This window comes from Arvicola amphibius, chromosome X (genome assembly GCF_903992535.2).
Source record: "Arvicola amphibius chromosome X, mArvAmp1.2, whole genome shotgun sequence".
In the NCBI taxonomy this organism is placed as follows: domain Eukaryota; kingdom Metazoa; phylum Chordata; class Mammalia; order Rodentia; family Cricetidae; genus Arvicola; species Arvicola amphibius.
The window spans coordinates 120890994-121035172 of NC_052065.1; the positions used below are offsets into that span (position 1 = coordinate 120890994).

Genomic DNA, 144179 nt, shown 5'->3' on the forward strand with positions numbered 1-144179 from the left:
TCTCCATGAGATGTCTTTCAGTGATGTTTGAAAGGACTTTGTGCATATCATCTTATTTTATCTTCAAATAATCTTAAAAAAACCTTGAAGATAGGGAGTATTGGTCATAGGCTCTAATGTAATTGATGGCTTCTTGTGGTGACAGATGTATAACATTTTGGCTCTAAATTCCCATTTTTCTGAAGCAAACACTGAGGCTGGGGTAGGTTCAGTTATCTGTTCAAGGTTGAAGACCCGATGAGCGCCAGAGCCAGGGCTCTCAAGCTGTCTGACTTTCAATAGCGGTAACTGGTTCCGTGGATGTCTTGAGGTCTTTAAGTCAATGTGGGCTTTAGGAAGGAAATGGGAGGGTGCCCTGCATAGGGCCATGTCTGCCATTCATTCCCAAGGCCAAGCAGACACCCTAGAGCTTTGGGGGCTGTCCAGTTATGCAGCCCTCAAGCCTTTGTCAGGGCCTTCCAGTGAGAAGCAGTCTCAAGAGGCACAACAAATCAGTCATTTGGCTCAGAAAAAGGCATTGGGGAAGCAAATTGCTGTTGCATCATGAATGTAATAAGGCAGTTAAGTGGGTGGAAATAATTCTCTTTTGATTATATGCATGAGGACTGTGTAGCGAATTTGAAGTCCAGGCTGCCTTTTCTCGGCCTTTTTCCTCCCACTAGCCACACTTTTATGTGTCCAAACTGTCCAGCTGGTGTGTGCTTGGGGGCACTTAATCTAACTTTTCATATTAGCCCAGGTAAAATAGAACCAGGGAGAAACTCGTCTGCCAAAAGAATCACACATCACTGTCAAATAGAGATGATTTTTGTATATCTATTATTTCCTTATTTGCATCAAGATTGACTCATAATTATATTGTACAATTTGACTATACTGTCAAAGATGATAGGGAAAAAAAATCACCTGAAATTTCATTTGTTTTCTCTTTTCTTTTTCTCCAAATTTGCACAGATTCACTTTCCCTGAAAGGAAAAAGGCTGGATTTTTATGGAGAAGGCGAGACATATGTCAGTCTGGCCAACACCATGCCTGAACTCAGCCGTCTCACAGCGTGCATTGATCTGATATCCATGACTGACAGCTCCCATCACTGGACGGCTTTCTCTTATATTACTAATAATACTCTCCTGGGAAGAGAAGATATAGACCTTGGACTTGCGGGAGACCAGCAGCAGCTGATCCTGTACAACTTTGGCAAGACCTTTTCCATGAGCTATTGCCTGACTCCGCTTCACTGGCACACCATGTGCTTGACATGGGATGGGGTGAGGGGCAGATTAGAGCTCTTCCGGAACAGAGAAAGGATACTTGCAATAATGGACCAGCCACACAGTCTGCCTTCTGGTGGGACTTTGGTCATAGGGCACTTTCCCAGGAATGGAGAGAGCCCAATTAAAACTATGGTACCTCGCTTTACCGGTAGCTTGTATTACTTTCAGCTCTGGGACCGCATCCTGGAAAATGAGGAGTTTATGACATGCTTATATGGAAACGTAGTTAGCTGGGAAGATGACGTTTGGCTCATGCACAAGATAAGTCCAACTGTTGACAGGAGACTGCGCTGTCGTGAGTAACTTACACCTTTTTTTTCCCTCAGCAAGGGTAGAATTGGTGCATCCCTGCTCTGTTCACAAAAAAGGCTGAAATTATCCATTCCTAGATCTAGGCTCGGTCTTTCCCCAAGGCACCTAAGGCTCCTACAGTTTTGTAACCTGCTTTTTGATGTAGAGAAAACACTGTTTTCTTTTCCCTTTTATTTTTAATATAACTTCAAACTCATAGAGGACATATGTGAACAACAAAATCTATAGATTATTTACCTGTGCTTGTCAATGGTTAACCTTTTTTTGTCCACCTGCTTTATCATTCTTCTCATTTTCACCTCTTTCTTGCTGTGCATTTGCCCATCTGTCTGTCAGTCAGTTTCTGTCTGTCTCTGTCTCTGTCCATCTCTGTCTCTGTGTCTCTGTCTCTCTCTCACACACACACCCCATATCACATTCCTCATTTGTTTTGGGATCAAGAGAGTAAGAAGAAAGCATGATTCTTACTTACTCCCATTTGTCTCAGCATATGTACCCTAAGGATTAGAAATTGTATTATTGTATCACAGTGAAGAAAATAAATTTTCACATGAATACAACATTAACATCTAATTCCTAGCTGATCTTAAAATTTAGTCAACTATTCTAATAATTTCCTTTGTAATTTTTGTTTGGCCTAAGTTCTGTTTTACAACCATGCATTGCATCTAGTTACCAAGTCTCTTTACATCTTCAGTCCTTCCTTTTGTTTTGTAACCTAGACATTCCTAGTATATAGCCCACTTGTTTCGTGGACCATACCTTAGTTTGGATTTGCCTATATTTTGGTAGCTAAATTCTGGCTGCGTATTTTTGGTAAGAATACTGCAAAAGTGATGCTGTGTTCTCTCAGTAGAAACATGGGGCCAAATTGTCCCCATATTCATAATGATAAATTTGATCACTTGGTTTTGATGTCTGTCAGAGTTTGTCACTGGAAATGTGGTATCCTTTGCAATTAATTTCTTGGGAGATGTTTGGAGACAATGTAAACATCCTCCTATCAAACTGTTTTTTGTTTGTTGTTTCAAGACAGAGTTTCTCTGTGCAACAGTCCTGGATGTCCTGGAACTTGCTCTGTAGACCAGGCTGGCCACAACCTGGCAGAGATCTGCCTGCCTCTGCCTTCCAAGTGCTGCGTTAAAGGTGTGTGCCACCACTGTCCAGCTTCTCCTAGTCTATTATTCTATTTTAAGGAAGACATCTTCCTTCTTCCAAATTAATTAATTAATTCATGTTTATTTGTGTAGACATGAGCTTATGGATTCTAATTTACTCATTAGGTTTCCAATTGTTACTATCGCTTATTTTGATATGACAGTTGTTGCATATTTGGCCAGTGAGAACCCTTCAACCTAGCTCCCCTGTCCCTTTGACACATTCCATCATTTTTTCCATATTTTCTGGCTGTCTGGTAAAAGAGGAATACTGCAGGCTCATTTCATACCTTTTTCTGTTCAGCCTAAGAGTCAGCCATTTTGCCAATTAGACCTGATTCCTTTTGGTAAATAAATATATATATATATGCATATCTACTATTAATTATATTATATATTGTAATTCATAAATATGATAACACACACATATATATTATTTTTCTTGGTATAATGATGTTAACCAAAACCTTCTTGGAATTATATATGTATATTTATCCTTCTCTCTGGTTTTGAGATGGCAATATAGGGTTACTTTTTTCTCGATACAATGGCATTTTCCTTTCAATTTCTATCATGCTCAAGAACAGCATCCCTGAAGCACATGTGTTCAGTGACAATAGGATTTTTCAGAAACTTATGCATTCTGTTCTTTTGACTTTGGCAACAAGTTAGGCAAAGAATAGGGCCTAGATCTAGACTCAGGAATGTTCACATAGCATTTGGGGGATATGCTTTCTGGGTGCAGAATGGGTTGAAGGCAGCAACACATTGCACTGGGTTTCTGTTGCTTTGGGACCAGTATGGAAGAATAGAAAAACTATTCTTTATGATTTTAGGTGAAGACACTGGTTTTGTTGTTGTTTTCCCTCCTTTTTGAGGTCTTCCAAATAAAGGAGACTGGTTCTAGTTGGCTCTAATTACAAAACTGAGTTAGAGATTAAGAAATCAAGCCTGAATGGCTTATTCAACATATAATGAAACTTTACTTTTGCCCTAAGGAACCAGAAGACTAGCCCTTATAAATCCACAAGCTTTAGAGCAGCCTTTGAAAACACAAGGAAGAGTTCTCCCCTCCCCCCCAACCAAATGGCTGATAAATAACCAAGTCTAACTAAAATTAAGGTGCTGCACAACCCTCATTTATTTTTTCTCTCTTGTAGACTTTTTTAAAAAAAAATTTAAAAGAAAACAAACTATCTTTTTTTCATTTTACATACTAATCCCAGTTCCCACTCCCTCTCCTCCTCCCATTCCCTCCACCTTCCCCCATCCCACCTCCCATCCACTATCCAGCAACTGATGGAGACAGGGACAGAGACCTGCAGCAGAGCACCGGGCTGAGCTCCCAAAGTCCAGTCAAAGAGTCAGAGGAGTGAGAATACAAGCAAAGAGGTCAAGACCATGATGGGGACACCCACTGAGACAGTTTACCTGAGCTAATGGGAACTTACCAACTGTGGCCAGACAGGAAAGGAACCAGTATAGGACCAAACTAGACCCTCTGGATGTGGGTGACAGTTGTATGGCTGAGCAGATTGAGGGGCCACTGACAGTGGCACCAGGATTTGTCCCTATTGCTTATACTGGCTTTTTTGGATCCTGTTCACTTTGGATGGATACCTTGATCAGCCTAGATATAGTAGGGAGGGTCTTAGACCTTCCCCAAAGCAACGTGTCTTGTACACTTTTTAAGATACAATCCATTGTCTTGGGCTGAGTCCTTCTTAGTATAATACGTAATAACCCAAAATACCAAACAGGAAAAAACATTACTTAAAATGACAATTAAGCAAAAGAACAGAAGATGTTCTCTCTCCTATTCAGGTTTCTCCAAGTGTTCTTTCAAAACCTTTCAATAAGAGTTCCTAAACCAAGGGACAGAGTAGCCTAGACTGAGTTGAAAAGGCCCTTGACATTGTCTAAAGCAGCCACATAGATTTTTCCCCCCGAAGACAGAGGCTCCAGTTTCCGGTATATTCTGGAAATATTAGTTCTTGCCTTTTACCAAGTTCTTGCCAAGGTCTAGGCATTTGAAAGATTAAGAAAAGAGAGGTGATGAGCACTCTCTAAGGTTACCAGTCAAGGAAGCTGTGCTGCTGGCATTTAAGCAGAGATGTTACAAAATCCATGTTCCTTTCACTCCTACACCATGCAGAACAAACAGTCTAAGCTAGGGCGTTTCTGCCTTCCTAATGCTGAAACTCCTTAATACAGTTCCTAAGGTTGGGCTGAGCCCCAACCATAAATTATTGTTGTTACTTCATAACTGTAATTTTGCTGCTGTTATGAATCGCAATGGAAATATTGGACATGGAGATATCCAATATGAAACCCCTGTGAAAGGGTCATTGAACCCCCAAAGGAGTCATGGCCCACAGTTGAGAACCACTTGACTAAGGAGACTCTGTGACTCTGCGTGCTTCTAGGGTCTTAGGTGCTTTCTTTACAGGGAATTTCTCCCGCTGATAGCCCACCTGCCAGAATTAGGCAAGCAGCTTGAGTCACCGCCATCCTCACCACTAAAGGAAGGGTAATAGCATAAAATTTGTCTCATTTCTGTCTTCGTCACAGGACAGCTAGGAACATGGTGGATAAGTATGAGTGATTACAGCCTAGCTTCAGCTTCTGTCTAATGCATTTGTATTTATGGTCTGTAGAAGGATTATGACCCTTAAAGATCAATTTTAATGAGCACATTACTAGGTTACAAATCTCAATAAATCTGTTTACACATAAATATATATATATATATATATATATACATATGCATTTTTATTTATGAGAACAGGTTTTGGGGGAACATGTAACAGAAAACCATGACCCCTATCTAGGTTTAATGACCATGTACTCACGACAGTTGGAGCTAACTCAAGAATATTTAAACAGCATGGTGATAAATAGTAACTGTAAAGGTGCTGGTTATTATGAATTTATTTCTGGGAAGATCAGTTTCTTTATTTTTGAAAATTTCACCATGCAATATACATGGTTGTGAATGAAATAATTTTAACAATACAAAAATGTGCAAAGCAAAACTTACCCTTCAGTTTTTTTTATAGAGGTATCTATTCTTAAAATATATTTTTATGTTGTATATAAGTACATATGCACATATGTATGTATATGTATGGAATGTACAATTTAATAAATAAAGCACACATACTTAATTACATATTGTCCTACAAGTTGATTTAACAGTAGTATTATCATGGACATAAAAGTGCATTTAAATCTATTTTTGGAGTTCTCCATATTTCATGGTATATATGTAACTTAATTTATTTAGCTGACCTACGATTGATGAATATTTAAATTGCTTCACTGTTTCAGCCACAAATAATGCCACAACAAATTTCCTCATGTGAGTATGCATCTTGTTCTTTGGCTTGAAATGTTGTAGAATTTTTTCCTAAGAATACTACTTTTTCAGAAAAAGTAAATGAACTTTTATAATTTTTTTTGATCTTAGCACTTACCCAGTTATTTTATCAATGTTTACTAAAATTAATATACCTCTCCAGGTAAAATTAATAAATACAGTAAAAAGATAATACATAAAGGTATAAATAAAATCTCCATTCACTACAATCCCTTACCCCAAGTGAGTCTCCTCAAAAGTAACAATTGTTAAGTACTTATGCAGAAAGGAACTTTGGTTTAAACATGAATATTTTGCTGTTTCACTATTGGGTTCATTACTCTACTGTATCTTTTTCTTTTTTTTTTTTTGGTTTTTTGAGACAGGGTTTCTCTGCAGCTTTTTTAGAGCCTGTCCTGGAACTAGCTCTTGTAGACCAGGCTGGCCTCGAACTCACACAGATCCGCCTGCCTCTGCCTCCCAAGTGCTGGGATTAAAGGCGTGCGACACCACCGCCCGGCCTGTATCTTTTTCTTAACCTGTGTGGATTGGTGATATTTTAATTTCAGAAAATGTAGAACTCCCCGATTATTTGGAGGTATAGGCTATAGAATGGCTATAGTAGAGTGAGGGTGTCCTATACTTTAGTCCATAAGGTCCAGCCATTTAAAGGAGTTTTTGTTTCCAGTTTTGCCCATGACAAAAGCCTCCATGATTTTAAAGTAGTAGGTGGTGACAAAAATCCTTGAAGCAATCATTTAGCACCAATAAAAACTTCAGTTCTTCTCTTAGTTTCCGTTCAGAAACATGACACAACGAAGGATTTGGTCTAATGTGTGAATACATGAAGACAACGAGTCTTCCAAATACACAGAAATGAAATTCCTCTTGGTGATGTATCAGAGACCCTCCTATTGAAAAGAAAGAAACACTATGAATTGAGTCCATCTTGGGAAATCTACAGTCTATTAAAACATAGCAGTCCTCCATCTGTGGAGGCATTTATTTGTTGAGCTTTATTAATTGATAGACTGTTCCAGCTGCCTTGGATTACTTTATGAAATATGCAGAGATGGATTGTATTGTCGGTGTACTTTCTAAAGGCCTTTGTTTGCCCCGCTATTAATCCTTCTATCCAATTATCGGTTCTCATCCGGATAATTCTGTGGTGATGGGCTCTACAGCTAACAGGCATCTTGGCCTTGCCCTTGTGTATCAATTCTTTCTGCTAGCCTCGTTTTTCATCAGGAAAGATGAGCATGAACCGTTGTAGTTCACTTCGACCTCCCTTATTGGTATTCTCCCGCAGGGTGACATTCTGTAGATTCAGAGATGGGGTCTGTAGCTGGTCTCTCTTGTACAAGATTCATTTACTACTTCCTTACTTGAGAACTGAAATCAGGTACCATTTTGGCAAAGCCGTTTTTTTTTTTATTATTATTCAAAGATACTCATTTTGGATTTTCATACCCCCATGGGCAATTCTGTTTGTGGCAGTTTCTGGTCACCATTAGTTCTCACAAATTTAATCAACACATTGAATTATATTTACAGAGGTTGTGATTGAAAGAAAAGCCAGATGCAGTATGTGAGCTAGAACAACACACAGATTTAATATGAGTTGATATATCCAAATCACAACCAGAATTTGGTATCTTGCTAAATGTTCTACTTAATATTCTGTTGGCAGGTACATCTGCCACCAAATGCCTCATAAATATTCAGCTACTCTATACCTCTGATCTCCAGCTCCAAATGACTACACTAACACAATTTAATCTAGAATGAAAGAGCAAATGGCAATTAAGCCCATAGGCCCCTGTGCTTTCGCATGGATTATCTCCACTTTACCATACAGACAGGTTGACTCATGTATGTCATTTCTGAAGTGATCATTTGTTTATAAACAGAAACAGAATGAGTGTGGCACAATAGACTGGATCCCATGGATTTTGAGATCCCTGCAGTACAAATGAATATTTGTATTTGATATTTAATATTGCTTTACTGTTTGGGCAGTAGGAGATTTTATAGTTGTTGTATTCATTTAAATTTTAAAAATGTGTTTCTATTCTGTGTATGCCGTTTTACCTGAATGTATTTCCACGTACCATGTGTGAGCCTAGTGCCCTCAGAGGGCAGAAGAGGGCATTGGATCCCCGGGGACTGGAGTTACAGATGGTTGTGCGCCATCATGTGTCTGCTGGGAATTGAGCCTGGGTCCTCTGGAAGAGCAGCCAGTGCTCTCAACCACTGAGAAATCTTCCCAACCCCCACCACATGCTTTTTTTTTAGCCAAAAGTTTTAATAAAATAACTGTATATTCCAGCACAGTTAGAGATTCCTTCTATACCTCACATAGTTTACCTTAATGGTAACATTATGTAAGACTTTAGTATAGGAAAAAGGATACTAATGTTGCTATAATACACCATCATTTTCAGATTTCTCTAGTTATACTGGCACACATTTTTGTGTGTATATTAAATTCCGTGTGATTTTTATCATGTGTGTTTACTGGTGTATCCACCACCAGAGTCAGTTTTGAGTACTTTTTACACCATCGACCTCCCTCATGCTGAACTCTCTCACCATACCCAGCTCACGTAGTTTTCTCCAGGCCCTGCCTCTTAATGATGATGATTATATCTTCTGGTTCTAAAATTTTGTCATCTTAAAAATATAAAAATATGTGGCTTCAGAAGCCCTCTTCTGGCCTCAGAGGATACTGGGTATATGTGTGGTACACAGACAGGCATGCAGACAAAACCCCCAGGCACAGAAATAAATCAATAAATAATAAAATTGAAAAAATATATGAATGCAATTGTGCAGCATGTGGCCTTTTGAGTGTGACTTTCTGTTGCTCAACCTAACAGGTTGTTCCCTTTCATTGCGGACGGCATGCTTGGTTCACAAATCTTCTTTTAACCTGTGGAGAGTACCTGGATTGATTCCAGTGTGGGTCTATTACAAAAATGTTGTGAATGGTTTCATGTAAGAAAAAGTTGTTTTCCTCTGTGGTCAGTGCTTAGTTTAGCTTGTGGATCATGTGACAGTTGTGGGTTTGGTTTTATAAGGAACTTCTGTACAGGTGGATGTTCATTCCTATCCACACTGGCAGAGTAATCCAGTTTCTCTGCTTTCTTGACATCTGTTTGTTAACAGTCTTGGCTGTCCTGGAACTCGCTCTGTAGACCAGGCTGGCCTCAAACTCATAGATCTGCCTGTTTCTGCCTCCTGATCGCTGTGGCTAAAGGTGTGTGCCACCACCCTGCTGTTCTTGTCTCTTGCTTTTTTTTTTTTTTTTTTTTAAAAATAGAATCAGGGCATTTGTTTGTATTACTGTTTAGGTTTTAAAATTTGTAGTTATTAAATTTTATTAGCTCTTTGAAAGTTTCGTACATTTTTTGCTCATATTCACCCCTCCTCCAGTTCTTCCCAACAGATCCACTGTCCTTTCTCATCCACCCACTTAGTTTTAAAAGTCCTTTCGCTAATAGATACACTGAAAATACTTGATAGCTACTTTGAAAATGTCTTCTGTTCCAAAGAATTAAAAAAAAATCTTTCATACGGGCTTTCACAGGGCAGAAACTCAATAAAGTCTAATTTATTTTTGCAGTTTGTGGGTTTGGGGTTAAATCCAAGGACTCTTAGCCCTAGACTCTAGCACTTTTTATTTCTTTTTTCTTGTGTTACAATGAGGAGATATAGCTAGAGTCTCTATCTTTTGCTGCATTCCCAGTCTTTGTAGGAAAGCACTCAGCGTTTGACCATTTCTTCTCATTTTAACGTTTACTTTTATGGAAAATCACACCGTGTTCTGCCTGTGTATGTGTCTGTGCACCACGTGCATGCTCAGTGTTCACAGTGGTTAGAAAAGAGTGTTAGGTCCCCTGGAAGGGAGTTACCCATGATCGTGAGCAGCCATGTGTCTGCTGGGAATGGAACCCAGGTCCTCTGGAAGGGCAGCTAGTGTTCTTCACCTCTGAGCTATTTCTCCTGCTTCTGCTGTGGATTTCTTGACAAAACTCTTTTCAAGTTGCTGCAAATACCTTCTATTCCTTACCCACAGAAAAATGTTATCGTGAATGAATGTGATAAGATTTTGTTAAATGCTTTTTATGCATCAATTGATAAGAGCATGTCATTTTCTGATGTAGGGGGGGTCTTCTGTTTGAGTTGATTTCATTGGTTAATAAAGAAACTGCCTGGCCCATTTGATTGGCCAGCCCTTAGGTGGGCGGAGTAGACAGAACAGAATGCTGGGAAGGGAAGGTAATAAATCGCCATGCCTCTGCTCTCTGGACCAGATGCGATGAAGCTCCGACCCAAGATGGACTTACGCTAGAATCTTCCCGGTAAGGCACCACTTCGTGGTGCTACACAGATTATTAGATATGGGTTAATCAAGATGTGAGTAAGAGGCTGAAACTAATGGGCCGGGCAGTGTTTAAATGAATGCAGTTTTTGTGATGTTATTTTGGGGCACAAGCTAGCCAGGCAGCCGGGAGCCGGGCGGGACGAAAAGCAGGCCAGACTGCAGCTCCTCACTACAATTTTCCATCTTTAACTTTTTGATATCATGGATGTTGATTGTTTTCCCAATGCTTAACAAGTCTTGCATATCTGGAGCTAGCATCACTTGATCATGGTATAGGACTTCTACAGACTGCTGCATTCAGGTTGCTAATATTTTGGTGAAGAGATTTGTAACTGTCACATTCTGCGGAATAAACCAAACTCACAAAGTTGAAGGTAGCTTGTTATATTCACCTGTATGGAATATAGAAAATGGAATACATGAAAACAGAAGGGATTATTAGAGAAGAGGAGCAGATTTAGAAAGGGTAGTGAGATAAACATGATTAAAGTACATTATATGCCTGCACGAAAACATTACAATGAAACCCAATGCTAGGAACAATAAACATTTGGTAATAGAATTCATCAAATATTCTTGTCAGATAATCCCAGCACTTGGTTCATCTTGGTGTTACTGTGAGCCGATTGTCTTTTCTCATTCAGATTGTCTTTGTGTCCTGGATGTCTGGTCCATGTGAGGAGAGAATGGGTCTTATTTACATTTTTTAACTTCTGCAGGGAGCCATCATGTTTAGGTTTAGCACACAAGACTTACTCTATCTTTGTGAGCTGTGCTTTTAAATGCAGATTAATCTTTAGAGTCCCTTTGGTGTTACTTTGTCTTACTTGGTTTATTTCGTGACTCTGTGGCTCCCACTGCTCCCTGGCAGGGCTGCCTATGTGAGAAACATAATGATTCTCTTCAGGTTGGGAATCTGGATTCTCTCATGGAGGGGTTGGGGTGGGCTGTGATTTCCTTGGTGATGTCTCTTGACTTTGCTTTATCTGTGTCTTTGAACCAAAAAAGATAAATTTTCAATCAGGCTTCCTGGGTCAGGCCACCTGCTGCCACTGGGTCCCCATTGCTTGCCTTGTTGTCCTTGAATGGGGAGAAAAATCTCAGGGCTCCAGAGACAAAGAGGCTGCTAAACCAGACCACTTGTTGTTACTGGCTCCACCATTCTTCCTTTTTATGGATTTGTGTTTCTGTATGAGCCCAGACACTCTTGGGGCAATGGAAAAAAATAGTTTTCCTGACCCAGATACTATTAAATAGCTATCTACTGGTCAGGCAAGGGACCTCAGGCCCGTAGGGATAGAGAGGCCTTTCATTTGGCTGCTTATTGGTAGCAGGCCTCCCAGTCAGTTGCCTTCGCTGATGGTGTCAGGCTTGTAGAATGTTGTTAGAGAACCTCCTATTGGATCCAGAAAGAGAGTAAGTCCACTTGGACTATTCTGTCGCCAGGTTGGTGACTGGGATCCCAGCTCTTGGGTCACATTTGTTGTTTGGCTGAGGGGAGGCTTTCAGCTTATGGCATTCCTTTACTCCTAGGAAGAAGAAGAAGAATGCTAGCAATAACAACAACATCAGGAACTAGGCAGCTAGTGGCCTACAGAGTAGCATGCCCAAGCTTTATTCCTACTGTTGTGATATGTATTTTTCCCATGACTCCTCATCTGTGAGAAAGACCCCCCTGCAGTGTAGGAAGTGCAAAGAGACTATGAAATGGATGAAAGAGAAAGCCCGAAACCCGTTTGACAATATTGCAGCCGTATTTCAACAAAAAAAGATATAACCTCTCGCTCCATTCTCTGCTCTTTCTCCTGCAGAGGCCAAGATCCTACTTCCCCCAAGCTCCCCGAACCTCCATGTCCTGGTACCATGATGCACGGGAGGCCCTCCTATAATGTCAGTTATGGTCCTCTTCTTTCTGGGATGAGGCCCATGGGACATATTTCTGGAATGAGGCCACAAATGGAAGGTCACAGGTCCATGATGCCTGAGCCTCCAATAATGAGACCTCTTGCTTGCTCCCTGATGGTGCTTCCTTAGCCCGGCATGACATGACCAGGCAGATACTAGTAGAGGGGCTCTTTTATCTGTTGCCTGTCAGGGCTTTCTAGCTGCATGCAAGAGATCTTCCCTCCTTTCCTAAAAGAGAAATAGTTTTAGCGGGGAGAAGTGGGGTTAAAAAGGCAATTTTCAGTTGTGCTATGAAAATAGAAAATAAAAATAGGAAGGAGAAAACCATTTACTCTAATAATAAAAAACCACAAAATTTAAGGTTTTAAATAAAAGAATTAAAATAGAGGCTCTTCCGAGAGTCAGCTGACTTGGGAGATGGAAAAGCAGATGGGATCAAATTTATTGCCAATTTAAAAATTTGTTTGAACCGCATGGCTGCATTATCTATTTAAAATATCATAAAAGTGAGTTTTTAACAACACCAAGGGAAAAAAGTCAGACTACTTGCCTGGGTGGTGAAGTGGTAAGCATTAATCCAGCTTGCTTTCTTGAGTCTTGGCCAAGATTCTTTATAATTCGTATCATAGTTTTATGTTCCCTTACCAGCAAATCTCAACCTTCCTGATGCTGAGACCCTTTAAGACAGTTCCTGATGATATGGTTCCCTGAAATTATCTTCATTGTTACTTTATAACTGCAATTTTGCTACTGTTATGAATTGTAATATAAATACCTGATAGGCACGGTATCTGATATATGACCCCTGTCAAAGGGTTGTTCTAACCCTAAAGGAGTCATGACCCAAAGGTTGAGAACCACTGTACTGTGCTATTTTCTGGTCTTGTAGTTGTACTTAGTGGTGAGGTGCTGCAGGGGAAAGTGGGTCTGTGCCATCTTGTTCTGTTGAGAAACATGCTTTCTTTTTAACACCAGTTCTCAGGCAATAGAAGCGCGCATGCGCGCGCGCGCGTGCATATGTGTGTGTGTGTGTGTGTGTGTGTGTGTGTGTGTGTGGACAAATAGCATATAACAAAATGACAGAGCTGACATGGTTAGCATTGTAGCTGCCTCAATCACTTGCAAAATTTTATTTCTGAGTAGGACAGTCATTATATTCAATGGCGATAAGTATAGCATTTAGAGACCATAAGCAAAAATCTTTACCACATGGAGAAAAGAGACTGATGAAGCAGAAGTACAGCGAATTGAACTTGTCCAAAATGATGGGGCTAGAGAAAGTCTGCATTGCTCAATTTGCTAAAACCCAAAGTGCATGTGGATGAGGAGCCCCAATGAAGAAATCATCGAAGCAGTTTATGTTCACAATCAGCTTACACTGCACACTAATGAGCGTGAACACGTTTGTTGCTTCGTTGTCATGGATTGCTAGACTTTAGCGTTTGAAAGCCAGAGACTGCCTGGGAAATAGTGCAGCTTCTATTGCTCTATTTCAATCACAGAAGCATGGGTGTGGATATTTCAGAAAAATCTCCCATTGAATCTTTTGATGCAAAGTTTTCTCCCCAGAATGACTGCTATATCAATCCCCCATTCTTACAACAGATTCCTGTTTTAAAGATTGGTTTCTCTCTGAGATATGGACAAATTTAAGGTGGATATTGTTCCAGGGAATGTCTGTAATTTGAGATCTCCATTGGGTTTCACTTCCTGGACTAGCAAGTTCACTGTAACGTTTAAGTTTAGCAGTATGATGCCTTCCATTGAGATGTGTATCTTGGACGCTATTTGGATGATTGCTGTTCAGCATTTGTAGAACTTAGCTTTTTAGTATCAAAGTTTGTTTTTCCTTGGTTATACTGAGTACAGTCTTTGCATCTCTTCCTCTTGCATTTAGAGTATTTGGGGTTCATGCATTTAGGGGTGCAAGTTCCTCCTTCCTCTTTCCCTCTTCCTATAGTCTCCTTCTTTCTCCCAATCTCTCTCCATCTCTTATTATATATGTATATATGTATGTAATTTTTTGTATCTATAAATAATTCTAGGACCCATAATTAAGAAAAATTATGTGGTATTTGTCTTTCTTATTTTACTTAATGTGATGACCTCTGGTTGTATTTATTTATCAGCAAAGGACACAATTGTTCTTTATGGCTGAATAGAACTCCATTATGTATGTATGTATATATATATATATATATATATATATATATATATATATATGATATTTATCCACTCATCACTTGACAGGCAACAAGCTGATGTTTGCTTTTTCAAATAATGCTATGATAAATGTGGATGTGCAGGAATGTCTGTGATATGCTGACTCAGAGTCTTTCAGGTATATACCTAGGCATGGCATAGCTGGGTTATACGGTAGTTACATATTTAATTTTTTGAGGAACTTCCACTGCTCCATACTGATTTTCATAATGCCTGGATTAGCGGGTATTTTCACCAACAGTCTGTGAGTGTTCCCTTTCCTCCATACCCTTGCCAACATTGGTTGATACTTGTCTTCTTAATGATGGAAATTAAGACTGGGGTGAGATAAAATCTGTGGTTTTAATTTGCTTTTTCCTAAAGAGGTTCTTTTGTGCTTATTGGTTGCTGAAGGAAAGCCTGGTGAAGACGCCTCCAGACACGAGTTGTAAGGTAGAACTCTCGGAGAAGGACTCCAATAGCTCAGAGAGGATGATTAAGAATTGACAAATTGAAAGGTTTGGCAAAGCAAAGGAAACAGTCAAGATAACTTTGAGAATGGGAGAAAATCTTTATTATACACTTGACAGAGTTAATATCTAGAAGACCATTAAAAAGACCTAAAATACCAAAAAACCAAACAATGCAATATTTCTGTGATTTTTCAATGAATGAAGATTTGAATCTTTAGTAATAATAATTTTACAGAGAAAAAAATAATAGAAGTCTTTGCATCTGAAAGATTCAATAGAACGTTTTCTGAAATATACAAACCCAAGCTTCAGGTTAACATGGATCAACACAAGATACATTGTTTCCTAGGCCATCTCTGATATTTAAAACTCAGCCTGCTTGCAATTTTGTTCAATTCATTTGCTTTTATTTTTTTCTTAAATCTTGCTTTAATTTTATTTTTTGAAACAGGGTGTCTCTATGTAGCCACGACTGTCTTGGAACTCACTTTATGGTCCAGACTGACCTTGAAGTCCGAGTTCATCTGCCTCTCTGGAGTACTGTGGTTAAAGGCAGGCCGCCACACATGGCCTTTTTCTAAAGCATTTTCTAAATCTTAGTTTCCTTTTTGATAGACTTACTGGAAAAAAATGAGACTAGTTATATTGGTGGCTCAGCTCATTCTGATTAAATTATTGCAGAGTCCTCGCCTCTGCTTGATAAAAATAAAAAATGCTTCCTGTTACGTATTACAGATTAATAGTGTTCTGAATGCCTCATCTAAGCAGGTGACGGGCTTTTTGTGTGTATGTGACATTTAAGATTACCCTCAAAATACAAAAAACCAAAACCCCCAAACCTGACTGCAGCTCAGCTACTAAAGGAATAGGGCTCGTAAACTATTAATACCAGTAGTTATCATGTCCAAGAGCAATCCCAGCTCTGTGTGACCACTCTTCTCATGTGTGTTAGAAGTGATGTCTTAGGCAGAGGATTGCAAATCCAATTAGCTGAGAGGAAATAACTGTACAACTAGACACCCAAATCCTGCCACTCTTTTCACTTATGGCCATTGTCAAATTTAAATGCAGAAATCTTAAAATGAATCATGTACTAAAGAAACAAAATGGCCTCCTGGCAAGGCCTAAGAGATGGAACTCTGGTAGGGCAAACAATGTTTTCACTGCCTTAAAGCAAGATGGACTTCTTATACAGTTTTGATTTTCCTCCTTTATTCATTCATGCGCTTTCATGAACTCATCTATATAGTTGATTGAAGGCTTCTGATTGTTAGCCTTTTACTTTCACATGGCCACAAAATCTTAAAAGCGTCCTATACAGACTTTAGATTTTCTGTATATGCAAAAAGAATTAATTGTAATCAAGGCTGTGTCATAAGCCAGTAGTTGTCTACTGCCATAATTATTTCTACATCATAGATAATATGCTTCTCAGGCAGGTAAATTCAAAATACCAATTTCTCTAAGATAAATATGCGCAATTTTATTTTGAGAGATTTGAATTGAAGAAAGATTGTGACTCACTTGTGACTTTTACTGAGTGCCATTTTCTCTCGGATGTTCTGTCCCCACCTTAAGTTACACATATCCAGGTCTAACAGGATATTTTCCTATTTCAGTGAGCATCATCCACCCTCTGTGATTTTTCCCAAAAGCAAAGTGTGTGACCTCCGAGGGTCCTCTGTCTTCTTTGTCTCTTCCTCTTCTTTGTTACTGCGCAGTGCCAGCAATTCCTCTCCGGGAGCTGTAGGCGTAGGGATCTTCATATTATTTTGACCCCATCTTTTCAATTTATTCACTAAGCCAAAACTTCCGTCCTAAACATCTATCATGGTCTAGGCACTCACTAGAAACTTGGTTAAAATGGCAAGAAGTTAAAGGCTATGCTTATGTCTCTATGTCTTACTGAGGAAGGCAGACGTGTAGTACCACATGTAAAACCGCAGCTGTGGTAAATGCTCTAAAGAACAGGTATGGGGTAGTGCAATCGTCCTTGATGAGCTAGTCATGGGCATTTGAGAAGGGAGGCTTCTCGGAAGAAGTGATACATGAGTAGATGCCTGAAGGCTGGATAGGTGCTACTGACTTGAGGAACTATGGGGGGAAACTGCAATTAGTGGCAGCAGCATGAGCAAAGCTCTTCTGGTGGAATTAAACGTTAAACACTGAGTTGGTAGGGGGAGGCTCACAAGAAAGGGTAGGACCTAGCCCAAATTTACACTAGCCAGAGAGAGAGAGAGAGAGAGAGAGAGAGAGAGAGAGAGAGAGAGAGAGAGAGAGAGAGAGAGAGAGAGAAAGAGAGAGAGAGAGAATTGTGTGAGACTCAATCTGATTTGCATTTTCAAATGTTCATATTTGTTGCATCTGAGATGGATTGGAAGGCATCCAAGCATAGTTGGCAGAGACTTTACAGGTAGCTGAGGAGCGCTGAGAGTGGGAGAAACTGTCCTCTCCAGGGAAGAGCACACCAACTGGTTACCCAACAAGTGGTCATCCCTGAAAACATACATACTGCATACTGGAATGTTTGAGGGGGCCCCTGGCAGTGGGACGAGGATCTATCCCTGGTGCATGAGCTGGCTTTTTGGACCCCGTTTCATATGGTGGGATACTTTGCTCAGCCTTGATGCAGGAAGAGGGGCTTGGTCCTGCCTCAACTAAATGTGCCAGGCTTTGTTGGCTCACCATGGGAGGCCTTACTCTTTTGGAGGACTGGATAGGAAATGGGTTGGTGAGCAAGTGGGGGGAGTGGAAGGAGGGGAGGGAGAGGGAACTGTGGTTGATATGTAAAATTAATAAAAAATTTAAAATAAAGAGAAAACATATGTACAAGTAATGTTATACAGATGGAGCAGATTATATCTAGGAATACACATACACACATAATACATACATACACACAGAGACATATATATGTATATATAAACAATTAGTGAAAAAGAGGCCATGAATTTGAAAGAGAGCAAGGGGGCTTATATAGGAAGATTGGGAAGGAATAAAGGGAAGGGAGAAACAATTATAGTATAATCTCAAAAGTAATAGAAAAACAACCCAAAAGAGGGTAGGACCTGTTGGAAGGTAAGCAATGGAGAGTGAAAGAAATTAATGGGGTCAAGGGATATTTAGTGGGTTGATCTCTAGGACAAGATGATGGGTTGGTTATAGCAAGGGAGGGAGAGAATGGAAGAGGCACCCGGAGAAGGATGGGCTGGCATAACAGAGTGGACTGACTACTCAGTGAAGGAACACTAGACGACCCAACATGGAGAGAAAGTAATGTGTTCAAGTTAGGGTATGTTCAGTCTGAGGTATTAATGAACTAGTCAAAAGATAATGCAAAGTGGCTTATTGCTTCTTAAAAGTGTGGAGCTCAGAATAGAGATCTGACCTAGAGAGAGATTCATTTGTCTCTTAATGTAAGTTGTTAGTCTAGGTGGGAAAGCACCATGGAGTTAAAGGAGAGGAGGGGTTGGGACAAAGCTTGGTCCAGGCAATCTGGCATAAGTGACTTCACAGAATTTTAGATGTGATGGGGGGGGGTATGGGCAAGAGGGATGTGGTATTTTCATTTTTATTGTAAGAGAGGAGAATAAGTTTTAAACCAGGAGGGAAAGGCTCATTAGGGAAAAGCGAGGCAAAGTCTGTGAAAGAGCAGATGACAGGATCTCAATTACAGTTGAACTTCTGTCTGATGATCTCAATTACTTTTTCCTTTGAAGAAGGAGGCGTGATTATCTGATAAACATGTGGAGGCGGTGCTTGACAATGGGGCATGTTTGAAAGGGTTATTGCAGAATAGGAGCATAAACTGAACAGAGAGAAGTAGTGGGAGGCAGCGTGGAAGGCTCATTTGAGGTTGGCGATCATGAGTTTTTAGGAGGAGAAAGGCATCCTCTTGTACTGGGTTTGTCCATGCTTGACTGCTCAAGGGAAGGTACAGAGGACATGAGCAGACGAGGAACCTTGAACTTCCAAGATGAACTTGAGCCAGTTGTGTGAACTTTCTGGAGCTCCATTTCTTCAACTTTGAAATGGTGATAATTACAATATTTTCCATAAAAAAAGTGGTTTGGTGGATTAAACAGGATAGCATATGGCACAGCACTTGGCTTGGGATAAGAGTTCCATACGCAAAGCATGTCACCTCCCCTTCAGATCCCAGTCTCATCTGAACTCTTCATCAATACATACTGCCTCTCACTTCTAGCTGAGATGACTTTTTTCTCCATCCACTCTTGCTGCCATATGTCTTTGTCTTCTCTCCACAAGCCCCATCATTGCTCAAATGTGGCCATCTTCTCAGACAATGGTTATTAGTCTCCCTAATGCTGGGACCTTTTAATAATGAACTTCATGTTGTGCTGACCTCCATCCATAGTTATTTTCGTTGCTACTTCATAACTGGAATTTTGCTACTGTTATGAATCCTAACGTAAATAGGTGGTATGCAGCATAACTGATATACAACTCCTGTGGAGAGATTGTTTGACCCCCTCAAAGGGGTTGTGACCCCCCCCCAGGTTGAGAGTCGTCACTGTTCTAAGTTAGCATCTCTTCATCTTCAAGCCAGTTTTGCTCTTTTGCTGCACTAATTTTCTATTATACTTTAAAGAAATATGGAGCCTGATTATATTCTTTTGTTGGCTTTATTATAAATCATATCACTTTACTGTTATGTTTAAAATACTACTTTATCTTTTTTTAAAAAGTAAACATTTCAGGTCAAGCGTGGTAGCACGTGCCTGAGCTTCCCAATGCTTGTAAAGCTACGATGGGAGGATCCTGAGTTAGGCTAGCCTGAGCTACATAGTGAGTTTTAGGGCTGAACTAAACAGTGAGACCTCGTCTCACCCCAAACAAACAAAAACAAAAACAAAAAAACAAACAAAAACTCAACTGAGCAAAATATCTCAATCATATGAAATTTCCAATACGAGTCTGAGTTCTCTAAGGGAAGGAAATATGGTCTAAAGCTTTCTCCTCCTCCCGGGGCTTCTAATGGCATTCACCATACTTGTGAAGTTTAACTGACTTGAAAAGGAGCATAAACTATGCTCCTGTGGTCTTCACAGCAGGATTGCACAGTCATATGGGGTGAATAGACACTATGATAGGGTGCTAGAAGGTATTATACTTTGTTTTATTTTATCACAGCCTTTGAAGTTCCTATTACATGTGTTTATAATGTCTATAATGTAGGTTTTTACAACATATACAGTCATGCATAATCTACAAATATATATTCATATGCACACACATAGATGGTCAAGATTCAAGACTTTTTGATCCAATCCTCAGTATTCTAATGACTGATAGAAATTTGACCAAGGCAGCTGGTCAGAGAACTGCGAGCCAGTAATTCCTTGAACCAGAAGGGTGAGGAATTGAGAAGAAATCTAGTCTCCATAGCAAGACCCTGCCTTGTGGGGAAAAAGGAAGAAGAGGTCTAATCAGCTCAAAAATCAAAGAAACTTTTCATTTATTACTTTCTAGGCACCAGACAGTAAGCTTGGTGGTTTGTACACATTAACTCATAAGTGTCAGGTAAGTTTTATAAGGCAGGATTATAATTCTCATATCACAGAGGAAGGTGCCGAAGCACAGAGAAGTAGACTAAGGCCATAAAGCAAGTTATAAAGCCTGAATCTAAAACTACATCTGACTGAATCCAAAGCTGAAGTTTTTGGCAAGATTTTTAACTCCACAATTGAGTTTCAGTAATGGATGTGAACTAATCAGGCTATTGATTTCTTCTTCCATGCGTTTCGATGGGTCTCTTTGCAAAGGTGAATCACCTCAATCAGTGTACAGTTTTGTACAAGTGCCCATGTCTTTTATGCAGATACTATGCAATAAATGTCTTCCCACTAGTTATTTATCCAGGGTATTATGAAAAGATAGAGATTTACAAAGTAGAAAATCATCTTAAGAAAAATTAAGTAATCAAACAACACAATTATTTCTGATACTTACCTCTCTTTAAAAATGAAAAGAAATTATAGAGCTCTTTCTTAAAGAATTGTCTCTAATTTCTAAGGCTGAATCTGAAGTAACACATGCTTTCTGATTTTTCAGTTGTTTCTGAAAATATGACAATTCAAGAAAGAAGTACAACTGTTTCCCAGCAAATAGACTTAACAACTCCTTCTCAAATTACTGGGCTAAATGCACGGAAAACTGTACATCTGTCTACAGTGTCACCAGAAAGCAGGCCTATCTCTACAGTCAGTCATGCAGCTATATCACATTCTAATACAATACCCTCACCTCTAGCTACAGTGAGTGTATCAAAAGATTTAAAGACATCTATGGCTCAGACAGCTCCATTTTCAGATAGCTTGTTTACTTCAACTGCCATCCCTCCGCCTACCCAGAGCACACCCATTCCTGCTGCTACTGACTCCATGAAAGTAACTCAATACCCACATTTAGGAAAAACAAAGACAACAAAAGTAGTGGAGGTCATGGCTACCGAAACCTTTCATCTAACTACAGCTGCTGATTTCTTTGACACATCTGGAATTACCAAGAATTTTATTGTACCTGAAACTTTAACATCTAAATTCCAGTCAGCTGTTGGGAAGACAACTTTATTCTTGGTGACTGAGTCAACATCCATGTCTACAACACCTTGGTCCAAACACAAGCACACAGATGTTGCTACACTCCCTACCTCTAAATCTGGGCAAGAATTTCTTGTATCTCCAGCTTCCAGAACTGCGCCTTGGTCCACACTAGAAGAGACTTCAGCTATTGCTACTGACATTGGAATTGTATCAACCTTCCCTACAGACTCTCTGCTCACCTCCACAGCTGCTCCCATGAATTCTGTTTTTCCCGGAAATCATGTGGCATCTACCTTGTCAACAACTAATGCAGAAATGGCATTCACCCATTCAGTGTTGCCTATGAAGACCACATCTGCCCTAAGAACAACGAAAACAGAGTCAGTACCTACAAATTTCCAAGATGTCTCTTCATCCAAAATGGAGGATGCTATATCTACCCCTATGACTAAAGAGACCTCTCCTATGGCCTTTTCTTCCACTAAATCCTCTCCAGTCATTGGAAATCAGGGTGTACTGACAGTTGATACTGAGAGTACACATCTAGCCTTAACTCCCACAACCAAACTTGTCCCTCCCTTGGCCGAAACTTCACTATTCCCTACCATGGAAGGGCTAGTACACACCCAGAATACACCCACAACTGATGAGCCCATGCTCACTTTGATTTCTACTGAGTCATCTTTTACATATAATGCGTCTGAATCAGGTCTCACATCTGTAACTGAGAAAACTGACTATCAGTTCTTCACCACCTGGACTCCAGAGCCAGATCAGACACTGTTGACCTCTAGGAATACAACCACTACACCTGCATTCATGCCTAATGAAAATCTTACATCATCATTCCAAGATAATATTGCTAAAATAGACAATTCATCCATGACAATTAATGTCACTCTACTTGAAACATCCACAGACAGCAAGGGTACCACCAATTCTGATGCTACCACTGTCAGGTATACAATAGCTCCAACCAAACCAACATCCCAGTGGCTTAGTAATTTCTCCAGTGTTGCTGGAATCACATCTATAACTAGTCAGCCTGAGTCTAAACTCACCACCTTCTTATGGAAAAGCAACTCCAAGCCCACAGTAGCTGCAAATGAACTTCCCTCAATACCAAGGGAGACAGTTGCTCCACCAGTGGCTATATCTACCCTCACTGCCATTAAGTCAAATTTTTCTACTGAGAAGAGCACTTCTGAGACAGCACAGATATATACAAATGGTATGAGCACATTTGGTGATACTATGGTCCCCCAACCAATATCTGCGACAACACAGAGATTCCATACCACTGTGACAAAAGAAACCACTTCCCATCATCCTAAGGTAAAATCAACTATAGCAGCAGTAGCTGAGGTTTCTCCATTTGCAGCAATGCTGGAAGCAACAGATGAATCAGCGCAAATGGTGACAGCTTCCGTCACTGCTTCCCCCTTTCCAGATATAGACAAATTGACTACTGCATCGAGTAACCAAACTGCAACTACTGGGATGGGAGTAAGCTGTTTTTCAACAAAACTGATGCAAAGCACACCTAAGAGTTCATACAATAGAACTCCAGAACCCTTTAACTCAACCCATACCTATACAGTGCACAGGACTGCAGAGACATCTGAGGGGAACTCAGCTTCATCACCCATTTCTCCGAGCACCCAGACACTCCCTGAACTTCTGGGTTCTTCCACAAGGATAATGGGAGCCACTTTCTCTACTACTTCTTCACAGAAGACAGCTCTTTCTTTCTCTCCTTATATCTCGCCTCCACAGACTGCAGCGACTCATTCCTCAGAAGTCCCTCAACCCACTACCCACAAGTTCTCACTGCCAGTTAATGTCTCTGCTGTCACCTCTCCTGCCACCACTATGGTGTTGTTCTCTGAGACCAAGGTTACCCTGCCTCAGCCTTCTACTTTGGCCAGGGATGTCACAACATCTATGCTCTCAGTTGGCTCTCCTCCACCAACAGGGGCAATGACCACAGCAGTGGTGCCACCAGCGAGCCCAGCAGCGTCCACAGCCAGTGATATCTTACCTACCCACAGTGACTCACTTCTTACCATGTCAGGAGTCACAACCGTCCCTTCCTCAACAGCACCCATGGCAGTTTCCTCACTGAGACCTCCCACTCCTGTGATAACTAAGGCTGTAACCACCCTCCCCTCGATCTCAGCTGACCCAGGAAGTCCATCGGTACACACTCTTGTCTGCTCAAGACCTCCCGCTAAGAACATTACTCTTGTTTCCTCTACTTACGCTAACTCTACCACATCTACATTGGTAGCAACACCATCTGGATCTCAAGTTGAGGATTCCACGCATGTTTTTAGCTCTCCCTATACTTTTAGTAGCAGCGGAGATGTTGGTATGGCTTCTAGACCCGCAGAGACATCTACTGGTAGTGAGACCGTGTCCCTCCACACCTTTGTCAATAAGCTTACTACCTCAGCAGAAACCAAATCTACCGCATATTTTGTAAACGCACCCGTCTCCACCCAGTTGGCGGCTGCAACCTCTATGTTATCTTCTGAGAAAGAACAGACCAAAACCTCCATGGGGCAAATCCCCAGAACTACAAGGGTGGCAGAAATTTCCCCATCCAAGACTTCCTTTATTTCGGACTCCCAGGGCACCTTCCCTTGGGAAATGACAGACACAGAACTTTCAGAGACCACAGAGATCTCCAGCCATCAAACACATTTGCCATCCGAGATTCTACCTGGGAATCCAGCTTCTCTGAATTTCGCCACATCTTCTTCTGGGAGCACACAGACCACAGAAACCTTGACCTCAAGTACCATAATAGGTCTTCATGTTTCAGAAGGGTCAACTAGTCTTGAGGAAACAGCACTCCCTTCACAAGTTCAGATAATAACCAAGTCTTTGTCTCCTGATAAAGAAAGGACAAGTGCCCTTTTGGAATATCCTCCCTCTGCTGTGACTCATTCAGACACAAGTCACCAGGCTATTTCATCCGTAGACGCCACAACTTCCAGGACAGCTAGAACATCCCATCCTGTGCTCATTAACACAACTCTTTCACACCTTCTTTTATCAAAGACACAACCTGAGTCAACATGGATTGCTTCTTCCACTTCTGAAAGCACACAGACTTTCCCTAAGTCCTTCTCTACTCTCACACCTGGACCACTTGACACCAATTTTACAATGATCACTCGCGATGGGAGCACCACCGTCTTTTCTGTTCCAAATAAACCTATAAACTTTCCTGGGGAGATCTCTATGGGAACGTCCACTCCTATTCACCAGATGTCTTCATTGCCACTCAGCATTACTACCTTCACCCCTAAAAAGGTTTCTGACACCCCTATGATACTAATGACTAAGTCTTTCCGAACAACAAACTCAGGCCATTTGAAAAGTGTCTCTATAGGTACTTCAGGACTGAAGTCTGAGAAGTCATCAATGCCAGTTAATAACTCTGTTTTCTCAACTACAGTGGTTTCTTCTGACACCCCCACAAGACTTTGGGCATTCTCTTCTTCATTGTCTTCATCTCCCCCTAAGCCTACAAAAAACACTCAAGCATCGACTTTGGGTACCACACCAGTATCGTATGCTGGACCTACTTCACAAAGCACAGTGGTTTCCCCTACTTTCACTAATTCAGAAGAGGTAGAGGTGCCATTTAAGAATACAACTGCACCCGCTTCCTCTCCAACAGAGCTGGATTTTTCATCTATGAAAACTAGTCCAACCGTTATGGTGTCTGGGACAGTGACTTCAGTTATAGATGCCACTTCGTCCTCTCCGCTCAGTTCTAGGAATACTGAAGCCATTTCCTTCACCCCAAAGACCATGTTTTCTTTGTTACTTTCAACAACCCAGCAACCATCACAAGAAAATGAGGCTACTACTCTGGACATGTTGCCTGGGATTACCAACAATTCCCCATCTTCTGAGAGTGGTGGAGAGACAGAGCTCATTAATACCTATTCAGCAACTACCATCCCTGCAAGTGGGCTTTCATCTAAACCTTCAGATAGTTTTTATACTTCCTTGAATATTCAGGTTTCCCCATCTTTGACTAACTTTAAAGGCACCCCTACACCTACAGAAGGTGCAGAGTCCACACAGATCCACCTTTCCAGCGACACAGGAAAGATGACTTCCTCGTCAGAAACTATTTTGCTAACCAGTGACCTAACAAGTAGCAATGGATGTGTGGTTACTCCTGCTTTATACCCTTCACGGACCCAACCTCCTGGAACTCCACCTTCTTTGGTATCGTTTCTTTACTCACCTCATAGCACTGAGGCCAAGTTTCCCCTTACATCTCAAATGGCTGAGTTCCCAGCACAGGGAACAAGAATCACACCTGGGATTACCCAGTCTCTACCTACAGCCTCCAGAAACATGGCCGGAGGTGAAGAAGACACCCCGCTTCCAGTTTTCACAATTAGTGTAATGACAGCAGACAGAGTGGAAACAGAAAGACCTCACTTTACTCTTGGGACTTCATCAACATTGCAGATTGGTCTGGTCTCTAGAGACAGTGAGACAATGCCATCGATTTTCACATCAGAAAGCCTTCCTACTTTTGGGCTATCTGAGAATACTTCCTTATCAATATCTTCCACAGTTCTCCCTACCACGTTGGCTGCCATTTCCAGGGCTACCTCTCCAACTAGGAGTTTATCTAGTCTCCCTCCAGGCTCTCTGGCATCTGTATCTAATCCTTCGCATCTTCTAACTTCCCCTGCAGGAGAAATGGCAGAATCGATATTTTCAGTTTCAGACACAATAGCAGCATCCCCTGACTTTCCAATAGTATCCTTTTCGGATGGAAGCACCACTCCCACCCAAAGCACTCCTCCAGCTACACTAGGTGTCATCGCTGCTGACTCTCTGACTTCTCTGCTCACAGCTACAAAAGCCAAAGGTGAAAGTCCATACACGTCTACATCCCTTGAATCATCCCCCAGGGCTACTGCGGCTCATAACTCCAGGACTACGTCTGAATTCACGTCCTTTAGCAGAAAGAGTACATCACCTGTAAGCAGTCACGACCTGTCTACTGCATCCACAGCTATAGGGCCCTCATTTCCACTGCTGTCTGCTGAGATGACCCATCCTTCTACAGCGACTGGGTCTTCATTAATCTCTTCATCTTTTAAGTCAACTTGGGTAGACTCCACGTTTTCCTTTCTGTTTTCACAAGCATCTACTTCGCCAATTGCTACAGTGTCTACAGGTATTTTATTCATATATCTTTACAAGTATTTTGTTCACATATCCTTAACAGAGTACACGAACAATGAATGGGTCGTTTGTTCTCCGAGTTTTCTGAAGGCAGAAAATGAGAGAGAAGGATTATGTGTTTCTTTTCCTCTTAACATCTTTGGCATGCAATTACCTTTTCTAGGCACAGACCTCTCTAGCTGTCTTTCTTGTCTTTACTTAAATATGTTACAAGTGGGTCTTTTCACAAAGTATGGCATTTGAAGCATTCTGTACAGTTGTCTTGTTCTTGATGTCCTGATTGTGACTCTGCCCATATGAATACAGACTAGGAACATCATCTTTACCCTGTAAAAGCATACTGGGGGTGGGAGGGATGGAGAGATGGCTCAGTTATTAAGAGTCCTGTCTGCTCTTCCACAGGACCCTGGTTCAATTCCCAGCACCCACATGGAGACTCAAAACCCTCTGCAACTGTCATTCCAGGAGATCTGATGCATTCTTCTGGCATCCTGAGGCACCAGGCATGAACATGGTGCACAGACATACATGTAGGCAAAACACAAATGCATATAACAAATAAGTAAATGAAAAATGATCATATGCCTTCAGGTCTGATGATGTTTTCCACACAACAGAAATTACACACACACACATGCACACACACACACACGCACACATACACACCACCACCACCACCATCATCACTGTAAACAACAACAAAAACCAAAACAACACATACACATAAAAACGACAATTGTATCATTGTGTCTTGCCTCTTGAATTCCTCCTGTGTAGGTCTGAACCCTCTCTAATCCCTACATTGAGCTGACTAGAAATGCTTAGGGAGTATTTGACTTCCATTTTGTTCAAATATTAACAGTTCTGTAACTTTTAAACCATTTGCTTAATTTATTTCATTTTTATTATTTTTATATTATTTTATATGTATGAGTTTTTGCTTGCATGTATGTATCTTCACCGCATGTATGCCTGGTGCCCAAAGAGACCAGAAAAAAGGTGTTGAGTCCCCTGGAAATGGAGTGATAGGTGGTTGCGAGTCACCATGTGGGTCTGGGAACTAAACACAGGTCCTGTGCAGAAGCAGCAAATGCCCTTAACTGATGATTCATTTCTCTAGCCCCCTACTTGTTTATTTATTTTATGTATGCATGTGGGGGCATGTGTATCACTGTGTACTTGCGGAGGAAATTGGACAACTTGTGGAAGCCAGTTCTCTCTTTCTACCATCTGGGTCCCGAGAATCAAACTCAGGTCATCAGATCATCAAAGCTAGGTGGCAAGTGCTTTTATTTGCTGAGCCATTTCCTTGGCTTGGGCCAATAACTTTTAAGATTCTAAAATAAAGATATAAAAAGACAAGATCAGGAGGAACATAAAGAAAGAAAACTCTGAAGTAGGAAGGAAAGCAGTGGGGAGAAAATAATTATTTTCTTAGAACAAATAATCTTAAGATACAGCATGTAGCATGGCTGTTGAATAAGCTTGAAATCAGTTGGCTGATAAAAGTATGGATTTAGGGAATTTGCATCAAGTCTGTATAGAAACTGCAGAGAAACCCATGGAAATGGTGACATCATCAAAGCAAAGATGGGATGGTGGTACCTTGCATATTTTGTTCTTAGTTATGCAGCCTCAAATGCCAATTCTTGGTGTTAAACTAAGCAAAATTTAGGAATGAAAATAAATCATTTTGTTTGTTATACAGTGGAGAGCACTTCTCAAATTTTGAGAAATCAGATTTCTTGATGTAAATAGCAAAAATCAATCTGTTTATTTTTATTACAGTTTCCTTCTACAATATCAAAATTACCTTCTCTGTGTTTGATGAAGAGCCAAGAGTCCTTCTTACCACTGCTATACATGACTTTACAAAAGATTGGGTAAAATGCTCTTTTAAATATTTATGGTACTTATTGAATGCATATGACCAAGACCAGGAAGATTGAAAGTAGCCTCCCTTTTCTACTGATAATCCATTTCACAGATAATCAGTTCAGATTGTTTTCACTGCATATGTATTTACTCTGCAGGCAACACTCTGAAGATATATGCAATCCCTTTCATAGCAGCAGTGTTGAAAGCTTTTATGAGATGTTATTTTCATTTGTTGGGATCTGTACATTTTCCTCCACAGACACAAATTCTGAGTCACTGCCAAATTTTTCTAGTTAGGGGAAATAGAGCACTGACGACCAAGTGTGTGGCAGAGTGTTTATGTAGCTCTATTTTCTGTACTTTATTTTTTGTTCGACTATAACACAGTGAAAATTTTACTTGTCCTTACATTTTTTGATAATGAAACTTATGCATACTGTGCAATTGAAGTTCATATGAAAACACTTAAAATAGATAACACCTGTCCTCTACTGCTCCTCTTAATAAGTTAAGATATATTCTGGAAGATTTTTCCATGCAGTCACAGAAAAAGAATTGGTATACTAATTATGCCACTCTTTACCTTGATCACTTGCTGGTTACCTGTGGATTTTTTTTCTCATTTCTGGGGAGCAAACCCAAATCCTTGTACAGACTAGGCAAACATATTACCAGTGATAAAACCAATAGTGGTTTACTATGTGTCTCTGAGCATATTTGTGGTAGTGGATATAGCTATGCTTAGACAGTTTAGCCGAAGCATAAGATTTTTACTATATGTCTGTAACAGAAGTTTTCATTTCACTTTCAAATCTAGATGTCTGTTGGTAGGCATTTAGGTTTCTCATATATTTTCTCTATTTTAAACAGTTCCAAAAAATGTTCCTCCAATCATTTTAGAGATCTTTGAATCTTTTTATAGGATTAATTTTTAAGTTTTTAATCATTGGATCAAAAATCATGAACATTTTACATATTAAAGGTTATCATAAAATGGTCTTCAGATAAGTAACAACACCAGTGTGTACCTTAGGCCCAACAGTGAATGATCATACTGGTTTTCCTGTTCTCCATTAGCACTTATGTTCAAGTGTATATGACCCAATTCTAACGTACTTGAAAATAGTGAGTGTTTCAGAGTGTTCAGGCTGTCTCACAGAGATACACCAACTGAATGGCTTTAAAACAGCCATTTGTAATCTCCCAGTTCTGGGCAGTAAGTAGTCAGGATTGGGTAGAGAAACTTAAGACAACAGTGCTGGGAGGGTTGCATTTGGGTGAGATTTCTCAGTGTGGCCTTTTTACTGTGCCTTCGAATGGTGTTTCTTTTGTGCAATACACCTCTGCTTTCTCTTTGTTTTCTTATAAGGATAACAGTTTTTATTGGATTTGCGCTCCCTAATGGCTTTATAAAGAAATATGATCCGATTGCTGATTAGGGTTTCCAATTTGAGGTTAGGTTGGAGGGCCCCTTAGCTCCCAACAGTGTGTTCAAATGTTAACTGAAATCTGGAGCAAGTTTGGGAACGTTGGGTTCACTGAAATGATTACTGCAGCTCACATTGTCCCAAGTGACTTCCTTGACTTAAAATGGAAGAATGGCCACACAAACAATGACCTTCTCCTTTTTTGTGATTTTTTGATTTTACAGTTGAATTATATGCTTCAAAACAGCGAATTTTCTCTTGCTAACTTGACTATTCAAATCATAAGCAGGTATGTAAATGGCATCTTTTGTGAGTTGAAGTGAAATTGAGGGACCACCTGGGCCTTTGAGTTTCCTTTGTTGTTATCTAGGAATGAAGAACACATTTGTCTCACTGTAGGTTGTAAAACCAATGGAAGAACAAAATAAAATAAAACAAAACAATTCAGAGAGGAAAACAGGGAAATCAGAGACTCATTTTGCCACATTCTATTCTCAGTATAACAATTCTAGTTTCAGGAGACTGAAAATACACTTACATGTGTTGATGGAAGTTTCTGTCCTGCCTGGTTCTGTAGCCATTCAGTCCCAAAGAAACACACAGAGGCTTATATTAATTATAAACTGCTTGGCCTATTAGCTCAGGCTTATTATTAACTAGCCCTTATAACTTAAATTAACTCATAATTCTTGTCTATGTCTAGCCATGTGGCTTGGTACCTTTTCTCAGAAAGGCATTCTCATCTTGCTTCCTCTGTGACTGGCTGATGACTGACTGCTTTTCCTCTTCCCAGAATTCTCCTATTTTGGTCACCCCACCTATATTTCCTTCCAGGCTACTGGCCAATCAGCATTTTATTAAACAAATTCGAGTGACAAATCTTTACAGTATACAAGAACATTATCCCACAGCACACATGAGAAAGGCTTCTACCCATCCATGAAGCTTCTGATCCTAGACTCAGACACCCCTCACTAGGTGCCACCTCAGAACATTGCCACATGTAGCTGTCCCTCTGTGTGACTGCCTACTTTCAATATGTTGGCTCTTTGGTTTCTCTTATGTGTTCAAACAAAATAGATTCATGAAGGTTTATTTATAACTGCAGGTTATCATAGGCGATTGCCTTAGTGTAGACTTTAATAGCAATACTTACCACAGACTGGTCAGTTTCACCCACAAATGCTGTTTTCCTCACACTTCAGTATGCCTGTGAGTCTTCACATGCTAGGGAGCACAGACAGGAAGCACATCTGTCTTTACTTAAAATGTTTGCTAGTTCACAAATGCTGTTCTTGGGGGCTCCACCCTCATTACCTAATTACCTCCCAAAGAACTCATAATCAAATACCACCTCATTAGGCTTCAACATAAAAATTTTGACTAGACACACAAATTCAACCCCCCCCCAAAACATGAAAGCAAATAGGAGGTATTTGGAGTCTTCAATATTGTTTTAAAAGTCACATGTTGATTTTATTCAATGTAAAAGTGATGTTACCATTGTAAAATCTATGTAGAAATAATGTATAGAAATCTATGACTTGGATATTGAAAATCTATAAAACCCACATTTTCCCACCTCTTAAAGAATACTTGTGGACATCTGATATCATATATTCCTGTAGCTCTTTTTAATGTATTTAGTAAAAGAGTTCCAACTCTGCATACTGCTTAAGAACTTTCTTTTCTTGTTTCATAATAAATCATGCACATCTTCTATGTCATAATATAAAAGCTAGGTTGTTCTCTTTTATTTTCTTCTTTCTTTTCTTTCTTCCTTTTTTTTTGAGCCAGGGTCTCATTGTATAGCTCTGGCTGTTCTAGAACTTGCTATATAGACTCAGGCTGGCCTCAGACTCATAGAGATTCACTTACTTTTATCAGGGGTAGTGTAATTAAATGCCTGCACCACCACTCCCAGCTTAGCTTATTAATTTTAATGATTGCATAGATATTTGAGTAATTCCCACCATTGCATATATATTTTTAATGCACTGTTGCTGAGTAAAAGTCTTGCCACCACTTTAGTGTGCAAATAATAATCAAGCTCATTTCAAGGGTCCCCTTTGGAGCCCCAACACAGTTGGAATTCTGCTGCCTCAGACCTGTTGTTAACCTTTTCTTGCAATCCATGTATTTGGTACTACATTTCATTTTCCTATAATTTTGTGATGCTTTCAATACAGAAAGACTTCTGAAGAAGAGGTGGCCATGTACAGACATATTGTAAGTAATATTTCTAAATTAACCTACTTGTGATCCATTTTGAAAATGATTAGCCATAAGAAAATAACTCTGAACTGACCATGCGGCAGCAATTAAAAGATTTTGTGGGAAGAGTGTGTAAAAAGACTTAGGGATCATAAATGGTAACATAATTTCTTGATTGTGAACATCTCACAGAAAAGTCTCACTCTTCCAAGATGCAATTGTGTGTAAGTCCACAATTCGACTAATAAATCTAAATCCCTCTTCCTGTATTTGTACAGCGTAGAAAACGAGCTCTCATCTTTTTTGACCCAAATTCCAGTACTTATTTCAGTTCCTCAGAACGGTGCCGTGGCACACTCCAAAGTGGTTAGAAACCACACAGCTTTTAAGGCACTTAAATATGACATAAATATTTTGACTATATAGAATACAGTAAATCCAATAGTTCATTCTAAGTCATCTGCCATCCTTTAAAATACTTGCTACAAACAGCTGTCAAAATTTTAAAAATGCAACACACAGCTAACACAATATAACTAAAATTTCTGTAAATACTATGTGTAAATGCTCTCAGGTGGCAATCTACCAAAGCTCCTAGTTCCTTCACATTCTGACTGTGGGACCTGGGGCAAATGAATCAACCTCTCTGTGCCTCCATTTCCTTATTTATTAGCTGGGCAGAACTAAGTAGTATCTGTTAAGTGCTAACTTGGCTTAGAATGATAAAACATTTTCTGTTTGTCATCAGCACCCTGTCAGTACCCAGCCTGGGATGCTGAGTAAATGATTACCATTCCCGAGAGTCAGCTGTTTCATCTACAAAATGGGGTGATGGTCCTTGTATGGTCTACTCTTCAGGCTTGCTTTGAAGGTTAAACACATTAGTGTGCTGCTTAAGGGATATTTGAAGAAGGTATTGGTTGTGTGAATGTAAAGAATAATTCTGATTTTCTTGTTAATGATAAGCCCTCTATTTAAATTTGATATTTGTTCAGAGACTTCAGTGACTATATCCTCTTTCTTTCCCATCAGTTGGAACAGAAAAATGGGCAAGGAATGGCCGCAATTTTTCATGTACCATACAGGCAAGTGATACGTTTATTCATGGCCGGTATATTCCGTTCTGATTCGCCTTCCTTCTAACTCTGGATGTGCAATGTGCAGCCTTTTTTTGGTCAGCATTGTCAGAAGGAGAGTAAAGTACCTGGTAGCTATTTCACAGATGCTCCAGTTAGGTTTCCACATTCATGGGGCTAAGTTCTTTTCATTGGTCATAGCGTATAGCTACCTCTTTGTATGGAAGAGGAAATGGGGTTCAATGTAGCTGTAATTTGGGGTTGGGGAAATAAAATGTTTATCATGGTCAATAAGGTCAATGACATGCTGAGAAAAGAATGAGAACCCCATGGAAAACACTCCAGATAGTACACACTCATGGGCCAGACCCTCTCGGAACAATGGCTATTGTTTGTCTTTTGAGACACACCATGAAGGACATAGAGTGAAAGAAGGCTCATGAAGAGATTGTTGATATGTCCAAGGTGCTGGATTGAGAGTCAACTGCAAGTGGGGAGGAGAGGTTCAAACAGTGGAGTCCTCTTTATAAAGAACTCAGAGAAGAGATGGGCTCCAATCAGAAGTGATAGGGTGAGTGGAGTCTAATCCGCCACTTCTAGGTCAGGGAAAGGATAGGAATTCTTTTGATTTGCCATATGGCGAAACTTGACATAAAGGCCAGTGCATTCAATTTCCAACAATTGTTAGGAAGCTCAGTGAATATGTTCATCAAAAGCTATATGCAAAAATAGAAATAAAAAAATGTAGGCAAGTTTTTGAGTCTGAAATATTCTCCCCAGTAAAATATTAGATTAACCTAAAATATTTAAAGACCTTACTATAGAGATTGAGGCCAAAGACTGCTCTATTCTTTATTATCTTTTTGTGTAGATTTTGCAGGAAATGATATCTCCCTAAACCTCAGTTCTTTCATCTGTAGAATGGGGATCATAACATCACTATCTTGGAAGGTTTTTGTGAAAATTAAATGAATCAAAACATGTGAAGCAAGAACTCCTCAAATGTTAGCTATCATTACCATCTTTATTAGTCTTTTATAGGGTTAGCCTTCAGCAGAACACTTCTGTATAGACTAATTGGACATGTGCCTATTTGCCTTATTGCAGAAATGATGGATAAATTGAAGGGCCAGAACGATAAAAGGTTTTCTCTGAAATAATAACTCCTGAGTACTCCGTCTTCCCTATTAATTATTACAAACTCCTAGAGAAATCTCCTGGCTGGGCAATTTCAACATAACACAAATGTTGTACACCAATCTTTTGAAAATAGGTTTTAAGTTGTCCTTTTTGGATGGATGCAAGAAAATGTATTAGAATACTTCCTTGTACTGTCTTTCATCATTTCTCAACGTCTATCATTTAGTGGCTATACAATATTTAATATTTATGGCCTACCAATGAGGACAGCTCTATAGAATTTTAGCAGCATCAGTCAAACTGCACTCTCGTGACCTGACTGTCGTGGTTCGTTTTTGCCTTGTTTGTAGTTGTGCCTGTTGGGTCATTATAAAAGCCAATTCCTCTTTGGAACCAGCAGAACTGATCAGCAGAATCCGAATGAAGATATACGGGAACCTCACACATGCGAACTTCATACAAGATCAATTGACTCTGCTGGTAAAGTCTGACCGTGTTGCAGTGGAAAAGCTAGGTAATTCTTTTGGCAGGGTATTTCAGTATGAATGCACTTTTCTTATTATAAAACTCGTAATGAATATACTGTAAGGGTGCTAAGTTCAAAGGGAAGAAAAGGCTTATCTGTCTATGTCTGTCTGTCTGTCTGTCTGTCTGTCTATGTATGTATGTATGCATGCATGTATATATGTACGCATGTATTTATGTATGTATGTATGTATGTATGTATGTATGTATGTATCTATCTATCTATCTATCTATCTATCTATCTATCTATCTATCTATCTATCTATCTATCTATCGACAAGGTCTCCTTATGTAGCCCGGGGTGGTTGGGAACTCACTATATAGCCCAAGTAAGTCAGTAAGTCTTTAACTCACCGAAAGCCTCCTATCATAGCCTCTGCCTCCTAAGGCTTATAGATATGAGTCACTATGCCCAGTTGGGAAGTCATCTTTCCACATAAATTTATGCCCACACGTCCTGATGACTCTCTTACATTTAAGAGCTTATAAATGAATAACAGAGACTTTCCAAGGGACTTTTGGTCAGCTGTGACTATCAGCAGTGGCCCGTCTATGACCAGTATGAGAGAACCGCCTCTCTGCTACAAAAAACCTGGAAACATGGGGTGGAGGGAGGCTCCATCATTACCCACAATACATGCCCTATAGATAATTGCTAATTTATTGACTGATTCAGCCAACCTATTCATCTTAGGAAATGATCTGAGCACTGTCCCAGATTTCCCGCATAGACGTTTTCTTCTCTAATTAGGAAAGTTTCAGTGGTAAAAGAGAAAGGCTACCCCGGGCCACTCTACCTCCTCCTTCCCATTGCTGCCAGCTTTGTCCCTTTCCCCCAGTAGATGGCTGTAAAAACTTTGAGCTAACACAGATGCATTAGAACAGACTGTCCTTAACAGTATGCTAATTAAATAGCAGAGGCTTGTGGTTGCACAAGTTTAGAGTGGGTTGAAGGCAGAGAAGAGTAGAGGTCACAGTCAGAGCCCACCGTGTAAATGGCACTAATCAGTATGTCCTGGAAGTGAGAAGGAGGTGTTTCTTTGCTTGTTCTTAAAGAAGGTTGGACAGATCTGTCTGGGTCACTCTGTCACCATCTAAGGGAAAATTTCTGGAGTCAGGAAATGGATGCAGTAGGCACTCTGTAAGGACTGGGGACTTTTACATAGACAGCCTAGACCACATCTGTATTACATGACAAAGCCTGAAAGTAAATGTGTGGCTCAGCTGCCTTCCATGGCAGAGTTAGTCTTACCTTTCAGCACTGTTAGCAGCGACATCATGGCCCTGGGTGTGTTGGTCATGGCAGGCATACTGATTTTAGTGAAACCAAACTGCCCTGAGATCATTAAGAAGGAGATGACTACCATAGGCAAGAGATGTCTGCGCCCAGTCTCCCATGTTTACATAGCAGAACAAAAACAATAGTGCATCCTTTGAAAGAAAATCAGCAGACGGGGTCTCCAGATGTGTTACGTTAGTTAGTACCACTTTTCTGCTTTGATTTTTTTTCTCCAATGCATATCTAGCACTTTAAACATCAATTTCCAAATTGCATATATACGTGTATGAAATTGTCAAAGAACTTTTGAAAATGGGAAAGAGCAACCCCTACCCCCATCAATGGGTCTAATGAGAAGGACTAAACGTGAGATTGCACTGAAAGGCTCATTTAAACAAAGGCTGACCTTAAAACTGGTTTCCATGAAGCTTAGTTTGTACATCCTGGTTGAAATGGTCCTCATGTATATGCTGATGGTCACGTGCAGGGTAATAATGATGGGTCATAATGTATGTTCATCATACTTTTAAGTGCCTTTTGCCCTTGAAAATGGTGCATACATTTTTCTTTGTAGAGCCAGGAAAATGCGAAACAGATGAAACGCCTTCGAAATACAAAGGGACATATAAGTGGCCATTAACTGACCCTACGGAGACAGCCCAAGTAAGGTGCATTAAAAATGAGAATGGGAATGCCACAAGAATCTGGTATGTATCTGTGAAGTTCCAAATCCGAGTTTACGTGCACCAAGGTCTGCTGCATTTGGGGGGTGTTTCTGTGTCCTTTTTTCAGTCCCTCTCCTTCATCCCGACTGCCAATTCTTTTCCCTTCTCTCATCTTTTAGAGTCAAACACGCACGCATAATACAAATTTCAAGAGGACAAAATAGAAAACTCCCCCACGATCCCACCACCTCAACATAGCCAGTTTCAGGCTGGCAAGTATTTGTGTTGCTTCTGCCCCACCCCCAGCCCTCAATCTGGCCCTTCTCTGTATGCCTTTAAGTTTCCTGTAGTGGTTACCATGGTTTACATACCAATAATGTAATTTACCCTTTCATTCAATAGTTTATCAAACATTTCCATGCTTTGCATTTATCTTTTTAATGATCATTTCGAAGGCAGCTTCAGCTGCTCTCTCATTGATGGGCCATCATAATTTACCCCATCACTCTTCTATTGTTCGGTTTATCATTTCCCTTTTAAAATCATCAGCCGTCTTTTCTTACTCTTTGATGTTAATGGCGTATGCCAAATAACTCAAATGGGCAAGAACAGAGGGGCAGCAGGTTTCAACCGAGGCTTAAAAGCACTGATAGAAAGCCACATCTCTGCCTGTATCATCCCCATTTATGCTTCCTTCTAATGAGTCCACAAAGCAAGCCGCTTTTGCAGCCACAGCCGGAGCTCACAGAGAGCCTCTCCTTTGCAGTCCACCCCTTGGTACAAGCCCTTTGCTAGCTCTTGCCTACTATGAGAGCTGCCTCCATGCTCCAGGCTGCTACCCCCAATACCAGTTCACTATGCCGCCAGCATGATTTTGTAGTCACGTAACTCCAAGAGCCGAGACAGAATTGCTGTGAGTCTGAGATCAGCTAGCACTCCTTAGAAAGTTCTAGAACAGCCTGGTTTACAGAGTAAGACCCTGTTTAAAACAAAAACAAATAATCCCCCAACAAAAAGCCTTCCCGAATCAAAACTCACCACTACCACAACAAACATACAAAGGAAGGAAGAAAGAACAAACGAAAGAAAGAAAATAAGTTCTTCTTGTGCAGTGTTTTGATAGACTCAGTTTTGTTTATGCAACCCTTTCTCATATTTTGTACAAGTCAGAGTGTAAGATCTCGCAGTTCCAAGCTCCTAATGAGGTTCAAGACCCTGCCCTTTTTATCTAATGCCTCCTAGAGTCTGGGGATGCTGAGTGAGTGTATTGGCTGACTTGAACTGGCCTGAACTAGATGAGGCATGGGTGAGGGTTGATAGCTCCTTAATCACTTGGAGACATGTACTATGTAGAGACAAGACTGTATTCCAACAGGATTTTTTTCCTTAAAAGAGGCAAGAGAGGAAAAAGATAAGAAAGAGTCATATCTAGAGGGGCAAAGCCTCTTCAGTGATTTTTGGTGATCTGACTCTTGCTCTGACCCATCTGATTTCCATCTGTGTTGTTTAAACACAAAAGCTGGGAATGGGCACAAGAAGGCATGCCATGGAGAAGTCCTCCCCCATTTGCTTTTATTTACTTGATTAATTAGTTAGTAGTAATTATTATTCATTTTGAGACAAGGTCTTACCCTGTATCCCAGCCTGGTCTGGATCTCAAGTGTTGGCATTATAGACATGAGCCACTGTACCCAGCTAGTACCATTTCTTTTAAGACTACTCTTATCTATCCCTTCATTGAGAAATCTGCTTCATGCCTCTTGTTCCTCGGTTCCATTTTTTTTTTTTGCAGTGCTATCAACACCCAAACTGGCAAGTGTCAATGGGAAAAACCAAGATTTAAGCAATGCAAACTGCTTCAAGAACTCCCTGATAAGATTGTGGACCTTGCTAATATTACCATAAGCGATGGTAAGACAGTTTTGTGCATGCCAGAGAAATCATGGGGCCTCCCTTAGTTTGCCTCCTTGACCTGAAATAAGAGACAGTATATTCAGAACTTACTCTATGAGAATTTACCTTACAGAAGTTCCACTTTAGATGCCATGTGCTTATTGGTGAAGGTGGCGTTAGAGCAGGAACTAGGACTATCAGACTTCTCTGTTTTGTAGATTTTCAATTTATATTTTTAGTGTTATTTTCCCTTTCTTTTCCATATTTAAAAACTTTTAAGAGGGTGTCCTTGTGGCACATTTCTTTTCTTTTGTTCTTTTTAAAAAAAAAACTATCTTTTTTTCCCATTTTACATACCAATCCCAGTTCCCACTCCCTCCCCTCCTTCCATTTCCTCCACTTCCCCCCACCCCATCCACACCCCAGAGAGGATTGCTTTGAGGAAGGACCAAGGCCCTCCCTACTATATCTAGGATTCCAAAAAGCCAGTACAAGCAGCAGGGATAAATCCTGGTGCCACTGCCAGTGGCCCCATAGTCTGCCACAGCCATACAACTGTCACATTTAGAGTGCCCGCTTTGATCCTATACTGGTTCCTTCCCTGTCTGGCTGGAGTTGGTGAGCTCTCATTAGCTCAGCTAAGCTGTTTCAGTGGGTGTACCCATCATGGTCTTGACCTCTTTGCTCATATTCTCACTCCTCCCACTCTTCAACTGGACTTTGAGAGCTCAGTCCAGTGCTCCGATGTGGGTTTCTGTCTCTGCTTCCATCAGTTGCTGGATGAAGTTTCTATGGTGACATTTAAGATAGTCATCAATCTGCCTACAGAGCAAGGCCAAATTGGGCACCCTCTCCACTTAGGGTCTTAGCTGAGGTTATCATTGTGGATCACTGGGATTTCTCTAGTGCCAGGTTCTTGCTTGCCCTATAATGGCTCCCTCAATCAAGTTATCTTCTTTCTTGCTCTCATCACTGTCCTTCCCCCATCTCGACTATCCTGTTCCCTCAAGTTCTCCTCCCTGCTCCCCATCTCCCCTCCTCCTTGTCTTCTGCCCTCCCTTCTTCCCCCAGCCCCATGCTCCCAGTTTTGTCAGGAGGTCTTGTCTACTTCCCCTTCCCAGAGGGATCTATTTATGTTTCTCTTAGGGTTTACCTTGTTACTTAGCTTCTTCAGGGTTGAGGACTGTAGGCTCGTTATCCTTTGCTTACAGCTAATGTCCACTTATGAGTTAGTACATACCATGTTCATCTTTCTGGTTCTGAGTTACCTCACTTAGGATTTTTTTTAGTTCCATTTATTTGCATGCAAATTTTAAGATATCATTTTTTTAACCACTGAGTAGTACTCCATTGTGTAAATGTACCACATTTTCTTTATCCATTCTTTGGCTGAGGGGCATCTAGGTTGTTTCTAGGTTCTGGCTATTACAAATAATGCTGCTATGAAGATAGTTAAACAAATGTCCTTGTAGTACGATTGAGCATCCTTTGGGTATATTGTAAGGAGATTGCTTGTTCATTCCAGCCACCCAGAACTGAAATAATGACACAGAAACTATATTAATTAAATCACTGCTTGTCCTATTAGCTCTAACTTCTTATTGGCTAGCTTTTACATCTTGATTTAACCCATCTCCATTAATCTGTACCTCACCAAGGGGTTGTGGCCTACCAGCAAGTTTCTGGCGTCTGTCTCTGGCAAGGCTATGTGGCTTCTCTCTACCCTGCCTCCTTTCTTCCAGCATTCAGCTTAGTTTTCCTCACCTACCTCTATACCCTGCATAGGTCCAAAGCTGTCCTTTATTAACCAATGGTGTTCACAGGATACATCATCTGTTTAATTGGTTTTTTTTTGTTTTTGTTTTCTTGGGTTTATTTAGGAAGCTTGCCTTCTGGCTGGCTAGAGAAGCCGAGGCAGGTGGGGGAGGGGCCCGGGGTTTTGCCTAGAGAGTGGTGTGACTCACTGGGTGGGTGATCACTCACTTCTTCATCCTCTCTGTGTAGTTGCAGCATAGGTTCAGAAGTTCAGTCCATTATCATCATGGCAGGGAGCATGTCAGCATTCAGGCAGGCATGGTGCTGCAAAGGCAACAGGATGTTGGCTCAGCACATTTCTAGAATCCTAGCACTTGGGAGGCTGAGGCAGGAAGATCCTGGGCTCAAGGCCAGCCTTGGCCACATAGTGAGAGAATCTGATTCAAAACCAAAATAAAACAGCAAGTACACACACACACACACACACACACACACACACACACACACACACTGATGGAGGACTCTCATTGGCTAATAAAGAAACTGCCTGGCCCATTTGGCCAGCCTTTAGGTGGGTGGAGTAGACAGAACAGGAAGAAGGAAGTGAGGTAGATGGCTCAGTCAGATGCCACGCCTGTCCTAAGTGAGATAAATTGCCATGCCTCGCCTCTCTGGGCCAGACCACCGTGCCTCTCCTCAGGGAGACAGTCGCCATGAAGCCAGCCACCAGGACAAACATGCTGAATCTTTCCTGGTAGACACCACTTTGTGGTGTTACACAGATTATTTGATACGGGTTAGTCAAGATGTGAGTAAGAGGCTGAAAATAATGGGCCAGGCAGTGTTTAAAAGAATACAGTTTCCGTGTAATTATTTCGGGTGTAAAGCTAGCCGGCAGCCAAGTGGCGGGACGCAGCCCTGCCGCTCCATACTACAACACACACACACACACACACACACGACTCCTAATTCAGGAATTTATCAAGTTCAAAGAAACAGAATGCTCCAATGGATATTACGAATGTCACAATATTTTACAATTACATTATTCAATTTTATAAACCATTTGGGCAGTGTAAATTAGTGTTAAGCATAAATTCTGGAAAATGTTATTGCTTGAGTCAATCATATAATATCAAAATGCTCTTTGTACCAGTTGTATCAATTTATAATCCAGTCCACAGGTTGTGGAAGTGCCTGGTTCAGAACACCTTCATGAATGCAGTGATAGTGTGTTAAAGTTATCAAGCTTTAGGGCCTTGGGTGATTTGATTAGCAAAATCTGATATCTCAAAGTAAGGTTAAAACATTTTCGTGGTGGTATGCACAGGTTCCCCCATTTAGCAAATACAGTCTAGTGGGTCATCTTATTCAGTGAGGTTTTCCTCAGTAACTCGGTTGTGCAACGAGCATTGTGAATTCTATATAGGGGATTTGTAACAAAGGACCATTTCATTATCCAAATTGCTGTACATGTTAGCATAGCCTCTGTTTCCTTCTTCCCACAGTTCCTGGCAGCCATAGATCCACTTTCTACCTGTGTGAATTTTGCTTATTGTAGGCATCTCAAAATGTTGGTGAAGTTTCTTCATATTGCAGCATGGGCCATTACCCCATTCTAAATAGTTGAATAATACTGTATTAAATTGACCTATATCACATTTTGTGAGTAAGTTATCAGTGGATGCGCATTTGATTGGTTGCATGTTGGGGTATTTTTTATAGACAGATTGTGAATATTTGTAGTACAAATGGCTAGTAGACATATTTTCTTCTCTTAGGACATACTGAAGAGTACAATTCTGAAGTCATCTGGTAACTCTATACTTAGCCTTTGAAGGAACTGCAAAAACTGTTTCCCACAGCTGCTGAGCCATTTTGCATCCCTGCTGACACCATTTGAAGGTTCCAATTTCCTCCTGTTGTTGTGAACACAAGCCCATCTTTTAGTTACAGCTGGTACCAGTGCCTTCTCTCCCCATCATGTATACGTTTACTCTGGATTTTAGTAATTTATGTCTTTTCTCTTGATGTCCTGCTCAGTCTAGGGAAGAGAATTTGAATTTTTCAGAAAATCTGTTTGTCTAGATGAGAAACAGGTTAAGAACAATAGCTAGTTTTTTGAGATAGAGCTATGCTAGGTATAATTTGTACCCCAAAATATGATCTTGCCTCAGCCTCCTAAGTGTGGGGATTCCAGTCATATACCACTATGCCCAGCAACAGCAACATCAAAGAAAATCTAGAGCTACTCTGTGTGCTTGCCACACATGCACAGTCCCCACTTTCAGCAGACAGGTGGCTTTGTTAAAATGGATGACTCTACCTTGACCCAGTTGACACTATATTGGGGTTCACTCTTGACACGGCACAATGCATATCTTAGTGAGGGTCTCTATAGCTGTGATAAAAACACCACAACTGAAAGCAACTTGGGAGAGGAAAGGGTTTATTTCAGCCTATAACTCTCAGGCACGCTCCATCACTGAGAGAAGTCAGGGCAGGAATTGAATACAGGAACCTGGAGGCTGGAACTGAAGCAAAGGCCGTGGGGGAAATGATGCCTACAGGCTTGCTCAGTCTTTTTTTTTTTTTTATACACGCAGTACCACTTGCCCATGGATGGCAGTACTCACAGTAAACTGGGCCATCCCACACCTATCACTAACTAAGAAAATGCCTGACAGACTTACTTGCAGGAAAGTGTGATGGAGGCATGTTCTCAATTGATCCCAAATGACACTAGCTTGTATAAAATTAACCAGGAACTAACCAGGACAGTGTATACCGGTAACTATAAGTATAAATGGGCATGACATATATCCATAGACTCACACTCCTCTAAGGCCTCCTTGTAGTAAATTTATGCATTACGCATTCCTTTCCCCCATCTGGTCTCTGGCACTCAGTGGTCTTTTTTATTATCTCCATGGTTGTCTTTCCCAGAATGTAGCGTAGTTGAAGTCATGCACTGTGTACCCATTTTAAGTTGACGTCTTGCTCTTAGCAGTGTACAATTCCACTCCCCTTTGTCTTGTTATGGTCTGCAAACTCATTTCTTTTTAGTAGTGACTAGTATTCCATTGCCTGGATGTAGGACAGTTTATCTATTCTCCTACTTGAGGACATATGGTTTGCTTCTAAAGATTTTTTTCTTTCCCTATATCCTCTGCAGCATTTGCGGCTGTCAGTGTTTTTGATTTAGGCCATTCTAATAGCTGTATGTTATTATCTCATTGCTTCTTTAATTTGGAGCTCCCTAGTGACATATGGATTATCTTTTCATATGCTTATCTGTCATCTACATATCTCTTTTGGTGAAATATATGCTATACTCTGAATGTTTCTGCTACCACTCCAACCCCAGCCAAATGTTTATGTTGACATCCTAATCCCAGAGTGATTGGGGCATTTGAAATGTCAGGAAGCCGGGCGGTGGTGGCGCACGCCTTTAATCCCAGCACTCGGGAGGCAGAGGCAGGCGGATCTCTGAGTTCGAGGCCAGCCTGGTCTACAAGAGCTAGTTCCAGGACAGGCTCTAGAAACTATAGGGAAACCCTGTCTCGAAAAACCAAAAAAAAAAAAAAAAAAAAAAAGAAATGTCATGAGTGCTGGTCCTTTAGGAATAGAATTTGTGTTCCTTCAAAAGAGGCCTGAGAAGCTTTGTTTTTCTTCTTCTACCACGTAAGATTACAGTGAGAAAGGAGCTTCTTTGAACTAGGAAGTAGGGCCTGAAAATATAGGAAATCTCTTTTCCTCATAGAATTTCAATTTCTGCATAGCTTTGTAGATATGGCTGGCTTTACTGCCAGATTGGGTCTCTGCCTCAATGAATGGCCATCAGTTTAGGCATAAGCACCTTACAAAAGGACCAAAGGATTGACCGGAAGGCAGAGGACTGTTTTGACTTGTCTTCCTCGTGGAAGATTTATATTTGAGCTCTTTGGCAAAGAATATGTGGCTGAGTTAGAAAAGTCAGCCACCTCTGATGTCCTAGATGAGAAATCATGGATCAGGGTGGGAGGCAGTGCTGCAGGTTATAGTGAGTGGGTAGAAGGACAAAGGACCTGTTGCAGGCTGACCTCCCTCCTTCTGAGTGACACGTTGGCTTTAGACACGCTAAATAAGAATTTTCTCTTGTGGGAGAAAAAGTCAACACATTGTAGTTGTATTTCAATTGTATTTTAATAAATAAAATCAACCTGAAGATCTGAAAAGCAAAGCAGCCAGCCACTAGCTCTTACCTTGACCTCAGTCTGAAATGGCGATCTTGCCTCCAGAAATCTCAGAATGAGACTGTGTCTGAGAGCTGTCTCCTCCCATTTTATGATATTCTCTAGTTCTGGGATTAAAGGTGTGCCCCACTGGAATTAAAGGCATGCACCACCTGGTTTCTGTGGCAACTAGTGTGGCTATTGGAATGAAAGGTGCATGTCCTTGTGGTTACTGGGATTAAAGGCATAGGTCATTGCTGGATGCTCTGTAAGGCTGGCCAGTGTAGCTGTTTTACTTTTCCCATCCCCAGGCAAACTTTATTTATTAAAATACAAGTGAAATGCACTATAACACATAGCCATAACAAGAACAAAAGCACTGTACTAGCTTGAGAGTTCAAGAAAATTAACTAAGAAGCTGCAACAGAGAAGGAGAATAGTTGGCTGGATGGTGGCTCCAATGCATACAAGTGAAAAGTGAACTAGAAGCCTACTAGCTTTGGAGGGATCCTCTTCTTCTTAAGAAGGAAACTTAACAGCAACTGAGTACAGAGTAAAGGAAAGAAATGAACTCATATTGAAACAATTTATTTTCTTTCTTTTTTAATTTCGATGACAAACATTAGATCTCTTAGTTGGAGAAAAACTCTATAGTTCTCCCATATAAATACTTGCTCATTTTAACTTCTTTATATCATAATGTTAGGCAAAGGACTTCATTCTTTTAAAGTTCTTTGAGTTCTGTTTGTTAGTCACATGATGCTGAAGCTATACCAGACCCGGATGAAGCTGGCTGCCATTTTCTACCATCATGGCAGGCAGGAGGGGGAGCAATTGACAGAGAATAACAGCAGGGGGAGGCCTCAGGGGTGAATAATGCCTGCCCTGTGCGAGAGGCTGAGTTCTACCTCCTGATCCAGGCAGAAGGCCGGCAAAGCACTGCCCTTTCAACCCCCAACCATGTAGAGAAAAGAAATGAGAGGCTACAGAGGCTATAATGAAAAGTCATGCTAAAGCACTCAAGTTCTGGAGCCAGAAAGGGTTAGAGTGTCATCTGTCTTCATATCTTAATCTGTGTGAAGGCACTAATGTTGAAGGAGCTGCACGGGCTGTGGCCCAGCACCCGGCTAGCTTTACCCAAAATAATTACACGGAAATTGTATTCATTTAAACACTGCCTGGCCCATTAGCTCTAGCCTCTTATTGGCTAACTCTTACATCTTGTTTTAACCCAGATTTAGTAATCTGTGTAGCACCACGAGGTGGTGTCTTAACCAGGAGAGATCTTAACCTGCGTCTGTCTCAGAGAGGAGAGCTATGGCGATTGCCTGAGGCGTCTTCCTGACTCTGCTTTCTTTCTCCCACAGTTCTGTTCTGTCTACTCCACCCACCTATGTTCTGACCTATCAGGCCAAGCAGTTTTCTTTATTAATTAACCAATGAGAGTAACACGTAGACAGATGACCCTCCTCCATCATACTAATATGAATCACTGTGTGAGGTTGTTAATATTCCATTGTTATAGCTCATCTTCAAAATGCCAAACATCATTTCATCCACTCTTTTACCACTGAAGCTGGATGCTTAATGTGGTAGAATTTTGACAGTAGCAACATTGTCAGTTTTGGGTCTAATTTTTTTTTTATATTTTTTCTTCTCTGATTCAACACATACTGACTGCAGTTTCCCCTCCCTCCACTCCTCCCAGTTCTCTTCCCAACCAACCTACCACACACACACACACACACACACACACACACACACACACACACCCCTCCCTTCTCACCCAGATCTACTACTCTGTTTCCCTTTGGAAAAGAGCAGACCTCCAAGGGATAAGAAGCAAACATGGAATAACAAAGTACAAATCCTTATATCAAGGCTGAAAGAGGCAACCCAGTTGGAGGAAAAGGGTCTCAAGAGTAAGCAAAAGAGTCCAATGTTTAAAAGGACTGAAGTATAGGTATTCTTTCTTGGTGCATTGTTATTTAGGGTGCTTTCTCATAGAACACAGTTATTGTGTTTTGAGAAGTTCAGTAGTATGCTGAGAAATATTTTACCAACCAATTCTATTCCAAAGGGGATAGAATTAATGATTTGTAACATTTGCTATTATTTTTCCATTTTGGATTTTTTTTTGAGACAGGGTTTCTCTGTGTAGCTCTGGATGTCCTGGGACTAACTTTGTAGACCAGATTGACCTCAAACTCAGAGGTCTGCCTGCCTTTGTCCCCTGAGTGCTGACATTAAAGGAGTGTACCACCACCACTTGGCACATCTGATATTTTTATAATGTAATATTATCAGGGAAAATATAAGCTCTATCATGTAGTCTGTGAACTGTGAAGTCAACGAGGGGTGTACACAGAGACAATGGGGGTAAACAGTCCCAAATGTATCAGCAAAATGTAGCCAAATAATTAGCAAATGGTGGGTTTTTAAAAATCTTGGTTTTTAATATAATTTTATTGTAAGCTTGTATAATTTAAATTTAATGGTGCCTGCATTTAATAACCAGACCACAGAATTTCCCAGAAACTCACAAACTGGGTTCTTCCAAGCTTATACAAACTGGCTCTAGAACACACTGGATTCCACCCACCTTTGAACCCAAGTCACTGGAAGAGGCCGTGTGGAGGGAGTGCCACCCCCAGCCCCAGATGATCACATGCTTAGCATCAGCTGCTTGGTGTGAGAGAAAGTTCTAGGCCAGTGTAGCCTTTAGATGGGCCTAGCCCTGGCTTTAATCCTACTGTAACTACTTGAGAAGTTCCAAAAGAGAGCTGCTCAGTTGAGCACACTCAATAACCCAGAACCACAAGAGATAATGATTGACTGTTGCATTGCCGAAAAGTGGGGGGTGGTTTGTTATGCAGCACTGGCTCAGAGCAATAGCTCAGTTAAAAAAAATACAGACTCTTATTCTTTTGATTGTTACATTTACTGGCGGGTTAACTGAAACAATATTTCAAGCTATGAGAATCCATTCTGTAACTTATAAAGGAAGATTCCTTTTTACTCTTGCTTAGGAACCTAGAGTTTTTTTTCATACAATGACTATCATCCATCTTGAATTTCCCCTTCAAAACATATAACTCCAGATGAGAAGTCTATAATTGCTTTCCTTGGTGCAGTTCGTCCCCTATTGGCCTGTTGTTTCCTGTCACTCTGGCACAGCAGGGACAGCGTGAAGTGAAGTCACACCACTGAAGTCCACAGAATCATGACTAGGCAGCTCTGGTGACTTCGTTTCCAACCAAGCCTGAACAACTCAATAACAACAGCAGAAAGATAGGGGAAAGGAGCTCACAATGTTTTTCCTCTACCACTAATTTTGTTGTTTTCTTTTCAAAGTTTTATGCTACATTTGATGTGTGTGTATGTGTGTGTGTGTGTACACAACTTGAAGGAGTTGGTTCTCTGCTTCCACCATGTGAATCCTAGGGATCCATCTCAGGTGGTCAGGATGGGCAGCAAGTGCTTTTACCCACTGAGTCATCTCCCAAGCCGCTGACTTTTCTGTTTCTGAATGAATCATAAGATAGATATTAACAGGGACAAAATATCAATTTAGAATCAATTTCCTTCCTTTCTATCTCATCAAACAAAACACTGACATTGCTTGTGAACTTATTTCTACCTAATCCATGGGTAAGTTGGGGTAATGGACTGCAGCTTGAGAAGACCTTTCTTAGAATTGACGAACTTCCGTTGATGAGCTCAGAGTTGCTTATGAAATAAAAAGAATAAAGGAAGAAAACGAAAAATAAGAAAATATCCTGGGGATAAAATTGTGTGGAGCTTGAGGTAGGGAAGAGGAGGAGGAGGAGAAGGAGGAGGGGGGAGGAGGAGGAGGAGAACAGGAAGTGAATTTTGCACTCAAATTGTTTTCTTTTCCCAAACACAGCTGCTTATTCATAATATGAGCTGTATTAAATTTGCCTTGAGTGCTCTTGTGTGCGCTCCCTCTCTTTCTCCAGAATCTTTCTCAATAGATCAATTCGTCTTCAATTTCCCCCTGCATATTTTGGTTGCTGGGTTTTAAGTTAGGAAGACATAACCAGGAAGATCAGCTTTATGTGGATTATAGTGAAGTAATAGCTAGTTTGCATTGTATTTGTTTAATAGTTTTCTTCACTTTAAAAGGGGGGTTGATGACTCAAGGAAAGATGATTTAAACAAGCATTTATGAGACAACTAAGAATTATCTGAACACTGATTGGATATTTGATTTGGTGCTGTAAATATTATTGGCAATTTTCATCTTAATTTTAATTTAATTAGGATAATGGTTAAGACAAAAGTTGTTTAATTTTAAAGATATGTATTAAAATGTTTGTGGGGGAAGCTATAGGATATGTGGATGGGGCAAAGGTAGATGAGAGAGGATATGAATTCTCTTCTTTTCTTTTTTTCTTTTCGTTTTTCAAGACAAGGTTTCTCTGTGAAGGTTTGAAGCCTGTCCTTGAACTCACTCTGTAGACCAGGCTGGCCTCGAACTCACATAGGTCCACCCTTCCTCTGTCTCCTGAGTGCTGGGATTAAAGGTGTGTACTACCACCACCCGCCATAGAGAAGATATAAATTAAGATTAGCCTTCCACTGACATGTGTTGAAGCTGGGTTTTTCATAAAGTACATGGCGATTCATTAGACTATTCTCTTGCTTTCTGAATATGCTTGAAAATTTCCATAATAAAAAGTGAAGAAAAAAGTGGGCGAGCTAATAGCTATTGTTCTTCCTCCTTAGAAAATCTAAATTAATTGCTTCTTATCATGTGGTCCATATTTTCTTTCTACCTGTGGATTGTCTGTTCTTGACAGGGAATAGTAATCACTACCCTTGATTGTGAAAACTTAGACTCAATGTTTGCTGATATTTGAATATAGGTGGGATCTTAACTTGAGCCAACACTCAAAAGTCTTAATTAGCATCAACCTTCAAGATAATTCTTCAGTGACAAAAGGATTCTCTAGTGCATTTGAAATCAGAGTTAATGAAGACAAAATTGGCTTTCATTCTTCCCGAAACTACGTTTATTGGAGAACTTAAGATTCAATAGCTTCCTTTGGTGAACTTTGCTCACTTGATGTGTGTTCCAGTCACTGCCTTTTCTCTTTAAAGGGGAGGAGGCCATGCAGCATAGCCCAACACTAAGGGCAGAAGTGAAGGTTTCCATTTCCATTTTGTCGTCCCCCCCCCCCCAGAGAATGCAGACGATGTCGCAGAGCACATTTTAAATCTGGTGAACGAGTCTACAGCTCTGGATGAAGAAGAGACAAAGATTATTGTTTCTAAAGTAACTGATATTTCCAACTGTGATGATATAAGTGCCAACCTAACCCAGATGATACTCCAAATCATCAGCATAGTGACGGAGAAGCAAAGCGACTCAGCTTCCAACCTGCCTCCAGTAAGCAATAAGTAAGTCAGAATGCTTGGCTCAGAGACATGGCTTCATGAAACGTAGACGTTATTGTATTACTTCCTCAGCAACCAGGCAGTTATGCATTGACAGGGTCCAGTGCAGTGGATAGAACCATTTGAATATGAGCAAACTCTCAGTGATAATGACTTTTCAGATAAATTCTTATCCAAGTCCCAGTCTGAAATCCTTCCGACTGCTGCACATTTCTATAAAATGCATCCAACCCATGGAACCCTGAAAAATGTAGAAATTGTTCTGGCTGATACTTTCTACCTCAGTCAATAACCAACTCTTTGTTTTCCCCTTGAGAAGTTGACTTATGAGTGTCTTATTTCATTATATTTTTTATTTATTCTTTGAAAACTTTCTAGGGGCTGGAGAGATGGCTCAGAGGTTAAGAGCACTGGCTGCTCTTCCAGAGGTCCTGAGTTCAATTCCCAGCAACCACATGGTGGCTCCCAACCATCTGTACTGAGATCTGGCGCCCTCCTCTGGCGTGCGGGATACATCGAGGCAGAATGTTGTATACATAATAAATAAATAAATCTTTTTTTTTAAAAAGAAAACTTTCTATACCTATCCAATATAGTTTCCTCCCTCCCTCCCTCCCTCTCTCTCTCTCTCTCTCTCTCTCTCTCTCTCTCTCTCTCTCTCTTTCTCTCTGATACACACACACACACACACACACACACACACACACACACACACGTGTATATCTCACTACTCTTTCCAGCTCCTCCTAGTGATCTTTCCCCGCCTTATAGGCAGTGTTAATTGGACACAGAGGCTATTCATAACAACACTAAAGAAGACATCAACTTTTATATGAAGCACTATCTATACACCCTTAAACCTTAAACCATTTCTCCCTCCCCCAGTTCTACTCTCAGTTCCCTTCCCTGTGCCCTGTGCGTCTGCTCAAGCCTCCTGTTCCAGACCTGCTTCCGCTGCTGCCCCTCTGGGCCCCATTGTCTATATAGCAGTCATCGCTGTGTTTCACTGTGCACATCAGATCACACATTGCTTTTCCAACCACTTGGTGGCATTCCTTTATAGGTCCAATAAAATCTGAACTTCTAAGGCAAATGAGACCATGAGAGGTCTGACTTCAGAGATAAGATACATGCTATTCCTATCTCTGACTTTGCTTGCAAGGGGACCGAAGCTCTAGGAGGTCATTCTGTTCACCCCTACAGAAGTTAGAGGCACTGAGATACAGACCTCCGTCTGCTGGGCTCCAAAGTCAGGGCTCTTACTAAACAACATCAAGATGACAATGAAGTGACCCAGTGAAGCTTTGCAGTGAGACATCGTGGGAGGAGGAGTTTTTATCAAGGCAGAAAGAGTGCTGTTTGCCTGTGATTCCTTTCAGGATCCTGAGGATAATTGAGCGTGCTGGTCACAAGATGGAGTTTGTGGGGAGAACGGCAAATCTCACTGTGGCCAGACTGGCTTTGGCTGTGTTACGGGTGGACCACATGTTTGAAGGTATGGCCTTCAGCATCCACGCCTCTGAAGAAGTCACAACCCCCCAGGTGAGTGCAGCTCAGGAAACTGAGAGCCAGGTAACCAAATGTATGCTGTTTCAGATCTTCACCCATGAAGGTCTTAGGAAAACCAAAGTGCACCCTTGGAAACTATTAACCTGAATGGGAATATGAGAAAACATGGAAATCCCAGGGAAGACTTGTGTATAACCAGTGGTAGGTTAACATCTTAGTTGTACTGGTGTCTGTGTGGTGTGCAATGATGTCACAGTTGGCTCTGTCACCTAAAATCATTCCAAATAATTAGTTGACTATCATGTAAGGGAGAAATTATTGGATGTTGGATGTTACACTACTGAGTATTGTTGGAACATATCAGGTAACAGGAAAGTCAAAGAATGTGCCCAAGGACACATAGCCTAACAGTTAAGCTGGTACTTGGACCTATGTTTGGCCGGATTTAAAGTCTGGGATGAAGTTAGATAACAGAAGCAAATGACAAATGTTTCCTATGATGTGGATGTTAGTTACCCTGATTCATCATGCTGTATCCCATTGATAAATGCAGCCATTATATACCAATTATAAAAATTCTCAGCCCTTTCCTCCATCCAGCAGCCCTTCAGCCTCTGGCTGGTCGCATGCTACTCCAAAGCAACCCGGGAGACCAGATTTTATTTTTACACCTTAAAACTATAAATTTATGTATGGGAAGACATGCAAATCCTAAGTCCATGGTCTCTGAGTTTAGCTAAGGCATATGCACACATAACCCCACACTCTCTCAAGAGCAGACTATTGCTATTGCTCCTGAAAGACCCCCACTTTCCTCCAGGGCCACCGCCATCAGGACATTTTCCTGGCATGATTTGTTTCTGCTCTAGATCTTTATAACTCCAAAATGCATCATGTGGTATAGACGTGATTCTCTCCTTTCATATATATTACATTGTTTTGAAATTAATCATTTTGTTTTCCATATTAATCACTCAAAATTAGTCATTTTGTTTTTACTGATGAATTCATTGTTGATAAATAATATTTCATTCAATAAACATATCGTGTACATTTTAATTTATTCTACTGTTTATGTATATTTTGGATTGTCTCCAGTTTGCAGGTATGACAAATAGAGCTCCTGTGAACGTTTGCATAAAAGTCTTTGTATGGAAATGTTTTCATGTGTCTTGGACAAATACTTAGAAATTGAGGAGCTGGCTCATAGGGTATATACTTATACAAATTCCCATGTTCTTGTCTCCTGTGGCTAATGATGGGCAGGAAGCTTTCATTTTCATCTTGATTGCTCGCATAACTTCTTTGTTGACTTAGCTGTCAAAGTCTTTTGTTTGTATTTTAATTGGCTTGTTGTTCTTCACAACTTTCCTGTCATTTTCTCAGTGGTGTCTTTTCATAGGCACACATTTAGAAGTTTTTCTAAAATCTAATTTGCAGTTATTTTACCTTACTAGTAACTATATATGATTTGTCCGGAAAAAAAATTGGCAGGGGTCCATCATGAAAACATTCTCTTATGGTTTTTTTTTTGTTTTTGTTTCTTTTTTTTTTTTTTAAAAAAACTCTTTGGTTTTTAACTTTTATGCTTAAGAGGAAGCATCTCCATGAGCTAATTTTCTTACAAGGTATGAGATCACTTTGTTACAAATGAATATTTAGTTTTGCAAACAACACTGCTTATTAGGGACTTTCCCCTTCCCATTGTTACATTTAACAAAAGAAAATCAAGTGATAATACATTTCAAAAAAAAACAGTTGGGGGAAGGATCTCATCAAACCTCACCCCTAAATGATGAGTTGCAAGCAATTAATGGCTGCTAAGAGAAGGAGAATCAGTCTTCTACAGGGACAAACTTCTAATAGGTGATCTAGTCTCAAGCCCTGAACACACAAATATACTAAATGAACTTAGCAGGTTGTATTTATAAATGTATATGCATCTACATCTTTTTCTCTGTGTGTGTGTAACAATATTTTTTCACTTTTTTATTTCATTTTTTTTAAAGGAAAACAAACTATAGATTTTCATTTTACACACCAATCCCAGTTCTCCCTCCCTCCCCTCCTCCCATTCGCTTCACCTTTCTCCCACCCCACCCCTATCCACTCCTCAGAGAGGGTAAGGCACATTGCTTTGAGGAAGGTTCAAGGTCCTCTCCACTATATTCAGCCTGAGCAAGGTATCTATCCAGAGAGAATGGGTGCTGAAAACCCAGTACAAGCAGCAGTGACAAATTCTGGTGCTACTGCCAGTGGCCCCACAGTCTTCTCCAACCATACAACTGTCGCCCACATTCAGAGGATCTAGCTTGGTCCTATGCTGGTTCCTTCCCTGTCCGGCCGGAGTTGGTGAACTCCCATTAGCTCAGGTAAACTGCTTCAGTGGTGTCCCCTTCATGGCCTTGACCTTTTTGCTCATATTCTCACTTCTCCCACTCTTCAACTGGACTTTGGGGGCTCAGCCCAGTGCTCTGCTTCGGGTCTTTGTCCCTGTTTCCGTCAGTTGCTAGATGAAGGTTCTATGGTGACATTTAAGATAGTCATCAATCTGACTACAGGGCCAGGACAGTTCCAGCACTCTCTCCACTATTGCTTAGGATCCTAGGTGGGGTCATCCTTGTGGATGCCTGGGAATTTATCTAGTGCCAGGTTTCTTACTAGCCCTGTAATGCAATGGATAATGAGCCTACAGTCCATGACCTTAGAGAAGCTAAGTAACAAGGTGAACCCTAGGAGAAACATATATAGATCCCCTTGGGAAGGGGAAAATAGACAAGATCTCCTGACAAAATTGGGAGCATGGGGGTGGGATGAGAAGGGCGGGCAAAAGAGAGAGGAGGAGGGAAGAAGGGGAGGTGGTAGGGAAGAAGGGGAGGTGGGAGGAGAACTTGAGGGAACTGGATAGTCGAGATGGAGGACAGAGACAGAGAACAAACAATAATGATTTGCGAATAAGAGGTTATGAATTTGAAAAGGAGTGGAGGGGACATAGGAAGAACTGGAGGAAGAAAAGGGAGGGGGAATGATATAAATACAGTACTCGTACATGAAATTCTCAAAAAAAAAAAAGATAAAAGAGTTGGGGAAAAAGCCTATTTCTAGGCTTTCTATGTTGTTACATTTGTTTACTTTTTATAAATCCCTGTGTTATTGCTACACTGTATTGGTACCTATACTCCTGTGTGTGTGTGTGTGTGTGTGTGTGAGAGAGAGAGAGAGAGAGAGAGAGAGAGAGAGAGAGAGAGGTGTTTGTATGTGCTCGTGTGTTTATGTTTACCTGTGTATACATCTGCACAGGCTAGAGGAGGCTGTCAGGCATCTTGATCTGTCATTGAGACAGGGTCTCTTACTGAACCTGAAGCTTGATTTTAAGGCTAGATCCTCTTGACCATTTTCTTATTCCCCCGGTACCTGCAGTGTAAAAGTTAGATAGTATGAGCCCTTCAATTTTTTTTAAGTTTGTTACTCTAAGCCTTTTCTAAATCTACATGAATTTTTACATCTGCCTGAAAAATCTATGCAAAAAATTATAGTGTGACTGGGATGGAAACTGCTGATCAATTTTGGAGAAATTTAGTCCTTAACCATATTGAGTCTTTTAACCCATGGAGGTTTGATTAGTTTTCTAGTTTCTCTCCGCAGTGTTTCATAGTTTTCATGTGAAGGGCTGATATGGTTGTTAATCAACATTTTTGCAGTGCTGGGGATCTAACCACTATAGCCTTGCACATAGTAGACACACGCTCTACCGTGGCGCTACAGCCCCTGGCCTCAAGATTTCAAATGAAATCTTGGCTTATAGGTCAGGTTGACCTTGAACTCACTGTGTGTCCCAGCTTGGCTTCAAGCTCACAGTCCTCTTGTCTCTGACTCCAAGTTGCTGGTCTTTTAATAGACTTGTGCCACCACACCTGGCTCTGTTCTGAGTTTATTCTTGAATATCTTATTTCTATCCTGTTGTTGCAAATGGAAAATTTTAAAATTACAATTATTTTATGCTAATATGTCAAATGCAATTGATTAAATATAAAATGTACAGTATGAGTTGACTGATTTGCCCTAATCTTAAACTCCAAAGTGCAAAAATATTTTATATTTTGGGATTTTGAGCATTTCTAATTTCAGGTTTTTGGATTAGGAGTTGTGCAAGCAGTAAGTAGAATCTATGTAAATATTTCATCCAAAACCTGCAAAATCTGAGACACTTCTGGTCCTATTATTTTGGACAAATGATACCTTTGTACATCATTTGTATATCATGTACATTTGTAAGATTAGTTTGCTAGTTTTAGATATTTTATAGATTTTTCATGCAACAACTATTGGCTGAAGGAGCAGAAGGAGCTCCCGCAACACTTAGTGATATTTCTCTTTTTGAGTGTGTGTGTGTGTGTGTGAACAGATTCCAGAGGAGAAAATGGGGTGTTCAACTCTGTCACTTCCTACCCTGCTACCTTAAGACAGCTCTCACTGAGCCTGAACCTAATATGGTGGCCGCAGCAATCCCCACTGCTCTTAGTACAAGGCTGCAGGTGTACACATTCTGCTTGACTTGTTACTCTGGTGCCACGCTAGCGTAACAAGCACTCACACTTCTCTAGCCATTTTCCTACCTCCCACTTTATTCCTTTTATTAGCCTTTTCAGTTTTTTTAGTTTTTAGTGTGTGTGTATTTCTGTTTGTAGGTGCAGTTGCCTGTGCATGTATGTGTGGAAGGTGGAAGCCAGAGGTCAGCATTGGGGAAACAACAACTTCTTCTTCTTCTTCTTCTTCTTCTTCTTCTTCTTCTTCTTCTTCTTCTTCTTCTTCTTCTTCTTCTTCTTCTTCTTCTTCTTCTTCTTCTTCTTCTTCTTCTTCTTCTTCTTCTTCTTCTTCTTCTTCTTCTTCTTCTTCCTCTTCCTCCTCCTCCTCCTCCTCCTCCTCCTCCTCCTCCTCCTCCTCCTCCTCCTCCTCCTCCTCCTCCTCCTCCACCTTCTTCCCCCCTCTCTCTTTCTGAGACAGAATCTCTTACTGAGCCTGATCTCATTGCTTTGGCTAATGACTGGTCAGTGCAAGTCCAGAGTCTTCTTGTCTTTGCTCCTCAGTACTGAGGTTACAGACATGTAATGTACTGTCCAGACTTTTACCTGGATCCTGGGGATACAAATCAGGTCCTCATACCTGCACACCATGCACCTTATGAGCAAAGAGATTTCCCCCAGCCTTTATTAGCCTTATTTTGATGTCTACTATTTCTAATAAGATGTTCAAGGGATATGGTTGTGGTGGGTATCTTGTCTTATCCTTGATATGAAATGGATAGTCTTCATTTTTGTACTGTTGCTGTCAGGCTAGCCATGGTCCTGCTTTTCAGACCCCTCCCTTTTTATTTCGTTTGAGGATGTTATGACTCTCTCTTTTCTTTTCCTGAACTGGGATTTTATTCTGTTGCCCAGGCTGATCTTGAGTTCCTGAGCTCAAGACATCCTCCCAAGTATCTGGGACTAGGCGCACACATCCATACTTGTCTAGAGTTACCAATTTACTGACAATTTGTTATGAGTTTTGTTAAATGATTTTTTTGTATCTCTTGAAATAATAATTTTCTTTCATTTTAAACATTTCATTTTTTAAAAAACTGTCTTTTCTCATTTTATATACCAATTCTAGTTCCCACTCCTTCCTCTCCTCCCACTGGACCCACCTTCCTCCAGCCCACCCCTATCCACTCCTCAGAGTTGGTAAGGCTTCCCATGGGGAGTCAACAAAGTCTAGCACATTGCTTTGGGGCAGGGCAAACTTGTCTTTTGATCCTGGGTAATTGGGTGCAGGTTTTGGGTCCATGAAAAAAGCGTCCATTTTATAGTTCTTAGGTATATTATAGCATAAGTATTAATAAGGTAAAGGTGGTTGATTGTATTTGGATCATCTGTGTGTTTACTAATCTTTTTCTTAGTTAATTTCTAGTTGAGAGGACTATTAAAATCTCCAATTTTGTAAAACTATTTTCCTTTTAATTCTTTTAAATTTGGTCATATTTATTTCATATATACTTATGTTGTGGGGTTTTCCTAATAAAATCCTTAATCATAACTTATTTATCATTATAAGATACTGCTATCTCTGATGTGTTTCTTTGAGACAAGGTTTCTCTATGTAGCCAGGGTTGGCTTTGGATTATCTATATGGCCCTGGCTGGACTGCAACCAGTGAGCCAGCATTCTCTACTTCCTGCTTGCTGGGATTATATGTGTGTGTCACCGTGCCCGCCAGTCTCATCTTTCTCACAGCTTTCTTAGGATGCATATGTGTGGGCAGAAGCATGTGTGTGCCCTCTGTTTTCTTTATATTTAATGTATAATACTTGTAGAGAGCATATAGTTTGGTTTGAACTTTTTTTTATCAACCCTGGAGATTTCTGCCTTTTATGTGTATAGTCCTTAAATGTTTTAAAAAATTATTGACATGATTAAATTTTAAACTTAAAGCTATAATTTTAGCCGAGTGGTGATGGCACAAGCCTTTAATCCCAGCACTCGAGGCAGAGGCAGGGGCAGGGGCAGAGGCAGAGGCAGAGGCAGAGGCAGAGGCAGAGGCAGGGGCAGAGGCAGAGAGGCAGAGGCAGAGGCAGAGGCAGAGGCAGAGGCAGGGGCAGGGGCAGGGGCAGAGGCAGAGGCAGAGGCAGAGGCAGAGGCAGAGGCAGAGAGGCAGAGGCAGAGGCAGAGAGGCAGAGGCAGAGAGGCAGAGGCAGAGGCAGAGGCAGAGGCAGAGGCAGAGGCAGAGGCAGAGGCAGAGGCAGAGGCACAGGCAGAGGCACAGGCAGAGGCAGAGGCAGAGAGGCAGAGGCAGAGGCACAGGCAGAGGCACAGGCAGAGGCAGATGGATCTCTGAGTTCGAAGCCAACCTGGTCTACAAAGTAGCAAGTGCTAGGACAGGTTCCAAAACTATGCAGAGAAACCTGTCTCGAAAAACCAAAAAAAAAAAAAAAAAAAAAAAAAAAACCAACCAAACAAAAAAACCCACCAACCCCCAAACCCTATAATTTTATGTTCTTTTCTATATGCTGGACTCTTATTCTGCTATTCTTCCTTTTTGTTATATTTTACTTTAAAATATTTCTTATACTTCATTTTAATTTTCTTTTGGTTTTTCTGGGACAGGGTACTTCATTTTAATTTTTATTAGTATTTGCTTTTCATATTATCCTAACTCAGCAAATAATGGTTTTTTACAAAATAGTTGATTTCATTATGACATTTCATGCAGTGGCTTTTGATCAAATCCACATCAATCCTCCTCTTCTGTTGTGCGACTTCCCCTCTTCTATTGATCCTTCATTCCTTCAGATGCTCTCCTTTACACTTCCATGTCTTTTTAAAGTTAATAGATCTTGCAAAATGGGAACATGCGATATTTCTATTTGAATCTGACTTATTTCACTTACAATGACAATCTCCAGTTAGACTTATTTCCCTGTGGTATATTTCATTCTTCATTAATGGATGAATTAATATTTTATTGGGCACATACAACTACAATTTTAATCCATTTATATGTCAATGGCCAACTTGGCTGATTCAGTATCTTTGTTATTATGAATAGTATATCACAATAAAAATGGGTGTACAGATGTCTGTCATACATGTGACTTTGATTCTTTTGGGCATATACTCAGGTGTGATATAGGTAGATGCTATAACTGTGCTATTTTGGTTTCTGATGGAACTTGCATAATGATTTCCATAGTAGCTGAACAATGTTGCATTTCTACCAGCAGCATTTGTCCTTTCTAGCACATTGTCTTAGTTAGGGTTTCTATTGCTGTAATTGAACACCATGACCTAAAGCAAGTTGAAGATGAATGGGTTTATTTGGCTTACATGTCCACATTGCTGTTCATCACTGAAAAGGAAGTCAGGACAGGAACTCAAACAGGGCAGGAACCTAGAGGCAGGAGCTGATGCAGAGGCCATGGAGGGGACCTGCTGACTGGTTTGCTTCCGTGAGTTGTTCAGCCTGCTTTCTTATAGGATCCAGGACCACCAGCCCAGAAATGGCACCAACCACAGTGGGCTGGGCTCTCCCCCATTGATCATTAATTGAGATACAGCCTAATCTTATGCAGACACTTTCTTCATTGAGGTCCCCTCCTCTTAGGTGACATTAGTTTGTGCCAAGTTGACATAAAACTATCCAAGCACACAATTTTCTTAATTGCCACGCACCGCGGCCCCGTCTGCGCTCTATGCACTAGACCCCAGTTCTCGAGCTTCGGGCAAGGGGCTGGAGGTTGAGAATACACACGCAGAGACAAACCTACACGCAGACCTTCCAACACTGGTACCAAAAGCCCATCTTTAATAGCACCATGGAGGCTTAAATACACTGCAGTCAATGGCCAACAGGTGAAAATCCCGTTCTCTGATCCTCTAAGCTAGGCACAGCTTCTAGTAACTTCAATTAGAAGGTTCTAGCAGGGAAGAGAAGCTGAAGGCCAGGACTCATTAGTCCCAACACTTAATGCTTGCTCTAGATATTGAAATATACAACTTAATATTTTCATAGTCACTTAGAGTTAATATTGACTGCTTCACAAAAATGTAGGAATTTAAAACCATAAATACTTACTTAAACTCCCTGTTCTCTATTCTCTAATTTTCATGTTGGTTATTTTTTTTTTAAACCAAGGAAGACTATAGACTTTACAAGAGAATTTTATGATTATCTGTCTGTCTATCTATCTATCTATCTATCTATCTATCTATCTATCTATCTATCTATCTATCTATCTATCTGAGATTTTTGAGACCTGGTCTCATTATCTAGCCCTGGATGCCTGGAACTGGCCTGAGCTGACCTCGAACTAATAGAATCTACCTGCCTCTGCCTCCCAAGTTCTGGGATTAAGGATATCTGTCATGATGCTAAAGAAGTTGAGAGAAAGGGTTTTCCCCCATTAGTCGGGGTCCTTACTGACTTTGTTATTTGCTGTCCTTTTCTGAAGAGCAGACTTCTATCCAGCACTGTATGCCTTTAGCATCACAAGTGTCATTTAGCCTATCTCGTAGTCCAGGCAGGTATTGTGATGATTTGTCTTAGTTTTAATTTTCTGAAAACATCTTCCCTTGATTTGTTGAAGGATGTTTGATCCCCCCCCCCATCATGTTTTGAAAATATCTCCCTCTCTTCTGGTCTTAACCTTCTTCTGGTGAGAAATTGGTATTCTTTAAATTTTATTTCTCTGTATGAGATATGAAATATATCATTTCCACCTATTGGCTTTTTAATATTTTCTGTGATTTTTCTGCAGTTTGACTATTATGTGCCTTAGTGCCTTTTTGGGTTGTATTTATCCTGTTGGGATTTGCTGAGTTTCATGAATTAATAATTTATTATTTCTTCAGATCTTGTTTCTTACCATGTTATCTCTCCATTTGAGACTCCAGTTTCATGTATATGAGACCTTTTAATTCTGCTTCAAAAGTCCTTGAGATTCTGTTCAGTTTTTTTTGTTGTTTTGTTTTCTGAGATGGGGTTTCTCCGTGTATCCATGTTTTCCTGGAACTCACTTTGTAGACCAGACTGGTCTTGACTTTACAGAGATCCCTCTGCCTCCCATCTGCTGAGATTAAAGGCATGCACCACCACCGCCTGACTTCTGTTCATACTTTCAATCATTTTATTGTCTGTTTTCTGATGAGACGATCTCTATCCATGTATCTCAAAGTTTAGTGGCATTTGTTATTATCATATAACTGATGCACTCATCTAGTACAACCAGAATATTCCAATGGCCATCCTAGAATTTTCTTTTCCTCTGCATATCCTTCTTATTCTTATTGTTTTGTTGTTTCTGCTTTTCTCGTATTATTCATTTTCTTTGCATTAATTGAAAATACATTTTATTTCAAATACCAGGGCACAGCTGTACTTGAGGCTTTAAAATCATTGTCTGTTGACTTCAGTTTTGGTTGTGAGCCTAACCTTTAACAAACCTCTCCAGTTCTGTCTGTTAATTTTAGTGTCTGGGTCCTTTCAAGATTGTTCTCCGTCATTTGTCTTTGTAGTTAAAAAGTGGATCATATGTATTCTTTCTCCATATATTCAGAAAATTTGGATTACATTCTGAACATTGTGAATTTTATTATGTGGAAATTAATTTCTAATATCTTTCTCTGAAAGCTGTTGATTTGGTTATAATAGGCTATAAAGTTGTCTGGAATCAAAGTAAACTCCATGTCCTGGATGGCAGTTCAAATCTTAGTTGAGTCCCTTGATATTTATTTGGACTCAGCGACCAGGAACACAGTCTGTGCAGAGTTTACTTCTCTCCATTCCAGATGTTCCCCATCCTGTCCTTCCAATGGCTGTGATTCTCTTGATCCTTTGCTTCCTATTCTTCACAATAGGAATGAGTAGATTTTTTTTCTAGCAACATTTTCAAAGCAGTAGTAGTTTCAGCCCAACATCAGCTGAACAGCTGAAAAACAAATAGTTCACCTTGTGCTTTTACTTTTTTCTGAGTGCTTCCTCTGCTCCAGAATCTGCCAGCGTTCATTTTCCCGGGCTTTCAAAGGACTGTCAGTTTATATAGCTGTTAGATGCAGCAACATCCTCATCCATTAAGAGCTATTTAGCTATACTAGAAGCAGGTGTTGACCCCCTTGTTTACATATGGAGTCTCCATTAGAAGCATCCGTGGATAAACAGACCATCAGCCTCAGTCACATCTTCAGCATATATTACCTATAGGCTGAAGTTAAATCGGGGCCTACAAGGTTATCAACTGATTAAGTATGGATCCTCTGTGTTAGAAAGTCCATATGGTTTTTACACTCAAGTTACTCTGCAAACATTATACACTACCACCCATACCTCCGTTACTCTATACTTGACTAAGTTATAGCTCACCGAGCAGCACTATGGAAAAATATGGCTTCAAATCATGTGTTTCTGTTCAGTTTCCTCCTTGCCTTATGATCTGTTTGCTTCCCTGAGAGACTGTTAACTAATATCCTACTAAAACATACTTCTCAACTTCGGCTAGGATATTAAAAAAAGAATGCAAGTAAGGTGCCCATGCACCCATTTTTTTTTTTTGGCCTGGAAGATCCAGGTTTATGATTGTAGTCCAAGTGTAATTTCTAATAAATCCCGTTTCATTCTCAAAAATGGTCTAGTGTGTACCAAATGCTATTCATTCCCAATGAAACGAGCATATCCTTCTCACCATGAGTCTCTAGCAGAATTGCTAAAGGCTAAAGCCTGCCTTCCTTGGCTGGCTTTCAGTGAAAGCGTTGCTCAATGGACTGTGCCTAATACCGCATGGTTCGTTGTTGCGTCTGCTTTCAGAACTACATGGGAGAAGGTAACCCCATGTCTCAACTCGCCTTTATTTCTGAACATTTGGAAAATCACCTAATTTGCTTTTTTTCTTTTCACCACAAGTGTGGGACTTAGGTGAAAGGGAGAGAACTTTGGAAGGAACAGTGTGTGTGTGTGTGTGTGTGTGTGTGTGTGTGTGTGTTGGTGTATGGATGTGTAGGAAGTGTGGTAGCCCATGGAGCCAGGCCCCATCCCTCAGCTTCAGCGCTCTGTGGGAATTCTGAATTGGTTGGGATGGGAGGAGGGAGAGGCTGTCACTATGGTGGGTGAGGACTCTGGCTTTCATTTCCTGATGTTTCTTGGCAGATTTTCCTCGGCAGCATCCCTGTAAGGAGGGTTTTGGCTTCCATATATTTGCCTAAATCGTTGGGAGAAAAAGTTCCTGTTAATGGCTTAGAAACCATCTTGTTTAATTTTTTTGGTCAAACCTCGCTCTTTAAGGTAAGTTCTTGCCTCTGGTAACTGTCATGAACTGACATGGTGACTCACTTTAATTATGAACTCCTGCTATTTTCATGATGTTCTGTTTATTTTAGAATATGCTCTGATTGATTCCAAAGTCTTTCAGCACAACCCCTGGCCCTCCACATGAATCAACATCGACTTTAATGATGTTTTACACTTTTGAATTTTCACAGCTCCAAAGCTTTGGATGGGACCTTACGGGTTATCTGGTGACCAAACAGAGGCCTTAAGATGTTTCAAAACTAGAAAAGAACAGCATGTTCTCCCGAAGAGATTGCCTTTCAGCTTATTAATATTCCCTCCTCCATCTTTCTTGGCTTCTAGGTCTGTATGACCTAAACCTCTCCTTAAGCTAGAGGCAGTGAATTGTGGTGAGGCATGGTCGGAAGAACCTGCTGCTAGAATTTGAAGCTGACATTGCTGTCTTCTACCTGTATGATTTCTGGCAAGCGATTCAACCTCTGTATGCCGTAGTTTCTTGTAACGTGAAATTGTCTAAGAACAGGACCTCATGGAGCTGTTAAAGGACTGAAGGAGTTAACACCTGCAAAGTACTTATGGTTTGCCTGGCACATCCTAACTATTGACTAAATTGTTTCTTTCTTTTTCTTTTCTTTTTTATTCATTTTACATACCAACCACAGTTCCCCCTCCCACGTCTCCTCCCACTCCCTGGCACATCCCCTGCCCCATCCCCCATCCACAAAACAGGCAAGGCATCCCAAGGGTAGTCAGCAAGTCTGGCACATCTAGTTGAGGCAGGACCAGGCACCTCTCCCCTGCATCAAGTCTGGTCAAGGTATCCCACCCTGAGTAAATGTTTTTTTTTTCTTTTTTTCTTTTTATTAAAAATTTCCATCTCCTACCCTTCTCCCACTTCCCTCCCCTCCCCTCCACCCATACCCTCACTCCCTCCCTCTCCAGGCCAAAGAGCAGTCAGGGTTCCCTACACTATGGGAAGTCCAAGGTCCTCCCAACTCCCCCCAGGTCCAGGAAGGTGAGTATCCAAACTGACAAGGCTCACACAGAGCCCATCCATGCCATAGAATCAAAGCCCATCGTCATTGTCCTTGGCTTCTCAGTCAGCCTTCACCATCAGCCACATTCAAAGAGTCCGGTTTGATCACATGCTCCATCAGTCCCATTCCAACTGGTCTTGGTGATCTCCCATTAGATCTGTCCCACCGTCTCAGTGGGTGAACACACCCCTCACTGATGTGGGAGAGTCTTCTGTTTGTGTTGATTTCATTCGTTAATAAAGAAACTTCTTTGGCCCATTTAATAGTCCCGCCCTTAGGTGGGTGGAGTAGACAGAACAGGAAGATGGAAATGAAGTAGATGGCTCAGTCAGATGCCATGCCTCTCCTAAGTGAGACAATTGCCCCGCCTCTCCTCTCTGGGACAGACCCCAATGAAGCCAGCCAGGTCAGACATGCTGAATCTTTCCCGGTAAGACACCACTTTGTGGTGTTACACAGATTATTCGATATGGGTTAGTCAAGATGTGAGTAAGAGGCTGAAACTAATGGGCCAGCCAGTGTTTAAATGAATATAATTTGTGTGTTGTTATTTCTGGGGCTAAGCTAGCTATACGGGAGCTGGGTGGAATGAAAAGCAGGCCTGCCCCCCAGCCCCTCACTACAGAATGGCACCCAGGTGGATAACTGAATCCACAGAAAGCCTTAGAAAGCTTGGGAAAGAATAGAGTAAATCATGTTTTCTTGGTAGCAGCAATTTCTGGGGTCTGGCTCTGCTTGCAAGAGGCAAACAAGCGCTCTCATCTAAGAGAAGCTTCCTGACTCAGCTTTAGCTGCAAAACCCTGCAGCTCCTTTAAGAGGTCCTGACATGAAACACTTACATAGTGTTGATGAAAAGCCGACTGCATGCTTTTCGGTTTTCAGCTGTTGCAGGAAAAAAGTTGCGCTGTTTTAAAATGCTGGCTTTCTGGGCTGTCCTGCCGCTGCAAACTCTGACTCTTTGAGGCAGGAGGGCCGGCTACAGAGAGAGGACTTGAGTGTTGTCTGTGGACATACCTTTGCAGCTTGCTTGCTGGCAGGGACCTCAAAACACGATAGAGTTGTGGTAATAAAAATGGCGACAGCCGTTACCTCTGCCAGAGGCTGGAAAGCTAAGGAATGGGCTGGATCCAGCCGTCAAAGCCATGGCTTTAGTCCTATCAATATTGCTTGGTAAATTAAAGAGAGATATACAGTAAAAGAAAGATTCAAAGTCGAAGAAAATGTCAAAATAGTTTATGTAGTGTGGAGCTGCAGGCCTATTAAATGGGCCAAGGCAGTTTATTAACGAATGAAATCAACACAAACAGAAGACTCTCCCACATCACCTCACGGTCCTGACTTTCTTGCTATGTTCTCCCTCCTTCTGCTCCTCATCAGGACCTTGGGAGCACAGTCCAGTGCTCCAATGTGGGTCTCTGTCTCTATCTCCAATCCATCACCAGATGAAGGTTCTATGGTGATATGGAAGATAATCATCAGTGTGGCTATAGGACAAGGCCAGTTCAGGCACCCTTTCCTCTGTTGCCCAAGGAACTAGCTGGGGACATCTCCTTGGACACCTGGGAACCCTTCTAGAGTCCAGACTCTTGCCAACCCTAAAATGGCTCCCATAATAAAGATATATACTTCCCTGCTCCCCCAACCACCCCTCCTCCATCTCAACCATCCCATTCCCTCAAGCTGTCCCCATCCTCTCCTTCTCCCTTCTCTCCCTGCATCTCCTCTTATCCCCACCTCACCCCCACCTCCGTGCTCACAACCCCTGCCCGGCAATTTTGTCCATTTCCAATATGCAGGATGATAACTATGTTTTTCTTTGGGTTCACCTTCTTATTTAGCTTCTCTAGGATCACGAATTATAGGCTCTATGTCCTTTATTTATGGCTAGAATCCACTTATGAGTGAACACATACCATATTCCTCTTTTTGGGTCTGGGTTACCTCACTCAGTAAAGTGTTTTCTGAGTAAATGTTTTCATTGTTGTTATTATGGGATTGGGTCTCTGCCTATGAGCATTCTGTCTCATTGTGCTGTGGAGATGACGGCAACCAGAGCTGGCGTGAGGTTCATGAAAGTAAGTACTACTTATTTGAGACAAGCTCTCATCATACACCTCTGGCTGGCCTGGAACTTTCTACGTAGACCAAGGTATCAGAGATCCTATGGCTTCTGCCTCCTGAGTTCTGGGATTAAAGGCATGTGCCACCACACCCAGCTTTAGTTGTTGCGATTTATGCTTACTGCCTCATTAACTTCTCAAGCGAAACTGAGGCTCACCAAATAACTTTACCCAAGGCCACACAGTGATGAAGTGGTATAGATAGGGATCAAATTCAGGCTATCTAAGGACAGAAGGTTCCGAGATCAGTGTGTGTGTGTGTGTGTGTGTGTGTGTGTGTGTGTGTGTTTTCATGTACATGTGTGTATATGCATGTTCATGCAAGTTTGTGTGTACAGGCACGTAAGCCCACACATGCATTCACACATATGTATGTATATGTGGAGGCTGCACATTCACATGTCACGTGGGCATGTGGAGGCCTGAGGATGATGTCAAGAACCATCCTTAATTGTTCTTCCACCTTATTCTTTAAGGCAATATCTCTTAGTCAAACTCAGAGCTTGCCAATGTGACTAGTCTGGGGATCTCATGTATCTGTCTTCCAAGGCTGGAATTACAGGCCATACACCATTTCTGCTGGCATTTTATGTGGGTTTCTGGGGATCCAAACAATAGTCTTTTGCTTGCACAGAAAGAACTTAGCCACTAAGCTATCTCCCCAATCTCAAAGTTCCTATATTTGAAGTTAATACATTAATTTGTTCAGGTGTGCTTGCATTTCTAAGGAATTATCCAAAGGAATGAATTCTTAGTGGTCAAACATTCACAAATTTATTGGGGGGGGGATATTGTACTGGTCTAAAAAGAATGTATTGTAGATACTTTTAGTGTACCAGTTTAAGTTACCACATCAGCATGGAATGTGTTTGCAAGGTGTTTTGTTTCCCTGGTGTACTGTGATCATTCTTCTATCCAGCTAAATTTTATTTGTTCCTGTAGGTTTAGTTTAAATCCTACCCAGGATGCCTCCCCAGAATTAATAACTCTGTTCTCTCTTCTCTGTACCCTGGAAAAAATTAGTGGACAAAATTTTGTAATAATGATTTAAAATGTGTTCCTTAGCTGTCCGAACCTTTTGATATTCTTGTCACTGCTCTGTATCATCAGAGATGCCATTATTTTTGGTCTTAATTTCCCTCCTTCCTTCACAGGGCTGTGCTTGTCTCTTAGAATAAGAGATAAACTTGCTTTGCATAGATTTCACACTTAATAAGTAATTTTGATTCGCTAGCACCTTCCATTGAAACAGACTAAAAACCTTCTCCAAAATTAGCCTGCAGACGTCATAGTGCCAGATGAAGAAGGGTTTGAGTCAGCTTGGCATCAAATGCAGAGCTGGACGGGCGTTCATAACTCAAAGTGTCCCATGTCTTCATTGTGCCCGTGAGGTCACCAAGACCCCGAAAGGCGAAGGCGCTTGCTGAAGGTGATACGATTCATTCTTTGTCACTCCATAAATTATTCATCCAGCAAATAGTCATTTCATTCCTACTGTGTGTCTTCCATGGCACTAGGTGCTGGGTGCTGTGTGCTATGGCTGCAGTGTTAAGCAAGGGAGAGGTGAGGCCTGCTCTCATGGAAAAGGCAGTGAATTAAAAGAGAACAGAAGCTATGTGGGGTGGCACATGCCTTTAATCCCCCTACACTTGAGAGGCAGAGAGAGTCAGATCTCCGTGAGTTCGAGGCCAGCCTAGTTTACAAAGTGAGTACCAGGACAGGCTCCAAAGCAACAAAGAAACCCTGTCTCAACCCCCCCCCCCCAAAAAAACCAAACACAACAACAGCAAAACCCAATAAAAGAGAACAGAAAGTAGAAGTTTCTAACTCTAAAAGTGGAACATGAGCCTGGGCCATGTGTCACTGGTGGCTGAGGAGTACATGAAGGAAGACATGCTACTCTGTCACTAACTGCCTTCCTCTTCAGTGCCCAGGCCCCACAGCCTTAGTTTTACACAGCTTCTGCTAACATCTTTTGAAATCTTGACAGGCATTGTCATCTCCTCCCTTAGAAATTGTTACGAATACCCCACTCTGGAACACCTTGAGTCTCCTCCTTTCTTTTGGCAGCTGCAGCTCTCAGGGAGGAGCAAAGGCACTGAGCCGGCACACTGTGGCACAGGGACTCTGGGACTGTAGGAGACGGAAGAACAAGAGCCACTTGAGTTGGGGAGATCTCAGCTGTGAAGGGGCCACACAATTAAATGAAGGGTGAAGAGCTGACACAGAGGAAGCATCTGTGCAAATGTTGAGAGGCCTAACAGGCAGAACTCGAGGCTAGAGGAGTGAGAAGTGATTTCCCCTCTCCCCATGCTTATCGTGTTGTAGGTGAGAAACATGAACCCAGAGAAGAGGTTTGTTAAGTGGGTCCCTATGGATAGTTCCTCCTTTGGTCTTTTGGCTGCAGAAAACTGCGTCCCTTAAGCTAAATTGGAGGATAGTTAGAGGTCATCTGATCTACCCTCCTTCCTCATGTTACCAATGGCCCAGAGAAGAGAAGGTCTTTGGAAGACCCAGAGGGCTTAGGCTAGCCCTTAGGCTTTTGAGTGTTGGTAATACCTTACCACCATCATGGTTTGATGGTGTTCCACTTTAGTAGGTTGTCTCAGGGAACTCTGAAGAGAAAGGAACACCGAGTCACCAGAGTGTGTATTGGTTATTTTTCTAATTGTTGGGAACTGAAGCAAGGAAGGGTTAATTTTGGTTCACCGTTTGAGGATACTGTACACCATAGTAGGGATATCCTTGTGGCAGTGGCTTGAAAAAGCTGGTTGCATAGTGTCTGCAGTCGAGATGCAAATGACTGCTGGTGCTTAGCTAGATTTCTCCTTCTTTATTCACTCTAGGATGCCTAGTTGAGGTAACGATGCCACCGACATTTAGAGTGGGTCTGTTGATTAGCCTAATCTAGATACCCCCTCAGAGGTATACCCAGAGGTCAACCCAATATAGACGATGCTTCTCAGACATGCCCAGAGTTGTATATCCTGCAGGAGTCTGGATCCTGTCGTGTTGCAATAGTAACCATCACACGACTGTTTAGGATGAACAAAAATGGTCGTAAACATAAAATAGGACACTTCCAAGTTGACCAAGACTACATTCATTACTTGAGTGCTTAAGTTGACTAGGGGGTAGCTACTGCACACTATTTTTCCAGTGGCATCTTTTAACCATGTCCAGTAGGCGCTTCAATGGATGTCATCTGAACACCAGGCTTTCTTAGAAAACTTTTAAAGAATTTTAGTCATTTTCATTCCATCTTCCTTTAGCCTGTTTGAGCTTTTATATATGCAACAAGGAAGCGATCACTCAGCTAACTGGCCTTCTGGGGTCTTGGCCTTTGGAACTTTGCCCTTGCTAATTAAAGGATCTCATATCTCTACAAATATAGTTTAGTTGTTGCCTTCAAATCAACGTATCTGTAGGGATATGAGACTCTCTAATGAACAAAGTCAAAGTTCCTGTTTTGCCACTTATTGGCTATGTGATCTTTGTATATACAGGTATTAAGCCTGCCCAAGCCTCAGTTCAGTTGAATAACAATGGCCATGCGATGTTGGTGAGAGCTGAAGTGTATACATGGGGAAAGCACTTAGCCAACTATCTGAATCATAGGAGCCCAAAGAGACAATAGCTGCTACATAGTAGGCTGAGCAAGGCATGCTGGGCTATAACGTCTGGACCTCGACCTCAGACCTTCTGGCCTTCTAGAGTACAGATGACTGTCCTTGAAGATGTGTTTTAAGCTGGGTGTTGATAAACCTACTTCCTTCTCCTATTGGGGGAGGGGGTAGACCATGAAATGGCTTATAACTAATTCATGATGGATTCAGATTCTTTATTAGAAAATCTTGTATGGATGGTCAAGAGTTAGAACCAAATTACACTGTGAAATGTTTAGACCTGGAGGAATATCAAGGCAGAGGATATTTTACTTCGTCGCAAGGGCAATATTGAGTATCTGGTACAAAGCCAATGTTGGTTGGATAGATTTGTTCCAAATGGATGGATGGATAAATTAATGAATTGTTTGAGTTTTTTTTTAAATCACTGTGATTTATGTGAAGAGGTGAACTTAATGACTCTGAAAGCTCACTATTAGATTGTGATTTCCCCACACTTCTGTGCCAAAAACTATGTAACACACCACCAATTCTAGACTGATAATGATTATATAAGAAATTAAACGTTTAGGACTTTTATGTTTCTTCTGCAGGCTAAAACTACTGCATTAATGACATATGTTGTGAGTGCAAGCATGTCAAATATGTCAATTCAAAACTTGGCTGATCCAGTGATTATCATTCTGAAGCATATTCAAGGAAACTGGGTAATATATCTATTTTCATCTGGGAACCAAACAGGACCCCTCTGTGGTTTTCCTGTTGAAAACAAAAGGTCAATTAACATTCAATTCAAAGACTTTATGAGGATTTTTCTAACTCCAGTTAGCAGAAGAATGTTATAATTGGGTGTTTCTAGAAACAATGCTGTATTCTCCAGGGATCATGAATAGCGGGCATTCTAGCAAGACAGTAACTAAGACTAAGGAGATCTCTGGTTGTAGCAGTAAAAGCCATTGAATTTCATTCATTTTTGAGTGAGACAAACAGCACCTTCATTGAAAATAACATTTTTATTCTTTGGTTTTCCATGAAGAACATTAAAACATGTATTAATTATCAAAGAATTAAAATGATAATCATATGGAATAACACAAGGCTTCTCTTACTAAAAATGATCAAATTCAGTCTTAGTAAAAGAATGAGTTACTGTTTTATTCTTTGATGTTAATATGTGTCCAGTGCGGAGTTTAAATAATTTCCTTTATTCCTTGTCTAAGAGACCATATGGTCTAACATATTTTCCACTAGTCTTAAAGGAAGGGAGTGTGGAACAGGGAATTTAAAAACCAGATTGAAAATAAAACATGTTAGGTGGGTAAGATCTCTCAATTTTGACTATGACTCTGAGATTATTCCTGGGAATTAATTATCCCTTACCTCCAGTCTCTCAGAGATTGTAGGAGCTCAGGAAATTTTAGGAATCTTCACCAGGCTTAATGAGGAGGCAACTTAATCATGTGTCCATAAAGGATGATCACAGCTGTGAGTCCCTAATCCCGAAGCCTCATAAAGAACACCTACCATACGCCAGTCTCTCACTGATTCTCTACAGCTTCTCCCTGGGCCTTGTACCAACCAACAGATCCCAATGCTACTAAATGGCACATGCCATACAGTGAAATGCTATTTTCTTACTTTAACTTGAGAGCTAGGTGGAGTAAGACTTAAAACCAAGTCATAAATGATCTCTCTCTTTCTCTCTCCTCTTGGTGTGTGTGTGTGTGTGTGCTCCTCTGTGTGCATGCTTGTGTGTCCACTGGCTAACAACCTTGAAAAACACTTCTGTGTATTATTGCTGTGCGGGAGCCCTTACAAAGAAAGCTATTTAGCTGTAATTCTCATTTTTGCAGAATTATGATCAAGTTTACTGTGCCTTTTGGGATTTTGACACCAACAGTAAGTATTTATAGAAGCAGACTGTGACCTGTTTGGTGGTGGAGGCCGAGGGTTTGTTGTGCAGCTGTTGTCTGATCGGGCCTCACAGAGCACTCTGCATGACCAAAATACCCTCTATGAGTTTTAGGGCATGAAATTAAAGACAATTCATATTGGTAAGACATTTATTATAGACATTACAAAAATAACTTATGAGTAAGCAAGATTGGAAAAAATATAGTTAGAAGGCCCAGTGCCAAATAACTGTGAACTATTGGGAGAGGGCTGAGGAGCCATCACCTGCCTCTTTAGGTGTACTTTCTTATTTTTTTGGTTGTGAGCCTAGCCTTTAAGAACTGAGCCTTCTCTACAGCCCTAGGTATACTTTCTTATAGAGAATATCACTAGTCACTTTCTCCCCCTCTTTTCTAATGATGGTGAGTCCTTGGGTAGGCCCTATGCCCTCTGAGGGATCCAATCTTTTAATTATCTCATTGAGGAGATGAGACTTCTTCATTAATCCTGAAAAGTCTTTCTGCTTGGATAACCGCATCTATGAAGGTGCTGGGTGTGATTACTGCTGACTGGCTTTCTCTTAGATTTGCTACCTCCACTGGAATTTCTAGTGTTAATACCAAATCTCAGAAAAATTTCCCACACAACCTATCTCTCCTAGGAATGTCATGGCTGGTGGTGAGAAACGTTCTTCTACCTAGGGAGCTCTGCTTGGGTACTTTTCCCATCTACAAATCTGAGAGAAAAGAGACATTCTTTTTGTACTTAGCTCCTTAGGGAACAGAACACTACCTTTTTCTGACAAGCAGAAACAATGTGTCCTCCCCTGGCTCCCCCCAAGTCTGTCAAAAAAATGGTCCTATAGAGTGACAAGCTCTGTCCTCTACAGCGTTGATAATTTGGTTCCTGTGTTGATTCTTGGCAGTTGTTCCCATTCCCAGGAGACCCTTTGCCCCTGGCTCTCTATGCCAGGAATCTAGAACATCTGGAATCTATAGCATTATCCCATGGTGACAGTTCTGCTCACACCTGGATACCTGTCCTGAGATAAATCTTTTGGTGTACTACCATCCCAAAAAAGCTGTAGAACCCAAGATCTACAAGGCTCTAATGGGGCGAAAGCTTCTCTAAACTGTGATCACGTGAGCCCATTTAGTTTCTGGGTGCAACTGGCTGTTTCTAACATAAATGCCTGGGTTGGCTAAGTGGCAGCCTATATTACAAAAGTCTAGGTCCTTCTGAAACTTCCAGATCTGTCTGTTTATTCTATTGGCCACTTACATATAACGTGTCTCCAGCATGGTGGCAGGAATAGTTGCTCATGATTAGAATCTGCTTTGACTGTAGAGGTGTGGTACGGAACCAGGAGCAGTGAGTGACAAGAAGAAGTTAGACTATTTACAAAGCCCCCTCCCACCCTGCATCCCTGACACACACGTCAATTTGGCCTATTAAGTGTAATTTAATTTTGCTGTTCAATCGTATCTCTATCTTGCTGTCTTAACAAACAGTGCTAATTATAACACACGTTTGGATGGTTCATATAATGAAAAATTAAGCATTTCTGAGAAAAGTAAAATTGCTTTGAAATTCCCTTCTGTCCCCTGCAGATGGGCTAGGTGGATGGAATTCATCAGGCTGTGAAGTAAAGGAAAGCAACGTAAATTACACAATCTGTCAGTGTAACCACCTCACCCACTTTGGAGTTTTAATGGTGAGTTGTCTCTTTATCACTCCTCAATGGAATCTTGACAACTTTTAGCAGGTTCTAACTATTAATGTACATGTAAACTAAATAATGAAAATTGGCATGCGAGCAGAAAAGAATGGCGCTCCTCCCATTATGTTTACTAAAATGGAGACGATCGAAACAGGTGTTTGCTTTTCTCTTAAGAAAATGAAGGCCCACTCTTCAAATAAGAAGCTCTGTATAGCATACAGAGTCAGTGGGTAGCCCAGGGTGCTCTGGAACTCATGATCTTCCCGGCATAGCCTCTCAAGTACTGGTTGCATAGGGACGCCCATCCACACCTGACTTGAGTATGGTTTATATTCCCCATGGACATTTTATTCACCCTATTAGAATCCACATTGTGAGAATTTTGGTTGGCTCACTTCCAACTGGCTCGAGCTTTATCACAGGCATCAAAAGCCTCATGCTCAGGTTCTAGTTCTGTCAGCAATTAGTTTTGCAGTTTGCTTTGAGGGGTCTTACTTGCTAGGAACTTAGCTCTTTCTTCTGAGTTGCAAATGACAGAAGGGAGAATTACTCTTAACACTATTGATACTTAGAACACATAATTCTATGGTATGGTAAACAGTGCATTGGAAGATGGTCAGCGACATCCCAGGCCTCGACCCAGTCACTGCCACTAGCACCTTCCTTAGTTGTCACAACCAAAAAACATCTCTAGGTGCTGGAAAATGTCCCAGCAGGGGGATAGACTCCCAGAACAGTTTAGTACTTCCTGGCTTTTATAAAATACGCCCTAACTTCTTATGAGGCATTAGAACAATAAGCGTTTAATGAAAGCTATGGATTTTCTTCCCAAACCAGTGATGGAGGACTCTCATTGGTTAATAAAGAAACTGCCTTGGCTTTTTGATAGGGCAGGATTTAGGTGGGTGGAGTAGACAGAACAGGAAGAAGGAAGTGAGGCAGATGGCTCAGACAATTGCCCCGCCTCTCCTTTCTGAGCCAGACGTGATGAAGCTCCAGCCCAAGATGGACTTACGCTAGAATCTTCCCAGTAAGACACCACTTCGTGGTGCTACACAGATTATTAGATATGGGTTAATCAAGATGTGAGTAAGAGGCTGAAACTAATGGGCCAGACAGTGTTTAAAAGAATACAATTTGTGTGATGTTATTTCTAGGGCTAAGCTAGCCAGGCAGCCGAGAGCCGGGCAGCGGGAAGTGGCCCGCAGCTCATCACTACAAACCAGTGCACTTATGTATTCAAATAATTTTGCATGTCATTGCATATCTTTGGCGGTCTTCAGATTATGACATGACTGGACTATTACTGTACACAAAGGACCACTTTATCTCTTAATTTTATAAAACTTGTTTAAGGTCTAAGGAAAAGGAACATCTATTTTTTTGTTTTGTTTCGTGTAATATCTTGGGGGACACTCACTTCAGATAATTATTGACTTTGCGTCCCAAATTCAAATCCATTAGCTTGGTTATATTTTCAAGTGCCGAACATGTTAACGACAATGAAACCAAGGACTAAATGTTCTTTCAGTGTTGCTGTTGGCTTTTCATGCTCTGTATACAGTAAGCTGTACTAGGCCAGGTCAAGCTGTGTATGGTCTTCTCACATACCTAATCCCATCACCTGACTGTAGAGAAGCTGGGACAGTTGCTTTATGTCCTGGGAGCCACCTGTTTATGAGCACCAGAAGCACTGTACTCAAAGCTTGCTCTGATAAATATGTAAAGTACTACATATTGCAATTTTAGGATTTGTCCAGGTCTACGGTGGATGCGGTGAACGAACGGATATTAGTGATTATAACGTACACAGGATGTGGGATCTCCTCCATTTTCCTGGGGATTGCAATGGTGACATACATAGCTTTCCAGTAAGTTTATGCACTCAGCTCTGAGTAAGTTTAATTTGGTCTAATGGATGGGTTGTCTTTGAAAACCTTGTTAAATTCATAAATAGAACACAGCAGAAAGAGGCTTACATCATCAGATTATGAAGTGGGCAAGATAAAAATAAAGCAAAATAACTTCCTGGAGTATTTTAAAAGTGAAAGGTTTGTAAGTGGGAGTGAAATCTCTCTACCCTGATACACGGACAGGGACCATAAAAGAAATAATCTAAAGTTTCATTAGAAACTAGAACTCTTTCATCAGAGGAAAAAATAATAAACACAGTGAAAGGACAACCACAAATTGGAAGATGATATTTGGATAGTAGCAGTGTGTGTTGTGTGTGTGTGTGTGCATGTGTGCATGCACGCAATGCAATTAAAAAAGCAAGACAGAAAATTGAAAATTGAACAAAAGAACTGAATGAACACATCACAGCAAAGGTTGCCCATAGACAGCCCTGATTTGCATCCAAATGGTTGGTGAGTATGTGATCATATGGTAAGTTTCTCAACATCTTTACTTGTCACAGACATGCTAATTAAAACCATAATTATTTTTAAAACTGACCTTACATTGAGGGGGAGATGAGTTGGGGGAATATGGGAGGAGTAGGAGAGGGAAATGGAGGTAGATATATTTCATGGCAATTCTTTTTTTTTTTTTTTTGGTTTTTGAGATAGGGTTTCCCTGTAGTTTCTAGAGCCTGTCCTGGAACTAGCTCTTGTAGACCAGGCTGGCCTCGAACTCAGAGATCCACCTGCCTCTGCCTCCCGAGTGCTGGGATTAATTCATGGCAATTCTTAAGAACAAAAAAATTAAACAAGCAAAATACTTAATTTTATTAATGATAAAAACCAACCAACCAACCAACCAACCAACCAACCAACCAACCAACAACAACAACAAAAAATCCAAACCTCACAGTTACATGCCCAGGCAGGCACCCACCAGGATGATGACATTTTCAAGTATCAACAGTAGAAAGTGTTCACAAGAAAATGATGCCACTAGAACTCCCATGGATTGCACAACCATTTATTACCCAGAGCTCCGCAGAGAGGGACGGGGACTTGTGAGTTGCTGGTGCACAGCCCTTGTTCTTTTGCTACCTAGATAAGATGAGGCAGTGCTTAATTTGGAAGGGAGACCCTGCCTGACCTAACATTTGTTTCTTTGTTTTAAAGCAAACTTCGAAAAGATTATCCTTCCAAAATCCTGATCAACCTGTGCACAGCGTTGCTGATGCTCAACCTAGCATTCCTGGTTAATTCCTGGCTGGCATCATTTCAGAATGTGGGACTATGCATCACAGCTGCCTTGGCACTTCATTACTTTCTGCTTGTGTCTTTGACGTGGATGGGGCTGGAGGCAGTCCACATGTACTTTGCTCTAGTCAAAGTCTTCAATACATACATTCCAAATTATATCCTGAAACTTTGTCTAGCTGGTTGGGGTGAGTATTCTGCTGTTGGGCTTGATGGCTCTTTTTAAATATGGTCTTTTTTTTAAATTAGCTCCATCTTAGTCTATTTTTTTTCTTCCTTCCTTTCCCTTTTCTTCTCTTCCCTTCCCTTCCCTTTCCTTCCCTTCCCTTCCCTTCCCTTCCCTTCCCTTTCCTTCCTTCCTTCCTTCCTTCCTTCCTTCCTTCCTTCCTTCCTTCCTTCCTTCTCCTCCTTCCTTCCTTTAGAAAATCTGAGACTGGGTAATTTAAAAGAGATATTATTTCTAAGTTCCAGAGGAAAGGAAGTATCTGGTGCAGGCCATTCTACTGTGCTAGCAACGTGGTGGAAGGCATCACATGACTGTGAGTGAGGGGAAGGGAGCAAAACTTATCTTTTTATGAGGAACCCCACTGCTGAAAAGTGTGAACTGATTTGTTGCAATAAAGCAATAATCTATTTCTGAAGGCAGGTCCGTTATCACCTAAGCAACTACTGAAGATTTCATTTCTCAGTAATGTGCCAATGGGGATCCAGTTTCCACTGAATGAACTTTGGAGGACCTGTTCAAAGCATGCCAGGCACCATTTGCTGTGTTGTTTTGGACCCATCTCTTACTAGTGTCATTCAGGAATCAAGGATTGCATCACTGGAGTTTGGATGGGCATCTCTCTTTTTGTTTATGTGGTTCTCTTTACATTCAACTGTAAAACTTTAGAGAGTTTGTGCACAAACGGTTATTGAACACCCACTTGAGTACTAAAGGCTGGATCCATAGTAACAACCTTGTGAGGTTTTAGCCTTCCCTTTACAGAAGGCTCAACAATGCTTACTGATGTAATAGCGAATGGTCAGCTCTCCACTATAGGCGGCACCTGATATTCTAAGAGCTTTTTGTATCCATGAAGTTTTCACTGCATCTATATAGAATGAATTCCCTTGTTATTCTCACTGAAGACATGAGGGGAAGGGGGGGACTTGCTAAAACACATGCCCAAGATATGAACCAGGGAGCCTCTCTCCAAAGTTTGAACTTTTAATACTGACCATCTTGCCATATTGCTTAAGGGACAGGAAAAAGACTTCAAATTGGCAGCATGGTGTCTAGACAGCCATGATTGGACCCTTACCACCTCTTTTGACTGTCAAGACCACCGTTGTCCTCAGGAGAAGCCAGGAATGGAAGTCAGCATAGATGCATCCTTCTCTCTCGCCAAGCCTTCTCCTCATCCGGTCATTCTTGCTCCATTCACGGATCTTCCCTCCATCCTTTACTCCATTCCATACGTGGTGATGGTGCCTACAGCTTGTTTCTTTTTTATTGAGGCATCTCATTTCATACAACTTCCTCAGATACAGGGACAGGCAAGAAAGGCTAGGGACTGTATTCAGAGGCAGGAGAATCTTGAAAAGTGTCAAGTATAATCACAAGCTAAGGTCAAGCCAAGGCTAAGGTCTGACTGACTAACTGGTTGAGAAAGGTACAAAGAGCCACACGTAGATACACTTGTTATTCACAAAGTAAACAGGGGAGTAGCTAAAACTGCCGACCTCCACTTCTCACCCCAGGCTTGGAAAAGAGTAACACCAAAGAGAAAGGGGACCGATGACATTGTACCAGTGGTGGGATTCTCCATGGCTGAGGGGCCAGGTCTAAGGGGGAAGCTATGTGATTTTCTACTCTACTGCTCCATTCTGAGGGAGGCAGGGTATAAAGCGCCACACCTCTGAAGACACAGGAGGTGATAAGAAAGTGTCTTGTGACAACTTCCCAGAGGAAAGAGGGAGAGTAGAGAAGTCACCCCCAGGGCTCTTGTCTTCTCCCATTGGTGAAGACCCCATAGTACGTTCTGTCAAAACTGAGATAGGCTGAGATACAAGGCCTTGCAGGCATGGCTCATGTACAAGCACACAAGGTCATGGGCAAGGGCCACTGCTAAGCTGCTGCAGGGGGTTTGGAAGCATTATACAATCAAGAGAAAGACAAAGGCTAGGATCTCTGTAGATGTAACAGTTTGTCTTCCTAAGCCAAAGAAATCTCTTATGAAGGTGTGTGCCTTTAAATTTCTGTCCAAGAAAGTAGATTTGTCCACATTTTATAAAAACTAACAGAGAAACCCTGTCTCGAAAAAAAAAAAAAAACCAAAAACAAACAAAAAACTAACAACCGACTGCAGTGCCCCATGCCTGCCCTCCCAGATACAAAGCCATCCTAGGCTACATACTGAGTTCTAGTTCAGCCAGGTCTCCAGCATGATACTGCCTTATAAATCCAAAACCCCAAACAAACAAAAACAAACAGAATGAATAATAGGGATATTTAAAAGACTTTTTATTATGTGTGGGTGCATGTGTGCTGTGGTGTACAAATGGAGGTCAGGCAACAGACAGCTTGAGGGGTTTTGTTCTTTCCTTCCACCAATTGGGTCCTCAGGACCAAGCTCAGGCTTAGAAGCAAGTGCTCTAACCTGCTGGGCCGTCTTGTCAGCCCCAGTAGGAATTTTTTTTTAAATATGAACGTGCAAACTTGAATACTTCCACACAACTTGATCCTAAATATGAGGCCCCCTTTCAGACCTGTTTTACAGTTTCTGGAGACATTTTTAAGCTACCATAGCAAGTAATGAACCTCATTATGGTATTTTCATACTATATACATTATACTTTATTATTTTTCACCCTCCTCTTCCTCTAGTACTCCCCACCTGTCCTTCCTGTTCTCCTCTTGCTGGTCCTCTTCTTCCCACCAATAGACCCCTTTCTTCTTTCACGTCCATGAAAAACAATGTGCATGAGGGTCGGCCCTGGGCCAGGTGTGGGCTAGCTGAATTGGAAGGGATTGATATCTGTTTATCATAGTTGGGGCAATGGAGGATTTTTCAAGATGCTTACCACTGTGGGGAACGGAATAGCTTTGCAGAGTATTTTGCAACCCCCCTACAGGGTGTGTGGGTGTATGTGCTCCTATTAGGAGAAATGCAAGCTTAGAAATAAAAAAAATCACTTCAGTTTTGCAACTGTACATGAAATTGAATTTGTATAGCCCGTGCCCATACGCCTATCACGTTTGACCGTTTTAACTGAGCTGATTGCTTTATTATAGTGTGGCTGAATTGAGCGGCCGCTAACTGGTCGATCTAGTCAAAATGTCAAACTAGTAACGAGTGTGGAAACAGCTTGCCTGTCAAAAAAGCAATGAATGCTGCAGCTCATGGTCTGTGCCCCTTCCTCCAAGGTGACCTAGACAAAGACATAGTGGGAACAAAGGGGGTAGAATCAAAAAGCAGAAAAAAATGGTGGCCCATCATCTGAGGAGAAACGCTTGGTGTGGACTTGTGTTCTGAAGAACTGGATGCTTCTATTGCCAAACTGGTTTTTCTTTTGGCATCTGAGCCATTTTAATAAGTAGCAAGTGTCGCATTGGAGCTACTGGCATACAGCTTAGCTTTGCAGATTGGAAACTAGAAAGGTTTACCTTGGAAGAATTCGCCAACATCTTGCAAACAATGGTAAATGAGCACAGACGTGGCTCCTTCAAAAGGTGTCTTAATGTGTCAGCCCCACAGCTGTTTGGTTAGGATCCTTGCCCCTAGATTGACCAGGTTCTCTTGCCTTGCTCACCCTCTCTAGGAATCCCAGCAATCACGGTGGCCATTATACTCAGCATAAGAAAAGACCTGTATGGAACTCTGAACCCAGCGACTCTGTTGTAAGTACCAATATCTCTTGCTTTCAGGCAGTGGGTGTTCTAAGCGTGGTGGGATGTTCCTGGCCAGGAACGTAGCCTTAGCACTGTCTTCATGGAAGAAACTCAGTGTCAACCTTTCTGCTAGAACACAGTCATACCCACTCGGAGAACGGGTAGGTGTTTGGTTTCTGTACGATCGTGGCCAAGTCACCTTGCCCTTTAGACGCCTTTTCTTCTGCGAAGTGGGGCTAATATAATTTGCTCTCGGTGGCAGGTGCAAGTTTCAATGACATTTCTTCTAGGAAGTGCTTGACCTGTTGCTTGACCCGTGGCGAATGCTCCGGACCTGCCAGCCTCTTTGGTAGGAAACACTCACAGGCCGTGGGAAAGATGTAGTGGCTAGTCTATGGAAATACTGAGATGAATTAGAAACCATGTTCTTTCTTTTAGCAACAAAGCTTTTCCCGGAGGGAGGCTGAAAAACTTCCCATTGTAAACTGGCCAGATTTATTGTTCTCTATTTGCTTTTTGCTTTTCTCTCTGTGTTTTAAAAATTTGATATATAAGCCCATCTCTTAACTACAGCCAGAAGAACCACTGTTTATTCCACTCCATCTCTTTGGAGCCTTATTTGGAGCTACACAATCCCTCGGACTGCACATCTTTTTATTTGATTTCCTATATCCATTCCCTTTGCCACGGCATCTCGACATCACGGCCACTATATAGATTTCTTGTCCCGCTGCGCTGGGATCAAGTGCAGGAAGCCCTGTACCTAACCCTCCTCTGTCTTTCATACCGAGATGGCAGTTGCAGAGGGTCAAAATGACATTGCCCTCCACAGCAGATGCTTTCTAATTAAATTCCTAGTTCTCCCTCAATTCCCTCTCTTCTCTCTCCTTTCTTGTCTCCAGCCCTGTCCTCCCTCTTTGCTGGCTGCGTGACTTAAAAGGCCCCCAGTATCTGTCTCATAGCGATTCTTCTTCAAAGATCAAAAGCAAAACCAAACAACGAGAACAAAATCAACTCTGCGCTCCCCACCCCCAAAGAGCCTTTTCTTATGTGATTTGTTAGGAAGAGGCAGATGGCTCTGAGAGTTTTGTTTTGTAAATGATTATACTTGGAAAGGTAATTCATCACAGGGTACAAAATCCAAATGTACAAAAGGCTAGAGGCTGAAAGCTAAGCTAGAAAGTTTTCTTCCTTCCAGGTAACTCCCATTAGCAACACGCGAACATGTGACCATTTCCTTGCACACAGTTTTTGGCTGGCTGGTTTGATTTTTTAAGGTTATTTTATTATCACTGTTTCTGTTTTGGATCGTGTCTTGCTATATAGCCCAGGATGTCCTGGATGTGTAGCCCAGGCTGACTGCAAACTCGGTAATGCTCCTGCATCCTCAGCCTCCTAAATTGTTGATATTACAAGCCTGAGTCACAACATTCAGATAGTTATTTTATTTTTGACATGTTATTGTATTTATTTGTGGAGTACAGCAAAAGCATTTCAATACAGACTTATATCATGGGCAAATCAAGATAATGAACATATCAGTTATCTCAAATATTTATTATTTATTTGGGTACCAATATTCAACTTCCTTTCTTCTCAGTAATCTGAAATAAACATCACAATATTGCTTATTATAGTCACCACACTGTGAAGTAGAACACGGGAACAGATCCCTTCTTTCTGCCGGAGCCTGGTGCCTTTCCTTCTCCTCTCCCTAGGCTCTGATGACTGAGAATGTCCTCTCCCATTCTATGTGATAAACTGTAACAATTCTTTTAGATCTATTTATTTTATGTGTGTGAGTGTTCTGCCTGCACGTGCATCTCCAGTGCCCAGGAAGTCAGAAGAGACATCCAGTTCCCTAGAATTTGAGTTTTAGGTGGTTGTTAGCCACCATGTGTGTGTTAGGAATCAAACCCAGGTCCTTTCCAAGTGCAACAAGTTCTTGTAACTTGAGCCATCTCTCAAGCCCAATGATCCCCTTTTCGTGTGAGTGAGCTCTCATACACTTTATATGTATGGTCTTTTGCACACTGATGTTTTCACTTACAGATGATTCTGTATCCTGAAATATAGTGCTGCCTCATTTTAAAGGTTTTCTATAGTTTTGTTTGAGGCTGTAGATGATAGAATGAGAATCCCAAGTATGAGACTGTATTAGGGAAATTAAATGATTTTCCCCTCACTCTCCTAATTCACATCCATACAAACACACACACACACACACACACACACACACACACACACACACACACACAATGTGACATGTGCCAGTATGGATAGCATGTCCCAAAGGAATTTTTCTGGATTCAGAAAGAGATTCCAGCTAATTAGGCACACAGTTGATTTAGTCAAGCTTGTCTGCTTTCAAGACTCAGAAGCAGTGCATCTCCTAGTTAGAGTTGTTGTTCAGTGAAGCATCTGCTCACAGGAACCACTATGCATCTCTTCTTTAATAGAGACCGTAGAACCCATAGGCCATCCAGTAGTCACGGCCGCCTTTTGTGGCCCAAATCCATCATCCTTTAAAGCAATGCAACGAGGGCTGTCTTCTTTTGTTGCATTTTCATTAACTCTGATCATCTCATCATTATTTGATATAGCACTCAGGAATGTTCTTGCTTGTCCTTTTATTATGATATTTATGATGCAAAGCAGAATTCATCTTGCAAATAAAAGCTCTGGTTTAAGGTGTGTGCAGGGTGAGGAGGAGAGTTCCTTTGGGGGGAAAATACATAATTTGTTTTTCTCTTGTTGAAGAAGAGAATAATTTTTCAGGGAAATTTACTGAGGTTTCTGTACGTCTGCCCTGTAGGATTCTAGCTTGCTTTGGGAGGTACCCGGAAGCAGGGCTCAGGGGAATAAGGTTTAAGCCCAGCTCCGCCTCCGGGAGACGTGAGTGGACGCCATTGTCTTGCTTCATCTCTGTCAGTCTAGATGTCCCATGCTCCACTGAGAGTGGCCAGGTGATCTTAGTGTGCCCCCAAAGCAGGAGTTTCTGTTTATATGCCTCACAATGTCTTCTCTTCCTTGTCCCATACAGCTGTTGGATTAAAGATGACCGCATCTTTTACATCTCGGTGGTGGCTTATTTTTGCCTCATATTTCTCACGAATCTCTCCATGTTCTGCACCGTTCTCGTTCAATTGACTTCAGTGAAATCCCAAAGCCAGAAGACCCGGAAGAAGATGATCCTGAATGACCTCAGAGGCACAATCAGCCTGACGTTCCTTCTTGGCCTCACCTGGGGCTTTGCCTTTTTTGCCTGGGGACCTGTGAGGATCTTTTTCATGTATCTTTTTGCCATCTGTAATACTTTGCAAGGTAACTCCTGCATGCGGGGCCTTTCTGTGGCTAGCTAGAAAGTTTTGTTGCTTTGGAACATATTCTCACCTATCAAAATTTAAAGGAGGAAAAAAAAATCCACTTCAGGCGCACCCTGCTCCCAGTAGGTCAACAAGTGGTCTTTGGAAACACTACTTAGATATTAGCCTTCACTGAGTGAATATGCAGCTTTCTCTCTCTTACTCAAGGCTGGAGGGAGAGTTACAAATGAGCTAGCACAATTCTTTCTAGTTGGTAATGTCTGCATCGAACACTGACTGGCAAGGTTTCTTACAGTACTCGCCGTATCAACACACTGTTGACATACGGATTCGTGCTTGTGTTTAAATTTTGAAATGCGTGGTCTAGTTGAACATACCAATTACTAGATGTAGGGGCATTAAACTTGTAGCTTTATAGGCTCCAACTGCATCATATGTCTCAATAAACCACCAGGCTAGAAAGTTGCAGAGTCATCCAGAGATGAAACTTAAATGTAGAGTCTAGGGCCAAAGTTCTGAGTGGAATATGTGAAAGCATGAAACATGCTGCTTTTCTGCTTCTCTCTCTCTCTCTCTCTCTCTCTCTCTCTCTCTCTCTCTCTCTCTCTCTCTCTCTCTCTCTCTCTCTCTGTGTGTGTGTGTGTGTGTGTGTGTGTGAGAGAGAGAGAGAGAGAGAGAGAGAGAGAGCATGTGTGTGTGATATGTGAATGTGGGGGTTCACGGGTACACCTCCAGGCTGACCTCTTCTCACGCTCATTCCTTACTCCCTTGAAGCTGGGAGCTAGGCCGTCAGCCAGCCAGCTCCAGCAGTCGCTCTGCTTCCACCCTGAATAGCACTGAGGTTACAGGTGTATGTGCAATTCTAGCTTTTAACATGAGTGCTAGGGATTTGAAAACAGACCCTCACGCCTGCTCAGTCAGTGCTCTTACCTGCTCAGTCGTCTTCCCCCGCCCCTTATGTGCCTTTTGATTGCAACTGGCAATGGAAACAAATGTCTTCAGGACTCATGACGTACTCTTTCTCAGTGCCTTTTGTGGCTGCTCATACTTGATTATGACTGACGTAATGACTACACTGGAAAATACCACCCGCCTCAGACTGAGGTGCTCTGATTTGATATTCTTGCATGCCACAAGAACTAGCTAACCTTGGTAGGGAGTGCCTGTAGACGTAGATTAGCATCCTGTGCAGGCTCCCTTCTCCGTGCTCACTCCAGGATGCTCTCTGGCTAACTAATGTGAGGAGAAATTTATCCCGACTTTTGAAGGTGCGGGAAAACTATAAAGCTGGTTAAACCTTGAAAAGCAAGGAGGTTCTTTTTTGGAAACAGCCAGTGCCCCATCACTTGGCAGAGGGGAAAATGGTATGTAGAATTGAATTACGTGTTCACTTGAAGATGAAAGCAAGAGTCTTGTAGGACCAATTTGAGCAAAGGCATGCTGTCTGTCTGTCAGACACACTCTCTGTCACTCAAGTGCTCCTAGTCCTGCCTACAAGATAGTTTGTGCCATTGTATCACAAGGATGGTTTTAGAACCTTGAGTTTCAAAGTCAAGTCTCTCTCTCTCTCTCTCTCTCTCTCTCTCTCTCTCTCTCTCTCTCTCTCTCTCTCTCATACACACACACACACACACACACACACACACGCTGTAATGGATCATTTGCACAAACTAGCAATTTGAATTCCAAATGGTTAATTTGCAACCATGATGGAAAGGTGGATGCCCTGTGGTCAGGTGAGAGAAAAATTGAACTTATGATGAGCCCTTTGTGAAGGAGAAGGTACACACAGAGAAATGATGGCGGCAAGAAAAAAAAAAAACCAGAACAAACAAGCAAACAACCTGGCATTTTCCCTCCTGCCTATCTTATAGTGAATAAGCAGATCAATGTGTTGTGGGAAAGTGAAAGGAAAGCTGCCAGAAGAGGAAGAGCTGGCAGGCAGCTCATTGGAATGCACAGAATAACCTTTAAGTAAAAGAACTCACAGGGCCACATGCAGGAGAGCAGAGCGGCAATGGGCGCTCAATGTCACTGTCGTCTCTTGTCCATGCTGCAGATGGAGCTTCCTGCTCCGAGGCTAAGGCTTGCTCTCCTAAGGTTGCTGCACTGCCTTCCAGGTGACTGTCACCCAGAAAGAGACAACACTACTGAATTTCATCCCTGCAATTGTTTGTTTCTCCATAGTGCGAAGGCCCTTGGGAGAATTAGTGAGACATGCCTCCAGATTGCTGCCTCCCACCTGGAATCAGGAAGTCTCAGGGCTGGGACGTGGGAACCAGGATCTTGCCAATCCAACTCTTCATCAAGTGACAGAAAATCACTTGACTCTTCCTGCAGCTTCCCAGGGACTGAAAGCTCACCATTCCATGATGCCGAGCATTTAGCTTCTGATCCTCCCTGATTCTTATCCCAGTTTTCTTCATGGGATGAGTGTGATGGTTTTTAAGACCTCGGGTTCTATAGTCAGAGAGCCCCTGTTCAGTGCTGAGGTGGCCAGCTCAAGGCCATCTCTGTGACCTAGGCAAAGCTTACTAAATATCATGGAGTTCAAAGCCTCTCACTATAAACATGAGGATAACAACATGATGCCGGCCATGGTGCCAGTGCTTAGTAAACACTGGTGTTTGATCTGTTAGTACGTGGCTATTGTGGAGGCTCTTTCCAGCCCTTCTAGTTGTGACCTAGGAATCATACAGAGCAAGCATGATTTGTATTCTTTATGACAGCGCCCTCAGACCTGTGACTGATGCTTTCACTTCTCCACACCCTGTATTATTGACTCCAAGTATTTCCTTATCCAGACACAGCATCCCAACCTTTTCTCATGCCCATCACCATACCAGCTGGCCCTACTTTTGAGTACTTCTATTCGTTAGCATCCTTTGAAAACAAAGTCCTTCCTCTGAACGTAACTGGTGAGAGCTATGGTCAAGCCAGGGGGGGAATTTCAGCAAATTTTATCACTCGCCTCAATCCAAGATGCTTTTTGCCTGACCTCAGGGCACAGGTCTGTAATCACAACTACTTTGGAGGATGAGGCAGAAGAATTGCAAGTTCAAGGGCTTTCCTGGGCTACAGAGCAAGGTACTTAAGGTCACATCCTTGGGACTTACTGAGACCTTGCTTCAAAATAAAAAGTTTTTTTTTTTTTTAAAAAAAGAGGGCTGGGGACACATAGTTCAGTGGTTACAGCACTTTCTGAGCATGCATAAGGACCTATGTTCAATCTCCAGTACTTAGCAAAAACATTTACTTCCACTAAGGTAGTAGGTGATAAAAGTTTTGAAGTTATTTACCCTTTTGACTTGTGCTCGGTTTGCAATGAGTGCCAGGAGTAATTTACCTGCAGGACAATTTGCCAGTGTGGAGAGGCAAGTTGAACCCTTTATAGCGAACGAATATTTCCAAATAACACTTGTGCCAAATATATATATTTTGAGATCCAAACAAGTATATCGTTATATTGCTGAGGCTATAGATGACAATGAGAATTTATGTGTCCAATGTTTAGAAGTTCAAGTCAACGACTATCTGTTGAGTTGCCACACATAGGGCTGGAGGCAAAGGGAAAGGTGATGCGAAGATGAAAGGAGACAGAAGTCAGACCTTCAAAGACTTGACAGCTGGAAGATAAGATGGCTAATATGCAGAGAATTCTGCGGCTAAGTAGGGCGCACATTATGAGCGGCAAACTATTACGGCAGCTCAGAAGAGAGAAGGGCGCTTTTCAGGTTGAGGTATCTGCAAAGGCTTTGTGGATAATGATTTTGAACATGGACCATAAATAAAAGTCAGAGTATTGACAGGAATTACTCCTGCCAATTTAACCTCCATCTTGAGGAAATCCAATTAGGCCTCCAGGGAATTTTCAGTCAGGATCATCTTAAGTCCTACTTTCATTTCCCCAGGAGCTATTTTACAAGATGGAGATGAAAAATATCTCACATTACCGATTGATATCTCCGGCACTACCCTCTCATTTGCTGGACAAAGTCAGAGCTGGATCTGCTTTGCACAAGCTTCAGTTATTCCAAAGGTCATGCACATCAGATATTTATGGGTGTGTAACAACCTACACCCCAAATTCAGCAGCTTTAACACTACATACATTTCTAATATCACACACTGTCTGAGGGTCAGGAATCCAGGCACAACTTAACTATATGCTTTCAGCTCAGACACCATCACGAATTTGGAGTCAAGATGTATTCTGGTCCTGTAGTCACCCAAGGCCTTGTCCAGGGCTGGAATGTCTGCTTTCTAGAAGATTCAGTCACATAACTGGGACTCACCATGTAGACATTTGCAGAGGAATACCGAGATTGTCAAGATACAATGTTTGATTTCTTGAAGAATGGGTGGATGCAGGGGGTATATCTTTTATAGCTTAACGAAGTGACACACCATGACTTGTACCACTTGTCATTACTATGTGAAAGGATGCTGCGTGCCAAGGATGTGAATGTCAGTATGTGAAGATGAGGATGGTTGAGTGCTCTCTCTGAGTCTGGGTATTCTAGTAGCCCTTATGTCTCATGCTCTAGGGTAGATGGAAGCCTGAGGGGAATGGTACTGGATATGAAGTCTTAATACTGATTTTGTGCTGTTGCTGCCTTTGGGGAGGTCATAAAGATGTTAGAAAGACATCAGTGCTCCCAGGGTTCACTGGAAGCAGCAGTGATAGCGCCAAGAATAGGCCTGAGTCAGGGGATTGGTGCAAGCCGAAAAGTCTGATCTTCTTCTCCTGGCTTAGGGTTCCTCATTTTTGTGTTTTACTGTGTGATGAAGGAGAGTGTGCGGGAGCAATGGCACACGCACCTCCGCTGCCGATGGCTTTGGCTGGGCAACTTTTCTGGTAAGACGTCCACTTGGGTAAGATTTTAAATTGTACATAGTTTATAGAACTTATCATATTCATTTGTCTCTGAATGAATTCTCACTACAAGAATACCAAAATAGAGACTGTTTCCATGTGAAGGAAATGATTTGTGCTTTCATGCTAAGATGAAGGAAGTCAAGGGACAAGTGTGACTTGGACCATATTTTAACCTGGTAGGGAGCTCTTTTATGGATCCAGATTCCTTGGACTGCTTGTCATCTCTGTCATCTCACCCATGATTCAGTTAGAAGATTGACTGAGTACTTCAAGTGTTTCAGGAGCTGGGTCATAGGGCCTTCAGGCCAGTAGCTAACAGTAGGTCGAATGGATGTGGGAAGCAAGGACTAGCAACAGTGGGAGTGAATGTGTTGGCATTTCTAAGATGCCTCCCAAGTGAGCTGCCTGGGTGGCTCTTCTGATGGGGCTTTCTGCCAAGTGGTAGATGTAGTGGTCTCTAATGTTTCTTCTCAACACTGGCACTTTCCCTGAGGACATCTCCAGTGCAGGCAAACTTGTATTCTGTTATCAAATGATCTTCTCTTTAATTTTGGCAGCTTGTCTCAGTCTCTATTCAAAGCTCAATCTGCTTCCTTTAGGGAGGCAACACTCGTGTTCTAGAAGTCTACAGGTAGTGCCCATGGATCTTTCTCCCAGGTGTACCTTGACCTGCAAGTCCTCATGCTCTAGGGAAAGCAGACATCCTTTGTAAGCGCAATGGGTTTTCATGTAGCACACATCGCAGAAGAAATCCACTTCTCGCAACTTCTTAGAAAAGCCAACTCCCAGAATGAACAAATATTGAACACTGGACTTCATAATTTTTGACTTCATATTTTAATGGTATTATTGAAGGCAGTATAATTTCTATACCACAGTCTCACCCATTTTAAATATAGAATTGGATAAATTTTGCATTTAACTTTTTTATTGGTGCCATTTCAGATGGGAGCAATAGGTTTGGGATACATATTAGGTATAAACAGAAGAAACTGAAGAAAACCCATGAGTCCAAATTATTGACACCATCGCTCAAGTCAACAATAACCAATTCCACTTTCAAGTCTATGGGATCTGTGCCCACCACTCCTTCAGAAATAAACTTCCCAAATGGTAAAGTACAAGACACTGTTGTTTGCATTTGTGTTCCAATAAGATGAGACTAAATGTTAAATCTTGGATATTACCTCTTCCTCAAAACAAGCACATAATTTATATACACTATAACATGATGTATAATAATGTATATAATATGATACATAATATAATTAATGTAAATGAACAATATGTAATGTAATGAACAATATCCATGATATATAACCAGGTAAGCACTAAATCTATATCTATATCTATATACTTTTATATAGATATATGGTGCTCATTCTGTATATATTTATATTCAATATTTATATTCTATGTCTATAGAACATATCTACATTCTATAGACATATTTGTACTCATTCTTAGCTAAGAAAAAGTATATATAGATTGATGGGTTGTTAGACTAATGGGGAAGAGAGGAGACAAAGTTTAAGAACTTCAAAGGCTCTTTTTAAATTATTTATCTTTATTTTATGTGCATTGGTGTTTTGCCTGAACATGTGTCTGTGTGAGGGTGTCAGATCCCCTGGAACTGGAGTTGTAGACAATTGGGAGCTGCCATGTGGGTGCTGGGAATTGAACCTGGGTCCTCAGGAAGAGCAGCCAGTGCTCTTAACCACTGAGCCACCTTTCCAGCCCCTCAAAGGCTCTTAAAAATAATTGTCATAGACTATTGAAACCAGAAAAAAACTCTAGGCATAGTCTAGATCAAATTGCTCATTTTACCCAAAGGGAACCTAATGGCTATGGACAGTCACTAAGAGTACTGGTGACAGACTGAGCCAGAACTCAGGTCTTGTAGCTCTAATAGCCACTGCCTCCTACCATTGATTCTCCTTGAGTACCACCACATCTATACTTCTAGGTGGAGACAGATGTTGACCTGAGGATGGGCTATTAGAAGAGAAACTGCAAGGAAGGGATGAGTCTACAAACTAAAATGGAAAGTCTTCTTGAAATAAAGAAAAATAAAAGGAAAGTAAAAAGGATTGTAGTGAGGAGCTGCGGGCAAGCAGGCCTGCTTTTTGTCCTGCCCGGCTCCCGGCCACCTGGCTAGCTTATGCCCCAAAATAACAACACACCAATTGTATTCTTTTAAACACTGCCTGGCCCATTAGTTTCTGCCTCTTACTGGATCACATTTTGATTAACCCATATTTAGTAATGTGTGTAGCACCACGAGGGGTGGCTTACCGGGAAGATTCTAGCCTATGTCCATCTTGGGTCAGAGCTTTATTGCATCTCAGAGAGGAGAGTCATGGCAACTGTCCCAGAGAGGAGAGGCATAGCGACTGTCTGAGGCATCTACCTCACTTCCTTCTTCCTGTTTTGTCTTCTCCACCCACCTAAGGGCTGGCCTATTAAATGGGCCAAGGCAGTTTCTTTATTAACGAATGAAATCAATATAAACAGAAGACACTCCCACATCATTTCCCCTTGTTCTGTTTAAACAAAAAAAAGAAGGCTTTAACTTTAACATAGCACAGCCTGGTCTACAAGAGCTAGTTCCAGGACAGGCTCCAAAGCTACAGAGAAACCCTGTCTCGAAAAACCAAAAAAAAAAAAAAACTTTAACATAGCAAAATTACATATAACAAAACAGTTATCAAGTAAGAATTACAGTTACAATCTTTATATCTATTTTATCTTTTATCATAACAAAGGAAAACAACTATAACTATCTATCTATTCTTCAACTCCATCAAAGACTCCAGAAGGATATAATATTATCTAAGTAAATGAGAAGTAAGCAACTTACAAAACTCTAGAAATCACAGAGACATCTCGCTGCCTGGACAGTCACCCAAAGTTCCTCTGTACTGTTGGGGCATCCATCTTCGGCCTACAGGCCCATAGTATCCGGAGACATTTCCATGAAGCAGGAAATTTCAAAGGCAGTTCAGTCACTTTCTGCTGTGTCCTGTAGAATGTCTCGCAGACTCTTTCATGAATCAGGACCCCGAAAGACCATCTCACCTTTAGGCAAGTTGAGCAGTCCTCTTTCTGTGTGTTCTTTTTTTTTTTTTTTTTTTTGGTTTTTTGAGACAGGGTTTTCCTGTAGTTTCTAGAGCCTGTCCCGGAACTAGCTCTTGTAGACCAGGCTGGCCTCGAACTCAGAGATCCGCCTGCCTCTGCCTCCCGAGTGCTGGGATTAAAGGTGTGCGCCACCACTGCCCGGCTCTGCATGTTCTTTGTGTCCAGTTTATGCCAACAGTCCAGGCAAGAGCAGTTTTTTGCCCAAATGGCTATCAAACTCCATAAGGAGCCTCTTCGATGCCCATCTTCCTCTTGAAGTAGCTGGTGCTGCCAGGAGCAGATGTGTCTCATTGTCATGAAAAGCCCTAAATTATTAAAACATTAAATGCCATATTCTGTAGTCTTTGAAAGATATTAGGAATGCCTATCTAGAATATATCTATGCAATCTAGAAAATCTAACTAACATAACTACAAGTTTGACTATTATTGATGACTATCCATTAACAACCTATATAAATTATATTTTTAAATGAACTACACAATCACAATACCTTAATTAGTATCAGAAAGAAATACATATACATATAACAAAATTGACCTTAAATTTATATCAATAGAGTAAAATTTATACCAATGTAAAATATTCATATCTATATCATTTCCCCCTTTAAATGTAAAAGAACATTTATAAACAATATTTGGGAATATGGGCGCAGTTATTTCTCTCCAAACTGCTTCCTGCTGAATGGGGGTGCTGTTAATCAGATCTTTCATGGTGTAACCTGTATGCCAGGTTCATCTCAGTCATCAGTTGAGTGAAGTAATTTTCTGAAGGTGTTCACATCAACCTTTCAGGAGGGCATGGTCTATCATACCATATTGGGATAGAAGCAATCCACAGGGTATCATTTTCTGTAAAAACAAAAGAAGAATCTCTTTTCCAAAGTATCATATCCTTAGATCCAAATTCTGAAGTCAAGGTATTTTCAAAATATCTATCTTGGATTAGTTCAGCAGCATTTATAAACAAATATCTTTTAGCAGCTGTTGCTCCTTCCTCAGCATTCAAACAATTCAAAGAGAGCATAATAGCATACAATATCAAGGTTCTCTGTGTATTTTCCATCTTTGTGCAGCTTTGTTTTAACCTCTATTTCTTTTATTTTTACTTTTATTTTTTTGAGACAGGTTCTCTGTATATCTTTGTTCTGGAATAACTCTGTAGAGCAGGCTGTCCTTGAACTCACAGGGATCTATCTGTCTCTGCCTCTGAGGCATTGGGATTAAAGGCATGTGCTACCACACCTTCAAGTCACAGAGGTCAATCTACCTCTACCTTCCAAGTGTTGGGATTAAAGGTGTGTACTACCACACCCAACTGCTTCCTTTTTTCTTTTATACTTTTAAAAACTTTAACCATTAGCCTGCATATATTTTTAACACATAGTAAACTACTTAGACATTTTCTTTGACTTTGAATCTTTCTTTTACTGTGTATCTCTCTTTTTTGTGACCACATGAGTCTTTAATTTATGAAACAATATCGGTAGGACTAAAGCTGTGACTTTGGCAGCTAGATCCAGCCCATTCCTTAGCTTTCTGTGATTCCAGCCTTGTGGCTGAGATACTGGCCAGAGCCATGTTCATTGACGCAACTCTACAGTGTTTCAAGGTTCCTGCCAGCAAGTAAACTGCGGCAGTGTTAAACAGCACTCAAAAGCTTTATAGTCAGGACTGCCTGCTTGAAAGAGTCAGAGTTTGCTCTGGCAGGACAGCCCAGAAAGACAGCATTTTAAATGGTACAGTTTTTTTTCTGCTACGGCTGAAAAATGAAAAGCATGCAGTAGGTATTTCATCAACACCACTTAAGTGTTTTGTGGCAGGACCTCTTAAAGAGCTGCAGAGTTTTGCAGCTAAAGCTGAGTCAAGAAGCCTTTCTTAGATGAGAGTGCTTGCTTGTCTCTAGCAAGCAGAGCAGACCTGAGAAATTGCTGCCACCAAGAAGCCATGCTTTACTCTATTCTTTCCCAAGCTTTCTCAAGCTTTCTGTGGATTCAGTTATCCACATTGGGCACCATTCTGTAGTGAGGGGCTGCGGGCAAGCAGGCCTGCTTTTCGTCCTGCCCGGCTCCCAGCTACCTGGCTAGCTTATGCCCCAAAATAACAACACACCAATTGTATTCTTTTAAACATTGCCTGGCTCATTAGTTTCTGCCTCTTACTGGCTAACTCTCACATTTTGATTAACCCATATTTAGTAATGTGTGTAGCACCACGAGGGGTGGCTTACTGGGAAGATTCTAGCCTATTTTCCATCTTGTGTCAGAGCTTCATTGCATCTCAGAGAGGAGAGTCATGGCGACTGTCCCAGAGAGGTGATGTGGGAAAGTCTTCTGTTTGTGTTGATTTCATTCATTAATAAAGAAACTGCCTTGGCCAGCCCTTAGGTGGGTGGAGTAGACAGAACAGGAAGAAGGAAGTGAGGTAGATGGCTCAGTCAGATGCCACGCCTCTCCTAAGTTAGGCAGACCGCCGTGCCTCTCCTCAGGGAGAGAGATGCAATGAAGCCAGCCGCCAGGTCAGACATGATGAATATTTCCCGGTAAGACACCACTCATGGTGTTATACAGATTATTAGATATGGGTTAGTCAAGATGTGAGTAAGAGGCTGAAACGAATGGGCCAAACAGTATTTAAAAGAATACAATTTGTGTGTTGTTATTTCGGGGTATAAGCTAGCCGGTGGCTGGGAGCAGGGTGGCAGGAACGCGGCCCGCAGCTCCTCACTACATAGAGGAGAGGCATAGCGACTGTCCGAGGCATCTACCTCACTTCCTTCTTCCTGTTCTGTCTTCTCCACCCGCCTAAGGGCTGGCCTATTAAATGGGCCAAGGCAGTTTCTTTATTAACGAATGAAATCAACACAAACAGAAGACTCTCCCACATCAAAAGATCAAGAATATTTGAAAACTGTAAGTTAGAAACTGAATGTACTGTCACATGCCTATAATTCAGCCCTCGGAAGGCTCACAGGAAAGTTTCCCAGATTTGAGACCTGCCTGGGCTGCATAATGAGGCCCTATCTCAAAAACCTGAAGAAAAAAAAACCACCCAAGGTCCTTAAGCCCATGCTGGGATAACTGCATCCTGTTTTTCTTGGACCGTGATGCAGTGGCTTGTGTTTGCTTTCCTCAAAGACCGAACTAAGCTTCAGTCTCACACATGCACAGATCATCTTGATAGCCTGACCGTGGTCAAGCTGTCACTTTTGCAGTGGTAATAGACAGACTTCCTCTCTCTCACTTCTATATTTTCTTACACTGGGTCCAAAAACTCATTCTATTTTCTAGACCTATAACTTATTTGGAAACTGCATGGTGTGTTTTTATAATGTTTTGGGTCAGGATCAGGTTTTGTTCTTCACTTTGTGGACTGCTTAGAGATGCATTCTTTCTATCCTTAATATGTATAACTCTACAAGCTAGCTGTAAATCTAGGTGACCACACAAGGCTGGGTGAATCATACTACATAATCTTAGTCTCCATCATTGTATGGGGAAATTAGTGGTATCTATGTAAACAAATTTTCTCTGGCCAATTGTACCTATTATACTCTGGCCAGCTAACTACAGATATTTATCACTCTTCTTGGAAGCCCTGGATTGTCATAGTGTCAAGAATTCCTGAGTTGTGGAATCTCCTTAGTAACTAATAGTTGTGTCTGATTGATAAATGTCAGTTTTGCAAGAGAGTATCCATACTGTCCAAGGGATATCTTAATATGTTAGCAATTAATGCATTAAATGTACATGCATCGCAAATGTTCATTTATATTTTTTCAAAGGACACAGTAGCAAATACATGTCAGAAAATCTTAACACTCTTGTACCCAGAAATAATCCTGGAAAACCAAGCTGTCTGAGGCCTGTTTCAAAGTGCTCAAAGCAGGAAAATGGCTACAGATTCTAAAACTCCAATCTTGATACTGCCATCAAACTTGTGGCAAGCACAATTTCATCCACTGATCACAGTGGAAAACCATGCTTTCTGTCCTACCAGGGACTTTCAAAGTTAAGACACTTTCAGAACAATTCTATCAAATTCATAGGGAATAAACCCGTGTTCTTCTCTGTGAACTTCTCCAAGCGCTGGTGAAGAATGGCCTCCTCTAAGTTTAAGATGAAAGTTGGCAATGCTAACTTTAATTCACAGTCTAGCCAGTACTAGCAGAATGAGGTTATCTCCCCCATACTTATGTTAGCAGGATATTTTTCAGAACCCTCGCTTCTTTTCTACTTATTCGTGGCACCATTCTATGATATTTTCATACTTGTCTTCCTTGTGTAAAATCCTTTCTGCACCTGCCTTAAATAGTCTCTATGTTTTCATGCAGGTAACTTTGATGATGGTCCCTATACTTCCTCTTCCTTGGATTGTGAAGCTGCACCAACTTCTATAAGAAGAGCATTGACCGCAGAAATCAAAACAAATTCCGTTCAGAAACCAAGGTCATTTTCAAGAAATGTTAGCAGAGATGCTCACCTGACTCCCGGCCCTGGACTGGGGGAAATGTTCAATTTGTGAAGCAAATCTGTCCCTACCTTGTATTCTAAGATTGTTTTGGGACAGGCAGAATGAAATTGTGTTCAGTAAATATTAAGCTTGGAACAATTCTCTTCTTTAGTGTTATTTTTTATTTAACAAAACTTTTTTATTAAAGACTTTGTACTAGATAGAAGATAATGAAGAAAAGACAGTCCTTTTAAAATGTATTTATTTATTTGCTTGTATGAGTCTGTGCCTATATGAATGGATGTGTGTCACATGCATACAGGAGCCTTTAGAGACCAGAAGGACTTTCAATGGCTTCCAATTCATTGGCATTGGAATTACAGGCGACTGTTAGCCACCTTGTAGGTGTCTGGTATCGAACCTGGGTTTGCAAGATCAGTAAATGCTGCTCTTAACTGCTGAGCCACCTCTCCAACATCAGTGAGTTTTTTCTTCATTTTTAAAGAGGAGATTGAAGCCCATGTATGATACATTAAGGGAGAAATGTCCATAACATTGGGAATTTTGTTTCAAAAAAGTTGTATGTCCTAAACCAAACAAACAAGGCCAAGGTCTTTATTGCTCTGTCCTGAGGCAAACAATTCCAGGTGACCTAAGTGTCAGGATTCCTAACTGGCTGCATACCCACAGAAGAAGTAGGTAGGAAAGCTACAAGGTCAGAGCTTCTGAAAAAAATATCCCTGCCTTGTTTGCCCATCACAATAAAAAGCAAAAACAAAATTAAAATATCTCCAAATATCAAGGCTTCTTTTTGATTGAAACCCCTTATTTAAACTTGTTCTGTGGAAGTGGTGAATCATCTATTCACACACGCAGGGATTCTATCTCAGCCAAGATAGTCCCCCAGGGGGTAGCAAGCAGGGTCCTGATGAACAGAACAGAACAGGAACTAGCTGAAGCTGTTGGCTCTCTAAGAGAAACAGAGGAGGAGGAATGGATTAGGAGGGGGAGGTGAGAGGGGCTGGAAGGAGAGGAGGGAGGAAAAACTGTATTAGAGATGTAAAAACAAAAAATAAAGAAACAAAACAACAATCACCAAAAGAATTGAAGCGTAGGTCAGAACAAGCAGTGTGGAAGGGTCTGGGACAAAGAAGGACCATCTGATAACAAAATGATCAAAAAGTGAAGTCCCTTGGCTTTGTGTTCTATGGCTAAGCAGGATGAGAGCTTTCGTATTTGTTTTGGATGGGTTGCATGCCTGTGTGTGCGTGTGTGTGTGTGTGTGTGTGTGTGTGTGTGTGAAAGGACAAACATAGAAATGGTTGCCAAAGTGTCCTACATGTTATATATCTTTGCAATTATAGCATTAAGTTACTGCTACCTCCAAACAGAATTAAGGACAAGATTTGATTGCAATTCAGAAATCTAAAACGCTACTACCAGTACCATCAACAAAACCACCAATGCATTCTGTCAAAGATTTGATTTGAGGGGATCTTTTGGCTGCAAAATGTCCATAGTTGTATTTATTGTCAACCAGATCCTGAATTGTTTGCTGCCACTGGGATGATGAGTTCACAGCTTGCCCCTAACGCCTTGACGTTCGGTGACAAACAGGAACCTTATCTGATGTAAGAGTTCATGATTTCTGTCATGACTCCTCCTGCTAATTAGTAATAATAGTAATAATAATCTATCTGCAAATTAGATAACAATTTAAAATCACAGGGACAGCACAGATAAATGCCCATATATAATACATGTTGATTTGTCCTTCCTGAGCCATAAAATGGTTGATACTTCTTTTGTGGAAGATGGACCCAAGGGATTCTGGAAAGGAAGCCTCAGAATTTTATAATGCTTAAATCAACAATCAACACTCATCTATTCCCTTCACTTGGAGAGAAAGTTAGACACCTGAAACAGTCTCCTCTTCTAGCGGATATTTGACTAGGGAGGTCAGGCACACATACTGCAACAAAGAATGATTAATGCATGGGTGTGGTGGAAGCCTCGTGGCTCATAGGAAGAAGATGATGCAGGGGCTACTTGGCCTGGGACTAGAGGCAGACAACTGGAGGAAGGCAAGAGTCCGTTTCTCATACTATAGATAAATACTCATTATTCAGTTCTGACCAACAAACTTTAAAGCCCGTTAGAGCTGCAGGGCATGCAAGCTGGCTTCCCATTCTCTTCTGTGCCTGTGGGCATGTTGCCAAAAACAGAGTGGTACTACATACCAAGGCTCAAGAGGTTCTTGACTAAGACTCAGTCTTTACAGTTCTTCAGAAATCCAAAAGGTGACTGTGACCATCCGTGATGGCTCATTTACCTTACATCTTAGGGATATGGGAAGGTAGCAAAGAGCGAAAGGACCAGGAAAGGTAAGGGTTTTAATTATATTGTCAATAGTTCAAGCCTGTGATTAATTGGTGTCTTCCTGGCCATTACTTTTAAGCATTTAGGGGACGCAAAGAGTCTAGAACAATAGGGAAAGGTCCAGGTATACCTCGATTGATTAGGTAAACTGAGGGAAGCAGCATAAGCTCACACTTGGAATGCCCAGCACTTCGTTGATATTTTATATTTTTCATGTGTATAGCAGGATGTGCATGACAGAAGGGAGAGAAATTGTGAATGAAAGAGGAGGAGAAACAGTGCCCTCACTACCGCAGAAAGTAATGTTTCCTGAGAGGGAACTCAACTGGAATTTTTTTCCCAAAGACTCAAGGGTTGAGAATCTGTGACAGTCACTGAGATAGGAACAGATGGCATGTCATCCTTCCTTAGCTGTTATGTTTAAATGCGTGGGCGCAGGGTGAGAACGATAATTGTTTTCACCAATTTCTGCTAGATTTGGTCAATGGATAGGATCTTTCTGCCTCCTCTTAGCTGGAATTATGGGAAATCTTTATTATTTGACTGATTATTTGGAAATTTCAGCATCACACACCCTGATCACATGCATTGCTCAAGTCTTGCCATGTCTGCCCCTTCACCCTGGTGACATCTCCCCTCCCCACCCCGAAAAAAGTAAAAAAAGGTCCAGTTCATGTTTTCTGTATACTCACTGGAGCATTGTCAAACTCTCAGTAGCCTGCCCCCTTAAATGGATCCGTGTCATTCCCATCCTGCACAGAATTATGGGAAATCTTGTCTTTTCAATGTGTCTATAGAAATTTTCTTTAGAAAACTGGAGGTCCTATCAGTAACCTGTTAGCTATTCTTAGCCAAAATCATAAACTATGATCTTTTCTATGGAGGCAATTTCTGCTTAAATCAATGAGTGAGTGAGCAATTTAAATTTCCAGATGAACTTTGATATTGGTAAACCAATCTATAATTAGGTAGGATAGGTAGGTCAGCTGTAAAATTAAACAATTACTCTAATCTCATAATCTTTAAAGTTTCTGTGTGAGTCAATTTGCAACATATATAGTATATAAATGAATACATATGAAAACTGTTCATCATTTGCTAGATTTGATCAAAGATAATTGATCAAGATGACTTTAAAAGTCCTTTCAGCCTGAGTGTGTGTGTGGAGGGCAACAGATAGGCTTTTTCCTGATAAGAAATCCTAAACTGCCCTTTTCTTTTTATAGAATCTTTGGAATCATGATTTCTTTCTCGGGTGTCATTAAAATGTAAATCCTCTCCCAGCCTCCAGAAGCTGTGTTGTTTGCCTTTGCAGTGCTGGGAGGCACCTAGGGCTCTGCGCGTGCTGGGCAAGGGCTCTCACAGGCTGAGATTTCTGGCTCTTGTTCTATCTCCCCTACTTCTTCTGCCTGTGGTGCTTATGTATGTATTTATGTGTTCGCATGTGTGTTAGGTCTAGCTAGCCAGTTGGTCCCCGGTAACCTCTGTCTCTCGTAAGTGCTGCCACACCTGCCTGTGGCTTTGAGGGTTCTGCACTGTGGCCCCAAACTAGTATGGCATGTCCTTTCTCCACAGAGCCTTCTGCCCCAGTTCACTCTTGCTTTTTATCTGTTTTGAAAAATTGTCTAACTTTGAAACTATGCTGGCCTGGAATTCTTGGTCCTCTTGTCTCAGCCTCCCAGACACTGGGATTGCAGGTGTGAGTCACCATACCCTGATAGGAATGCATTTTTTAAAAAAGATAGGGGCCATCGTTTTGAAATGAATCATCAAAAATCTAGTGTTTCTATCTCTTAGTCTTTGTGAGACACAGTGAGCCCAACTTCGAGTACATTTCTTGATGCAAAAACAGAACTGCGAATAAAATGGATACCTTTTCCCTCAGCTTCCTCCAGTGAGTTTTCTTTAGTTTGTCTCAGCACTTAAAACTCCTTCAGAAGCTTTGATGGAGATGAGTTCAAGATTTCTCCACTACTACAATAATGCTGATAGCCACACTGTAATAATCCTAGATAAAGTATTCCTTGCATGTTTAAAAACTAAGGATGCACCAGTCTCTGGAAAACAATACGGAACTCTTCACACTGAAGGTGCTGAGCAAGGCTGAGCAAGCACACGCTTTCCATTGATCTGTGCACTTCACAAAGGGGCCCTCCTTGTCTGCATGTTCTTGCTATACTGTCAGTGCCACCAGGACCATTCCGGCAGAGCTCTGGGGTTGCCAGCAACCGAAGAGAGGATGTCTTTGAACTCACCATGTTGTCCCCTCCAGTTAATTAAGCAAAGGGACCTTGCTGAAAACATTTTGGCAACTAAATTCATTTGTGGAAAGGTTACAAAATAAGGCAGAAAATAAGATACAGGTGTATAAAGCAATAAGCTTTATAATTTCCTGGGGACAGTTTCCTGGCAACGGAACTTCTCATGAGAGCATCAGTTTTTGGAAATATAAACGGAGATTTCTTGTATTCCCACATTACTAGTTTAGTCTCAGTTGTAGGAGACTGTGTCTGATCAACTTGAATTGTGCTATACTGAACAATGAGTGGGAAGTGTGGTGCCCAAACCTTCAGGGAGTATTTTGTTTTTGATAATGGTGGGAAAGAACTTTCTCTTTACCATCCCTCCAAGAATACCCACGGTGGAGAAGGCATTCTACAAGAAAGTGGTATATTGTAGTCTCAGTGGTGTTTAGCTTAGTAACACGCTATTTTAGGGAGGGCTACAGTGCTTAGAGGAGGAAGCTTCTTTCCCAACCACCTGAGGTCCCAGCCATGCAGTCACTTGCTTTGTGTAAGCCAAAGGTGAGCCAGGAAGTGCTCTGCAGGCTGATGAGTTCCAGATAAGCGCACCAGAAGGCTAGAGCAGAACCTGTTAGAAAAGGCACCCTTCTAACAACCTTACCAAAAGCAATCTACAGAGTAAATGCAACGCCCATCAAAATCCCAGAAATATTCTTCACAGATCTCAAAAGAATGGTGCTTAACTACATATGGAAAAGAAAAAAAAAACAGGATAGCCAAAACAATCCTGTGCAATAAAAGAACTTCTAGAGGCATTACAATCCCTGACTTCAAACTCTACTACAGAGCTACTGAAAACAGCCTGGTATTGATTGGCATAAGAACAGACAGGAGGACCAATGGAACCGAATAGAAGACCCAGATACTAATCTACACATCTTTGAACACATAATTTTTGACAAAGAAGCAAAAAAATATCAAATGGAAAAGAGAAAGTATATTTAACAAATGGTGCTGGCATAACTGGATATCAACATGTAGAAGAATGAAAATAGACCCATATCTATCACCATGCAAAAAACTCAAGTCCAAATGTATCAAAGACCTCAACATAAAGCCAGCCTCAGAAGAGAAAGTGGGAAATACACTTGAATGCATTGGCACAGGAGACTACTTCCTAAATATAACCCCAGCAGCACAGACACTGAGAGAAACAATTAATAAATGGGACCTCCTGAAACTGAAAATCTCCTATAAAGCAAAGAACATGGTCAACAAGACAAAATAGCAGCCTACAGAATGGGAAAAGATCTTCACTAACCTCACATCAGACAGAGGTGTGATTTCCAAAATACACAAAACTCAAGAAATTGGTCACCAAAAGATCACATAATCCAATAAAATTGAGTACAGACCTAAACAGAGAACTCTCAACAGAGGAATCTAAGATGGCTGAAAGACACTTAAGGAAGTGTTCAACATCCTTAGTCATCAGAGAAATGCAAATCAAAACAACTCTGAGATTCCATCTTACACCTGTAAGAATGGCCAAGATCAAACACACTGATGACAACTTATGCTGGAGAGGTTGTGGGGGAAAGGGAACACTTGTGCATTGCTGGTGGGAATGCAAGCTGGTACAACCCCTTTGGATGTGAGTGTGGTGATTTCTCTGAAAATTAGGAAACAATCTACCTCAAGACTCAGCAATACCACTTTTGGGTATATACCCAAAGGATGCTCAATTATACCACAAAGACATGTGCTCAACTATGTTCATAGCAGCTTTGTTTGTCATAGCCAGAACCTTGAAACAACCTAAATGCCCCTCAACTGAAGAATGGATAAGGAAGATGTGGTACATTTACACAATGGAGGACTACATAGCACAAATAAAATAACGACATCTTAAACTTCGCAGGAAAATGGATGGAGCTAGAAAACATTATTTTGAGTGAGGTAACCCAGACACAGAAAGACAATTATCACATGTACTCACTCATAGGTGGTTTTTAAACATAAAACAAAGAAAGCCAGCCTACAAACCACAATCCCAGAGAACTTAGACAACAATGAGGACCCTGAGAGAGACATACATGGATCTAATCTACATGGGAAGTAGAAAAAGTCAAGGTCTCCTGAGTAAATTGGGAGCATGGGGACCTTGGGGGAGGATTGAAGTGGGGAGGAGAAAGGCAGGGAGGGGAACAGAGAAAAACGTTGAGCTCAATAATAATCAATAAAAACTGTGCTAACAGTGCAAAAAGAAGAAGAGGCACTCTCAGCAGAGTGTGTGGGCTCACATCTGCCATCCTAGCACTTTTGGGGCAAAGGCAGGGGGATTGCCACAAGTTTGATCTATGTGGCAAGTTCCGAATGTGCCAGAATTACATAAGGTAACTCTGTGTCAAAACAGGAAGTAGATAGTAAGAAGGAAGGAATGAAGGAGAGAGAGAGAGAGAGAGAGAGAGAGAGAGAGAGAGAGAGAGAGAGAGGAGAGAGAGAGAGAGAGAGAGAGAGAGAGAGAGAGAGAGAGAGAGAGAGAGAGAGAGAGAGAGAGAGAGAGAGAGAGAGGTGGTCTCCAGAGGTTGTGGCACCAGAACCTGAAAATACACTTACGTGTTTGTCTGCGCTGCTGCCCCAGCTCTCTGGGCATGTTCACACCTAAGTGAACTTTTGAAAGCTCTTCTCTTGGTAGTGCCACAAGGTGCCTTCTGAGAGTTCTCCTAAATGTCAGACAACACATACTGATCCCTTTAGAGGTCTTCAGCTCGGGTTAGGAGAGGCAGTTGTCAGAGCCGGAAAACTGGGAGGAGTGCTGCTTATCTTTTCTCGCCCTCTGTGCTAACAGCGGTGTACTCGCAAAGTACGATTCATAGAATGATGAGAGGCGCGTGGCGCTCAGGACCCCAAATTGGACAAGCCTGGTTTGTTGTATGTTAAAACAGACACAGGCCCATGCATGGTGGCCCGGGACCTATAATCCAAGAACTCGGGAAGCTAACGCTGGAGATGGATGAGCTGAAGGTCTTCCCGGCAACACAGAGTAAGTTCAGGGCTGCCAGAGTTACATAAAGAGACTTCCTTAAAAAGAAAAAAAGGTGCTGCGAATGAATGTTAGTGGTACAGTTTACAAAGACCTCTCTTTAAACGTTAGGGCAGAAAAAGAGATTAAAACAAGAAAAACAGCAATAAAATGGGGGCCAGATAAATCAGTAATAAACAGTGTCTTCAAATATTAAAAATACCTTCACATCTAAATGCATGGGGAATGTAAAGAGGTTATCTGAGCATATGCAGCCCTATGAAAACCATGGTGTAGACTGATCACAAAGTTTAGACTGGTAAGGTCCCAAGTCTCTACGATCTACTTCTATTAACATAGTGTTTGTCACAGAAACCGAGTTCAGGACTTTTGCTTACATCCCACATTATTTAGAGGTGAAGGGAGGCAAGACTGAAGGATGTGCTACATTAATAGGGTGACGGCACTCAAATCAGGAAACAAGGTAGATGGATGGTTAGATAGTTTTCTCCTTCAAATTGTTATCCAGCTCATCAATCACGCTCAGTTGGTTGTGGGTAGCAATGGGACTGGAAATGGAAATGAATCTCAGTTGCAGTGAATTTTGATGAGGGTCTAGTTCATGCAAGAAAGATTTTTTTTTCAATCCTCAACCCACAAACTCCCAGAAGAATAGATACTTTAGCTGCAGCTACCGGGAACGAATAAAGACCCAGTATAAAATCTTCAAACACTGGTCCTTTCAAAAGGAAAGAGAGAAGGATACACATTATAGTGAACCATATTTCTCTGATCTACATCACCTAACAAATCAGTGGACCTAACAAATCAGATTGCAGGCTTGAGGTCAATGGACTATTTCCTAGCATTAGGGCTGGTGACCGTGCAGTGAGTGAGTGAGTGAGTGTGTGTGTGCGCGCATGCGTGTGTGCGTGCGCGCGTGCGTACGTGTGTGTTTGTGTGTGTGTGTGTGTGTGTGTGTGTGTGTGTCAGAGGGTGTTAGCGGGAGCTGCTCTCTCTTCCCTTTGTCTCTTCTAGACCCTATGCCAGAAATGGAACAGGTAAAGTTCCAGACAAACATCTCAGTGACATTTGACATTATTTAAATCCACTCTAATCAAGCATAACATGCTGATCACTGTGGATAATTCTTTGTGCTCGATCCTATGCTAAGCTCCTTAGAGGAATATTCAGTGACATAAAAGCTACAGTTCTATCCATAAAATGCAGGCACTGCCCTTGGGATGATAAAACATCTACATCTACAACAATTTCTCTGAAGCAGCATATGTTAACTCTTCAATCATGTGCTACAGCTCTCTCGGCATAACTCAGTCGCCTTTCTATTACTCATCTAATTTGAGAAGTATTTATTGAGGATTCACTGTGTTCAAGGCATTGGAAAAGGTAGACACAGCCCGTGCAATTGTCTGGGAAGCAGACAATTAGTCTTCAGTGACAATGCAGTGTGTGTTATTCTCATACAGGCAGAGATGAACAGGCTCAGCCCCCTTGTAAACTTTATAGTTTCTAATTGCATTGAATGTACCCCAAGACCCAACGCTTCCACTCCTGTGCACATATCCTAGAGAAGGGGAAAAATGGACTCATGAAAATATTTGTACACAAATGTCCATTGCCATTTTATTCATAATAGCGCAAATAGAGAAATAATTCAAATAACCTCATGTTAAAGGACGATTTATGAGATATTCTTATAGATGAATATTGCATAGCAACAAGCAATGAAGTATGTTTAAATAGAACAAAATGAATAAATATAAAATGTCCAGTGTCAAAGAAGCTAGACACCTGCTTGTTGTTTGATTTCATCCATTTAAACAAAATCATGAAAGATTAAATAAGTCAAAATAGTTGTGATCTCTGTGGAAGAGTTACATACTAGAAAAGATACAGAAAGGAACCTTCTGGAGAAATAGAAATGGCATATTTTTTACGGAGATGGTTTCTACATAAGTAATTCTATCTATAAGAATCCACCCAGTAGCATACTCAAAAAATTGCAGTTTGCCATATGGAAATTGTCCCTCACGTAATAAACAGAGGTGGGAAATATTTCTGAGGGTGCTTCAGTGATAGTAACACACATACACAATCTTTAATATAGATGTAAGTTTAGCTCAGAAATCCCACTTCTAGCATTGTATTTAGTCAGAAGGAAATAAAATTTGTGGTAAAGGTTATTATTGCAACCTTGAGATAATGAAAACTGAAAAGGAAATATCATTAAATTTCAGATATAGTCTGTGCATAGCACAGAACAATAGCACATGGCCGACAAAAGACTGAATTATGGCACTGTGGCTAATAATTCAAAGATATCCATAATGCATTTTCTGCAAAAAAAATTTGCATTATGGTACATACATAATAATAAAGGATATGCAAAAACAAAACATGTATATGTGTATATCTACGTATATACATACAAAAATCTGCTAGCATACACATACCATAATTAATAGTTGCTTGCCTCTCAGGATAGGCATTGCTGAGGCTTTTACTTTTTGTTACGCATTTTTTTTGTATTGCTTTAAGTTTGATACCAGGAATCTGCAGCTTCTATAACTTTAAACTTTACTGACAGGAAAACTATATACTGCCTAATGAGTTTCCTTGAGATAATAATAGTGGAGATGAGCAAAAGAGGGCTGTCTTGAAGGAAGACAAATTCAGTCCTTTCACAAAGGATTTCGAGATGCCTCAGGGATGCTTAGGTAGAGATGTTAAGAAGGGAGTTAGCTATGGAAGTCTGGAGCAGAGAAGACCAGTTAGGAATGGAGACAGAGATACAGGGAATGGACATGTCAATCAAAGCCATGATGGGGTTTCAAGTGGGGGAAAGACTGAAGAGAACTAAAGTAAATGAGCTCGTCCTGAAACAGACAACACGGAGAAACAGGTCTAGATCGACCTGAAAAGGGCACTTTGAAAGAAAGATCAGAGAAACAGGCAGATGAATTAGGAGGAGAGGAGAGGCTCCATGTGACTCAGGCAAGTAGAGGTTTCACAGTGGCGACAGAAGTTGCTGAGGGTGTGAGTCCTCTAAGGAGAGAAATGTGGCTCCTGCTTTTATCCACAAAGGAGCTTCCTGGAGATCAAACACCACTGAGTAGTGAGGAAGGGGCAGGCAAATAAGTTCCTTCTGGAGCTGTTAGTTACTGGGTTGCTGGGGCTGGGAGAGAGGCTGCCAGTGGGTTGGACTCAGCTTAAGAGAAGCCTTGATTTGGTTTTATTTTTTAACTTGGCATAGAAATACTATACATCATAATGACAAAGACAGGTTTTAAAAGTATAGTATTATGTTCAGCCAAGACCCAAACAATTTCACAGGGTCAGGGAAGTAGTTGGTAGAGATAGAGACTAGATCTTGGTAGGGATAGAATTTAGCCAGCAAAGCAAAGGTGGTGACCCTGTGTGTGTAGCACAGATGACTGGAGTCTTCTCAGGCAGAATGTAGACACCCTATTGTAAGAAGAAGAAGGGCAGCAAGGATAGGCATGGATATAGGCAAATTTATAGACTGATAATGAGAATTCCAGAGAGCTCTCATCTGATAACTTCTATTTTCCTCTCTAAAGCAGGAGGCGAGGTAACCTGCTGAGAGTGAGGGGAGAAGGTGTAAAATAGCTACCATGGAGAATGCAGGAAAGAGCCAATCAGGGAACCAGACTTTAGGCCTTTTTAAAGATATCCTGGACCCCAGAGACTACTGCTTGGGTATAGGGTGTGAGTTCTCAGAAGTGAGGGCACATATGGAACATGATGTCAATAGATTCAAATAACTACCTAATAATACTCACACATGTACTTCCAGCAATTTGGTAGGCTGAAGCAGGAGGATTTCCATGAGTTCTAGGCCAGAACAGGTGGTATAGTGAGTTTGTGAGCCAGTGAGACCCTATCTGAAACACACACACACATGCACGCATGCATGCACACGCATATGCATGCACACACACATGCATGTACACACACACACATGCACACACATACATATATACATGCGCACCTGAACTCATACTTGCATACCACCACCACGCTAATTCTGTAACGAGAGTATTCTAACTAAAATAATGGTACCACACAAGGCCACGTGTTGACTATCCTCCCAGCTGAGGCATTTGGATTTAAACCCATCACCCAAAGTTCTATAGCACATTGGGTCAGAAAAGACCCGAGCAGCAGCACTTCGCCATTCCCATCAGTGTACAGAAACAGCACCCTTCCCTGCAATTCTTTTCTAAATCGGAATGCCTCACATCGCAGCATTATTTATGGTGACAGAGACTTGCAGACAGTCTGACATCCATCACTGAGAGTAGATGGATGCTTGAAGTGTGGTAGATGCACATTCTGGAGTCATTTGCAACAATTGGAAACAAAGGGTTAGTTGTAATGTAAGAGCAGCATGTATAGATTTTTAAAAGATGCAGTGATGGGTAAAAATGAGCAAGAAATGCAATAGCATATTTGGAAGCACAGAATCTTATATACAGAAATTCAAAATCATGTTCTCAAAATGATAATGAACATTTAGTAGGAACATATGCAGATAAAATATAGTCATTAAGCAGGAGAAATGAGTTGCTAATGAGAGAGCAAGGAGAATTTGAGTGAAGTGAGGGGATGACAGGAATAAATAAGTTAAACAAGGTACCAATGATGATAAATGTGCCATGAGCTGAGTTTGATGAATTCAACCTTCTGCAATAAAGCACCAACTAAATACAGAAATAAATAAATGCATCAAAATGCTTGCCTAGCCTCTTTTAGACTGTTGAAAGCAACATCTTTATCTTGAACCGAACACAGCAGGCTGGCACAGGATCAGGGCTAGAGGAGAATAGGAAGGTTGTCAAGGGCTGACTCTCAGCTAACATCTATTTTTTCCCCAGCCTTTTAATATATAATTGACAACTAAAAACTGTGTGTGTAAGATATACAACATGACACCTTAATATTTTATTTTTGACATCATCAAATTCTTGACACAATCAAGATAATTAAAAATGCTCCACTGCCACGTAGTTGGTTTCTTCGTGTGTTGAGAAGGCACATGTATGGGTGCCTGCAGAGTCCAGAGGCATCAGATCTCCTTTAGGTAGAGTTACAGGCGGTTGTGAGCTGCTCTACATGGGTGCTTGGGATAGAACTCGGATCCTTTAGTGGGAACAGGATGTACTCTTAACCATTAAGCCATCACTCTATGCCTTCCCATTTTTTTTGAGATAAAATTTTTTTATGTGTAGCTCTGGCTGCCTAAAACGTCTTATGTTGATCAGGCTAGCTTCAAACTTGCAAGGATGTTCATGCTTCTGCCTCTGGAGTACTGGAATTAAAGATGTGAGCCACCACAACTGGCAAGATCCACTCTTAAGTACTCTTTTTTATCAATTATCAAGTCCACAATATGGTATTAGCAACTAGAATCATTAAGCTGTACAGTAGAGCCTCAACGCTGATTCACTCTCTACCTGGAAATATATATCCTTAGAACAGTGCTTTCTCTTTTTTCCCTAACCCCGGGCCCTGCTATAGCGCTTTCTAAAGTCCCTGCTTTCCTAAGTTCTATTTTTTAAATTCCTACATGTAAATGATATCACATGGTGGTGTTTTTTTTTTGCAGCATCTGGCTTATTTTACTTAAATAATATCCTCCAGGTGTTCCCATGTTGTTGTAAAGGCCAGGATTCTCTCTCTCTCTCTTTAATAATTTCAAATATGTATATAATTTTGTTCTTATATTTTGATCATATCCACCCTCATCACCTTCTTCTAGCACCCCTTCACTTCTGTTGACACCTTTTTTTTCTCAACTAGTTCTCCCTACAACTTCCATGCCTTGTTTTTTGTCCTTGTGCAAATCTTGTGTGAGAAGCCACAGTTGCTGTGTCCTCATGATTGCAGGACCCGTCTCACATCAGAAAGACAGAATTTATGGCACGCCTCTCAACTTCCTTCTTTTCAGGGCTAAATAACATTTGATTGTGTACATACATGATAGCTTCTTTCTACACTGTTGGATATTTAAGTTGTGTCCCTATCCTGGCAGTTGTAAACAATCCTGCTACAGACACGGTACTTGAATGAAGCATTGACACAGGGACTCTTTCACAAGGTGATTGGGTTTCTGTTTGATGAATGCCCAGGTGAGGGATTACTTAGTCACACGGTAGTTCTCATGTCCCTCTCAAAAAACAATGTAAAGTTACTCATTTAGTTGCAAAGTTTGGGCTAGAGCCAAGTGTCTACTCTTCTGTTTCCTGTGAACATTTGGAGAGATTCAGGAGAAGCCTCATAGGTTTTTGTGTTTATTGCTTTGCTGTTGTTCACTCAATTCCTTGCTATGGCTTCTACCTTCTTAGTGATATTTTAAAATACAAAAATCAAATTGAGGAAACAGTGTGCTGTCCTGCTCTGCTTACAAGAAGAAGGTGCTCAGGCCACTAACGCTGATCCAGAGCTGAGGACTCTTCATTTTCCCTGAATTCTTTGTATTCTATATTTAAATTATTTTTTTCATTCTGTTAATTTGTAGGTCATAGTATAATAAACTGATATCCATTTGTAATGTGCAATGATGAAATACTTAATATTCCCATATATAAAACGTAAAATTGATTGATTAGCATAACAACATATTTATAAGGTATAAGTAGTCAAATTTTCTTTACAGTTATTTTAAATCTATGCCATAATTTTGAATGCTAAAACCTTAGTCAATGCACTGGAAAGGATTTCAAAAGTTCAGTTAACAAGTTGGTCACAATCATGATGTCATTCTTAGTTTACTGTAGCAATGTCTCATGGGGCCTTAGGAAGTATGGGTGTTTGTCAACAGGTCTCGACATCCTATTGCACTTTGTGCTGAACGGTTATTTGCCTTAATCTTACTCACTTGTATCCCACGAGTCACATGAGCATCCTGTCTTTCTGTGCACCTCAGTGATATTTTTGGTGCTTATTAAGTTTTGCAAAGAACTTGAACATTTTATCGAAGTACAATTGGTATGTAAAACGAAACTACCTATTTGTACAATGTAATGAGTTGAAGCATATAAATACCCTGATCACATTGCCACAGCCAAAGCAATAGACATATGGAGCCCTGTAGGTTTCCTTGTGTCCATGTCCCAACTTGAGATCTACCCTCTTAATAACTTTTTGAAGATTACCATACCATATTGGTAAAAAAAAAAGTTATGCACGATGTGTGCTGTAGATTTCTGGAACTCATCCAGTGAACATAACTGGTACTTCATTCCCTCTGAATACCAGCTACTCAGTTTCCATTTCTCTGCTCCTGGAAATTGTTTGATGTTGTCCTATATCTCCTTCTCCTTACAATAATATGAATTCTATTTTAACAGTGCATGACCTACTCAAACCAATGTGCCGAGTGTCATCACCACAGCACTCAGTATGCTTGGTTGTAACAGCACATTGTCTTCTTGGCTGACAAAAGGGTTCCATGCACAGTACACTGTCTGAGATCTAGGGCTCTCTCTTGAAACAGGAAGCAGAAGGAAGGAATCATTAAAATGTGAGTCTTAGTATTGTAATAGCCAAAGTTAAACTTTAGGTCCCACTTGCCCAAGGACAAGATAACTTTCGGGAATGCCAAAAGTTGTAGCTCTTGGGAAATGTTTTTACTACCCCTAAGCAAGTTTGTTTGGATCAACTACACTGGATGCACTTGATCACATGTAGGTGGGAGTTACATAGGCAGGAAATACCTCAGATGCTTGGCCCTTTTGGATTTGATAGGAAAAGCATGTACATTAGAAAGCATATTACTGATGACAACTTATGCTGGAGAGGTTGTGGGGAAAAGGGAACACTTCTGCATTGCTAGTGCAAACTTGTATAGCTGCCTTGGATTCCAGTGTGGTGATTTCTCAGAAAATTAGGAAACAACCTTCTTTAAGAACCAGTAATACCACTTTGGTGTATATATCCAAAGGATGCTCAATCATGCCACAAGGACATGTGCTCAACTATGTTCATAGCAGTGATGGAGGAGGGTCATCTGTCTATGTGTTACTTTCATTGGGTAATAAAGAAACTGCCTTGGCCCTTTAATAGGACAGAATATTAGATAGGCAGAGTAGACAGAACAGAATTGTGGGAGAAAAAAGCAGAGTCAGGCAGCCACCTCAGGCAGTCGCCATGCTTCTTCTCTCCGAGACAGATGCAGGTTAAGATCTCTCCTGGAAAGCCAACACCTTGTGGTGCTACACAGATTACTAAATATCGGTTAAAGCAAGATGTGAGAATTAGCCAATAAGAGGCTGAAACTAATGGGCCAGGCAGTGTTTAAATGTATACAGTTTCCATGTAATTATTTCCGGTAAAGCTAGCCGGGTGGCGGGAAGCGGCCCGCAGCTCCTTCTACAGAATAGCGCCCAACGTGATGGGCTAAATCCACTTAAAAATCTGAGAGGGCTTAAAAATGGAAAGAGAGTTTAACACAGCTTTTTGTTGTTTTCTAGCATGTGCTGTAGAGAGATTTCCTGATTCAGCAATAGCTGCAGAAAAAAAGCCGCGCCAGCCATTTTAAAATGTGGCATCCTGGGCCCTGCTGCCAGTGCAAACTCTGGCTATGGAGCATTTCTGGGCCCACTAGGGGTCAGGAACAAAGTAGCTGAGACCATGCCTGTGGCCCAGCTCTTCCTGCCTGGGTAGGCTGCGGGATCAGGTCTATTAAAAAGTGGCAGTAAACTATGCTCAAAATAAAATTGTGAGTCAAAGTGATAACACAGAAAGCAAATATTTGTGCATGTCACTGAGTAATACAGACACTGCCGTTCTCCTAACCAATTCTCCAATTTCAGGACCTAGAACTAGCACTAACTATGATTCTCTGTTTATTTCTAGTTTCACAGGTCAGAAAATAACGCTGAGTTCTATAGAACCCATTAAAAATCATCTCAAAATACAGAGTGGTGGCTCAGTCCACCACTCCACAGCCTGAGGAAGGGAGGTTGCCAGAATCTCAAACCTGGCTGGGCTACATGCTGAGTTCCAGAGAAAAACAGTTAGGAAGCAAACAAATATACAGACAAATGAGTAAGTATCTTTAAGCACAAATTCTCAGTTTTAAATTCTGTTTTTACAGACTCCAAAACATTCTGAATCTAAAAGACAATTTTGTCCCAAGAGATCTGTGTTGATTTTTGTTAAATATGCTAAGTTAAAAGCAACAGGGTGATAGAATAAGTTTATGAGTAATTTCATAAAATAGATTAAGACTTTGTTATAAAACATGAATGGCGTGAAATGTACTAAAAAAGATAAAGTACATTTATTAAGAAAAAAAGTGGCAGTTTTGAAATACCTGTTTCTGGGCTGTGCTGCCATTGCAATCTCTGTCTGGCTCCTGTGGGGGACAGAGTCTTTGAATGGAGCATTTGGAGTAAAGTGCTACGATTTGTTTGATGGCAGCTAGACTTGCTATGTACCTATAAGGGGGTCATTGCGTGCTGCGGCTCAGAGGCACAAGCAGCTCTGCCATGCTAGCGGTGCAATGTGCAAGGATCAGAAGCACGAGTGGCTCCTCCATGTTGGACTGGGTGGGGCAAGCAGACAGTACTTGTTTTTGACCTAGGAATGTCACAGCTTAGATTCTTAAGTGTTTAGTGATTTAAAACTGAAAAACAAAAATGCTCCTAGACAGTAAAGAATTACAGATTCACAATAGGACGGATTCAGACATAAAAAAACTTTTAAATGGGTCACAATGTTGGCTTGGGAGAGAGAAGAAAAAGAATATAGAGAATAAAGTTAATGCTTTAAAAAAGGGTAAAGTCTTTAAAGAGACAGAGTACAGATAGTTATAGATTAAGAGAAATAAAGAAAAATAAGCCACGTAAAAATAGAAAATTCAGAGATAGTCTAGATTATGCATTTTATTGTGTTTTCTTTAAAACTTTTGACTGTGAAGGAGCTAAGTACAAAAAACATTTCATTAAATGGGCTTCTAAGCTGAACCTGCATATATGTTCTAAAGGTATCTTGACTTCAGAATTTGGATCTAAGGATATCATGCTTTGGAAAAGAGTTTCTTCTTTTGTTTTCACAGAGGATGCAACCCTGTGGATTGCTTCTATCCCAGTATGGTATGATAGACCATGCCCTCCTGAAAGGTTGCTGTGAATACCCTCAAAAATTACTTTGCTCAACTGCCGACTGAGATGTACCTGGCACACAGGTTATATACCATGAAAGACCTGATTAACAGCGCCCCCATTCAGCAGGAAGCAGTTTGGAGAGAAAAAAACTGCACCCATGTTCCCAAATATTGTTTATAAATGTTTTTACATTTAAAGGGGGATATGATATAGATATAAATAATTTGCATTGGTATGGATTTTACAGTCAATTTTGTTATATGTATATGTATTTCTGATCTTTATTAAGATTGTGATTGTATAGTTCATTTAAAAATGTAATATATAATTAAGAAATATAGGTTGTTAATGGATAATCATCAATAATAGTCAAGCTTGTGGTCATGTTAGTTAGATTTTCTAGATATATTGAGATATATTTCAGTTAGATAGGCATTCTTCATATCTTTCAAAGACTACAGAATATGGCATTTAATGTTTTAATAACTTAGGGCTTTTCATGACAATGAGACATGTCTGCTCCTGGCAGCACCAATCTACTTCAAGAGGAAGATGGGCATCGAAGAGGCTCCTTATGGAGTTTGTTAGCCATTTGGGCAAGAAACTGCTCTTGCCTGGACTGTTGCATAAACTGGACACAAAGATCCCACAGAAAGAGGACTGCTGAACTTGCCTAAAGATGAGATGGTCTTTTGGGGTTCCTGACTCATGAAAGAGTCTGCAAGACATTCTGAAGGACACAGCAGAAAGTTACTGAACTGCCTTTGAAATTTCCTGCTTCATGGAAATGTCTGCTGGAAACTATGGGCCTGTAGGCTGAAGATGAATGCCCCAATGGTACAGAGGAACTTTGGGTGACCTTCCAGGCAGTGAGTTGTCTCTGTCATTTCTAGAGTTTTGGAAGTTGCTTACTTCTTCTTTACTTAGGTAATATTATATCCTCCTAGAGTCTTTGATGGAGTTGAAGAATGGATAGTTATAGTTTTCCTTAGTTATGATAAAAGATAAAATAGATATAAATATTGTAACTATAATTTTTGCTTGATAACTGTTTTGTTATATGTAATTTTACTATGTTAAAGTCAAAGCTTTTCTTTTTTGTTTAAACAGAAAAAGGGGAAATGATGGAGGAGGGTCATCTGTCTATGTGTTACTTTCATTGGATAATAAAGAAACTGCCTTGGCCCTTTAATAGGACAGAAAATTAGGTAGGCGGAGTAGACAGAACAAAATTGTGGGAGAAAAAAGCAGAGTCAGACAGATGCCTCAGGCAGTCGCCATGCTTCTCCTCTCCGAGACAGATGCAGGTTAAGATCTCTCCTGGAAAGCCACCACCTCATGGTGCTACACAGATTACTAAATATCAGTTAAAGCAAGATGTGAGAATTAGCCAATAAGAGGCTGAAACTAATGGGCTAGGTAGTGCTTAAATGTATACAGTTTCCATGTAATTATTTCGGGTAAAGCTAGCTGGGTGGCAGGAAGCAGCCCACAGCTCCTTCTACATAGCAGTGCTGTTTGTCATAGCCAGAACCTGGAAACAACCTAAATACCCCTCAACTGAAGAATGGATAAGCAAAATGTGGTACATTTACACAGTGGAGCACTATACAGCACAAATAAAATAACGACATCTTGAACTTTGCAGGAAAATGGACAGAGCTAGAAAACATCATTTTGAGCAAGGTAGCTGAGACCCAGAAAGACAATTATCACATGTACTCACTCATATGTGGTTTTTAAACTTAAAACAAAAAAAAAAAACAGCCCACAAATCACAATCCCAGAGAACCTAGACAACAAAGAGGACCCTAACCTAAGAGAGACTGACATAGATCTAATCTACATGGGAAGGAGAAAAAGACAAGATCTCCTGAGTATATTGGGAGCATGGGGACCTTGGGGGAGGGTTGAGAGGGATGGGAGAGGCAGGGAGAGGAGCAGAAAAAAATTAGAGCTCAATAAAAGCCAATAAAACAAAACAAAACAAAAAATCAAAAAAGGAAAGCATATTACGTGATTGTGATAGGCCATAAAGTTTCTCCCCTTTCTCTCATATGTACATTAATTTTTCTCTCATCCCCCAACTGCCATATTAAAGAATATGGAGGTGAATTGGCATGGGAGAGTTTACTCTTGCCCAACTTAATGCTCCTTCTACTCTCTTTGCTAAGAGGATGAAACACAATATTACAACTTAGGAAGTCAGGGCAGACTTAAAGAGTTTAATTGTGCTCCATCTCTAAAATATATAAAGAACTCAAGAGACTAGACTTTAAAATGCTAATTAACCCATTTAAAAAATGGGGCTCTAAACTGAACAGAGAATTCTCAACAAAAGAAGTTCAAATGGCCAAAAGACACTTAAGGTCATGCTCAACCTCCTTCGCTATCAGGGAAATGCAAATCAACACAACTTTGAGATACCATCTTACACCTGTCAGATTGGCTAAAATCAAAAACACCAATAATCGCCTTTGCTGGAGTGGTTGTGGGGTAAGGGGTACACTCATCCATTGCTGGTGGGAATGCACACTTGTGCAACCACTTTGGAAAGCAGTGTGGCAGTTTCTCAGGAAATTCAGGATCAACATACCCCAGGACCCAGCAATTCCACTCTTGGGAATTTACCCAAGAGATACCCAATCATACTACAAAAGCATTTGTTCAACTATGTTCATAGCAGCATTATTTGTAATGGCCAGAACCTGGAAACAACCTAGATGCCCTTCAGTGGAAGAATGGATGAAGGAACTGTGGAATATATACATATTAGAATACTACTCAGCAATAAAAAACAATGACATCTTGAATTTTGCATGCAAATGGATGGAAATAGAAAACACTATTCTAAGTGAGGTAACCCAGACCCAAAAAGATGAACATGGGATGTACTCACTCATAATCGGTTTCTAGCCATAACTAAAGGACATCGAGCCTATAATTCGTGATCCTTGAGAAGATAATAAGAAGGTGAACCCAAAGAAAAACATATAGTTATCCTCCTGGATATTGGAAGTAGACAAGATTGCCGGGCAAAAATTGGGAACTTGGGGGTGGGGTGGGATGGGAGCAAGGGGAGATGGGGAGAGAAAAGCGTGAAGGGGAGGATGGGGAGAGCTTGGGGGAATGGGATGCTTGGGATATAGGAAGGGTGGATATGGGACCAGGGAAGCATATATCTTAATTAAGGGAGCCATGTTAGGGTTGTCAAGAGACTTGACTCTAGAGGGGTTCCCAGGTATCCATGGAGATGCCCCCAGCTAGTTCCTTGGGCAGCTGAGGAGAGGGAGCCAGAAAAGGCCAGATCCTATAACCATACTCATGAATATCTTGCATATCACCATAGAACCTTCATCTGGCGATGGATGGAGATAGAGACAGAGCCCCACATTGGAGCATGGGACTGAGCTCCCAAGGTCCTGATGAGGAGTAGAAAGAGGGAGAACATGAGAAAGAAAGTCAGTACCGTGAGGGGTGCGTTCACCCACTGAGACAGTGGGACAGAACTAACGGGAGATCACCAAGACTAGTTGGAATGGGACTGATGGAACATGCAACCAAACCTGACTCTCTGAATGTGGCTGACGGTGGAGGCTGACTGAGAAACCAAGGACAATGGCGATGGGCTTGGACTCTACGGCATGGACAGGCTCTGTGTGAGCCTTGTCAGTTTGGTTGAGCACCTTCCTGGACCTGGGGGGAGTTGGGAGGAACTTGGACTTAACATAGGGTAGGGAACCCTGTTGGCTCTTTGGCCTGGAGAGGGAGGGAGTGGGGGTATGGGTGGAAGGGAGGGGAGGGAAGGGGGAAGAGGAGGGGAGGAAATGGAAATTTTTAAAATATTAAATAAAAAAGAAAAAAACGAGTTTAATTGTGAAATAAAATCAAACTTAAAGGTAAGGAAACTTGACAGGAAGTATGGATGTGTATGTAGAATTGCTAGAGTGAAATAGGTTAACTGGCCACAAGTTGCTCTGAGCATTCATAATACTCATAATTTAATACAGTTGAGGCTGACTGCATCTTTCCTCTTTAATTCTCCAGGTGCTAATATTTCTAAAGATGAGGAGGATATTTTTCATATCAGCACATTCCACTTAACTCTTAATCCCTCCCTCTTTATTTTTTCTTTTTAGTAATTATTTGAGGATTTCTCACAATATGTTTTGATCATAGACGCACATGCACTCAACTTCTTGTATGTCTACCCTCTCCGCCTGCACCTCTTGTATTGGGATGGAGAGACGGCTCAGCCATTCAAAGCAGCTCACAGCTAGCTATACTTCCGTCTCCATCCAGTAGATCTGATGCCTTCTGGTCTCCATAGAAACTGCACACATATGACACACACATTAATTTTTTTTAAGTTAAAAATCCATTTCATGGCAAGAGAGCTCCTCAGTGGAAAAAATTGCTTGCTGCACTAACCTGACACCCTGTCTTCAATCGCCAGATTCCACGGTGGAAGGAGAGAACCAACTGTTTTTTTGTTTTGTTTTATATTTTATTGTCATTTTTATTGTTTTTTTTTTCATGAAATGAAATGCAGACCCTCACTGAAGGTTTCTTAGGAACAGAGAGGAAAGGCTGACAGTACGCATCACAGCGAAAACTCTGCCATTGTGTAATGTTTCATTCCCTTTATTTCAGTAACCCCTAAATTCTCCTGTAGACAGTACCCAGTGATGTTATTTTTTCCTCAGTCATACCTTGGAAACCTCAGGTTTATGTATTCCCCCCTATTCGTCTCCTTTCCCACTTCTGGTTTTTCTGTTTGCACTCACTCTGTTTTTTTTAAGGCTAAACCCAACCTCTTGCAATTTTATTATTTGTGTGTTACTCTATTTTTTATTTTTAATTGAATTTATTTTTCATCCAGACCAATCCTCTCCTTCCTCCTTTCTTCCCGTTCCCTTCCCCCTCCTCCCCTCCATCCTCATCAACCCCTCCTATGATATATTCCCTCAAAAAGGGGCAGGCCTCCCCTGGGCATCAGTAAAGCATGACATATCAAGCTGCTGTAGGACCAAGCACTTCCCCCTGTATTCAGGCTGGGCAAGGCATTCCAGCATAAGGAACAGGTTCCCAAGAGACAGCCAAAGCACCAGGAACAGCTCCCATTACCAGGAGTAATAGATCAAGCTACAGAACTGTCTCCTATGTGTAGAGGGCCTCCATCAGTCCCATGCTGGCTCCTTTGTTCTTGGTTCAGACTCTGAGTTCCCATGAGACAGTCTCTCCTTTTCTGTGGGTTTTACTGTGATGTTCCTGACCCCCTTGGCTCCAATCCCTCCCCCTCGCCTCAACAGGACTCCCCAAGCTCAGCCCAATGGTTGGCCTTGGGTCTCTGAATCTGCCTCCATCAGCCACTGGATGAAGGCTCTCTGATGACAACTGTAGAAGTCACCGATCTGATCACAGGGGATGGCCAGTTCAGGTTATGCATAACTTAGGAGTCTTAGGAGTCTTAGTTGGGGTCATCCTTGTAGACTCCTGGGAGTTCCCCTTACATCAGGCTTCCACTGGACTCTATAAATCCCCCTTCCCAGTCATTTCTCTCAGAACTCTCCCCCATCATCCCCAGCCTGGTTCCTCAAGTTTCCATATCCACACACCCCCCAGCCCATCCAGGAGATCTCTATGTCCCATTCCCAGAGAGATCCATGCCCCCCCCCCCGGTCCTCCTTATTTTCTAGCCTCTCTGGGTCTGTGGACTGTAGCATGGTTATCCTTTACTTTGCAGTTAATACCCACTTATGAGTGAGTGCATGCCATGTTTGTCTTTCTGGGTTTGAGTTACCTGAATCATGATGGTTTCTTTTTTTTTTTTGCCTTTGCCTTCAAATTTCCTGATGTCACTGTTTTTGACAACTTGAGTAATACTCCATTGTATAAATGGATCACATTTTCTTTATTTATTCTTTGGCTGAGGGGCATCTAGACTGTTTCCAGGTCCTGACTATTGCAAATAAACCTGCAAATAGTTGAGCTATTTACTTTCAAAGTTGCATTTATTCTCTCTCTCTCTCTCTCTCTCTCTCTCTCTCTCTCTCTCTCTCTCTCTCTCTGTGTGTGTGTGTGTGTGTGTGTGTGTGTGCACCATGCATGTCCAGGTGCTTATGAAGGCCAGAAGATGGTGTGTGTCATATACCCTGGAACTGAAATTTATAAGCAATTGTAAGTCACCATGTGAGTTCTTGGAACCAAATGGGTCTTCTGCACGAGCAACAAGTGCTCTTGCTCACGAAGTCATCTTTTCAGCCCTTCATTCCTGCTGCAAAGCAAAAGGTGCTCTTCCTTTCTGAGCTGCATCCTTCTGCCACCTTAGCAGTGGTCTAGCTCCACCAGTGAGGGAGTTACCTCCCAAATGCATCCCTCCATGTCCTACATGCCCAACTCTCTGCCATAGTAAAAGAACCAATCTTCTCTTTCCACCCCCTCAGTCTTTCATTATCAAGTCCCTCATAGTTTTCAGTTTCTCATTTGGCTGCTATCCTCCCTAGGTCTTTATGCCTCCAAACCCCAGAAGCTGCTGAGGCAGACAGTACTCGGGGCCGACTAATTCACTAATATCATCATTGTAACCACACTATACAGAAACATAGATGGACATTTATGTCTTTCTGTAATGTCAGGTTTTTTTGTCTAGTTACACATTTACAAACAAGTGAAACAACAGTTTCATTGGCAGCAATTTCTTTTTTTTTCTTTTTTTTTTTTTTTTGGGTTTTTCGAGACAGGGTTTCTCTGTGGCTTTGGAGCCTGTCCTGGAACTAGCTCTTGTAGACCAGGCTGGTCTCGAACTCACAGAGATCCGCCTGCCTCTGCCTCCCGAGTGCTGGGATTAAAGGCGTGCGCCACCACCGCCCGGCTTGGCAGCAATTTCTTAATTAGTCCTGATTTCTCTTGGTGGCTAGTTGAGGTAAACATGTTTTTTAATCTAACCTTAAGTATTAATATTAATTCTCAGTTCACACATTCCACACCCTGCAGTAAGTATATGTATTCAGATAGATACATAGATAGGTACATAGATAGATACATAGATAGATGCTATTGTGTGTCGGCTGCAGAATATCTTCTAAAGGTTAATAAAACCATAGTAGAATTCAAGGAGTTTCAAAGGAGCCTAATAGAGATAGAAGCAGGAAGTCAGTAGAGACGGAAAATAAGTCTCTGGAGGGATCAGGTAACTAACCTTGTTGAAGGTCTCCAGAGGCACTGGTATAGGGTCAGAGTTGAACTGAGCATGCAGTTCCTATGCTGCTGCAGAAACAAAGTAGTATCACGAAGACAGCAGAGGCAAAGGGCCCAGTCAGAGACACATTAGTGAATAGATGAATGGGTGAATGTCATTGTGTTGGTTACTTTTATGTTGCTGTGGTAACTACCATGACCAAGAGTGACTGAAGGAACAAAGAGTTGATTTTGGCTTGCATTGCCACGAGGTATGTGTCTGTGATGACAGAGAGGGCATGGCATTCTGGAAGTAGCAGAAAGCTGGATGGTTATATTTTAATCTACACAGAAAGCAGGAAGTAGGATGAAACTATAAAGCCATGATGCTCACCCCCAGCAAAGTACTTGCTCTACCTAGGCGTTACTTCCTAAAGGTTCTAGAACTTTCCCCAAATAGTACCGCCAACCATTCAAATACAGGAGCCTTTGGAGGACATATATATATATATATATATATATATATATATATATATATATATATATTTGGTTTTTCGAGACAGGGTTTCTCTGCAGCTTTTTTAGAGCCTGTCCTGGAGCTAGCTCTTGTAGACCAGGCTGGTCTTTAACTCACAGAGATCCACCTGCCTCTGCCTCCCGAGTGCTGGGATTAAAGGCGTGCGCCACCACCGCCCGGCTAGTTAGTTATATTTTTAAGCTATTTTTAATTTATTCTTCTCTTATATTCTTCCCTTCCCAGCCCCTACCCCCCAACACATACCCTTCCCACTCTCCCCCAGACGTACTCCTCCTCCGTTTCCCTTCAGAAAAGAGCAGGCCTCCCAGGGATATCAACTGAACATGGCATAGCAAGTTGCAATGAGACTAGGCATTTTTTATTTAAACTGCTAAATATGTCAATTTGAGAGGCCATGTCAACAGGGAGGGCAAAGCCCCAGCTGAAGTCCCTAGCACAATTGAGAGCTCTCAAATGGCCTATCTCCTAACACACCCACCAGGTGGTTAGGTTACAGTCGTGTAGGCAGTCACCACTGCAGTGCTCAGTGACCTCTTCACGGGGTCCAGGTGAAGGCTTATACCCATTCATCAGTCTGGTGTGTCTAATGAGCTTTTCAGAAAATCATATACCTGGTTTTCCAGATATGATTTTTGATGTGGGAGTCCGCTCTGTGTGCTGTGATTTGTTGGGGCAGCTGGTCCAATCCCTGCGTTCAGGGGCGTGGCTGCCCCAGGGGAGAAAGGTACCTTTAAAAAGAACCGGGTCCAGGAGGGACGCCCCTGTTTTTTCCCCCACGTCACCCTCTGCCTCGCTGGACCCTTGGCTTTGTAAGTTCCCTTATTCTCCTTTTATTAAAACTGATTTATTCTAAAAGGACTATTTTCGGTTATTTCCAAATTCCTCCGACCGCCGCTACAGTGATTACCATTAATGAATAAAGAAACTGCCTTGGCCTGTTGATAGGGCAGAACTTAGGTAGGTGGAGAGGACTGGACTAAATGCTGGGAGAAAGAAGGGCAGAGTCAGGGAGATGCCATGAAGCCACCACTGGAGACAGACGTGCTGAAACTTTGCTGGTAGGCCACGACCTCGTGGTGATGCACAGATTAATGGAGGTGGGTTAAATTAATATGTAAGAGTTAGCCAATAAGAAATTAGAGTTAATGGGCCAAGCAGTGATTTAATGAATATAGTTTCTGTGTTGGTTATTTTGGTTCTGGGCAGCAGGGCAAGCAGCCAGCCCCTGCAACAGATTTTAATATATGTATCTGCTCCTGTGGTCTCCACTTATGTGATGAGTTTGTAGGGTGGTTGAGAAGTTGTAGCGTGGCAGTCTTTCTGCTTTGAGGAGTCAGTTATTTATCGCTCTCTGCCTCCCGGGTAGGGACAAACAAATGGTGCTGCTCGTGTGTCCACCAAGGTACAGTCACCCTTTAACCTCAAAATGGATCCAAATGCTCTTTGTAAAATGAGGTCTCTGAGGGCAAGACAAAGTAGGAGAAAACATTGTTTTATAGAATACAGAATAACTTCGGCCAGGCACACCACAACCTCAACACTGGTGATGTTATCTAAGCCTTTAACTCTCGTAGCATTGAAAAATCTTAATGACCTTGCGTATCTTGACATTTTGCCCTTGCTAGTTTCTTTGTCATCTTTCAGTAGCTGCCTGGTTCTTGTTGCCTTTTCCCAGGGTTCTTTCTCCATTCTTTGCTTTATTCTATCTATTTCTATGGCTATCATTACTAATTTGCTCAGCTGGACAGTGGTGGCACACACCTTTAATCCCAGCACATGGGAGGCAGAAGCAGGCAGATCTCTGAGTTTGAGGGTAGCCTGGCTACACATACAAACCCTTTCTTGAAAAACAAAAACACACAAACAAAAAATCAGGGGCTGGAGAGATGGCTCAGCAGTTAAGGGCACTGGCTGCTCTTCCAGAGGTCCTGAGTTCAAGTCCTAGCAACCACATAGTGACATATAACCACCTATAGTAGGATCTGATGTTCTCTTTTGAAATGCAGGTGTATATACAGATAGAGAACTCATATACATAAAATACTTAAATAAATAATTTTAAAAATTCTTTAAAAAAAACTCAATATGTTCATAACATCATCGGTATCCCCAGATCAACATCTGCATTGCACTTCAATCCAACACTTCTGTCTGTTGCTGGACACCTCCAGATGCATGTATTCAGGTTCTAACTCACTGTTTTTATCTCCTTGGGCCCAGCCTATGCTGCTATCCAAGCTAGAAGTCTGTGTCATTCAATTCTGTCAAATCTCTGGCTACCCACATTCTGTTAGTTCTTCACTCTTGAAATATGCAGTCTTTACTCTCCTATTCCCTGTGTCCCATGGACTTGGCTCAGGGCCTCTATCAGGAATGTCCAACCTTTTGAGATTGCAGTACAACACTGTCATCTACACAGATGATCTTCAAGAACTGCACGTTGACATCTTAAAAATTCACAGAAATAATATCATAACACTTAGGTAATGTAGCATTTTTGTGTTGTCCTCAGGTCACAGTTTGGACATGCCTTCTAGATCCTGAACATGAACTCACTATTTTCCCATCCTACGCCCCACCTGCTCCATTGATTTCTACCACAATGGATTTCTTTAATCTTCCTTGTATTCCCAACAATCTTTTTTTATAACCGGGAACAGAATCTAACTTAAATTTCTGAAATGTATTCCTTATATTATAGAAAAGGTCATTTGCATTCAATTTATAGCAGATTCAGATTACAGGCCATTCATGTTGCACAACCGAATAATCAGTACGCAGAGGCCCTGGGGTATACGTGTTGTAACCTATTTTGCAGCATCAACAGATCCCAGATAAGTCCCACTGGGTCGCTGGATTTTTGGCTTGTGGCCTACTCCCTCTGCCTCTCTCTGAAACTATTATGCAGATTGTAAGCACTAGGTTAATGACTGGATTTCATTCAGGGAACCCTTGCCTTGTTCTGCACAATACATATTTGTAAAAAGAAAATGTCTATTTTATAACCAAAAGCAAAAAGGAACCCCACAGTGCGCTGGAAAAAAAAAGTAGACAACATCGTTTTCAGTAGCCTCCACTCAGTCCATTTGGAGAGAATGGGCTTGATTGCAGGTTCGGCCCAGTTCATTGTTAAACATTATTCATGTTAAACACAGGTGTGCTTTAAAAATATTTTTAACAACTTTTTGCTTCATTTTGTTTTCACATAGAAATTCTAGTCTCACGCTAGGTTTCTTAGATTCTTCCCTAGCTATGACCAAATGTAGCATATCATTTTGGGGAATTATAAGATGTCTCCATTTCTCCAGTTAGTGGGCAACTCCTGTTCTTACCAACGCCATTCATTCACGGGTTTTTAGTCCTAGCCCTTTGTCAGTCATTTAGGGCTAATGTTCATTGAGTGACAGCTATGCACTGGTCGCTGGACTAGGCCCTGAGATGGAGGTAAGGGAGGACTGTGGAAACTCTAGCAGATTGAGCACTCCACCCCCTGTCCAGATGCACACTTCTATGGGGAGAGATAGGAACCTTTGCTTGATGAGACGCTCTTCTCTGTGCATAACCCATCTCTCCGCTTTCAGCATCTGATCCACATAGCAGGCGTAGTTAGAGTCACTCACTGTTCCTGTGTTCCTCCAACACTTTGCACACACCTTTGCTGTGGTTGTGTCGGTCTGAATGTTCTCTATTATTTTTAGATAGTGACCTCCCTGAGAACAAGATCTGTGCAGTGCCTAATGAATTAGAGATAGTGCAAACAAACAATGCTTGTCTAATGAAGTAAACCATAAAAAGAAGCATTAATGGTACTTTGAGTTCCAGGCTCTTTCTTCAGCTAGACAAGTCTGCATGCCCTTGCAGGGGTGATTGCTAGCCCACATTTCTTCAACTCCTACAAGTCCTGCTCTGGGCTCACCTTCTGTCTGTAGCTTCTCGAATCCCTTGGGAATTTCATAGCAATGCAAATTTGGAGGCAATAGGTTTGAGAAGTAAGACCATGATCCTGCATATCTAAGATCCCCCAGTTGAAAATGGTTGCTACCGAGTAGCAAAAAGTTCAGAAAAATTTCCCCACTCCTGGTTCTCCTGGTTCCAGAAGTCAGCACCAGTGCGTACCAGCATCAGTTAGGCACCAGCGCGTACCATCAGTTGGGCACCAGCGTGTACCATCAGTTAGGCAGCAGCGCGTACCATCAGTTGGGCACCAGCGTGTACCATCAGTTAGGCACCAGTGCGTACCATCAGTTAGGCACCAGCGCGTACCATCAGGTAGAAAGAGCCAGGCCCAACGAATCCATTTGAGGAGAACAGTGGTGCTTGAAACCCAAGTTCTGCTTCAGATAGGTCCTGGCCACATCCACTGAGAGGAAGTGGCATATTTCCCACCCTTTCCGTTCAGTACTAAGTTTCTGTGAGTGACAAGCAGTCTCCTGACTGCATCCTTCAAAGAAGGACACCTTGCCTGGCTACTTCACACAAGGGTGCCATGGAGTCTACCAGTTCTAGAGATGAGTGACGCTCCAGTCCGTGTCATCATCTGTCCTTTGCACGTTTTCAGGCTGTTCCTTCAGGCTGATAGTTTTACAAACGCTTCTACATTCCCTCTCTCTTTGCAATGGCCTCTCTGAGAGAAGCAGCTGGGTGGAAAAGAATACTGCAATCTTCCTCAAAGGACAGGAGCACCTGCTCCGGCCAGCCACTGTTGCTTTTCTCGTAACTAGCCTCATGACTCCAGGCCAGGCATGCTGACGCTTTGAACCTTGGTTTCTTACTTAGCATTTGGTAAAGATCTGTGCTACTGGCTCATCTGGGTTCCTGTGGGGAATAAAAGGGGGAACCTAGGAGGGAAATTCCTTTGTAAATCGCAAGAGTCTGTACACATGTTAAGAATTATCACAGAGGGGTTAGAAGGTATATCTTTAAATTTCTGCAATTCTACCCAGCTCAGAAGGGCAGTACCTTGTACCTGGTGGTTTCAGAATGAGTCTCCTGTTAATGACTGATTATGGGAGACCACACTCTGAATTTGTTTTAACAAAGCCCTGCCCATCTTGGTGAAAGGCCCCGTGTGCTCTCTTTTGTAGGAGTGGTAACTCAGCTCCACCAGGTAGCCTAGTTATCAAGAAGATAGATAGCGTCACTACTGCAATCAGGGTGGCTTGGCTGGAATCAGGAAGCACAGAAACACCAAAATGAAGATGCCAAACTCTGCAATGGATGGATTCCTGAGGAAGCTTTCGCTGACAATTTTTTCTTTCAGATTTGCAGGGTTGACTCACCTGTTTATATGCTAAAAAGAACCCCCTTATTTTGATTGCTGAATACTTTTTCTCCTAGTAGTCAAACTTATTATGGAATAAAACATTTTGATAATTGCTTTTTAATATGATGAAAGGTTGGAACCTTTCCCAATGACAAGGAAATGAGGGAATATAATGGAATGATGTCTTGTAATTTTTATAACTTCCAAATAGCAAATGAGAGACTCGTTCATTTATTCACTGAAGTTTCCTTCCAGAATCACAGAATTACTCCTACACAGCAATTAGAAAGGGAAGATGAATGCTTGAGTGTTAACTGTAACTTGTCTTTCTTGGGAGGAGGGGGCTGGGTTTAAGCTGTTGGCAATGAGAAAGTTCATTAACAAATAGAAAAATTTAGATGCTTCTATATTTTCTACATCGATAAACAAATGATTATTATAATTTCCTTTTTAAAAGGAAGCCGAGGTAAATAGTCTAATGTTTATGTTTGAAGTGCCAATCTTCCCTTTAAAAATGTGGCTCTTGAGCATGGTGTGGTAGTACATGCCTATAATCTTAGCTTTTGGGAGATAGAGGCAGGGAGACCTGGGGTTCAAGGTCATCCTCAGTTTCATAGTGAGTTAAGAGACAAGCCTGGGAGACAGACACTGACACACAGACACAAACACAGACAGACAGACAGATACACACACACACACACACACACAAACACACGTGTGTGTGCGCACACACAGAGAGACACACACAGACACATGCACACACACTGAGGCAGCTCAATGATTAGGCACATAAAAACAACCAGTGCCTCCACGGTCAGTCTCATTGTAGGCCACTCAGCTTCCCTTCATTCAAAGCTGACAGCCAAACTTGCCAATGTGTGCTGCGGCTCAAAAGTGCACCAGACAAGAGAGTAATTTCTAGCTCTATAGAGTTCCCAATCCATGCTTCCATTTCTGATGGGACTGGTGCTTTCTCTCATGTTTTCCTTTACTCGCCTGTCTGTCTGTCTGACTGTCCATTTGTCTCTGTCTCTCCTCCTCCCTCCTTCGCTCTTCCCGTCTGTCTCCATCTCTTTCCCGTGTCTTGCAATAAGTCCCATCGAATCTTTAGACTCTGGTGGCAGTTCCATTTAAGGACAGCTGACTCGTGTCACAGCCCATCTCAGTGGGCAAAGGTTACTTTCTCAGCGGGCAAAGGTTACTTCCTCTTTTGGCTTGAAACTTTATTTCTTTTTGACACTTTTCTTCATTTCCACGCGACAGTTTTTTTCTCACCTATGTCCTCTGGCAGTTAGCTCCGAGAAAGGAATAATGAAAAAGGGACACGAAGCCCGTCAGCATTTGGAAGCTTTCTCAGCAGCGCTATTGTTTGGGGGGAGGGTGTTATATTCGTGTGTCAAGAGTGAAAAAAACGGAGAAGGAGCTGGAAAGATGGATTTTATTCAATGCTCTAAAGTATTAGCCATTGCAACAAATTACTCACTTGCTGTCCTCTTCAAAACTTCCCCAATCCAAGTATTTTTAAACACATTAAATCCTTTTTGGAAAAAAGAAACGTGCAGAAAACATTGCTTTTAGAATCATGCCCAGTTTGATGTTTCACATGCCAGGCTTTGTCTCCACCATTAATTCATGAGTTCAGCATTCCATAATCATCCATTAATTCAATAATCGTTTATCAAGAGCCTTGCTTTGTGCTAATCCCTTTGTCAGTCTCTAAAGAACCTGAGGCAAATAGAAGTAACAAAGATTCAAGTCCCTATTCTGTGTACAAGAAGAAAACAAAACTATCCTTGAAGAGCTCAAACATTAGTAAGAAATAGGTCACGCGAAAGTAGAAGTTCCATGCTGCAGACTGAAGAAGTGAAGTTTGTGATAGCATCGAGGGTAAAGTGCATTAATTTGAAATTGGGAAGGATGAAGGAAACTTCACAGAGAAAGTGATTTTTAGGTTGATCATTGAAAGAAGAGTTGATATCGCTAGACCAAGGGGGTGTGTGTGTGTGTGTGTGTGTGTGTGTGTGTGTGTGTGTGTACATATGTATGTGATGGGGGGACACTCTGTGATGAAGAAACAGCATGAGGATACGAATTGCTGCTTCTGCGTTAGTGTGGGGAAGGTAGTTAGAGAGGCCCCGAAAAGAAAATTGAAGCCCTCAGAAGGCCAAGTTAAGTTTGATACATTTTTTGGTTGTTTTTCCAGACAAGGTTTCTATGTGTAGCCCTGAGTGCCACAAAACTCACTCTTTAGACCAGGCTGGCCTTGAACTCACAGAGACACCCCTGCCTCTGCATCCCCCCCCCCCCCCCGAGAGCTGGGATTAAAGGTGTGTGGCATCACCACCTGGACAAAGGTAAATTTAGAAGGATCACTTGCTAAATTCTCAGTGACTTTCGGTCATTTTTCTACCATGTTCCAGTTGCTGTCTGCCATATTCTGGGGCCTCTCCTGAGGGAGGGCTATGGAGACAAGGATGCTAGACGTACCCTGGTGCTTCCTTCTTTCTCATCAAAGACTTCTTCTCTGCTTCTGAATGCCTTGACTCATTCCCCACTTTAGCCTCCAGCCTTTGGGATTCAAAGGCAACAGTATGTGATCTGTATGTTGGCCATGAGTTTTGAAGTCTTAGTATTCTAATCACAGAGCCCAAAACCACGCTAGCATAGGACCAGCTTCTTCTTGGAAAGGGACTCAGGAGAATGTTAACTATTTAGAGCCAGTGAAGCTATGCTGAATAATTTCATCTTTTCCTGAGCTCCTTAGTTATATTGAATATGGAGAAATATGTGAAGATACATTGTTGTATCTTCGGGCATTTGAGCCTCTTCCTTTTTATTCTCAGGGGTTAACAGAGTGAATGACTTATAGGGAGGGCATGATTAAAGCAGATCTGAATTTGAATTCCATTTCCCACACATCAGCCATGAGAGCACAACTCAGTTATTTAATTTCATGGAGCTTTAATTTGTTTTTTATTATACATAGAGAGATTAAGTGGTATCTGTCTTAGAAGCATGGTTTAAAGATTAAGGTAACATATTTAAGGTCTGCGGTACCTGATTGTCTCATTATCATTTCATTATGCCCCTTCTTATATTTTTATTTCCAATCCCTCTGTTCAACAGTGTTGCTTCAGTGTCCTCAAAGTGACTAATATTAGAGAGGCCAATGGATTCACAAACCCCCCAAACTGAAGTAAATAGAAGGGTCATTGGTTATCTGTACTTCAAAGTTCAGTGTTTCAACTGACATCAGTTGGAGATATTGATCACCAAGCTCCTGTAATTTCTCTGATCGTCTCCCCAGAAGATGATCCAGGCATGATGGACGGCTGAAGTTTCTCTTGGTGTGAGCACAAGCTTTCCTACACTGACGCTGTGGCGACAAAGGCTCAGGAGAGAGATGTTCTGAACTTACATGCTGAATAACTCTTTCAATGGACAGAGCTACCTAAATAACATCGCAAGGTCCTGTGGGCTAGAGAGAGCTGCTGCTTCGCCCTGAGATTTCCTCCAGTGGATTGGTCCCCTATCTATTGTGCTCTTATGTAAGAGCACTCCAACTGACTCATAGCAGAAAAGATTGCTGTTTCATTCCAAGGAAGAAAATTTGTGTGGCCCAGGTAACCAGTTTTTCAATAAAAGTATAGACTCTTCCCATACTAAAAAAATCTATTTTTAAAATTTCAAATAACTGCTAATGGAGCAAAATAGAGGATCATTCTTATTTGCTGTGATTATTATCTCTGAATTATTTAAGGGCCTTGGTAAACTAAAAGAGAAAATGTACCTCGGTACATAACCACCTTTTAGGGACTCCTCATCCCTTTATGTTTCTCCGTGTAAAACAACTGGCATTCTTTGGTATTTATTAGTAGTGCCAGGCAAGTAGTGAGAGGTGCAAGATGGAGCCAGACACAGATTTCTGCTAGGCAGATCACACTTAGAGGTCCTGTAGAAGAGCCTTGAAGATACTGAGAAGGAATGTCTGTTTGGAAAGTAGGAGAAAAACCACAATGTATGGTATCCCGGACACCAAGAATGGAGAGTAGTGTTTCAAGAAGCGAGGAACCTGTGGCTTCTCATGCCACTGGCAGTTCTGATAATCTGAGGACTCAAATGTGTCTATTGCATTTGCCATAACAAACATTGTTGTTGAAATGGTCCCAGAACTTTATCGGTGTCGTGATGAATAAAGAAGCCAGATCTAAGGAAGGAGTAGTATTTATGGAAGTGGAAACAGCATAGACCATGAAATGAGTGGGGGCAGAAGATTCTTAGATGGGTTTCAGATAATTTCTCTTCTTTATTTGTTTTACATCCCACCATAGTTTCTCCCCTCACTCCCCCTCTGCTCCTACCCCCAGTGCACTTCTCAAAGATATGAGATAATAGAATAATAGCTTTACCCATCAAATCCGATGGAGAGAGAGATATCATTCATTTGAACATATGTGCAAGGAGATGATCATAATATTGAATCCCAGGGTCTGTGTTGAATAAAGAAGGAACTGAAGAAGTGAGGATTTCAACATGTCAGAAACAAAACAAAACAAAACAAACAAGCAACTACTACAACAACAGCAGCAAACAACCCCAAGCAAATGGACAGGAAAGATTAATGTTATGAGAGCGCAGGTAAGATTAGAGACTGATTGGGGGGAGAACTTAGAGAAGCAAGCAAGAAAATGTAAAGGTAGTGTTATAGACAGTACCGTGTATTAGGCAAGAGAGAGTCAACACCTGGCTGAGGAACTATTGGCAACTGATGGCTGCCGGGAAAAGGAAAGTCAGTTTTCTTCAAGAATGAGGCCATTGAGAAGCTACTAATGATCCAGAAGATGGTCCTTCAGCCATTTACATACAGACAGCACTAAGTGGACTCAGTGGATTTAAGACAAGAGCACATAAAGTTGGGAGGGAAATGTGGCATGAGGGAATGGGGGTATTGATTCTATACGCATATTTGAAGTCACAAAGGACAAATGAGGGGATGAACAGATAGCTCAGTGGATGAAAACACTTCTTCTGCAAGAATGAAAAACTGGGTTCAAGTCCCCAGTATCCATGTAAAAGAAAACAAAGATAGGCTAGGCATGACTGTGGGGATAGAACCCCAGTATGGTGGGCAGAGACAGGAGGATTCTGCAGGTTCACAGGCCAGCTTATCTAGCCTGGTTCAGTGAGAAATGCTGTCTCAGAATAATACTCACAAACAAGGGGCCATGCCTCCAGATACTGATGAAAATGCACCTCTCTCTCTCTCTCTCTCTCTCTCTCTCTCTCTCTCTCTCACACACACACACACACACACACACACACACACACACAAAGTCTGAAAGTGAGAATATGTACATGGAGTTTAGGTTGGGAAGACAGTAATCAGGACACCGAAACTGTCAAGGGCTTGAAGGGACGACAGATAACCGCAGTATTGTGAGGATTCGGGGCTTTTAGCTTTCTGTTATCTCAGCGAATTACAAAATGAGGTCATCGGTGGAGAATGAGGAGTGCAGGAGGTTTGAGGAGAAGAAAAACACATGGGATAATTATTTGAAAATGAGAAAATGAACTTACTAAGATTACTTGTGATAATGACTTTAAAGTGTAAGCAGGCATCCCAGTTCTCTCTCTCTCTCTCTCTCTCTCTCTCTCTCTCTCTCTCTCTCTCACACACACACACACACACACACACACACACACACACGTGAAGGGCTGGGGTGAAATGCTTACATGCAGTTTCACAGACATGTTGCTTTAAGAAACCTAAGATGAGCAATGAAAAGAAGATAAGATGAAGCTAAGAAAATGAAAAAGAAGCCATGAGTCAATTCGAAGTAGAGTTCCAAGGACACAGGTGGTTAGACAAAACAAATAAGCTCTCCCTGAAATGGCAGATTCCTCTTTTTCCCAGAAGACATTCGGATGAGGAACAGTGGATGGCGCTGGTCAGGTATCTAAGCAGGGAGAGAGGAGGACCCAAAGGCCCTATAGAATACTCAATTCAGAGCGCTTTTGCTGGATTTCCAGTTTAGGACCCCACCTTGAGGGGATCTGTTTGCAATAAGCCTGTGACTCCGGGTTTCTCTGTGGTGGCTCAGCCTATCTTTTCTGGACATTCAGTTATTTGTCTGTCCCATGGAACAAGCATAGTAATTCCCTAGTTGCCCACACGTGCACCCCTGTTCAAAACATTTGGGAAATCTCAGTGAAGTCTAAGAAGTCAGATACGTCTAAATCCTAGGTTAAATTCAGCTGTGAAGTCTTTATCCCTCCACTACCCTTGACAGAGCCAAATCCTAGCATCTCCCCAGCCAGCTGGATATAATGCAGAGCAATTGATTGTAAAAACATTTATTCAGTAGTTGAGATGAAAATTACACTATTATACAGACTTTAGCTATGCTTTAGCTACATAAATACAAGTTCAAAAGACTTAAAATCCATTCAGGTTTTGTAGACATTGTTTCTGAAGGTCCCACCAAATTGTCAGAAAGTCACAGATTTGGGGTGACAATCTGTGAGTGATTGTACTCTGAATCTTTGCGGTTGACTTTCACTGCTGAAAACACAAAAGCTGCCTGCTCCGGGCTTCATTCCGTGGAGGGGCAGGTTCTTTCAGGATCTGGGTGACAGGGTGTTCGATTGAAGCTAGCTTGAGCAACAAATACATTCTTAGATGAGTTTGAACTCAAGACCTACGGCACAAATATGTGTTTTAGTTCTCCTCTTCCTTGGTGAGCTGTCCTTCTGAGGCAGGCTGCCACTTCCTCAGTCAGAGGTTAGGACAGTCTTTGAGATGATTATCTTAGAATCTCAATCCGGGCATTTTTGAAGAACATCAGTCTCAAAAATCTCCTTTGTCATTCCTTTCCAGAGGCAAAAGGGTGATCATTTCCATAAGAATCATCGTCCCAGCCTATTGGCTGGGAGTTTTGGATAGGACTTCCGCAGATTAAGGCTTCACCGTTGCAGTGGGTTCCCTTCAAAAGGAATTGCGTACTACTAAAAGACTCCTTGATGGCCAGTTGCTGACCATAACTACGCACTAGCTAGCCAGTCAGGTGGTCACCAACTTCTTACCCACAGACTTCACAAGCAAGCCGACCAGGACCCCGCTGCTCACCAACGATGATGTTCGGTGAGTACCTAACCTCTCTAAGTCTGAATTTTCTCACCTGTACAATAAGGCTCCTGAGAGCTAGCTGGGTTGAAGGAGACAGGTCAGGGAGATTCTATGTGGCGTATTATAAGTTTCTTACTCCGAGGATACAAACGCTCTAAGAGCAGGGAGTTTTTGTCTGTTTTGTTCACTGCTTCCTTCAAAGAGCCTGGAATATAGATTGGTACATTGTAGTCACCTATTATTTGTGGAATGAATGAAAAGATGTGTCTTCTCTGTTTCCTTGTAATTCTCACAGTTCGGTACATGTAAATGCAGACGAAATCATTTAATACTGGAGTCGGAGAGATGATTCCATGGTTTTTGACGCAGTATGAATTTTTTTCGGTCTAGATGGCTTGGGTAACTCCAACCGCGGCATTAAAGTTTCTATGTGTGTGGTGTATGAACATGTTTGTGAGGGTGCCAATGTGCATTGCAGTGGCCAGAGGAGAGTGCCGGGGCTTTCTAGTATCACTTTTCATGTTATTTCTTTGTAGGGTCTTACTGAGTCTGGAGCTAGGCTGGCAGCCCGCACGCCCTAGTAAACCCTCGTATTTTCAGCTACGTCAGTCCTGGGGAATACATCCGGGTTTTATGTGAGTGCTAGGATCCAAACTCCACTCCTTAATTCTGGGATTAAACTCCCAGATGCCAAAATCGAACTACATAGACTTTTTTCCCTTTAAGAATTTTAAATTCTTACCATATTAATTAATTGATTAACATGCAGAGTGGAGTGTCCTTGCCACGGTACCTGTGCGGAGGTCAGAAAACAACAATCTGCAGAACTTGTTTCTCTGCTTCCACCATGTGGGGCTTGGGAACAGAGCTCAAATCATGAGGCTTATCAGCAAGCTTCTTCACCCAGTCAGGCATCTTCTCTGGCCCATCTCTCAATTTTCTAACTTCCCAGTTATTAGCTGTGTGACTTGTGCAAGTTGCTTCACTTCTCTGTATTTCAATTTCTTTACCTGTAAAGGGAGTATAACAATAGTGCCTTGATCCATAAAATATTTATGAGCAATAGAGAAATAAATATGCATATCTGCATATAAATAAAGATGCCCCAAATATCTTTCTTTGTTTCTTACAGAGTTGGACATCTTCGTCCTTTCAGTCAAATGTGTTAGTTTGCTGGGATAATCGGTTAGGTGAGTTAGGAGTTTTTCAGCTGAAATGAATGACAGCCTTCCAGTTTTCTAGAAAACACATAATTGCTTCCATGAAAGACAGCAGATTAATCTGTCTCAGATCGCCGTGCTTGGTGGCTTTTCACAGTAACACTCAGATTTGAAGTTTGTCATCGTTTGCTCTATCCTATGAATCTGTCCTTTCTCCTGTTGCTGAGCGTGTGTTCCAGACAAACACTATTCCCGACTTCTGTGATCTTATAATTTCCCTACCCCTGACACTTATTAGAGCTCAGTACAGTATCAGCCCCTTGTCGAATGAGTATTGTTTATACCTCTTGTCGGAGAATCTTTCGGAGGTAGCAGGAGTCTGCAAGTTGGTTCTTTTCTGTAAAAAGGCCAGTAAATATTTCAGATACGTGGGTGATATGTTCTCTGTTACAGCTACTTGGCTGTGCTCTGAAAGCAGTCACAGACAACACAAAAACGGAGGTGTGTCTGTCTGTCTTTCCTTAAAACTTTACTTCCAGTGGCGAATGGTTGCCATGGTTTTCTAATTGCTAGATTATTGAATGATAAGAGATGAAACTGATAAAAGCAGCACATTTAATTCGGGTCCTGGACTCAAATGTATTGTTTTTATTTTCCATTTAAAATGATCAGACGTTTGGACTTAACATAGTGAAGGGAACCCTGATGGCTCTTTGTCTTGGAGAGGGGTGGAGTGGGGGTATGGGTGGAAGGGAGGGGAGGAAAGGGGAGGAGATGGAAATCTTTAATAAAAAAAATGAGAAGAAAAAAAAATGATCAGACATTTAAGCTGTAGGCAAATTCGTCGGCGTTTTGTGCTTTTCTATTCAGCATTGTCTAGATTGGCTTCACCTACAGCAGGATATGAATTGAGACAACAATCAAAATAAAATCAGTAAATTAATGAACCAAACAAATTGGTGTAAAGGTCATGGGTGTGATGGCTCAGGTACAGGACCAATGTCCTCTTTGGGGTTCTTTCTAAAACATTTAAAAACAATATCCATGGTGGCGCACGCCTTTAATCCCAGCACTTGGGAGGCAGAGGCAGGCAGATCTCTGAGTTCGAGGCCAGCCTGGTCTACAAGAGCTAGTTCCAGGACAGGCTCTAGAAACTACAGGGAAACCCTGTCTCGGAAAGAAAAAATGCTACAACGAATCTAGGTTTGGAGGAGAAAAAAAGAGGGCAATGGAAGACAATTATGAGTCAAATATCTTATACAGTGGTATAAAAATGCCATGATGAAAACTCATTATTTTGTACAATTAATAAATAGTAAAACTTTTTAAGTGCCTCAATGATCATTTTGCATGTGAACACGCACCTCCGCAGAATGCATTTCTAGTAGTGTTAGATCAAAAGACAGGTGCGTTTTTAGCCACACAGAGAAAATTATAGTGTTCCTACCAGCAATGGCTGGGAGTGTTTGCTGCCTCAGACTTACGCCATAAAGCATGTCATTCAACCTTGTCAACATCAGAGGTTACTACGATGGCTTTAAATTTGCATTTCTTATTATTCCTGGAGCTGAGCCCCTCTTTAACATTTCAGCAGCCATTTGGATTTGTTCTTCTGTTAGCTGCCTGTTTATCTCTATGTATTTTTTCTCTGATGTGTTGGTCTTGTTCTGACTGATTTATAAACACAATTCATTGGGGCAGTTCATTCTTGATGTGCTATTAATCCTCTCTTGCACTCCCCCACCCATACAATCAGTTGTCACGTTCTTTGTTCGGAAGTTCCTTGTTATGCAGAGATCCTTTATTATTATCTAGTCAAATTTATCGGCTTTTTCTTTTATGGTCTGTGGGTTTTGTGATTTCGTTTTGAAACATCTTTATTCCAAAAGTAAAAACAACAGACGCCTAAGCAGAAATGTGATTTGTGGATCTATCCGATTTTGAGTTTAAAGATCATTTTTACCTGTGGCATCTTCACATTTAACCCTCAGCCCTGAACAGAATGGACTGGATATAAAGAAAAGATTCTGCACAGTGAACCTTCAATCCTGAAGCACAGTTGCTATGGAAATTTGATGTATCTGTGTTGTTTTAAAAACACTCATTATTTGTCTATTTACTCTATTATGAATAAACTCCTGTGTTAGGCACCCTGTGGGATAAAAATATGAAATAAAAATTAGACCTTGTTCTCCTTGCTGTGCACTGGGGGAGATCAATGTGATTTTAAAACCTCAAGAAAGCCAAGAGGAATGTGGGCTGAGTGGGGCGGATGGTTCATAGCTAACTATAGGTTGAGTGCAGACCTGCCTGTTACTGATTACTGATGTTTGTATCGTGTAGAGCTGGGCTTGTCAAGTTTTATCTGTACATGGCCAAATAGCTAACATTTTAACCTTTACCACCACTTGGTTCTTCACGAACAAGGACAGTAGCTGTGTTCCAATGAAAAGCTTGGCTGCTGAACACTGAAATCGGAATTTAATGTAATGTTTACCTGTCACGATTTTCTTAAGGACTTTTTTTTTGCAAGCATCAAAAATATAAAAATCAACACAGCATATGGGCAATAGAGAACCAGATGGGCCCCAGGTCAAAGCTTGCCAATCCTGCTGTGGTGAAACAGCTGGGGACAATTTATCTCTGAAGACAAAATTATTCAGAAAGATCTATCAGTTATTGATAAGCCCAGAAGACTAACCCAGAATTCATGGCTTTATTAAAGTTTTGCAAAAGAGATTGGGAAGCAGTGACTGTTAATAGGGCCATGGTAAGTTTGTGACCTGCTGCTGTCTACTCAGCTAAACACTGGTTTGAAGTGGAGAGGATGCAGTCCTTTGAATCAAATTCACGGATTCCTTCTGTTAAACTGCCTTTCACCTAATATTTCTGTCAGAGAAGCTAGAAACTATGGTGATTGATGCCATAGAAACACACAGCGATCGAGCTGGGTGATGAGCTTGTGGATTGTGGCATGGCTGAGAGGCAAAACGCTTTTTAGCTGCCAATCTAGAGGCAAAGTAATGGAATAAACTGCACTGTGGCTACCATGCAGGGAGTTTACTGTTTACCGAGAGCTTTGCACATACATCATCGCCCTTAATTTTAGCCTACATCCACAGTGACTCTTTGAGGGAGGTAGCTTCAGGATTGTATAGATAAGGGTCTGAGACACTGTCATAAATTTAGAGACCAGATGTCTTTCAATGCTAAATCCAAGACCACAACTAACAAATCATCATCAGAAAGATGATAACATGAAAAGCATGCTATTTGTTGCATGCTGGCTGTGTTCCAAGCACGGCTCTACAACCAACATGCAATGCGTTAGTTGGCCTTACAACTACCGAGCTACAGGTCTCTGATGGCCTTTTGCATAGGGTCTCAAGTTTTGCAGGTTCAAGGCTCTGGTCTGCCGCTTACAGCTTTTTTTCATTTAAGACAAGCTATCCAATGTCTATGCATTTCAAATTTCTGACCTGAAAATGGGAATGCTACAATGCTATCTACTTATGAATACAAGGCAATCAATGTAAAATGTTTATCCCAGTGCCCAGTAACTCCTCATTATTACTTAATAAGGTTAATAATACCTCTGTCAACCCTGCTGAAGATGGTGAAAATATGGCATTCGCACCCTTCACTTTTTAAATAACTTTTAAATTACAAATAATTATACCAACAGTTGCAAAATATAGAAAAAGTCCCGTGTGCCCTCCTTCCCCCAATGACATCTTTGTATACAGCTGTCGTACAATATCAAACCCCTGAAAATTTGCATTAATACAATACTGTTGATAAAGACTTTAGTCAATTTTTGTCACTTTACATACGTTTATATATGTAGAAACAGTTTTGCGCGGTTTTCCTTCATGTGTAGATTTGTGCAACCACCTCCATCACCAGAATGCGTGGCAGCTGTGTCCACTAGCACACCCTAACTCCGCCGTGGGAACTCCTCCTATTGAGATACATTTTTTATTAAGTGCAATGCCACTGAGGTAGCCAGTGAAAATTTTCCAGGCCGTTGCATGCTGTCGGTAGCTCATTCTTTCCTGTTGCTGACTCACTGTCTATTATGTGGCTATAATGGAGATTATATAACTGGTACCCACTCGAAGGGGCTTTAGACGATTTCCACTATTTTGTATTAGAAGGAAATCTGATATGAGTAACAGTGATCAGTTTGGATGTGAATGTATGTTCCCACTTCTGTCTGTCAGTTGCTGGGCGGTTATGGTAAATGTGTGTTTGGATTTAGGAACCTGAGGCACTGTTTGCAGAGCCCGCACTATTCTAAAGCCCCCAGCACTTCAGCCATGCTTGAGTGATTCAATTTTCCCACATACTTGTCAGTATGTGTGTTATTATATTTTCATTTAATCCGTTTTAATAGATATGATGTGCTATCTCATTGTGGTTTGAACTTGTATTTCCCAACTAGCTATTGTCTTCAAACATTTATTTTTTTGTGCTTATTTGATATCCATATCTCCTTTTTGGTGAAGTATCTGTTGATATCATTTGCCTATTTTGTAACTATTTTTTACTGTTGAGTTTTGATTGTACTTTATATATCATTAGTATAAGGTCTTTGTTGAGTATATAGTTTATGTTATTACCGTAATTTTTTATCCTCAAAGGAATCAAATCTCTGACATTTACTTAGAAATATAGTCTTTGGAGATATATTCAAAATAAATTAGATTCATAGGGAATTACATTGGGTTCTGATTCAAGCCTGGTACCCTTAGAAGGGGAGATTAGGGTATGTTTACACAAGGAGAACACTAAAGCTGACAGTTTGCACTATTACAAATGCATCGCCAGTTTGCCAGCAAAGAGCAGAAGTCAGAAATGAGGAAGGCCCTTCCATACTTTCTCAAGAGAATTCAGACCTGCTGGCAGCTTCATGATGGTGGTTGAGTTTTCAGGACTCTCAGAGAATACATTTCTGTCGTCTGAAGGAAGCAAGTTGGTAGTCATTTATGATAGCCCTAGAAAAAAAATGATTTCGTCATTGAATATTTTCTTCCAATCTCTTTCTGGTATTTTCATTCTCTTAAAATATTTGAAGAGCCGGGCGGTGGTGGCGCACGCCTTTAATCCCAGCACTCGGGAGGCAGAGGCAGGCGGATCTCTGTGAGTTCGAGACCAGCCTGGTCTACAAGAGCTAGTTCCAGGACAGGCTCTAAAAAAGCTGCAGAGAAACCCTGTCTCGAAAAACCAAAAAAAAAAAAATATTTGAAGAAAAAAATAATTTTAATGAAGTTGAGTTTTTTCCTTATGGGTCATACATTTACCGAGAACTCCTTTGTCTAGCCCTAGACCACACGTTGTCCTTCCTGTATTTCTGGGCTTTTACGTTTTTGTCACCTGTCAGTTGAATGCATTTATTCAGAGTCTTTCATTCTATTCTATTGATTTGTGTGTCATCTTGTCGGCCAATACCACATCACCGTGGCTACTGCAGCTAAGTAGCAAGTCTTAAAATTAAGTAGAGATTTTTTTCTATTCTACTCTTTCTTTAGAACTGTTTTAAGCTATCCTAGCTTTTGATTTTTCAAATATATTTTTAGACAATCCTGTTTCTGTCAATAAAACATCTTCCTAGAATTTCAACAGAAATTTCATTATATCTGAGAGGTTTGTATGGTGGGGGACTTTGCATCTTTATAGCATTTCCCAATCCATAGACGAGGTATGTGATGCCTTCGAGTTCTATAGTTTTTGTATCAGTATTCTATAATTTCTAACAGATAAGTTATACATACATGCTCGATTTGTACTGAGAATGGCATTTTCTTTAACGTAACTGAAAGTGATGTTGTGTTGTTAATTCCCATTTCCACATATTTGATTTTAATGTATAGGGACATAAAAGAATCTGTCATGCTATAATGAAACCGGTTACTGTGTATGCTAATTTTACTTTTTAAGATTCAAAAGCAAATAAAATGCAAGCAATGCATTATTATTTTCAAATTTCCAGTAAACAGATAAATCAGAAACTGTTATTTAATAACTCCTTGCCCTTTACATTAGGCCTTTCATTATTACCAGTTCAACCCCATTTTTATAGTCTATTCGTGTGCTGTACCTGCATAGTTACAAACACATTTCTATATCATGTCTGTTATATAAATGTTATATATTTTAAAGTCTATAAATGTTTAAAATGTAGCAACATATGTTAAGACTATTGATGAAGACACCACATATTTTGGTTGTGGGATACAGAGAATTCAATCTCGAACTTACCAGAAAACTCTCTCCCTGATGGCTAGTGCTAGAAGGTGCTACAGGCTGTGGGGGGAGAAAACACACCAATGGTCTCATCCAGGGCTGGACCCTGCATGCTACAATCCTGACAAGCCAGGCAAGATGTGCCTACTGGTTCAATCAATAGTGGCAAGAGAGTTTGTGAGGGTAGCCAGTTGTTCTCTTGATTGGATTTGAGGTTTCCTCCAAAGAAGGTATTTCTAGGCTGGTATTATAAAACAGGTCAAAAGTCCATGCCTCAAGAAGTCACAGACCCTAGAGGAGAACCTATTCAGGCTGCCAAGCTTCCTTTCAAATATTTATGCGTATATCCAAAGAGTCATGTTGCTCCCACCTTCAGTTACAGAAGTTTCTTATTACAGTAGATAGTGGTTTATAAATAAACTCTCTCCAGTGTTCTGAGAATTAGTGACTGCAAGTGTTCAGCTATAGGTGGCTCATCTGTGTCAATCTCTTACCCTCAAAGGTCAGGAAATATTACAGAACATGAAGCAGAAAGACCGTGAGGATGAGAGAATGGAGATGAGTACAGTGAAATGCTGTCCCCTGGACATGGCATCGCTGTTGCACGTAGGAATTCTCAACAGCTGTGGTACCTACACAAGAACAAGCTAGCAAAATTGCAGCATGGATAGGGGAGCAACTCCTAGTGCCTCCCCTCTAGTGGAGGAGCTACTGGCAGCTCGTAGCTTCCAGGGGAGGGAGAGTCCCTTATCTTTCAGGATATGGCAACTGGTAGGTTGCTCATGCCCCAGTGGATGATGCTGTACCCAATGGACATATAGGCAGCACAAACTGGAGTCAGCGAGTTAAACGAATAAACAGACAAAAATAAATCAATAAAAAAAAGGAGAATATCAAGTTGGGAGGGCGTTGTGACAGTGGAGTTCAGTGGGGAGATGGAGATAAGTCAGGGTAGATATGATCAAGAGACATTCTATATGCGCATGAAAATTTCAAAGAATAAATGTACTATTTAATAAATAAATAAAAATAAAAATTAGCCAAAATTAATTAGAGTGAGGGCACACAAATAACCAGAGATAATCATCTATCATGAAACAATTTAGGGTGCTAGTCTTACATTATAAAAGTTTTTGTAAGCTCATTCATTGCTTCACAGATGCCAAAAAACAAATCATCTATTCTTTCATCCTTCCCAATTTTCTATCTTTTTCCCCTTGATTTATTGAAGTGGCTAGACTTCCGGGACCATGAGGAATGTTAAGAGTAAGTCTTAATGCCTTATTGCTGATCTTTTAGGAGAAAGAGTCAGTCTCTCAGTATTCTGCACGATGATGGGTTTTGTAGGCGGTCTGTACAATGTTTAGAGAGGCACCCCTCCTTAATTTAAAAAAAAATGAGAATTCTTTCTTTGGAACCATAAATGCATGTTGTATTAGATCAAATGCATTTGTACATCAATTGATAGAACCTTGTGGGTGTTCTTCTTCAGCCTATTAATATGGTGGAATACATTGAGTAATTTTCATGAATTAGACTAGTCTTGTGCTCCGGAACTAATCTCCATTTGGCTGCTGTGTGCAGCATTGCTGAATTCTATTTGTTAGTATTTCATTGAACAGTTGTTTACCAAAGGCCACAAACCATATCAACCTTATAGTTCACTACTTAAAACACAACAGATTCAGTTTTTCATTGAGAGAAGGTCTCACTGTGTAGCCCAATCTGGTCTGGAACTCATTGTACAGCCTAGGCTGGCCTGGAATAAATAACCCTACTGCCTCAACAGTCAAAATACCGGGATTGTAGACATGTGACATCAAACCCGGTTCAAAACTATTTTCAAATGACACATAAAGTTGTGCGACTTAGGGGTTAACATGTGATGCTTTGATGCCTAGATTATACATTATTTAAACATGTTTTCGCAAACGATCATTTGAAGTATTTCTTTCTAGATACTAAGGATA

General features: G+C 41.2%; 1 protein-coding gene across 1 annotated transcript; it reads left to right on the top strand.

Moving 5' to 3' along the window:
- The first annotated feature begins 1028 nt into the window (after positions 1-1028).
- Positions 1029-96968, top strand: Adgrg4 (adhesion G protein-coupled receptor G4). The gene is made up of 22 exons (XM_038315882.1): positions 1029-1569; positions 21144-26855; positions 28652-28746; positions 30393-30457; positions 32358-32397; positions 33415-33467; positions 34949-35112; positions 36977-37109; positions 38860-38978; positions 50137-50353; positions 51730-51892; positions 63533-63667; positions 71051-71164; positions 72311-72356; positions 73961-74064; positions 75820-75941; positions 77145-77413; positions 81030-81108; positions 84143-84423; positions 89182-89290; positions 90263-90417; positions 96778-96968. The coding sequence occupies exons 1-22, from the start codon at positions 1029-1031 to the stop codon at positions 96966-96968; spliced, it is 8907 nt and encodes a 2968-aa protein (XP_038171810.1).
- Positions 96969-144179: the final 47211 nt, after the last annotated feature.

What these genes read in the sequence shown, in the direction of transcription:
- Adgrg4 (XM_038315882.1), top strand. Translation starts at nt 1,029, where the DNA reads ATGCCTGAACTCAGCCGTCTCACAGCGTGCATTGATCTGATATCCATG. An exon ending in TAATATTACCATAAGCGATG is followed by an intron (nt 38,979 to 50,136) that starts GTAAGACAGTTT and finishes CCCCCCCCCCAG; the next exon opens with AGAATGCAGACGATGTCGCA. An exon ending in GGCAACTTTTCTGGTAAGAC is followed by an intron (nt 89,291 to 90,262) that starts GTCCACTTGGGT and finishes TGGGAGCAATAG; the next exon opens with GTTTGGGATACATATTAGGT.